The sequence below is a fragment of the Tiliqua scincoides genome, chromosome 3 (genome assembly GCF_035046505.1).
Source record: "Tiliqua scincoides isolate rTilSci1 chromosome 3, rTilSci1.hap2, whole genome shotgun sequence".
Classification (NCBI taxonomy): domain Eukaryota; kingdom Metazoa; phylum Chordata; class Lepidosauria; order Squamata; family Scincidae; genus Tiliqua; species Tiliqua scincoides.
In genome coordinates, this window is record NC_089823.1 from 139,767,275 (window position 1) to 139,911,453 (window position 144,179).

General features: G+C 44.0%; 1 protein-coding gene and 2 pseudogenes across 1 annotated transcript; all 3 read right to left on the reverse strand.

Annotated features, from left to right (window-relative positions):
- Positions 1-215: 215 nt before the first annotated feature.
- Positions 216-49,958, reverse strand: RASGEF1A (RasGEF domain family member 1A). Its single transcript, XM_066619631.1, has 13 exons — positions 49,812-49,958; positions 40,597-40,776; positions 24,297-24,425; positions 18,439-18,576; positions 15,210-15,431; positions 13,833-13,907; positions 11,204-11,296; positions 8,672-8,774; positions 7,399-7,478; positions 6,236-6,427; positions 5,607-5,730; positions 5,154-5,226; positions 216-3,927 (listed from the first exon to the last, which is right to left on the reverse strand). Exons 1-13 carry the CDS (start codon positions 49,836-49,838, stop codon positions 3,903-3,905), a joined length of 1,461 nt encoding a protein of 486 aa, XP_066475728.1. The 5' UTR covers positions 49,839-49,958; the 3' UTR covers positions 216-3,902.
- Positions 45,286-45,405, reverse strand: LOC136647047 (5S ribosomal RNA; annotated as a pseudogene).
- Positions 49,959-56,988: 7,030 nt separating the features above from the next.
- On the reverse strand, positions 56,989-57,105 carry LOC136646982 (5S ribosomal RNA; annotated as a pseudogene).
- Positions 57,106-144,179: the final 87,074 nt, after the last annotated feature.

Genomic DNA, 144,179 nt, shown 5'->3' on the forward strand with positions numbered 1-144,179 from the left:
CTATGTTCTTAACCCTTACACTATGCCACTCCTCCAATTGTATTTACACTGTGAAAGATCTCTTCAGCTCATCCCAGCTTTCAGTTTGCTAACTTTATATTTAATAATAATAATAAAAAAGCTTGGAAATCCCTGAACAGGGAAGAACAGAGAAGAAATCTATGAGATCAAATGTATCCTGGTTGAAGCAACTTTGATTTTATTAATGCAAGCACATCAAGTCAAACACAGAATATCCTGCTTTTTATGGTACAGCTTTATATGTAGCAATTCAGCTCCAAATAACAAAACACGGATGTTGAAGGAATGTATCAAACCAAAGGAAAATAAAACAATAATAGAAAGCCATGTAGAAATGGCACTCATTTCAAGTATAGACTAGAATCGATTGACCCCTGGAGTGCACATTCATGTGAAAGCTTTTTTTTTTTCCTTCTTAAATATGCATACACAAGAAGTGTTCCAGAATGGCATTTCAAATATATATCTCTGAAATTTAAAGCATCCCTTTGTAAATTTCAAATACATTAACAAAGCCAATATACAACCCCTTTCGTAGTGTTTGACAATGTTGCTAGCTAGGACATCTCCAAAAGTGCAAAATAACCACTGTAATAATACAGTATAAATATTCTCTTACTCTACTCCAGGGCTGAAAATCAACATTTCAGCACGGGAAAATATAGCAGCAAGTCACAAATAAACAAAGCCACTGTCTGCCTTAATGGGGTTGACGTTCAGTTAATACATAGTATTTTTTGCTCCCTCGTTTGCCTTGTATAAATTGATTCCATTGCTTCTACTTGGCTCATTTGCTCTGCCTTGTTTCCTGACAATTTTTAGCAGTGATGGGAAAATGCCTTCGCAAGGCCTATTTGTTTTTTCAATATGATGGAGAGACGTCTTTGCAGATAATCATGTATTAATTAGAAAATGAGAATCGGTAAGGCCTCTAAATATATTACATTTTGGGGGTGTTATCTAATGAATAAATGAACCTTGCAAATACCAGATTACCTTATATTAATGGTCTACTGTTGGGTTTTAATTTTTCCTTGGGAAGATAATAGGTGTACGATAATATATAATGAACTTCATTAAAACTAATTTCATTTTTAATCTAGTACTCAGTGTTTGGGTTTTTATAATCTCCTAATTTAGAAATTAATTAGTAGTAAATTGGCTAGTAATGGTGATATAACCTTTTAAGCAAATGAGAAACCTATAACCTAATAAGAACTCTTATCAGTGAATGTGAATACGTTCAAATAAAAAAAGTTAGAATTGGCTAGCCTTGTTGATTTTTTTTTTAATATGCTTCTAATTGTGGGCTGCAGGGATTGTTACATCATCTTTTACTATTTTAAAGATGGCTTTATCTAATGCTAGAAACCCCAGTTCCAAACTTGTTCTAAATGGCAACTCTGCTATTGTGGGCTGGTCCACATTTGTTTGTTGATCACCCGAAGGCTGAATCATTAAATGATAATTTGCCCCTGCAAGTGAGCTCTTTAACCCATTTCTGCCCAACCCACAGGTGTCGATCCCTGTTGCATATCTGCAATGTTGGGCAGAAATGGCTTTTAAATTGGATGGAATCAAGTCACACATGGCTGCCTGAATGAGTAATCAAGTTATGTACCATGTATGAGTGAACTCCCAAGTTTTTTAAATGAAATATCAGGAAAATAGTATAGTTTTGAGAAATGAACTCAAGTCGTAAGAAACAAAATTCATAAAAGTTAGAAAACATTTTCCAAAGCAATAGAAGAAGTTAACAAGGAAGGTTTTGACATACTCTTAAGGTTGAAATGTTGTATATTGTACTTATTGTACATCTGTACTTATAGGTGGTAGATTGCTTGGGTAAATGCTTAAATTTTCACCTCTCTCGATACTTCTGAAACAAGGCCCAAAACTTTCGCAGAAACTGGACATCAAAAGCGAGTCAAATATTGATGATATAGCCGCAGTTATTATTTAGTAACCTGATCTGGAGAGACTGCTGTTATCTGTAAATATAGGGTCAGTGGTCATAAACTTTTGCTGGTAATCTGTCCACCAATGGGAGCCAAGTCGGAGGCAGCATGCAAGCCTTTCTCATATCCACCAATCTTGTCTATATGATGACTTAACGCTGATATCTGAACACCTTACAAGTTAATGAAGCTTCTTTGAAAATTCTGCTTTCAGCCTCTGTTATGCCATTACAGTTGACATCCTCCAACTAACTCCAGTATTCATTATCAGAGGCTAGTTTGTAAAAGATGACACATTCCCGGTTAATCTTTTGCTGAGATTGTGGCGATTGTCCATCTCCCTCCCAAAAATCTTTGATAAACAAAATGCAAGGGTAGTCTAAAGAGTTTCCAGAACAAATAAAAGGGGGGTGAGGGATAGGAGGATCTGGCAATGATCCCATTTTACCTTGTCAAACCTTGTAACATAAATATGTTTTGCTGCACCATTTATTGTTATATAGGCAGGTATACTCTAGTTCATGTGCCATCTCTTTCAGTTTATTTACAAAGGTGTAGCTAGTTTTCAAAAGACATCCATATTTTTGTTTCACTTGCTTCCAATCCAGAATTGTAGAAGGTACACTAAACGATTACAGTACCTTTGTAAGGCACTATTGTCTGATGTGAGAGGGGGAGCAGTCTTGCTGCTGCAGTGGTTTAAGGCCAGACTAAAGGAGACAAGGAGTCCCTGTGCTCAACTGGGGGCTTCCCACACTGTTTCCTTGCAGGTAAGAATCAGCTTATACAATAGCCGAAAACAAGTGGTAGGACTTAACCTGTACAGCTTCAGGCTATAGAGATGATAGATCTAGTGTCTGAATGTTTCCCATGTAATGTTGGTTACAGAATACTGACATATCGGGGGAAAAAGGTTTGATCTTGACGTGCTGTTTATCTGTGTTGAGCATTCAGACATGCAACCACTAACAGTGGGCTGCCAGGCAAAGCTTTGCCACTTCATTCTGCTGCCTGTATAAACTGGCAGAGCATAGTTTTCAAATGCACTACAAAGTCAAAAGAGGCAAGGAAGGGCAGTGTTTAGGGGGAAAACGTGGGACACCCAGGAGAATGAGAATAAATTCCAGAAAAGGAGCAATGTGAAATACACTACCAGAAAAACAACAAAGCATCCTGTGGCATCCTGAAGATGACTGTGGTATGAGCTTTCAAAGACAAAAGCGTAATTCATCAGATACAACAAGTAAACGGTCAGGGGCACGGGAAGGGCACAGCTGGGAAGCTGATCTTGTTTCCCTTTTTTGTGGGGAATGAGGGCGCGGGAGAAGTAAGCTCTTCAAAACAGATGACCCAACTAGGGCTCCAACTGGACAAGGGCTTTGTAATATAGTGGAGTTAGTGTAACGTTCCTGTCCTAATCCTGGAAAATGCTCTTGTACCTTTTCCGATCTGGAAGCTTCACTGATTTCAAAGGTATCAGCCTGCAGAATGAAATTTATTTTCAGGAAGTCTTAGCCGAATCAAGGCACGGGGGGAGCACTGAACCTGTTACATGTGTTGAGTCCATCTGAAAGTGTGCGTATATTAGGCGGAAGTAATAAAACAAGAAAATAAAAATCTGGATGTCATGAGAATAAGACATCATCATAGATACCACCATCCCCACAATCCATTTCATCTCTGAGAACAGGGCCCTGCCCTTGATATTTTTATCATTAAAAAACAAAATCCTTCATTTAAGTGCTTTAAGGTTGATGTGAAATTTTTAGCACTTTTTTTTCTTTTGTAATTCATAAAAGGCATTGTATATACAAAACAGACCTCAGCCAGTGGGGCCTTTCTTTTCTCAAACCGAGTCATTCAGTCTTTAAAAACAATGTTTTTAGTGTGTGCTTTAAAATCTGAAGCAAAAAATCCAAAACCTCAGGCTCTGTTGAGCAGAGTAGTCCTAAAAGAAAAAGATAAAAGATCACATCAGTAACTTTCTTCTTTTACTACCAATACACGTGTCACCGTAATTTAGAGAAAACAGTTGCATTAAAACAATCTAGACCTAATGGTGAAAAAATTTAGGGTGAGTACCCACTGTCAGTTGGTTTCTATTCCTGGCTATGCTTACTGTTTGCTTGCTTCATTAAGCTTGCCTAGGGATACCTACAACCTGCTTAACTGATCTTCTTGTATTCTTCATTACTGTACACTTACCAATTTATTCCCTGGAGACTAACTCAACAGCCCTTAACCCACATGTTGAAATACTTGATCACAGATCTGGGCTTTTTTCTTAATGCAGGTACACTTGCTCCTTGCTTGAAAAGATAGACCAATCCCAGCCGTATTTAATGTGCCATAACCTGGCTTCAGATTACACCTGTAAAGTCCATAGCCTTCATGTAGAATAACCCTGATGGCTATGTAATCCAGAGCTATTCTACTGGGCTGTGTCTACGCATGGCAAGGGGGGGGGATGATAAGGTTAGCTGGTCCATGGTACAATGAACTGTACCATTTCATATTGTAGGTGGGGGATGCCACTTCTGAGTACTTCATCAAATTTAAAAAAGAAAAAACTTCCTGCAAACAGAAAACTAGCACTTCAAGAAGAAAGGTTCTAGCTCAATCCGCCTGCTGTGCTAGTTCTGTATTTGCAGTTTTCTATGTGATTTCTTAATGTAGGAAGGCATTGCAAAAATATAGTTCTCTTGAACCCATACTTTCCCTCTGAAAACATTCAGTCTAGCACTTTAAATTTACTTGAATGTGTAGACCAGGATCGGGTTATGCAGAAGGAGATGGCAGACTAAAGTGACAGAATGTGGAACTGTATCGATTCAGACTGGATATTTTTGAATGTTCCCTTTGCATAAAAAGCTTCCCACATATAACTAAACTGGACTAGAGTATTGGGATCAAGGCTATGCTAAACCTTTCTCTCCTTTGTGAATCTTTTGAGTTTGTTTACTACACGCAAGGATTTCACATGGAGAAGCAGTCAAAAATATACTTTCAAGTCTGAAGTGGTACAGTCCAGTATTTGACCATCACCATTGCCTCGTGAGGCATAATGTGTAGTTCAGCTTTCATTTTGCATTCTGAAGGCTCAGCTCTACCAAAGCTGTATGTGATCGTTCAACATATGCGAAGAACCAAGCAGCTGGAAGACGGCTTTGTTACCTGAGTGTTTTCCAACTGTCTTTTTCCATATGATTTTCTGGACCTTCACTTTCAAATGATGCAATAAACAAAGCTGAGAAAAGAGTGGTAGAAGGAAGTCAGAAATTATTGAGGATATCCAAAGGTGTTGCTTTAAGAGGCGTAAATGCAAAACTACGCAGTTGGCTATGATTTCTGTGTCATTCTAACATGGCAAGTTCTCACTCTGACCCAATCCTAAAAATGCCATTATTATCAGCAGGTTTACAAATATGCAAGTTTGGGACTTAAGAAGGACTAGCCTCCTTGAATCTCAGAATACTTTTGTGTGGCCTGTACTATAATTGGGCTGGAATAACATAACTTCGACATTTATTTTTCTGCATTGTATCCAGCACGAATAATGCTCATATCCTGCCCACAACAGTCTGAGAAGCACAAAGGCAGTTGTAGAAGATGTTTGCATGATCTTACCTTCCTCACTGTAAATAGGCGCTGTGAGTAGATAACTCTGAATTTTCCTGTCCTTCTCAAAAGGACACTCAACCTGCTTCCATGTCATGAAGTCATGGATTTGCCTTGAAATTTCCCAGAACTTCTGCATGAAATAAATAAAAATGCAGTATTGAATTGAACAAGTTTCTTTATTTCACTAGTTTCTGGTTAAGCCTATAGCATACTGGACCCTGCACCATACAATGTGCAAGGGTCACTGGAAGTGAACATGGGGCCACCAATGGGCTGGTGACTCAGCCAGCATCTGACAGAGATGCTACTTTGCATGAACTGGCGCATCTATGTGAGTGCTGGATATGCAGTCCCCCCAGTTTGCACAATTGCAGTGGTCATTCTTTAACCTGCTTAGGTGATGGTGATGGTGATATGTGAATTCATTTAAGCGCAATCATTCTTGGTTGGTTGGTTTCTGTCATTTAGGCTGAACTAAGCCTATCATGGTGGTACAAATTCAAGCAGTTCAGTTTGAAAATGGACAAGTGGCAACTCTTGCTGGCTAAGCTGCATAGGTTTCTTGCTGGGACATTTCCACTGCTTGCAGCACACACCATGCCTGTTAATTCCATGCCTTCAAAACCTTGGCTTACCTTGAAGTTGATCTGTCCATTGGGCAAGTGGTTCGTGTGTATTTTGTGCAGGAAGTAGATGTCTTTAATGAAAAGGTTGAAAACTGGGATGACTATTTTCTCCCGGCTACTGTGTGCTGTCTGGGATCTCTGTGCTGCTCCTTGAAGGGCTGTTCGATAATTACAAAAGTTGCTAGATGGGTCCATGTGGTGCTGTTGGAATTAATTAAAAAAAGAGTAATTTGTACTCCTATGACTCACAAAGACAAATACTGGCATCATTTGTTTGCATCAACTTGTGGGAACTGGGGGGGGGGGAGAGAAGCAGGGAGGTGAGGTACTGCTTTTGCTTTGAGATCTATCCATGTTCCTCAAATAAAACTTAAATGTTACAACTATTCAGTAATGACGATAGCAGTACACATAGATCACAGCCATGTTTTTCTTCAAGGAAGAGGTTTTTAATTAAGTCAATTGGCTTGAGCTTGCTTTGGATAAATCCCTTCCCGTGGTTTCATATAGGCTGAAAGGGCATGTGCCACTGAATGCTTGTCTATTTCAATTTTGGGAATGAAAACAGAACTTTCTGGGGGCAGGCAGGGATAGGGGCAGAGACAGGTTTTGATGAGACTTGTCAAAAAGACTGGCAAAAAATGTGCTTTCTGTTTTTGTCTCCACTCTAGAATAAACTACAGTCCTACATTGTGACATGTAGTTGGCTACGTGGTGATTTATTATTACGGGACTTACTTACATGGGATTTTGTTACGTCATCACTGTCCACCAGAGGGCAGACATTAATCAGGAATGAAAAATAATAAACATCAGGCAAGTACTTCAGATGTGAGGGAGAAAGGTTTATATTTTAAAGTGAGGGTTAAACTACCTGTAGAGCTAAGACTGTGGGGTGGGGCTTGCGGGGGGGGGGGGGAGCGGTACATCCCTTTAGGGATAGTCTAGATCCCTTTTCTAAATTTTCATCTTTCATTCTTCTTTATTTCTTACCTATAAAAATCTAAGGGGGGGGGGAGAGCAGACACAATTATGCTCAATTGCTTTGTAAAAGGAGCAGACCTACGCCCTTGTTCTAGCGCTTTAGCCAATGAGCTCACAGCTCAGATGATTGCTTAGAAGTGGGAGCACGATTTTCCAGCAGTATATGACAAAAAGTTCAAAATATCTACCTCTAAAACATCAAACTTGGCTGTTTTGACTTTGGACCAGGTTTTCTTTAGCCGGGACACAGGACTCAAGTTCATACCCGCTGAAAAGAAAGAGTAAAAACACAGTGAAATTTGGAAGCAAAGGTACAACATCGTGGCATGGTAACAGGGTGTTTTTAGCACTGTTGGTAAAAGCCATATTGAGAAAATAGTTAGTCAGAGATATGGAAGTGTTTTTTAACCTTCTTCCTATTCTATATAATGCATTGATTTTTTTTTCCCTGTTGCACTACCATAGGAAAGAAGCCAATGTTTCCATGTTTTGGTGATACCAAATTGCCTAGGTCTAGTTAGGGAGATCTATAAGATAAAGCAAACATGCTTATCTGCAACGGACATGAACATAAATATGCACGTTTGAAGGCATATTTGCATTGCAGCACACAGCTGAACTGGCTGGATTCATTTTTTTTTCATGTGGCTGGGTATGCACATCACCATGGGGAGGAGGTGGGGAAGAAATAGCTGCTAACTGCTACTAGAACTATACTGGGCCAATGGGTGCATGCGCATGTCTGAAGGAACATTATTCTTCCCACACCAACCTCTGCAAAAGGAACCAGCTCCTGGACGTCAGCACTGGCAACAGATGTCATACTGGGCCAGTTTTACCCATCTTCCCGTATTCTTGGAGCATATTATGTGACCCATCACCTAACCTGGTAATGTGAAAATTTATTTCACCTTCTCTGCGAGCTGAGTGTGGTTAGGGTACCAACACAGTATGTATTAGGATGTGCAGGATAGTATGGGAAAGGACAATGCTGGAGAAAACTTCTGGGCAGGGATTGAAGGTTTCTCCCCTAAGATTCTATGACTATTGGCTGTAGCTCCTGTCAAATGTACTTTCAGTAGCAAATCTGCCATTGAGTAATATGTAGAGGTGTTTGTTTCTGGCAAGATAGGACTGCAGCCTAAGTCTTGCTGAACACAATGGGCTTACTTCTGAGTAAAATACTGTTTTCAAACACTTCTAGTAATATGTCAAGAGGTCCTGTTGAGACTCATCCTTATATGCAAGTGTGCACTACTTTTGACCTTTGCTATTTCTATTCTCTTAATCCCTGACCTTTTACATTCTCATTATGTGGAGGCCTCCACTTGGTAAAAGCTGTGGTGTCCATTTGTCAACCAGAGTGCTGCACACTTGGTGGGAAGTCATATCCACTCAAATGCCATCATTTTATTGATGCTGTCACATACACTGGCCTCTGGTGCCTTCCACAGTACTCACAGATAATGGCCATCATGGAATTAAAGTTTCCAATGTTGAAGCACTCTCTTGCCACGTCAATAAAAAACTCTACGACTCTGGTTCGCTGTTTTTTCTTCACAACCTGAAATTTTTAAAAGAAAGGATGCCTTAAAATGAGAGCTGGGAAATAACATTTGCAAAATGGGGCACTTCAGCTGCCTCCCCCAATTTTAATGGCATTCATTTGGAACCCTTATCTCTGCTTCTGTCTTGATAGGTGCCTCTTCCTTGTAGAGAGAGCCTTCAGGGTGCTGGGTTGTTTCTCTTTTTATTAAAAAGAGCTACAGTGGGAGATTATGTTGTGGGATGCTGGAATTCCACAGCCTTAATCAAGAAAAGAGTCATGGTCTTAGGAAGAACTTATCAACAAAACAAGACTTAAATGACTTCCTCCTGCTGGAGGAAAAAGAATGCATGAAGAATGGCTCTGGGGCTGGAATGTCAAAAAGACTTACAAGGAGAAAATATTAACTGTTCTCCCGAGGAGATGTTCTTGTGAATAGACTGTAGGATGGAGGCAGTATTGGTATGGTCACGTAACATATAAGGCCTTCTGATCCAACGTTTTAAACACCATGCTTGACGAGGGAAATATCCCATGCTGAGCAAAGAGCATTATAGCTTGCTTCAGATATGCAACTGAACAAGACTAATATCTGATATGGTTTCCCCTAATTAGTGAAATCATAGCATTTGGGTTTGTTATATGTTTTTCTACCTATCTTGTCTCACCTTCCCTCCAAAGAACTCAAGGTGGTATAGGTTGGTTGTCCAGTGAACCTACCTCACTGGAACTCAAATCCAGTGAGGTAGGTTGAGAGGGACTGGGTCAACAGCCACCCATTGCAAACTGAGTTAATGCTTCCCTGGAGCATTCTTTACTCAATGCACAAGGCAGCCAAATGGCCATTGCCTACCTGAAGTGGTACTATCTAGGAAGGAGTCTACCACATGATTCTGCTGAGCACTTAACTCCAAGGATACATTCTGTTCGACATCTTTTGTTCATGTAGTTCTATTATTCTCTGTGCTGGGCGATGACCAGCTCCAGAGAAGTTGTTCAAGTTACATCAATAAGGGTGTCACCCTTGTGACATAACCTGACACCCCCAGACGAGTCCCCTCGTCTTCACAGCCTTCCTTTTCTCGTTATCATAAATTATTTGGAGTTTGGGAAACAGCACACACTGTACAAATAAACTGTTAAATGTTTGTTTTTTTTAAGTTGGCTCCTTTGTAAGCAGCTTTAATGAACCCTGCCTCATGGTAACCATAGAAACCATAGCACCTTCCCAACTACACATTGTGCATTCTACATCAGAGTGGCTCTGTTTATTACACTGCATGGTGTGAGTTCCTAAGACCAGAGACGGAACGTCACACCACGCAGTGCTTCCTAACTGAAGCCAAACTCATACATTTTACCAGAGCAGTGTTACTGTTTTTCCCCACAGCTCGGTCCCAAGTTGCTCTGGAAACATATGATATCACAATATCCCATGAGAGGAACAAGTCAGGTGGGACTTTGTCATGTCATGTTTGTTGCAGGGATGCTGTGGGAGACTCCCCAGGACTTCACTACATTGTACAATAATGAAGTGGCATGAGAAGCAGCAGTCAAGTTTATTAGGTAATATAAAAACTGGGGCTTTCTTATGTAGTACGAGGCAAGTTAAAGTAGCATGAGAATGAATGTCAAAATACAAACAGGCCCTTCTAATGACTTTACTACACCTCTATTGGCACAGAACAAATATTTACGTACATATTCATGACACATACAAAAATCATCACCATATGGGAGGCTCAAGCAAGGCGTGCGTTCTACCTTTTACAATTAATATATTACAAAATAGGCTAGTCCTCAAATGAGAGATTCATTTTCCGGGTTTCAAAGCCACGTTCACCAAGCCTAGAAGTAACAGATGTTAAATGTCAGGTTACTGTCTAGACTTGGTGAACGTGGCACTGAAACCCAGAAAATGAGCTTTTCATTAGGTTACAACTCCGACCCCAGAAGACTTAGTTCCTACATTAGACCCTTCTAAAGTCAATAAAATACTCTGCAAAGGCTTGCATTTGGCCTGAGGGGGCTGTGTCCTTGTCTACTAGCTTCCAAACCAGGCCATGGGTTAGGGCAGCGATTTTCAACCTTTTTCATTTCATGGCACACTGATAAGGCGCTAAAATTGTCAAGGTGCACCATCAGTTTTTGGTCAATTGACAAGGCATATCACACTGCCGGACAGGAGTTCACACCCCCAAGGCCCTACTAACAAATGACCCTCTCCCAAACACCTGCAGCATACCTGCAGACCAATTGTAGCGCACTAAAGTACCATGGCGCAAAGACCGAAAATGGCTGGATTAGGGAAATTATTTGTGGGAGGTGTCCTAGACCCAGAGAGCCTCAGCCATGACCCTATGGAGCCAGTCGTACCAGAAGCAGAGACACTGGCTACTCCTGGAACAAGCCAATTCATGGATATTGTTTTTCATGTCATTACTTGCCTTACAAATCTCAGTAGCCACCAACATGCTGAGGCAATTAAACCAGTTGTCATAGGCCTCCAGGTTGTAGGTCTTGGTAACATCACCTCGGCACTGGAAAGAAAAAGGTCATGTATTTATGAAGAGTTTTAAGAAAAGAAAACTGCATGTGCCCTCACACAAGGAGATTTGGTGTGCATTCTTCATAAATATGTGCTCTTGGCTGGCATTGGAAACAGCTGGCAGGCTGATTCAAAGGTGGGAACTGGGCAATGGTACTCTCACAGCCCAACATGCCATCCCATGTGTAGTTTTACTTACTCTGTGTGGAATTTCTACCCATCACTATGAGATGAATCTTCTGTCCTGAGTTTTGACAATTAGATATAAAAAATTCCTGTTTTAGGCATTTCAACTAATTGAGATATCCTGACTTCAAATGTCCCAAATATCACTTTTCTGCGTGGTATGGAATTATCTTAACATTTGCAACCGAGTGAGTGACTCACCAACTTATTTTTAACTTCATATGATTCTGAAGTCTTGTTCTGTGGAATTAATTGGGTTGTGGTACTTTGAGGACTTGTGGAGAAAAGGTCACATATGCATGACAATATTTCTATACGTAGTAGTGAAAGTAAAAAAGGACTTGCCTATTATAATGGAAAGCAGCTTTTTTTTGTTGGGAATGACAAGAAAAAAATTTATGCCTAATAAAGGTTTGATTGATTGATTGATTGATTGACAAGAAAAAAATACAATGTGCACAGTCTGCTGTCCACATAGTGGGTGCAATGGCCCAACTCGTTTTGTCTAATTTAAGAAAGACATTATTTTCAATAACACTAATCATGGCTGGCTACAAGTACACATTCTCTCCCTCTCTTTTTCACTCACTGTACCTAACAACTGAGAAGCTTAGAATTGCCTTTAACCTTGATGGAAGGCTTAAGCTCTAACATTATATAACATTTGTTGCCTGGGAATCTAAGGAATGAGGTCCAAAATAATAAGCACTTGTGTGAATTATGATGTTTCATCTTTTCTAGTTGTGTCTAGACAAGTCCCAGGCTTTTACAATATCCCCACCGATTTCCTTGACCTCTGAATTCCATAATTGCCATGTTGCAGAGAAGAATGCTATTTAGCGTGCCCTTTAGATGTTCTCCAAGCCATGTGGGAGCTGTTCAGATTAGAAACTCTCTCGCTGCTAGGAGAATATCTACAGGGTACTATGAGATTTGTGGGGGTGTGTGTGAAGAGGATAAGGGGTGCTATTGTCATATCTAGCAAAATGAACTTTTGGTAAAAGAAATACTGATTAGATTTTACAGGCTTGGCCTTTCTTAAGAGGTGACGGCTGCTGGTTTTGTGCTTTTATTGTAATATTTTTTAAGGTTGCTTTAATGTTAAAGGTCATTTTCATGTGTATATTGTAAACTGCTGTTTTAAATGAGGTTTTATGGTTTTGCAAGTCACTTTGGGTGCCCTTTGGGAAGAAATGTGGGATACAAATTGAGTAAATAAATGAATATTATATGCCCAATGTCCTGGCCTCACAAAATATGAATAGGAGTAAAGAAGTCTCCTTTGTCTATCATGCTATAGGCCTAACCTGTAGATCAACATGCAATGGGAGCCACAGCTAGCAAAGAACTGAGGGTGTAGTCTTAGTAGGAGCTATCCTGTTAGAATAAACTTTCTTCTTCCTTGCCCCCAGATGAGCAGGCAGTACTGTTGTTTGCCAGTTCAGGAAGCAAGAAAGCATTCCTGAATTAAGTGGCTAGACCCCGCAGGCTATAATCTTTCTATTTCCTTTCATTCTGTTCTCAAGAGAGTAAATAACTTGACATGCCCCATTCAATATTTAGTCATCCTCTCTTTTGTTACCATTCAGACCCCTGCTAACAGGAACTGGAATGCAGGCTTATGCTGGAGGCCTACAAAGAGGAGATGAAATTTACATCGGAGAGCTAGTGTAGGGCGGTGGCTGAAGACTGAGTTGTGCACCGGGAAGCCCTGATTCAAATGTCACACAAGTTACCAACTCGCTAGGTGGCCTATTCAAGTCACTCACATTCGCGGCATATATTCAATAATAATATACTGACCTATATAATATTGGCACAGGACAGTTGCTAGAATCACTGAGTTAATAATAATATATGTGAAATGCTTTGAACATTTCAAAGCAGTATGCTAAGTATACAGTACTGGCTCCAATAAGTGGGCCTCCCCAGGTTCATAAAGGGCCCTGGCTGCCCCACTCCTGCATCACTTTGTGGCAGCCCCAAAGTTCACTTAGGAAAATTGAGAGTTGTGCGGCCACTGGCATTGTGAAAAGTGATAAACAGTGTGTGTTCAGGTGCATGGTGGATGCTAACTGCAGTGGGGGGGGAACAAGTGCGACAGTCCCTTTTGTAGTAAATCCAGAGCTGTAGTTGGGGGTGGTGGTGGTGGTGACTGGAGATCTTTCACAAAGAATCCTCCGCATTCTTATCAGACTAAAATTTCCAGATTTCTTCAGGGAAGCCGGGGCAATTAAACTAGTATAGAACAAATCAAAAGTTGTTGATAAACTTATTGCCCTGCACACACCCTTTCCTTCTGATAAACCTGTGCCACCATTCCACTCATACTTTGCACGCACCTTGTGATTATCCAGGGAGTCCATATGGCTCACAATTTGCATGAGGTCCTCCGGGTAAATGTTGCTCACCCTCTCCTGTATACAGCAAGACAAGAAAGATTATCAAGCTCACAAGCATATAAACAAGGAACAGAGTTGTGGGTTCCTTTAGGGTCAGATCTTAACTGACAATTTTATAACAGAATAAGTTGGGTTTTAGTTCTGTGACAGCAATTTTTCCTCCTTTATTGGCTGCCTCATTTGTCCACACTCCTACTTGATCCGATTCACTGTGTTGACCGTTGTGATATTGTCTGTGTGTGTAAATTATGTCTCCATGTCAGATGTACCACAGTGATATTCTTGAGAAAATCTCGTGTGCTTCTGCAACCAATAGGATGAAACAGAAGTGTGAACAAATATGCCTAAAGACTGCAAAGGAAAAGAAAGAGGACAAAACTGGTGCACAGAACAGCATTAAAACTATGCAAATGTGTTCATAACAATTTGCTTTTCAAGGACACTTTTCAACCTTCGGGGAAAAACAACTCAAAACAAGATAAGGTGCTTCCATCCAGGTCTAATATTTACAAACTAGGATTGTAAATCCTTGTGTTGGGTCTAAGCCAATGTTTATGGGCCCCTAAAATTTTCTTCACAAGGTTTTGTACCTTGTAATCCTTCATACAGTCACACACACCTGAGAGCCCACACCCCTTTCTTCTGTGACTTCTCTTTGTCTCTAGCTTTCCATGCAGTATATGTTCTTGTGACTGCCTTAGTGGTTGCATGCAAAAAAGGCAGGAAAGAGCCAAAATGGTTCAGTTTGGCTTGCCAGTTATGAACAAGGAAACTTTAAAAGTGTGTAGACAAAAGTGTGCAGACAAATCTTGAGAAGAGATGTGCCCTGGGAAACATTTTTGTTTTTGCGGCTTCTCATAATCTTTGAATAACCACAAATCCTGATAGCTTTACAGCTAGCTTTTGAAAGGACTGAATGCCTGATGTACCCATTAGCAGGACTGAAGGCTCAGAATTTTAGTGGTCTGCTTGACCCTTCCCCATCCCATCCCACTATGCTGGAGGTATTCCAGGTTAGAAACAAGAGCATGAAAAGTCATGATCCTCCAGTCTAGGTGGAGGAAGTAGAAAATTGAATAATCACATGATTCTGGTTCTTCCAAGGACCTAACTGTTCAGCTAAGACTCCCTCTAGTATTCATGGCTTCATCATTTCTGCAATTTCTACTTTCCCCTGCTCTGATGTCTGTCTTGGGGTCACGTTCTCAGATGTTTGACTGCAGTTCAGAGAAAAAATGGCTGTACAGTCTGTCCTGAACCTGCCAAATCTTCATGTAGATTGAATGTCCGTTCCTTTATTTTCTATCTCTCACTCACCAGTTCAATGTGTGTGAGCTGCTGTGCAAGGATTAATGGGTCACAACAAACAGTCAGGATGTCCTTCTGTGATGACTGAGGCTTCGTTTTAAGGATTGTGCCTTTGTCGGTCACGGGCTGACGGAACTTCTCTCGGATCTCCTGGTACTGATTGCGGGCAGCAAGAGTCATCAGCAAGTTCTGTGTCATCTGGCTGATGACCTTCTTGACAGTTCCATTTTCCTAACCCAGAAAGCAGAACATTTTTTTTTGTTACTTATTGAGAACATTCTGGAATGTCTAGGAAACAGAATTATGCTTAAAAGGAATTTCCGACTGGGGCAATACAATTTAACATCAAGCAACTTGATAAGTTCTCATCCGTTCCTCTTGATGAGACTTTTGCTTATTTTTTCATTCAAGTTTGCTTTGTATAGCTAGATGATTTGAGATACCAACCTAAACTACAAATCCTGACCTGTAGATGTCCATGGTTGAAAAGTGTCTCAAATTCATGGTCAGAACTGAAACCTCATACCTGAAAACTTGATTTCTTGAGGCTGATCCCATCTCTAAGGCTATCCCTTTTTATCTCCCAAGAAGTTATTCTGCCACCAGAATTGTCCTCCTTGCTAAAGTGATTCATCTTGAATACAAAGGCATTCTGTTTGTTTAACATAACATCTCTATCTATGTTGAGGCTTTGTAACATGTTTCCAAAACAGATTTGGAAGCATACTGTAATGTTGTAATATACAAAAGGGGACAGTAAGTGGTCTCATAAATTAGGATGCTAAAGTTACATTCACATATTCTTTCAGTACATGGTGAGGGCCAGGATGGGCTCCAGCACAGAGGAGCATATGCTGCTCTGCTTCTGTTCACCCATCTGATGGTCAAAATTATAGCTACATTCACACAGCTGCACCTGGACAGATCTTTGCCTGCAACATTGGGAATTCTCAAGAATGGGATCTATTCCAACCTTCAGATCAATATATAGAGGTCTGGACAGGGAAAATACATCTGACCTTACTTTCCCCATCCAGATATTGAAAGAAGGTCTGACAAGGGCTTTGTTGCAATCCCCTCAGCATGCTTTCCTGGAAGTACTCCATGAAATTAATGGGTCTTACTCCGAAGAAACCATGGGTAGGATTGTACTATAAGTGTATTACAAAGTGAGGGGCATGAGAAGAGTTCAGTGTTTGTGCTGGCTTGAGGCGAAAGCAAAAGCTTAGATATGGGCCATGTGTTACACAATTAGAGAAGATGAGCTTCATGGGAAAGAACAATTGAGGAAATGGCCAGTTCAATGACCCCAGCATGTGAGTATGATTCAGTTGAAACTCCTTCTTCCAAGGAGTGCAGTGAAAGGTGATGGGCAAGTGAGTGCATCACAACTCCCTCTTTGGAGGGAGATCTGAAGAGAGGAGCAGGCAGGACCAAGCCACATTGCTTGTCATCGGTGTGATGTGCAACTTGGCTGAACTGCCAAAGACATGCAATTTGGAACTGGTTTTCATTTCATGATTGGGCATATGCAGGCATGACATTTCCATAACTGAATGAGTGTGCATGCATTCATCCTGATATAGATGTTAATCTGGCTTGTTGCTCAATTGACCTCTTATATGTGGTCATGAACCTTAGTCAGACTAGTCACCCTGCTTGCATAGGCACATATGCGCCTTGATCTTGCCTCTATGTACCTGATTACACTGAGACTTCAAAGAACTCATTATACAATACATCTGGGTCCTCCTCCCACCTGTAAATCTGCCTTGTATCTTTGCTGACTCAGGAAACAAAAATCCTGTATATGTCATCTAGAGCCTCCAGGTCAAATAAACTGCTGACATTAGTTGTGCTATTTGATTTCTGTTACTTAAATGCTAATCTTTTCTTTAAAAAAAAACATCAAGAAAAGATTAGAGTAATAGAAAAACAAGTATGAAGTTCTAAATAGTTACCATCAATTTGGTCCTTGAAGAACTGCACAATATTTCCCAGTTTAAAGTTCTGGGATTTTACAGTTACTTGAAATTGATAAGCACAGAACCTTGACTTTAATGTCCTTTATTCCCACTCTGGAAAGTGAGATGGTTCTTCCTGGACCTTTGTAAAACTCACAAGCGCATACATACACATTCATCCCATTGCTACAAACTTCATGGGCTTCCAAGTTACTGTTGATCAGTGTTGACTGTTTATAGGCCCATTCGGCAGCATAGCTCCAAGGCGAGACAAATTATGTTTCTCTTTTATTCAAGCATAACCTCGGTAATGAATGCGGAACTAAGAGGAGTTACAGCATTTCCTTTAATTTGGGAAAACTCTTTATCTAGATTATCAAAACAGAATGGTTTTTAGTGTTTCTTTTCATTACACTGATTTCTTCATTCACATACTATTGTAAACTCCAATTATATAGTCTTAAGAAAAGCCTCTTGGCAGTGACCTCTTAATGACATGCAGGTAAACATTGCTGACATACTGAAACCAGGCAGGCAAGTTTTAACACCTTTAACATCTAAGCATCACTGTGTAGTCCTTGAAAATGCTGTCAAGCTTGTTGCTCTCCACCCTTCAGCCATGAACATTTTTACAAGCATATAGCCAATATCTTTTAAAGCTTTGTGACCAACAGACAGTTTTAAAATAAGTTTCTTTTCTTACTCTCCCCTTTATGCTACATAGTGTGAATAAGTGCATACAGATCCATTCTTAGGCATAGGAAGTAAATACTACTGGACTCAGTAGAACTTACTTCTGAATGAACGTTTAGAATCATGCTGTAACTGTCAGGAACTGGTTAACTGCCCCCCAATGCCACCCGTGATGACAGAGCTTTGTTTTATTTCCCTTTTCTGCAGGTAGGCAGAGATCCCTGAAAATCTGAGGAACAAACTCTTCTGTTCCTATTATTTAGGACAAGTAAAAGGTCAATCCTGTCCACATTTCTAGGATTGATGAAGCCCTGAGGTAAGGGAACAAACATTTTCTTACCTTGCGGAGGTCTCCCTGACTGCCTGCCACCACCATAGGATGCAGCACACACCCTGTTGGCACAGGTGCATCAGTGCTGGAAAGCTGAATAGAATTGAGCCCAAAGGTGCCCATAGCTAGCAGCTGTAGCACACCATTGCCAGGGAAACAGGCATCCAATAAATACTTTTAACCTGACAAGATAAATTATAGGATGGCACCAGTGGTATTAGTTGTATCACCTGTGTTTTTTCTTCCTTACCTCATCGCACTGTGTGATCCTGTGAGCAATTTCCTTTAGCTCTTTCATAGATTTCTCATCCTGGAAGTCATAGGGAAATGTTTCAGTCCATTCCTTGAGGAGCTGAATGATCTTGGCAGCAAAGGACTTGAGCTTTACCTAGGAAAAACAACAAAGTTGTTAATCAATGAGCCACAGACCTTCCCTGACTATGAATTCTGTGTAACCAGATGGTACTCTGAAGTGCCCACTAACAAATCCTTGAATCAATCATGTAGGCACATAAAAGCAAAGGAAAAGTTAAATAGAATTGGGTTGGAGGCCCAGCTGGTCTTACAAATCTCTCCCCCCCCCCCATTTTTTTTTTTTTTTTTTTGCTACTATATTCAAACAATTTTTTAAAAGGCTCACTGTCCTCAAGGCTATGCAGCTTTGCATAAGATGAATATGTGCAAAACTTGGTATTTTAGCTGTCTCTTAAGACTACATGTAAACAAATCAATGAAGAAATATTGTACAGGCACAGGAGTGCCTGTTCAGTAAAAGCAAGACAGTATGCTCTGAAGAAAGAACATTTGGCATGGACCTTGTGAGGGGAAATTTTGATGAAATTTCAAAAAATTTTACGGAATAGCTGAATTATAACAGTTCTTAAAGAGCACTCTGCACCCAATTCCTTCACTGAGTTTGCAACAGATTTTTTTTTTGTTGCCCAAGAACATACTTTTAAATTTCTTCTTTTGCCAGTTTAGACTATGTCAACAATTCCAGGATATTGCAGGGGGTGGTATGCCCCTTCACTGGGCTCAGGAAATCTTTCACGCATTCTTCAAGTTATGAAGCTTTGAAGTCACCATATTAAACAATTACTTACCTTACAGCCCAATCCTATGTTTCTTCCCCCCACCAAAGCAGCTACACCAAAATAGCTCAAGCTGCATCCTTGGGGGGGGGGGGCAGTCCCAGAGGTCTCCTCTGGGCAAGCCTCTGTGGGTGAGGCTCCACAGGTCTGTGTGAACCTTGGCTGTGGGACTGTATCTGGGAATGGGGTTTGGATTTGGTGGCCACTGCTGCCACCGAAACCGCCCCCTTCCTGCACCCAATCTGCCCTCTTCCCTTCCCCATCCTGCCTCTCCCCACAATGGTGCTTCTGCACCAATGAAATGGGTGCTTCTGCATCTCTGTGTGTTTTATGCTATGTACTCCTGTGCTTGCTTACATGTGGTGTATGGCATATTACTGCATGTGTTGTGTATGTCATATCATATGTCAGAGTATTTACGTATGTATGATCCACAAAGTGTGTTTGGAAATAATGATATGCATATGGCATGTGAATTTGCGACTGAGCATTTGTATGCTGCCGCAGTGTTTGCACGAAGCATGTTGCAGCCCCCATTTGCATGTGGCATGTTCTGGTGTACACTGCTGAAGCATGAAGTGGTGTGTTGTGTACCGCTGCCTGAGCTGACTGCTTCAGTTGGCCTCATGGATGGCTGGTCCCTGGTTATAGATTTCCAGCACCCTGACTGTATATATTAATATGGCCAAATGACATTTAATTAGAAACTACTCCGTGAAAGAAAATAGTTTAATTTTTGCTCTGCGCATGAACAGAAATATTATTCTCAACAAAGTTTTGAGGAGAAGTAATTTCCTTCGCCATTCTCCTCACATCAGCTGAAAACATCTCTGAATGTTTCCTTTCCCCCATGTGATTCCCCGTGCAACTTCCCCCCTGCCCTGGAAATTTACTGAGCTCTTGGGGATTCCAAGTAAACAGGTTCCCCTTTAAGAGAAAGAAGGTGGCTTGTTAGAATTTCCTCTGCAAGCGAATCCTTTGCACAAGGAAAGCAATCTCTAGTCTCCAGCATATTTTTTGAATAACCCAGCAACTCTTGATTGATTTTTAACAGCTCTCTAAAGCACAGTCTGCAGGGGACGTAGCAATTTCCTTGGGATATGAATTTATAATTGTATCATTCAAGATGGAAACTCCAGAAAAGATTCAGGAGCAAACTTCAAGACATTTTTGATCTCTTGTAGAGCATATGCCCCTAGTCTACTGTTAATTGGCAGCTAGTGGCTCCTGGGCCAAATCCAGGCCCCTGGGAGTTACCATTTTGCAACCACTGTGTTGTGGCACACTGGTGTGCTGTGGAGGTTCTGCAGGTGTGTGGTGAGAGTTTGGGGGAGGATCATTTGTTAGTAAGGCCAATGGGGGATGCGAGCCCCTGCTGTCAAAGGGTGTGCCTTGTCAATTGTCAGAAAACTGATGGTGTGCCTTGACAATTTTAGTGCCTTGTCAGTGTGCCGTGAGATGAAAAAGGCTGAAAATCATTGCTGTAGGGCAGGGGTGTCCAAAGTTTTTGGCAGGAGGGCCACATCATCTCTCTGTCACCATGTCGGGGGCCGAATTAATTTACATCTCAAATTTGAATAAATTTACATAAATGAATATATTAAAGATGAACTTATATGAATGAATGAAGGTCTTGCAGTGGTTCAAGGCCTATAAAAGGCCTTGCACAAAGCAAGACTGGCCTTTCCTTTCCTGCTGCTACTGCATCACAGATGTGAAACAACAAGCAGTGGAGGGAGCCCTCATCCCACAGCTCAGGTGAGAGGTCAAACAGTCAACCTCACGCTGAGAGCAGTTGCACTGGGCCAGTGTGGGCTCCAACAAACCTCTGGAGGGCCAGAGGCTCATTGGAGGCTAGGGGCTCTCTGAGGGCCACATAGAGAGGCCTTGAGGGCCGCAAGTGGCCCCCGGGCCGGGGTTTGGGCACCCCTGCTGTAGGGAAAGGTTCTCAAACGTGGCTCCCTGGTTTAAACCTTCAGCTTTGCCAGGGGGAAAGTGCTAATGTGGGGGTGGGGCTTCCTTTCCCTTCAATGCACAGCTGTCAAATATGGTGATGAAGCTTTTATGTAGGTAATGTAGAACATTTGGACCCTGCCTTTCCTCATCCAGTGGGGAAGCTCAAAGTGCCTTCCCAAAGCAAAAAGTCCCCGCGAAACCGATCAATCATCAAGTGAAACCAAACAACAAAGCGGCAGTCAAATTCAAATCAAAGTAACAAAATGGAGCTGCTGATGTAACAGCAGATGAAACTTTCCCAGGAGCTTGTATTGTTACATTTCCACCTCCCCCATATCTCAAGATGCTGGTGCTTGTTCCCCAGTTTCACAACAAACCGAACTGGGAGTCGCTAACAAGGAAGGGAATGCTTTTAAAATGATTTCTGTTGACTTTAGATATCTTTGACACCTACCAAAGGGCCTGCCAGGGGATCATTCAGAGACATGAAATAGCCCTCTGTTGTTCGACAGGTTAGAGTGTATGCAGAAGTACAACTGTCAGTCATGCAGGTAATTCATTCTACAATATTCTTGATTCTGGCTCCATAATATGGCATTCTGGTTATTTCCAAGCTACCACACCACTGGGTGCCTTGTTCTTTTTCCTATAGCAGTGTTTCTCAAACTGTGGGTCGCAAGCCCATTTCAGGTGGGTCCCCATTCATTTCAATATTTTATTTTTAATATATTAGACTTGATACTACCATGATATGTAACTGCATTTGGGGAAATGTCACAGATCTGTACTTTTAACAGGCTACTGTGAAGATGCTTTTAACAATAAAAATGGGACTTATTCCTGTGTAAGTGTGGGTAGGATAGCAGCCTAGGATTGTTAAAAAAAAAATTTCCTGCTTGATGATGTCTCTTCCCATCATGGCATCACTTCTGGTGGGTCCTGACAGATTCTCATTCTAAAAAGTGGGTCCCGGTGCTAAATGAGTAAGAACCACTGTCCTATAGTATACGCTTGTGAAGTCAACTTGCCTCTTTTTGGCAGGGTTAACAACCCACTGACATGTTTATTAAAGCCTGGTATTTTAAAACTCTTGAGTCTCTCCTGTTTCAAACAAACCAGCAAAACCTCCCAAGTGGATCTGAACAGTGCCAAAGTTTGTTTTTAAATCTGCCAGCTTTTGTTTTGGAACATTTTTCTATGAGATTTTGCTAGTCGTTGGTGACGTCATTAAGGCAGCAATGAGAAGTATTAGAACACCCAACTGCAACATCTGGCAACCTGCCAGCAATTCTGCTCAGATGCTAGCCAGCCAGTTTTTGATTTTAGACCTTGTATCTACAGATAGCTTATCACAGAGCATCAGATCTTGCTGTACGTGCACGCATCAGCTCTTTTGCCTGGTAGCGTGTTTTGAGCAACAGCAGGATGACTTACTTCAGCTTATGATTGCCTCATGAATAGTTTATTGCTGGATTTAAAATGAAAACTACTATACTGCAAAAACGCCAGAAATATGCAATGCACTTTTGTAATCAAAATGTTTAGTTGCTGTTGGCAAAAACATTCCTCTTGAGCATAGAATTTCTGTGTGTTTAGTCTATTTCTTGGGAGGCTGAGAACATATATGACTATATGCTACACAAATGTACCCGAGAATTAATACTGCTGATGGGATAAGATTTCAAGCATGGGGGTGGGGGGTACTCTTTACTGGGGCCAAGGGGCTGCAAATCCATTCTCATGAGGAAAAAAATGTTGGCTAAATTGTAGATTGTGCTTGAGGATGTTTACACAAACTTATTTCCTGACATCTATAGATATCTATATCTATCTTGTCGGTTTGTGAGAGCCAAATGGAAGCAGAACAAGCAACATTTTGGACAGTGAATTGCTAGCCCAGAGAGAGAGAGAGAGAGAGAGAGAGAGAGAGAGAGAGAGAGAGAGAGAAATTCAAAAGCTATGAAGTTCCATAGTACCTGTCTTATTGGGAAGAGGAGCCAACAGGACGTGGTATCTGATGAGCACTGGGGAAGGGGCACAAGCAATGCAATATCAAGGACAGTGAAAAACTAGAGCCATTGGGTGTAGTGCTGCTGATACTATTTACAGGATCTACATGGTGTAGTAAACAAATTGGGCCTCAGATTGGGGTCGGGTAAAGTGTGTATCGCTACTCTGTTCTGGGCCTAGAAAATTTATATAGTTGGTTTAGTCTGAGAGAAACCTGAGTGGTGAAAACCTGATAGGACTTATCACTTGTCTTCACAGCATGCTCCCATGCATGTCTTTTCAGAAAGGAAGAAGCTTCAAAATGAACATTCATAAATGGAACACCCAATCTCGCTCCCCAAATACTAAGCATTTAGGGTCCAATCCTATCCAACTTTCCAGCGCTAATGCAGCCGTGCCAACAGGTCATGCGCTACATCCTGTGGTGGTGGGGGGCAGTCACAAAGGCCTCCTCAAGTAAGGAAATATTTGCTTCCTCACCTTGTGGCTGCACCAGTGCTGGAAAGTTGGATAGGATTGGGCACTTAGTTGCACAAAGCTAACTGAGTTTGTGTTATTTCAGCTAGTATATTGAGAAACTGCACCTTACCCAAGAAGATGGGTTTATGACTGCAGATGTGGCACTCTTCAGAATATCTTTTAAGTCTCTGGATGACGTATGTTTGACTCAAACTGTGTCTAAGTACACCCAATAAAGATTCTCAAGTTGACATTCAAAGATGGTTGTTTCAAGCATGAGTCACATGGCCACGTTTGTCATAATGGACTTATCACAATGGTATGACTGTGTGAAAAAGCTGCATAGCTGAAGCTCAGCAGTAATATTGGGCTGGTTAGCACAACTGAATGGAAAGCCCCAGTTATTTGGTATGAATGAAGAACATACAAAATCAAATAGTACCCGAGTCTCATTGGCGAGTAGATGATTGTGCCCATTCAACTTTATGCCTATTATTAGAAGAGTCCATTGGGCAATAACTAATAAAGATTTCAAAGAGGAAAAGAAGAAAACACATTGTTGCTCAAATCAGAGAAATGCTTTGTCACATACCTTGTCTGCCTCAACTCCAGACTCCAGTTGCTGCTTCTGTTTAAGGCAGATTTGTCCCACTTTAGCTAGGAGCTCATGAGGATGAATGAAGACTCTGGAGCTCAGTAAGAAGGTGAAGATATATGTCCTCTGTGTAGTAGAACCAGGGAGGAGAAACAAACAAAAAGGATATGATGAATGGTGATTTCTTCTTTGTCATAAAGATACTTAAGGACAGTAGGCTTCTTCTAAGGATTAGAGCAAATTGTATTATTTTGACAGCTACCAGCCAAAACTGACTTCGGTTTTGAATAGAACAACACATATAAAAGATGAAACAGCAACAGTGTCAATTTCAGAAGCTGTTAATAGTTCCTTCATTTCTAGATTCTCAAGTAATTGTTGCTACGAAATGCCAAACAAAAGTCACATTAATTATAATGAATAGGACAGCAGAAGTGAGGTGAGATGGGTGAGGTGAGATGGGGCACTGGGTGTTCTTCAGCTTCATTGATTTTACTAGTTTATTTTTGGGGGGGCTTCTGTGTTTTCTTTTAACTCACAGAAAGTTACAGAGTATCTCTTCCAAACCAAAGCCACACTTTTATTTCAAAAGCTTTTCTTTCATGTGCCTTTTCCCCAGTCTTGGAACAAGCCATGGCTCAGTCTGCCTCCATAAGCCAGTGATTAGCTCTGGGAGTCAGCAGGGCTCTTTGGTTAAGATCCTGGGTCTAGTCCTCAGGAATGAGATCCCAGGAATTAGAGCAAAAAAGTGCTGTACTGCTTGGTTGGCAAATTTGAGTATTTTCGTATCCATCATTTCTCTCATTTCAATTTGTGCCACTTTTAAAGAATGCCAAATGTGACACTGAATACTGATTTTTTGAATACCTTTTTAATTTGTCTATAAAGTTGAAATGGAGTTTTGCAAAAGCACAGCCTTGATCTGATGACTGTATCCACAGTAACTTCTTTCTCATTATATTCATAGTTTATTGTTATGTTCCAAATTGTTCTAAGGAGTTAGAACTTAATCACTGCGCCAACTTATTTTGGATGTGTTGGGAACTGACAGCACAATTATAGGTATGTCTACGTAGAAATAAATCCCATTAAATTCAATGGGGCTCACTCCCAGGAAAGTGTGGATAGGATTGCAGCCTGAATCTCATAAATGTGTTATTGTATATTGAGTCTTGAAATTAGGAAAGCCTTAATATTTTGGAAGACCACAGTGTCCAAATGTATGATTTAGAATATGGTTTTGAAATTAATATATTTAGAAAACTGAACATGGACAACTCTTATCCAGAAATTGAACTGGTTGTGCATCATTAAAAGCCAACTTTGCAGATCAAAACATACCAAGTTAACTTAAAACATTCATACCCTGCCTTTCTTGCATATATGCAGCTCAAGGCAATGTACAATCACTAAAAAATGTATCATCACAACGCAAAAAGGCAACTCAAACAATCAGGCCACAATAGAAAAAAAACCACAAGAATATCACCTATCCACTATCATCCATAGCCAGCCATTACCCTCCCACCAAAGCAAAATGAAACAGTCTGATCTTTACACAACTTCTGAAAAAGGTAAGATGGGGCTATCCAGGCCTCCGTTAGGAAAGAATTCTACAGGGCAGCAGCACCACTGAGAAGGTCCCACTTCTGCTTTGTGCATGACATGCCGCAAAAAACAAAGGCACTGGAGCCTTGGCCAATATCTTAAGAGTATATTGGTTTATTTTGCCTTCAAACTGCTACATGAACTGGTGTTGTTTTTTTTAATTGAAAAGTGATATAATAATAAGTTGAGGAAATTCAAGTATCTTCAAGATCAAGGCTGCATGCCTTGTTCACAAGTGTATGGCTGCAGGGTTAGAGATGAAAATTGCTGGGACTTTATAGCCCAGCTCCTTGCACTAGGCATTAGTGACTGGTTGGGCAGTTCCCTTACTTTATAGCACTCTGGCGCTAAGAATCTACCTCTCACCTGTAGAGAGAGGTACCCTTACACTGTTGGTAGTTTGAGGGTCAATAAACAATATGCATTATTCTCATTTGGGATAATGCTGCTGTTTTATAAATAAATTCTGTTCTGAATTAACACGAATGCTGATATACTGTACATACATATACACACACACAAACCTTATATATTGTGATGTTTGTATAATCTTCTCGTAGGCCTAGAGAAGTAGTGTTAAGCACATCTTTTTGTTGTGTGGATATTGTGCAACAAGCTTGTTACCTGGTCATTGTTGGTGAAAAAGAACTGCAATAGAGTAGCATCATCTGTGCTTTAAACCAGGGGTGCCCAAACCCCAGCCCAGGGGCCACTTGCGGCCCTCGAGGCCTCTCAATGTGGCCCTCAGGGAGCCCCCAGTCTCCAATGAGCCTCTGGCCCTCTGGAGATTTGTTGAAGTCCGCACTGGCCCAACGCAACTTCTCCCAGCGTGAGGGCGACTGTTTGACCCCTCGTGTGAGCTGTGGGATGAGAGCTCCCTCCACTGCTTGCTCTTTCACATCTGTGATGCATCAGCGGCAGCAAAGGAAAGGACAGCCTTGCTTTGTGCAGGCCTTTTATAGGCATTGAGCTATTGCAAGACCTTCATTCATTCATATAAGTTCATCTTTAATATATTCATTTATGTAAACTTATGTAAATTTATTCAAATTTTAAATGTAAATTAATTCCTTCCCTCCCCCCCCCGGCCCCCGACACAGAGAGCTGATGTGGCCCTCCTGCCAAAAACTTTGGACACCCCTGCTTTAAACATATGTGGATTCAAGTACATGCATTCAGCAAGAAAACCAACACTTTAAAAAGTGCAGATGATTTCACCCTCATTCAATATGTCCCAGAGTGAGCATCAGACCAGAGACATGAAACTGCTGTTCCCTCCATTGGTACTTTTGCAGTGCCTCTTGTAGTGTGATTTTTGTTTCTGAAGAGATGGTAATTTTTTTTAATCTAAGGGACTTTCAAGTTGTGATTATACACAACTTTGGTCTTATGCGCTGACTTCAAAACCTAGCCCCCGTATAAGATGTGACTCCACTCCATTGTACTTCCAGGTGATCAAGCAAGCAGGTTTATGCCTTCCTTTTTCAGTTCATTAGTATGCCATGAACGACTAGCATTGGTTTGCATGGGCCAGCAAGCTAATAAATGTATTTCTGAGCTAGGGACATTTGTGAATTTATTTATAGGGGTGTCGTACAAGGAACAGGACTGCAGTGCTCAAACCAAGTATCTGGGTTTCTGCTTGATCTATTTCCATACGCTTGCATCTATAATCATGCCACAGCCTTTGAAGATACTGCAGGTAATGAAATGCTCTCTTTGAAAAGTATTGCACACGTTATGTTTAATTCTCCACTGAATATGCCAGTTATATATTGGCTGCTATTTCCCCCCTTTTTAATGGCAACCCAGAATTGAATGAAGAAAGATGATCTCCTTAAATCTCCAAAAGGGAAGGTAATATTTCTCTGCCTTACTACCAGTAGGTGAGCTGCTAACTTGATGAAAAACGAGAAGATTGATTTTTATAGAGTAGCCCATCAGGCATGATATTTTAATATCTAGCAGAGTGAATCCATCATGTTAATGTGGGATTTATGGGAGAATTACCAAAATCTAAAGCTGACTTGAGATCAGGTGAATTATCCATAGATGGGGCAGCCGATATCGGAGAGCTGGAACTCAGCTCAGCAGAGGGGAACGGCCCACAAAGGGATCATTATGGATAGAACATTCGCATGAGGTTTGAGGAAGGTTGAGACACTGGAATCTGTAGAATCTGTATGGTTCAGAATGTCTTTTTAGTTTGGTAAATGAGCGATGCCAATTTTTCCTTTGATTTTGGCCTTGCGCAGAGAAGCTTGAGCAGTTTACCTCTTTGTTTTACGCCCAGGGCATCCCTATCCCTATGCGGTAGCTGCTTCTTCTGTGTCGTCTCAATCCCATATGGCAGCTGTTACATATAAGAGGTAGTAACACTGATGTGGGAAGAAACTATATATCATCGGACCACTTCACAGGATTCCTATCAACACTACCACTGTTGTGTGGGCAACAGCCTCTTGTGTTGGATCCCAACTGACCAGCCACACCACAGGAGTACTTATGACTGCAAAGCAGGCTGTAGTACTAAAAACCTTGCTGTGAAAGCACACGAGATTCTGATTTCTATGTCTGCAGCATTATACTTAGGTTTGCATTGTTTCTGTCCAGTCAGATGGGTGGCTCTTGGAGCAAAATCAATCAAGCCAAAAGTCTGTTGCCAGCTTGCTTAGGGAGTCGATGACCAATAAAGGCAATTTATGCAATACCTACCAGATTCCCTAATATTCTCCTTTTTTATTTTTAAGTTGCTAGCTCTCATGGTAATGCAAACATATTTTACAGGGTTGTGGCCTAGATCTTTTAACGCTCTTAACACCAACCTGGGAGTAAGGCCCACTTACATGTAAGACATGTGTAGGACTGTGCTGGAAGGCCACGTTTATTATTACACAACACCTAGTGAATGCAGCAGGGCTTCAAACAGAAGAAGGATTTTTCTCCAGAGTTCCTTACTCTACCTCACTGACCCCATGAACATCTTTCCCCTCCTGCCATATTATTTTTGCACCATTTTGCAGACTATATAAGCTTGTGTTTATGGGGTTGCCCCATGTCATACTGACTTTTGTTCTAATCAATGAGAGTTGATGTAGAATAGTAGCTAAAGAGGTGAAGTATGAGCTTGGAAGGCATCCTTCAGGTCTCACTTCAGCCATCCACCACTGAATAATTGTACATAAGTATGGGTGTTTGCTCAGCCTCTGCCAGGCCCCTACAGTGTGAGGACAATATTACTGACCTACCTTACAGGACTGTTATAATGGTTACAAAGGCTATGTAAAATGTGACGGACTGGATTAAGTGAGCTACCAGTATCTAAATAATTTTGGCAAAACTCATGGATTCATGGTGACAATATTTACTGGTCACGGGGACTTGCTTTAGACTTGAAGAAAACACACTCACATGCGCTCTTGGTTCCTTCAAAATCTTATGTTGGAAGTGAATAGGGGAAAAGTCCCCAATTTTCTTTCCTTTAATTTTAGAACCATCAGTGGCAAGGGATGGGTGGTCGACAACCTGTTCAGCAAGTTAGTTTTTTGAAAGATGAGGTGCTGCCGTTAGCAAAGCTGCCCCCATGGTGATGCATTATTCTTATTACATGCACAGCTTCAAGTTGAGTCACAATTTTTACCCACAGACAGGAAGAGAGACTCATGTTCCAATCTGTCTGCCTGCACGAAGACGGCCAAACTTGACGTGACAGCTTATCTCTGCTGATACAGCTGACAGTGACAGGAAAAGAGAGCACTGTACTATTGCATATTCCGAAGCTTTTCAAAGGGTGGAAGTATAGGCACTGTACTGAGGTAAGGGGACTGCTGCTGAAAACAACAGCTTTGTGTTGTGCCCTCCTCTTTCATCTCATTAATATCAGGTTCAACTGTTCTGGTATACTGACCTTATAAGGTGCATTTCCCTATCTCTCCTCCCCAGTTTTTATCTTTGGCATGTGGTGGTGATGGAGTTTACTGCCTCATACAACTCTTTTAAAGGAAAAAAGAGGGTTTTCCCCCCCATTGGAAGCACACCACCAGAGTGTGCCTTTGTGTAATTTTGCCCAGTAAATGTCTTTTCCTAAAAGACATATTGTCCCATCTTCCATTTCACTCCTGAAATTAGAGCTGAGAAGATTTCTCTCAGAAAACTGAGTGGATCTTCTCCACAGTGGCATTGGCATGCAATATTTTGTGCAAGACTGTGTCATAAGCGCAGAGATCCTGACATGTAAGCACCTGTGCCCTGTCAGTGACCTTGGTTCCAACCAGCTAGTCCACATTCTTTTGAGGGCAGCAAGATATAATTCTGTTCTCCACACTAATTCTAGTTTACAGCTCTCTTCTGTAGTATCTGTCTAATGCAGAAAGTTGTGATCTAAAGCGGTTCCAAGAGAATGCAAGCTGGAACACCGGCTTTTCAAAGACAGTATGGGATGCGGACCACAGATAATCAAGGTTGTCAACACAGTTCATGGTCAGTTCATCACGATCAGGGAAGTTTCTTAAGACTACTACCCAACCCTATCCAACTTTCCAGCACTGATGCAACCGCAATGAAACCCTGAGGTAAGGGCACAAATGTTCCCATACCTTGAGGAGGCTTCCATGACTGCCTCCCCAACACAGGAAGCGGTGCATACCCCATAGGCCACAGCAGCACTGGTACTGGAAAACTGGATAGGATTGGGCTCTTAATGGGAAAAAATGATGAAACCTTTTCATTAAATATCTTTTCCATTAAATATCCTGTTTTACCCCCAGCTGCTCTCTCAGTGCTCTGAATGCCAGGGAATTACCACATATGCCTTTGTGGCTTGTTGTACATTAATGTAAGCTGTACATTACTAGCCATTGTGCACGCAGTGAAAGCTTTTCAAGTTTTCTACACTGCGCATACAAAAAGTACAAGCCTTAGATTCTATGAGAATCTAAGACTCTTAGATTCTGTTCTCGTAGAACAGCCATTGTCAACCACTGTGCCATGGCACACCTGTGTGCCGCGAGTGGTTCACAGGTGTGCCACAGGAATTTGGTGGAAGGTCATTTATTAATAGGGCCAATGGGAGATGTGAGCCCCCACTGGCAGCATGGTGTGTCTTGTCAATTGTCAAAAAACCTGGTGGTGTGCCTTGACCATTTTTAGTGCCTTGTCAGTGTGCCGTGAGATGAAAAAGATTGAAAATCACTGTTCTAGAACCTAGGGGTTCTAGGGCCTAGAGAAGAATGCACCCCAAATGTCTTTGTTTGAAAGAAAAGTCTATGTACAAGTCTGGGATTTCTGTTCTATAATGACGCCATCAGCTAGGCATTCCTGGTAGAATGGTTCTAGCCTAACCCCTCTTTGATATGCCAATCTCTATGTACAGTTTTCTTAAACAAATAGAAGTGTTCTATTGACACAAAAGTCAATTGTGTGTCCCCATCCTACTCCCCACAGTCTGAAATGGTACTGCCTGCTCCAGAAGTAGTTTTACAACCTCATCTGCTATCTGTATTCCTCAGAGCTGGAGTGCTTCTGCATTGAGTCCAATGTGCTTTGACTCCCCTCCACAAACTAATGGCTAGTGTCGGGTTCCCATTTTCTCATGGGCAGAGTGTTGGCAAGGCAACAAGCCACAAAGGCACATGTGGTAATTCCCTGGCATTCAGAGCACTGGGAGAGCAGCTGGGGGGAAACCAGAACTAAACTCTGCTGTGATAAAATAAAATGCAATTGTGTAACATGCTAAATTTACAAAAGTGTAATGAATGAGAGAGAACTAGATTCAGTGTTAGTTAAAGTCTTTAAACCAGTGTTGGGGAGTTTCTAGACTGTTGGGTTTGGCTATGCAAAACGGTGGCAATATGGGCTGGTACAGTTCTCTCTTGGGACTGTAGCACCTCAGGATGCAGGTCAGGGAAAATGTTTAGAGAGTGCCCTGTGTTAAGATCTGAACACGCTCTTCTTTAACATCTTAGCTTTCTATGTGTAGAGGGGTTGCACGGATACTTCCAAACAAGACATCTTTCAAACATTGGGATTAAGAGCAACCACATAGCCCACCCCCAATACTGTATGAATTGGCTCCCCTAAATTAAAGAGCCAATTCAAATATAAAGGGCTAGGGGGATATGGTCCAGCCTTTTCAAAACAGTGCATCACTTCGGCATACATGCAAGTGAAATACTATTCAAACGTGTGCCCCCCCCTTGTTATAAGCTGTAAACACAATAAAAATGTATAAAAAAACAAAGCATATGCCCCCACCCACCATCTGCAGTCTGAAATGATGCAGGCAACTGTATCTGAAGAGCTTTGCACTTGAGCTCTACAAAACAAGAAAATCAGCCAGCTCTCCTGCAATTGCTATGCCAACACATAAATGTTAACTAGGAGGGAGATCAAAAACTACACCTGCTTCTTGTTACAAAATATGACATTTTGCCAGTGTTGCACAGGCATCCTGATGCCAAGATAGGTACCCTGTGACCTGATGGTCCAGTCCCAGAGTTTTTCTGTCTCTTCCATAATAGCTATGGGACTGGCTTGGATGATATGTTACCTCCCAAATTGACCCCATGCACTAATGGGTGCAAAATCCCAGTTTCTTCCAGTGTTTCACTGAGGACACCCAAGTCAGTTCCATTTCCCTTCTGCCACACAGACTGCTCCCCATTCAGCCCACCTTTGTTCTTCTGGCTCCCTATGTCTACCTTAAAGTGGCAGAAGAACAAAGGTACTGTATTTTGGAACAAGGACACTTAGAGCCCGATCCTGAGCTCCTGTGGCGTGTGGCTGTGGCAGCACTGGAAATGTGCCTTATGGCATGTTTGCAATAGTGTGCGCCGGCGGTAAACTGGTGCGTCGAGCTCAGGATTGGGCTGTAAGTCAATCCACAGGCAGCTATTAGGGCCGCTGATGAGCCAGTCTTGTCCACTCACCTGTCCCCCAGGAAGTGTGCTCACAGAGCCACAGCTGCTTATACTATGCTCACGGTTTATCTGTAATGGCAAGTAGGGAGTAAAACCTGCGAACTCCATTTGTAAGAATGAATCAGGAGTGAACAACTCGTTCAGCATCTAAAACTGCATTCCACAAGTTGGAGCAGCTGATGAGCTTATTTTAGTGGCCTGTAATTAGCATCATTTGAATGTCGTTTTCAAAAACATAACAAGCACACCAGAATGTGAGGATGCTTAATGTAGTGCATTCCCCCGAACTGGTTACCCTTAAAAGGGACAAATATGAGGCAGCCCTTGAAGTATCTCGATGTATCGCGATGTCTAAGCTTAGAAATGGTAACGCTTTGAAAAACAATTTGGTCTCTTTTAAAACAGGTGACCCTGTTTTGATTCCTTGGGTGGGTGGCAAAAAAAAAAATTGCCAGGGCATGTGCAACTGTGAAGACTTTCCTTGTCAGAGTTTTTTTTTTTTTTTAATGCTTTATTTATTTATTACAGATACAGGTAAGGAAAATTGGATAGACTTAGGGCTAGGACTACATAGGTTACACACGAGGGTGGTGGCCATCGATTACAACAAACATTAATCCAAAGAAATTAATAATCAATACAAAAATTATCATATTCTTTAACCCAACTGGTTAATACTTTAACATTCCATATTTTTCCTCTAACCTTATCTATCCCATCATTAAAAAAAACCACTTCAAACTTTTACTTATACACTCTTCTTACCACTAAACTAGTCTCTAAAATAAAATCTCTTATCTGATTCTTAATTTCTAATATGACACCTAAAAAAGAAGACTCCGATTACCATGGTATTACCTCCTTCAATATCTCTTATAACATGTTATACATCATTTTCCATAACTATCCAATCAAAAAAGGCTTCAAATTTTTACTTATAGACTCTTCTTACCACTAAACTAACCTCTAAAATACAATCTCTTATCTGATTCTTAATTTCTAATATCACATCTAAAAACAAATATCTCCAATTACAATAATATTATACTTTGCTTATCCACCACATATTTATTAACCCAACATACAGGTTTAATATTTTCTCCAAAATAAATTGACATCTATAATTTATTTTATTTACCTTCTTTTTTTATAAAATAACCCTTTTATTTGTCTTAATACCACTATATTTTACACAATACTTATATTCCAAAATTACAATTCCATCTAATTTATTTCATATATTTACCACTTTAATTTTCAAGATACTTATATTCCAAATTCCCTTTTCATCCACTTTATTTTAATCCTTGTCAGAGTTTTGTTAATTTAGTTTAATCCTTGTCAGAGTTTTGTTAAAAGGCATTGTAGTTAAGAAGGGACTGTGCTCTGCACAAATATGCAGCCTGCACAAATATGCAGGCTGTAGGTTGCTTGCCCTTTTCACAGAGTCCTATGAAGACAGATGGCTAAAACCCTAACAAGAGACTCCCAGATGAATGTTGCCAAGCTGTATTCCAGGTTATAGGTGACAACTGTTTTCTCATATTTAAACAAAACCTGCTATGTACACAAGCAGAAATGAAGCCTACCTGGGAGAGAGCAAGTAAGTTTTCTAACTGCAGGGAATTTTTAGCATTCTAATGGTCCTGTCCGCCACTTTCAATCTGATGTGATCCTGAAGTGTGTTGCATGGAACTGTTGTGTGAATAGCACTTCACACAAATAGCACTTCCACATGAGCGCTACCCAGTCCCACACCTGGTGGCTCTGTGTGGTCCCAATGCACTCACTTGGTGACTATCATCAAGTGTAAATTGGCCTCAGTTAATGAAGGGACCAGAAGTATTGATGCATATGGCACATATCTAATCTACATGGATTAGTAGGGGACATATAGTGAACTTTGTCTAAATGTTGTCTGGCATATCTATATTACAAATATATGTAAGCTTTATGCCAATTTGACCATCATGAGTTCTACTTCCCTCCCCAGCTGTAGCTCAGGGACATGCTGTGCGAAGGAAGCAGGTGAGGCAGAACTTGCCCCATCACAGTCCATGGAAAAGCACTTCAGCTGCCCTGCCTGCTTACACCTGAGGAGGATCTCCTTACACCGGAGAAAGCAGGTTTAAGGAGACCCTTCTTGGGAGTAAGGAGAACCTCCTTGGGGGAAAAGCAGCTGCGGTGCTTTTCCACAGACGAAGAGGCAGTTTTGCCTCACCTGCTACCCCCTCACTGCATGTCCCTGCTGTAGTTTGGTGCTGAGTATTCTCTGTAAGACATTTCTAAGTCCTCTTACAGATCTATAGCTTCCAGAGTTCCCTGGGGAAAGAGGAATTGCATGTTGAACCAGTTTACGTCTGTGGTGGATGTGCCTTCTGCTTGAAATCAATAATTTCTGTGTATATCACGAAAGTGTGTGTGGTTTTCAGTTCTGCGTGTGTGACTCAAACACAGCCGACACTTGCTATTTTCCCTTTGGCTTTTCAAGCTGCCAAGGAGTATAATCACTGTAATGTGATTTAGGGTGAGATCCAAAAATAACTTCTGTTCAGTGTAAAGGAGGACTCGACCCCCAAATACAAAGTAGTATTAAAAGGACTTTAGAAGAGTGAGACATGTTTTTCTACCCCATTTTAGCACTGATGACTGGCATTTAAAAAAAAAAGAAAGAAAACTAGCTTATCAGGCATGATAAGAAAAATATATGGAGCAAACCAAGCCAAAAGCTTAAACTTTGGGGGTGAAAATTATGCCTCATTTAGTTTTCAAAAGCTGACAAGAATTTGGGGGAAGAAAAAAACCAGACATGAACCTTTAGAGCAACTTAAAATGACACAAAAGGAGATTTGGTGCACTGAAAGAGGAAAGAGCGAAGTGGATTCCTATAGTGCCTAAACTAGTTGCTAAGAGACATGCTCAATTAAAGGAGCAGGGCTGGGGGAGAACGAGTAAAAGACTAAAATAGGAACTGTTTCTTAAAGACCAGGAATGCAGTATATCTTCTGGGGAAGAAGGGAAAATAGTTTTCCTTTCAGCTCATACGGGAACATGTCATCTGGAACGTTTTGTTTGTTTGAATATTTTCTGCAATGTTTGCTTGCAATGGGCATGGAGGGTTGTAGTTAAGAACATTCCATTCCTAACCTCCAGAAAGCGGCTGTCTTGTAAGCGCACATATTTCCCTGTGCACCAAACAAACCTCTGTATGCAAACAAGCCTCCCAGGAGCTGCACGAAGCTCTTTCCTTTCCCACTAACCTCTCTTGCCACTTTCCTGCTACTCTCTAGCACAACTTGTGCTGCTCTAAAAGGAACTTTCTGTGTAATTTCTTCCTTTGTCTGTCTGGAAAGTTACTGTGATTTACACTTGGGAGATCCTGGTGAGACACCTTTGTGGCTGTGTGTGGGGAAATGTTAGGGGTTGGGGATAGAGGTCTTTTCCCCAATGGTATGGTAACCTGGCACCCAGTGATTCTGAGAATGTGTCCTGATCAGCAGTTTTTCTGTACAGTATGCTACAGAAAAATCACTTGCCACTTGGCCAGAATTTTGCTGGCTAGGCCAGAATTTCATCATACGTCTTGGCTGCCAAAACAGAAAGATGTGAAACCAGAAAAAGTGCAGTATTTTAAGTGTGGATGTTTTCATTTGTATAAGTAGAATGGGTTGACCAAAGTATTAATCTCCAGTGCACAGAAAGGGCAAAGACTTTGACTACATATTTGTTCTAATTTGTGTGACTTTGGGCGCAATCCTACCCTGCGATGGAATAGGCAAGCCAGGAGGCTTGCGCTGTATCAAGCGCAGGATAGGGGCCAAAAGCAGCTCGGCCAGAGGCAAGGGGAAACTTTTCCCCTTACCTCTGGGAAAGGCACCCTTTCACCTATGGGTCTCCTCGAACTTGCGCCACCTCTTGAGGAGAGCAGAGCAGTTTGAAGCCCCTCCCCGCTTACCCCAGCCCGACTGGGCCGACGCAAGACTCAGTGCGTCTGTCAGAGCAGAGGCTTGTTCCAGCCTAGCCAACTCCTGAGGAGGTGCAAACGTGCATTATGGCACAATTGCAACCCTTCTGGGCTGGCGCAAGGGACTTGTGCTGGCCCAAGTCAAGGCCTGGATTGCGCCCTTTGCTGCTTCAGTATGGAACAACTAAGCGAGTTTTCAAGATGGCAAATGAAAGGTAAGGTGCCAGCTTGTGCAACAGTTTAGGAAAAGTCTGTAGCTGTAGTGGCCCTATGGCAGCTGTTCGCATTGGCCTTGTGCCTAGGACAGCACATTCAGCTATGAAATACAACAGGCAGGGAAGAAGACAACTGGGGATATCTAACAATGGATAGCAGCAGGGGCCTGTCTTGTTTGGGTATGTGTGTGTTTTACAGTGCTTGTATAGGTCCATCAGAATTCTTAATTACTGTAGTTTCATAGCTGGTTCTAGGGAGGAAGGAGTTAGAACTAAGAGCCTGTCCTGGGTATAGAAATGACTAGCGGTGGCACCAGACATTGTAGAAATGATATGGAATTGTGCATGGTGGCATATTTAGGCAGAACAATCCAAACGCCATGTTCCGCTGGTGCAGCCTCCCTGCACCAGCTCTTGAGTGTTGCAAATGTGCCATAAGGTACATTTGTGTGGACCCAAGAGCCGGCTGGACTAGTGCAGAGGCCTGCACTGTCTCAGCTGGGCTGGATCACAATCCTACACTGGATAGAGCAAGAAGGTTTGTGCTAGGCTGCATGGGGAATGGAGAGGGTGGAACGGAGGCAGGGATGGGGCATTTCTGGGCAGAGGGAGGGTGGAATGGAAGGAGAATTGGGACTGGGATTGTGGGATTGGCAGCAGCAGGGCATGCTGTATCCTAACCCCCTGGCTGACCAGCCCAGCTATATATGGGGCTCTCCAGATTTATGCTAGCTAAATAGCTGGAGCAGATCCGAGTAGCTCTATAGGGCAGGATGGAGTGTTACATAGGGTAAAGGGAAAAATATCCCCTTACCCCCGAGGTGACCTCCAGCCTGATCCTAACCTGCACTGGATACAGTGCAGGCCGCTGTACTAGCACGGGTTCAGATTGTACTGTTAATAGCTATAAAAGTTGGCACATATGTCTGGTTGGCACTGATGAACAGAATTCAGAATTCTGGAGCTAGGAATTATCTTCCTTTTTTCTATAAGAGACATTTTTAAAAACAAGAATGGCACCTTTGAAGTGTGGCCACTCTACACATGTTTTGAAATACTCTGATCTTGGGTTACTTTCTCAAAAAAAAAAAAAAAATGACTAGACAGTAGTATAGAATAGATATGGTCCGCTGAGTATCTTGAAAGAAAGAACAAACTGTGCCTGTTGTGCTCTCTGTAGTTAAAAGCTCAGGAAATGATAGAGCAAATGAATTTAGGAGCATCAAACTGATGGGTTACCTTCTGGGATTTACAGATCCTTGGGAACTGCCTGACTGCCAAGCGCAATGCAATTATAGCTAAGCATAATTTGTTTTGTAGGCTGGTAGAATTCTAAGAACTTTTTCTCGTTTACATCACAAAAGCTGAGCATTTCTTACATTCTACTGCTTCCAAATTTGGGTTATCAAATGTGATTGTGGGAGGGGGAGGAGGAGGAAGAGAAGGAAGAGAATGGCTTAAGAGGATAGGATTTTAAAGCGTGACGTAGCTTGATCCTAAAATAAAGGGCCTGTGCTGATTTGGGATACACAAATGCTTGCATTACCAGATGATTATTTTTTGTCCCTGTCTGCAAGGAACAGGTGCTATTTTAAATTATCTTTAATACTCAGAGTAGTATGCAAAGCAAAATACTTAAGCCACTGATAAGTCCATCCCAGTGCGTGAGTTCGTATTTTAGATGAAAATACACTCACTTATTTTAAGGAATATGAGATTAGCTCCTAATTGTGCAAATAGAATGAACAAATCACTCTGATGAAGTCAAGTGGCTGGCATGTTTCATTAAACAATTTTGGAAGCTTCAATATGTGTACTTTCCTACCACCAGAAAAGTGCATTCAAAAAATAAAATTAGAAGCAACAGATTGCAAATGTACATGCGATCTAAATCTTGCTCTCTAATATTATTTACCTGTCCCATTTGTATCTTGACTTTCCTCCAAATAACTTACAGTGAAATCCTAACTCGTGCTGGAAACAGGCAGACCAGAGAGCCTGCGCTGTTCCAGCTCAAGTTTCAGTGGCTTAGTGGCTCATCCCGGGACAAGAGGAATCACCGGGGAGAGCCACTGCAGCCCCAATGGGGCTACTTAGATCTGCGCCACCTCCAGGGCTAGCGTAAATCTGGGCAGCCCAGGCTGCCCAGGAACGAGGTTAGGATCCAGCATAACAACCGGATCCTGACCCTGCCTCCTGCTACCCGCCCACCGCGGGACTGCCCCCCCGCCCGCCCTCCCCCACCCCAAAACGCCTGCCCCCCGCCCCCACCCTCCCCACGCCCCCACAGACCCCTGCACCGGCTGAACTTGGCCAGCACAAACTCACTGTCCCTGGGACCTGTGACAGCGCAGCTAGGAATATGACTGCCTAACTGCCTCCAGGGTGGCATGAAAGTGCTTTACAGCACTTTCACAACACCCCTGGGCTGGCAGAAGGGACTTACGCCAGCCTAACTACTAGTTAGGATTGTACCCTTAGTGTAATGTAATTTAGGGCGCAATCCTAACCCCTTATGTCAGTGCTTTCCAGCACTGACATAAAGGCAATGCAGCTCTGGGAACAAACACTCTGAGGAGGCCTCCGTGAGTGACACCCAACTGCAGGATGCAGCACATGTCCCATTGGCACTGCTAAGCCAGTGCTGGAAAGCACTGACATAAGGGGTTAGGATTATGGGGTTAGAGCCCAATCCTATCCAATGTTCCAGGGCTGATGCAGGTTGCAATGCAGCCCTGGTTCCTTTACCTTGAAGAGGCCTCCATGATTGCTCTGTACACACACACACACACACACACACACACACACACACCCCAATAGGATGCATTGTATGCCCCATTGGCATGTCTGTATCAGCTCTGGAAAGTTGCATAGTTGGCCCTTATCTTCTCAACAACTCTGTGAAATAGGTTAGTGCCTTAACTAAGGATAATCACAGCACAATTCCATACATGTCTACATAGAAGTAAGTTATGAGTTCTCCCATTGCGTTCAATGGAACCTACTCCCAGGTAAGTGTGTATAGGGTTGCTGACTCATTGAGCTTCATGACGATGGGAGGACTTGAACCCAGGATTCCCCAGTCCATATCCAATTTTATAACCTTCAACATTAAAATGTAGTCTATACCAGCAAAGTTAGCTCTGATCATCCAAGCAAGAAAACAATCATCAAATAACATGCAAACATAACCAAACAAAATAACATAGGATCTAGCCACACTGCAAACTTAGGTTGGTTTTCTACTAGTTTTCCTGACGTATCATCTTGGAAAGAATTCTGGGAATTGTCATTTGAAAGTGCTAGAGATCCCCCCTCAGGATAGTTCCCAAGGCTCCCTGAAAAGTGCTAATCAACCAATCTAAGTCAGTAGTTTAGATACGTGTAGAATGTTCCCATGTAAGAAACAGCATTAAAACAAAAAAGAAAAACTCTCTTCCAAAGTAGGACATTATTTTGCTGTCTACTAATACCATGAATGAAAGGGAGGAGACTCACTTGGGCATGAATTCAGGACTCCCCTAGCAACTGCTCTTGCCTCCAAGGCCCTTCGTTTTGAAAAACCACAAGCATGACTACAACCATCTACTTACATCTGGATAATAGTCTGTGGTAGGTACCAGGCGATCAATCAGGGCCTCCAGTGATCCAGAGACAAGATTCCCATCCTGATAAACGGGATCTCCACTCCTCTCTCCTGTATCTGGTTGCACCTGCCCACTACATCCAGAACCAAGCATGCTGGAAAATATTGGTGTCTGGGGCATAGTTTCCTGCAAAAGTGGAGGAAAAAAATAAAAGCAACATGGCCCATTTAGAATGAAGTTCTGGAACTTCAGCTTTCACAAATGTGCATGACTGCTTCAATTTTGTTAAAAAAAACACATTAACAAATCTTCACAATCAGACACTTCACAATCTTACATTGGGTGCTGCCTGCTTTTGGCTCTCAAATAAAAGATATGGAAACAACTGCCATAATACTCTAGGAGAAAGTCTTACAGAAGACCAAACCAAACATATTTTTAATTAACATTTCTCTATACCACTTTCCTGTCATCAGCAACAACCAAGATGGTGTTCAACAACCCCCCCCCCCCCACAATAATCACAGTTGTGCATAAGGGTGTCAAAAATACCACTATTAAGATCAAGCAGCTAAAAATTAAAGTTACAATTTACACATTAAAAGCTCATAATGCAGCACTCTTCTGCCAAGCTTTTGATTTGGGCTGATGTACATCAGTTGTCAGACTTCACATAGAAAGGAGGACCAGAGAGACAATGACACTACTCCAGGCCATTACTGTCCAAACCTCCCAAGGATAGGGCATGGGAAGTACAGCATCTTCTATCGGTCTTAAGGAGCAGGGAGGTTTCATGTGAGAGAAAGTGGCTCCAGAAGCACTGGGCTCTGCAAAGAATTTCTCAGATGGACGCTTTAAACCCATTCAGCATGTCTCCTCTGCTTGATCTGGTTTGCAGTTTGACAGCCACATGCCTGATTTGCCTTGTACTCCATGGACAGTCCTAGAGGCGACCAAAGACCTGTCTGCAGTGGGCCTGCCACATCATCATCCAGAGAGAAGGCCTTCTGATGAGACAGTTGGCTTTTGGAACACAGAAGGTCCCGTTGCCAGGGTGAAACCAGAACAGAATATGGGTGGAAGGAGCCAGTTGAGGAAAGAGAACAGCCATCAAAAGGATGCTGAATCTGTTGGTACCAAGGCGGCATCAAGGAACCATCCTGGAATAGGAGTGTCACATTGTCCGGACTGACTGCTTGTCTAACCACTTGACTGTGTTCCATTGTGGTGAGTGCAAACACAACCTTATATGCAGATACTTCCATGTTTTCATCTCACCTCACTGAAGACTGATAGAACTGCTATTACATTTCCCCTGTTGTATTTCCCCTATAGTAAGATACTGGAAGATACTTGCAGTTAATTGAATTGTTCCAGCTCTCTCTCTCTCTCCCCCCCCCACTTCTCTTCCACCTATCAACTTAAAATATGTGCAGTCAGCAACTGCAATACGTGTGACTGCAAAACAAATTTACATGGGAAGCAAAAACAATTAAGCTGCTGTGGTTTGCTAAGCTACCAGCTACTACTAAATGTGAATGTCAAAGTGATTATGTGTCAGCCCCTCCATATAACTTTCTCAATAGCTTGTGTTTACTACCTTGAGTTTTCAAGGCTGCCAAGCTGATGAGTCTTCTCAGCAGCTACTCCTTGTATAGACATGGTTCAGATTTTATTTTATTATGATATTTATATACCATCTTTCTCAACAGACTCAAGATGATATTGTTTCTTTCCCCCCTTTTTAAAAAAAAGAATTTATATCAATCTGCATATTTACACAAAGAAAGCAAAAATATGTCGGTATAAAATACTATACATAAATCAAAATGGCATTGCAATATCTGGATTCTATATGGATTTGCCAGACCATGTTGAGATGGTCATCTGTTCATTTTCCATGAATACCTATATGTCTGATATGTACCCTATAGAGTCTTTGAGACAGTATTTTTTTATTTAAGCTATTTCTATTCCATCCTTCCACAGTACAAGTCCAGTGCAAGACAGCTAACAGTCAAAATATTAAAACTATAATTTTAAAAAAATCAACTCACATTAAAAGCAGCTGTAAAAGCACACAATGTACTGTATTTTTTGCTCCATAAGATGCACTTTTTCCCCCCCAAAAAGTGGGGGGAAAAGTGTGTGCGTCTTATGGAGCGAATACTGCAAAACAAACAAACAAACAAACAAAAAACTCCGCCCCAGCCCTGGCCCCACCCCCTGCCCACTCGCTCTGCTCTGCTTCCCCGGGCAGTCAGAGGCTACTCAGAAGTAAGTCTGAGTCACTGGGGCTCACTCCCAGGAAAGCGTGGGTGGGGTGGCAGTCTTGCTGCCCAATCCTGTGCATGCCTACTCTGAAGTAAGTCCCATTAGAGTCAGGGGGGCTTACTCCCAGGAAAGCCTCTCTCCCCCCCAAAGCCTGGAGCATCACAGCCTCTCTTTCCCCCCCACCCCAAGCCTGGAGCATCACAACTTCTCTGCAACACAAACACTTTCCCCCTCTCTCACACACACAGGCTGCCCCCTTCTCTTACACACACAGATGCTCTGCCCCCCCCCACACTCACACAACAGGGGAGGGGCGCTTTCACTCACCTCATCCAGCATCTGAATGTAAGCCCCCCCCCCCCATCACAAAGAAAAAACTGTCTCCTTGGTCAGAATGCCAGTGTTTGCTTATTGCACAAGCCCCAGGTACGGCTTGGTTCTCACCATAAATCCAGAGGTTTGTTGTGTCTTGAGAATTCAAGTTGTGGTTGGACTTTCCACTTGTTCATTTGTATTGGAATCACAGAAGAACTGGCGAGGAGGTAGATGTGGTGTCAGCAGTGGCCCCTTTAAGGGTAAGGCCTGGGCATCCAGCAGAGTGTGCTGCACAGCTGCAGCCACTGGAAGGCAATAGGGCCCTCAGGGATATAAGGAGTACCTGAGGCAAAAAGGGTTTGTGGGTTTTGAAGGAGTGCAGGTTGGAGGTAGGAGAGGAGACTGATTGGGTTTGTTGAATTTGGAATCTGACTGTGGATTGTGACTGGACTTGGATACCCTGATGGATTTGACTGACCTTGGACTGTAATTTGGCTTATTGGTTCTGGACTCTGATTTGGCAACTCTGATTGATGAGACTGATTTACTTGGTATCTGTGGACTGGAACTGGACTCACTTTTGCTTGCTGCACTGGTGAGTTGCACAAGGGGGACTGATCAGCCTTAAGCAGGCACAAGGCCCAGTGGATTGGGATTTGGCAGAACATCATTGTAGCAGAAAGATAATGTGACCCCCTATTTGTGTGCACCTGCTTTTGTGAGCTTCATAAATTCTGACTCTAGCGATAATGAGTTCTTGGGGGTTCCAACAAACTAGAGTACTCAAACCTTTAAGTCTCTCCATCTGTTAATGACAGTGATACTGGTTCTTAATGCCACTGTTGACTGCTGTTCACTTTACATGGTTCAAATGTTATTCTGTTATAGTCTATTAAATATTTTATTACACTATTTGGTTCAGAATATTTTTTCCCCTGTTTTCCTCCTCTAAAAACTAGGTGCGTCTTATGGTCAGGTGCGTCTTATGGAGCGAAAAATACGGTACCTGATATAATGATCTGAAGGCTTGAGGACCAAAAATGTCTTTAAACTACTTTTAAAAGTTGCAAGAGATGGAACCTTCCAGTAGTGCCTGGGCCAAGAATCACTGGTGTAGCTAGGGGGGCGGCGCACTAAGTTTTGCAGGGAGCATCCCTGCAGCATGCAAGCAGCTCTTCTCCTTCCCCTTGGGTGCCATTCGCCTCCATTCCCACCCCTGCCTAAATGGCTCCAAAGGGGAGGGGAGGGGCCAATTCTACGCTGCAGGGAGGCTCCCTGCAAAACCTAATACGCTGCCCCCCCTCTAGCTACACCAGTGCCAAGAATTCTACAGGTGGGGCACCACCCCTGAAAAAGTCCTTGTCTTTGGTACCCACCAAACAAGCCTCTGGTCACGGTGGATCCAGAGAGCAGAGCTTCAGCTGCTGATCTTATAGGGCTCGGGCAGATCTATGTTGGAGTAGGTGGCTCCTGCGGTAACCTGGCCCCAGGCTGTTTAGACCTGTACTGCTGCTGTTAATTAGGGATCCTACTGCACTGTTTCTCTCCTGGATATATGGATACTGGTGGCCTGTGGCCCAAGTTACGTCTTTTTTACTTCCAGTCAATATGTGACCATCTTTCCTAGTTGTAGGTACAACCCACTTTCCCTTTCAGCTTTGTTTCCCTTGCAGTCTCCTCTCATGGCCTTCTCTTTCCTTCTCCTTTGGACCACTCTCTTTTCCAAGTCTCCGGTCTTAGCCTCCTGCCTTCTTTACCTCCCTGGTGCTGCTTTCTCTGTCCTTCTCTGCTGCTTGATTTGGTCTTCTGTAGACTTGATTGATTGATTGATTGGATTAGTAATCCACCTTTCTCCCTGAAAGGCACCCAACTCTAACCTGCCTTTTTGATCTTAAGAGACTTCAGCCAGGCAGAGGCATCTTCATTACCACAAAATCCCTCATTAAAATATAAATTGTGAGTGTGTCCCATGCTGGGTTCTGCAATATCCCACAATGCCGGAAGATCTTAAGACATGACCTCTAGTAGGAACTGAAGCTGTTGCACAGTCATTTGGTTTGCCATATGGTTGGTTGGCAACCTTCAGTCTCGAAAGACTATGGTATAAGCCTACAGCACCCAGTATTCCCAGGCGGTCTCCCATCCAAGTACTAACCAGGCCTGACCCTGCTTAGCTTCCAAGATCAGACGAGATTGGGCATGTGCAGGGTAACAGTTGCTGCATATGCAATTGTTATACACATGCAGAATCCCATCTGTCATGCAGCTGCAGCAGAATTTGTAATGGGCTGCACATTGGCCCTTACCCCACACAACCCTTTCGTGCAAGTTTGAACAACTTATTTATGACAGACGCACATGTACACACCCCTCCTGGTGATGAGAATTCACTGGTGTCTGTTGCAAAATGTCAATTTCAAGTCATCTTTTAGGCAGCAACAATTATCTTTATCTTAACATTATTCTTCATTTTCTGCCACCCCATGTTCTGGTCAACCCTATCCAACAAGTGGTACAGGTGATTCCCGGTGGTGCCAAAATTCAAGAGGTGCTGGTTACTGTAGAAAACCCTGAAAGGGGTAATAAAATTGCTTCCTGTACTTTAGGACAAAGGATCAGGGACAAGGGTATTCTTTGTGATTTCCCCCATTGCAACCTCTTTCCTTTACTCCTTGCACCTATGAATTGGGGGATGAAGCTGCAGCCATGGGACAATAAACATGGGGTAGATTCCTATCACTTCCACTGCTGGGAGCTCACTCTGCAGACTAATTAAATTTCACTAAGGGCGCAATCCTAACCCCTTACGTCAGTGCTTTCCAACACTGGCATAGCGGTGCCAATGGGACGTGTGCTGCACCTGCAGTTGGGTGTCACTCACGGAGGCCTCCTCAATGTAAGGGAATGTTTGTTCCCTTACCTTGGAGCTTCATTGCCCTTATGTCAGTGCTGGAAAGCAATGACATAAGGGGTTAGGATTACACCCTAAGTGTAGTAATATAGCCACCTCTGCTTTGCTCTATAAGCTGACTTTTAAGGAAGCCTCTAGCAAAAACCAGTTGTAAAATTTACGTAGGCATTTGAGAGCTTGTCCAAGTTAGCGCCACCATCACCCCAATGCAGCCACTTTAAACATAAATACAATAAAATATCCTGGCAGATCATTTGGTCATACAGAGAATCCTGCAACAGCTGTTTACAAGTTAGAATATGGAAGGCCCCTAATAGTAAACAGCAGCATCCCTCCCATAGTTTAAGCCACTGTTTGTCATTTAAATGCTTTGAAGTGACTCATGTGGATCAGAATAGGAGACAAAATGTACAGCATCTAATTGGCATCTAATTGAGAAATGAGACATGGTGATTCTATGCAAAAGTGCTTCCTTGGTAATGTTCCATGGTATTTCACAAATTTAGTCACAAGGTATCGTTGTAGGAGCGCATGACAGCTTGACAAACAGGCTGTTCCTTTGAGAGGGCGGGAGAGACATAGAAGTACCTCTGTTTATTATGCAAGTTGTCTCTGAGTTTGCTCTTTCCTTTTAAGGTAGATGGCAATGCTTTTTAATTAGCCACTAATGCACAGTACATACTGTCAGGCTTTTAATCTAGGTGCATGCCAAAATTGCAGATTAAGGAAGGGGGAAGACCTTAACCACTTTTTCCTATCATTCGTACTGGAGCTCGGAGCCAACCAATGACATTTTAGCAGTAAAATTAATACAGGCAAATGGGAAGTCATTCCCCACATAGCATGTAATTCACTGCTGCAAGCTGTGGTGACAGCTACTAGCTTAGCAATGTTTTTGTTTTAAAGAGATATTGGACAAATTAAAAAAAATGTCTGTCAGGAACTCTATGATAGTTAAATGCAAACATATATTAAGAAGCATTAGATAGTGGGGTGGACTGTTGCCTTCATGCCCTGTGAATGATGCAGTGGCATCAAGCTCAGTGCAGGCACCAGGTTGCTGGTGGGGTGTCCGGGGGCAAAGACCTGTACTGGACTTCCCCATTGCATCACCACTGCCCCCTGATGGTGAATTGGGCACTACCACTGCTACCAGTTTTGGGGGTTCAAGGGTCAGCCTGGCCAGGTGGGCTCTTGGATGGATATGAACCCTCAATCAGTGCCTTATGGCTGACCTTTGACGCCACAGAATTGAAAGTGATCCACAAGGTCATCTAGTTCGACCCCTTGCCTTCACAGGAAATCCTCTTAGAGCATCTCCAGCAGGTGCCTTTTGGGCCTCTGCTCGAAGATGTCCAGTGAGGGAGAATTCACCAGCTCCCTCGGCAATCTGTTCCATTGCCAAACCACCCTTACTGCCAAGAATTTCTTCCTAGTGTCCAACCAGAATCTCCTTTCTTGCAGTTTGTATTCATTGAATCTAGTTCTACTCTCAGGCAGTTGAGACACACAGATTTGTTCCTTCTTCCTTATGACACCCCTTCAGGTATTTGAAGAGCTCTGTCATATCCCTTTCAACCTTCTCTTCTCCAGGCTGAACATACCAAGTTCCCTCAACCTTTCCTCACAGGGCTTGTTCTCCTGCCCTCTGATCATCCTATTAAGGTCTTTATGCTCCTAGAAGTTCTATTTTATAACTGCTGCTTCATTTTTTTTTGTTCCTCTTTATCGGAGAATGATTTGAAAAAAAATTCCTTTGCTGTGGTCTAAGCTTTAAATTTTTGATGTGTTAGGACAAGAGAACTGTGCTGATTATACAACCAGGAAGACTGTGTGTAAAGGGCAGAGGGTAAGAATGGAGTTATGGCTGCTGGCACTGCTTCTCAATGGCATTCATAACTTCTAGAAGAGCCTACACATACAAATTACATGCATACAAAAATGAGGGCCATTGATGTGTACAAATCATTGATTGTGCAAATCATATGGGCACAAGCTCTTTCAAAAGTTGTGCTGACTGTGCATGGGGAGGGGCAGCGGGCATGATCCTGCGCTGCCCACGCATGTTCAGCCCATCCAGTAGTAATTAGTCCTACAGTTAAGTGCAAGATCTCAGAACCTGTTGCAGAGGGTGCTCATTCCAATTGTCAGTTACAAAAAAAATGTTCCTGGAATCACATGAGTCATTGGGAAGTGTCAATGCATTTGCTTGCTTCCTGTGATTGCATATGGCCATGAAGTTAAACCTCCTCTGAACCCATTTATACCCCAATAGATATATTGTGGCAGTGAAGTCATTTCTTTTTCCTCCTCATAGTCTTTCAGATATCTCTCTCTTTAGGAAAAACATCCCAGAATTCCCTGTAAAATCCCAAATGAGAGAACCAATTGAGTAGCATAAAAATAGTATAAGTTGTTTTGCTTTAAGGTGCACCAGCAATTGTGGTTTTCCCTTTATCATTCAAGTATGGTGTTAATTATCAAATTATTATCCCACCCTGTTTCCAGGGAACTCTGGAAAGTTTATGTAAAGTTACCCCAATTTTTTTCTCATCTTCTTTGAGGCAGTGACTTGCTGAGGGCCCACCTTCATGATTGACAACAGGTTCAAACCTGGACTTTTCAGTTGCAACATGCCATCCACTGCACCACATTAGCTGCCAAGACAATGGTTTCAAAGCTTCCAGCAATTGTAACTGCATGTAGTGTTTATCAACGTATATGGTACTTTACAGAGAAACAAAGGGGGAAATGGCATTTCCCTGCCGCCAAGGACTCACAATCTACATGTCATGAGTGAGTGAGCAGGTATCATAGGAAACACAAAGGTGCCACTACTCTGTGTAGTTCATGCTGATATACACCTGGTATAACACAATGTGCTCTATGACATCACGGTGCGGTGCATTCCCCCTTCCACCTCGTATCATTGGCTGGCAGGCCCAGAGAAACACACAGCACAATGACATCAAGTCATGCTTTGGTGTTATATTAAAAACTGCTGGAAAGAAGGAGACTTGGAATGGTGACACCTTTATGGCTGCAATCCTAACCACACTTTCCTGAGAGTTAGTCCCATTGAACAAAATAAGACTTACTTCTGAGTAGACCTGGTTAGGATTCTGCCCTATCTCTCTGGTATTATATTGTTCCCATATATGTCAACAGAGTGGAGCCAGGATGTTTAAAATCCTCACATGCTTTCCCGTGTCAAGGCTAAAAGTCACCTAGCCGTGTTATGTCTGTCTTTTGGTAAACACCGGAGCAGAGCTCAAAGAATACAATTGCCGCTACCTTATTTCTAGATAAAACAATTCAAGTTACTTCTACCAGCAGTCTCCAAGGCTCGGGTACTCTGAAGCTGGTCCAATTATATTCCCACGACAGCAGCCCAATGCTAAACCAAACCACAGTGCACATTTCTGAACCTGTAATCACAAGCTGACTTTGACAGAATCCCGCGAAGAAAGCTTTGAGTACATGAGCCACTATTTTTCCAAAAGGGAACAAAAACCTTAAACTATATCATGAACGACGCCTGAATCTTGGTTGTCATGTGTTACATGTGACATGATTCCAGCTCAACAGAGAAGTCCCAGCCTCGCTGAAATGAACTGTGTCCAGAAAGTGACGTTTCTACTTTGTTTTGGTCCGAGTGTCAAGAAGTAGAAGCACCCCCAGCAAATTCCATAATAGAAAAATAATGAAAAATCTTTCTTACCCTCATTCTTTTCTGTAGTATGTACATAAGCTTGTGGTGTGGTGGAGATCCGGGAGGCTTTCTAGAACATGCAATAGTAACCCTTTTAGCCAGGCATTGCCGTTCCAGCCTGAGAGGAGGAAAAGAGAAAGCTCTCTCTGGCTTCAGCTCCTCTTCCCGCCAGCTCAGATCTGAAAAACAGCTCCACTTCATCTGGGCAAAACCAGAAAGGCTGCAGGCTTCCCAGACTGCTTCTGACGTCAGCTGCTGGCTCAGCATGCTGTTGGCTGAGAGGAAGCTTGTCTGATTCAAAAGGAGCACTGGTGGAGTTTACTACAGCTGCCTTTTGTGTGCACTGTGTGCCAGCTTTGAAAGGAAAAGCCCACCCTCTGCTTTCCTTTCTGAACAGCTTTGCAACAGGTTGGCCTGCTGGAAGTACGATTCCCTCTTTTCATCTTCGCTTCCTCAGAAATCAAAGTGCCGGGCACCAGAGATGACTAACTCATTAAATTGCTGGGAGTGTTTTTGTTTTCCTGCTTTTAATTTAGTCAAAGGAAGGGATGGTGCTGGGGCATCTTCAGTATTTTTCTGGGGGGGGGGGGATCCATTTCCTAGCCAGTTCCTTTCGAATGAACTCCATTGCTCCAAATTGTTCTTTGTTGTTTTCAGCAATGACGCTGTGAGCTATTTCTCGAAACAGACACCCCATAGATAACAGTGTGTTTCACGTGGGTAGCTTGCTTGTGCCTACAACGAACATGATGATGGTTGGTTTATATAACACCACCAGAGTGCATGGCCCTTTCTAGATGTGCCTAAGTAGAAAAACCCAGACAAGTCAAACCCGCAAAGAGTCTTATATAGATTGAATGAATTGATGGGACAATTCATCAACAAAGCATCATCTACATTGTTAGCATAATGTAATCTAAATCATGGTCAGCGTCACTTCACTTTGGTGCGATGCTGTCGGGGGAAATTTCTCTGTCTTTTAACAATTGAGATCACTAAAGCAGAGTGCTCATCCCCAGTTGAAACCAAGGCAAAGTATGTGCAATGGCTTTTGCTCCCATTCATCCCATTTCCTTTGCCTCCCTTCCTCCCCTTTGTTGTTTCCCACACTGTGTACATTTAGATTGAAAGCTTCTTGGGGTGGAGTTCTTCTTTCCTTGCTTATATATTACTCTGTAAAGTGCTGTGCACATTGAGAAGCAATAATAATAATGATGACTAGATGTGATTATACTGTGGCTGCAATAAGCCCCTTGTTGGCCTGTTCGTTTTTGCCCATCTGTTTACAATGACTAACTGGCCTGTCCATAAATTTCCAGGCTAAAAGGTAGTAACTCTTGGGTGCATGTTTGCACAAGTGATGCTTATTTATTTAAAAGAGGTATGTGTTGCCTTTCCTCTTAAAACCTAAGGTGCCCAACGTGGCTCATTCTTTTGGGACTTGACTTTATTAATGCTGAGAAGGGGATTAAAAATTAGAAGATAATATTTTTAAATGTCGATTTTAGTCTATGTTGATTCTACAGTCCATTTTAAAACACAAGAAATGCAGAATCAATTTAACGATAGAGCAGTGATTTTTCAACCTTTTTCATCTCATAGTACACTGACAAGGCACTAAAATTGTCAATGCACATCAGGTTTTTGACAATTGGCAAGGCACACCATGCTGCCTGTGGGGGGGGGGGCTCACATCCCCATTGACCCTATGAATAAATGATCTTCCCCCAAACTCCTGTGGCACACCTATGGACAGCTTGTGGCACACTAATGTGCCATGGCACAGTGGTTGAAAATGGCTGCTCTAGAGGAAGAATTCCTCCTCTTACTCCCCCCTCTTGTGACCCCTCCCCCACCTTTACTGTAATTTTAGTAACCAGGAGATCACCTTGATGGTTAGTTGTGGGACATGTATCAGGCACTGCTACTATACAAAGTGCAGAATTCCACAGAAGTTAGTCGTGGTTGTCAGCCCAATCCTGTGGGCCCCTTATGACAACAGAAATTCCCTTCCATTCTTGTAACTGCATCAGCGATGCCACAAAAGATGTGCTGCCGTGTGGAGCCCGAGAACCAGTGGCTCCCAGTACTTGCCAGCTGATCACCTGGTCTCCAGCAAGGTGGGGGGTTGGAGAGGAATTCCTGGATGGATGAGGGAGTATCCTGGTGCAAGCATATGCACCATGGTCCTCTCGACAAGCCCTCTTCTCTCCTTGGACCTGCGCCAGTTATATAGGTGTTACGGGTCCGAGGAGACCCATTGGTGATCTAAGGGCCTATGGAGGGGCAAGCTTCCCAATCAGCCCCCCCCCCCCAAGAATACAGCACTGACTGTATTGGTGTGTCTGCATGCTGTAGTGGGGGGGGGAGGATAGGATTAGTCTGTAAAGTCAGTTCAAATCCATAGGAGCTGAGTATACAAGTAAGTCCCATTTTGTTAGTTACATCAATATGAAACCCAATTCCATGTGTGTTTGCTGAGTTCAATGTAGTTTCCTTCCAGGTAGGTGCATCCCTGGATTGTGATCAGAAAATTTTACCCTGAGATAATGAGGTGCCGAAACTATTCCCAGCTATACATTTGTGCAATCCTGTAAAGGCAGGTTAGAGGCAATGCACGGTACTTGTCGTTTGGCTTTTTTTTTCCGGCGCAAGGGCAACAGCATGTCACAATTCCCTTTTCCATTCCGAGCTGGTGTGAAGCTTCTTTAACCAACGGAATTCACCGCACCAACTCCAGGAACCGGAAATAGCTGCATCACTGCCTGTGGCTACGCCAGGCCGTGGCTTTCTGTCCTTGCTTGTAAGAATGTTGTGTACATCTTAGTACACTTTCCGAACCTGTATTGTTGCCATCGTTTGCTGAATACTTGGTGTGTCTGTCCAAAGCAGCTCTGTACAACAACAATGACTAACTTCTCCTCAAGAAACCTTGAAACAAAACTAATTACCGGGAGCGTTTCATCTTGAATGTAAGTGGGTAGTTAAGGACCCAGTGGCATGCCTTCCTCTGTACAAAGGTCACAGCAGTTCAGCTCCCTCCCGGGAAGCTCCAGCAACACTTTTGGCTTTCCTTGTTGATTGATAAGAAACAGAACATTTCTGGCAAGTGAGATTAGGGGGGAAAGAAAGACCTTTACCTCACAAGGCCATTTCCAATATCTTCTCCTTAGCTTAACGCAACCCTTTCTTTTACCATACTTCAGTGTCACAGCTAATCAATTCTGTGTCTTGTGCGGGATCCTAATTTACCTTCCCCCCCCCCAAAAAAAGAACCAGCAGTGAGAGTGAGTTAAGAATGGTTGTGAACCTATAAGACAAATCCTGTGCGAAAGTTTCTGAGCAAAAAAGCATTGGCCATTCTTGTTCAATGTCATGTGATTTTTATCTTTCCCAACCACCAGTATACACTGGGTTCAGTGGCATCGCTAGGGAGATGCGGGGAGGGGGGTGCGGATTGCACCGGGTGATGCGCACAAGGGGGTGACACCACTACTGGCCAAAATTTTTTAAATCTTGGTATTTTTGAATAATACCGTCATGTTATATACCGTTTGATGCATAATGTCATGCAGAATGCAATGAAACAAACCATGTTGAAATATCTTGGTTCTATCAAACGGTATACCACAAAAGCCAGCAGATGTGGGGCAATGGTACATCACCATGCCCACTGGCCAGGGTGTTGCCCTGCATACTGTATGGGAAGAGGTCCAACATGGGGGGGGGGTGATTTGCTGGCCTCCCACACCAGGTGACGCCAACCCAAGTGAAGCCACTGAGTGGGTTTGCTTTCTTTCTTATTTATATATTTAGCAGAGGGATTTATAACCTGCCTTATCAAAAAATGTCTCAAGGCGGCTCATGATCTTATTATATTAAGTAGTAAAACACAGCAACTAAAACCCTAAAGTGGTACAAGATGCAGCCAGTCAAATCATTTGATACAGGAGGGGGTCTTTCTAACCCCCTATGAACTTTCTATGTTCAGCAGGCACAGGGCAAATGAGAAGCTGCTACAAGCAGCTATACTTGGCTTATGGCCCTCACGAAGCCTCTCATCTGCTTCCATCTTGGAAAAAAAACATATTTGCTGGCTAAAAGTATTCCACATTCAAAAACCTGATTAATTATATAACTCCACATTATTTTAATAGCTGCTATGATTTTGCACCCTTGCCTAGATTGTGCCCTGGGGAGGCTTGCCTCACCTTATTGCCCTACCCTAATTAGACTAATGCCATGAAACAACAAGCTGCATTGTATTTGTGCTGGGAAAGCACAAAGTCTCTTGCGTGGCTCCCATTCATTTCAGTGGGTTTATGCTGGAGGCATTATGCCCAAGGCCTTTTACCTGAACAGCATTTTCTAGGATTATTTCTCTGTACTTTTTTTTTTTAAAAGGTGACTCCTGTTTCTGAAGGTCATTCTCTATGTAATTGCCAAGAACAGATCACACGATGAAACAAGAAAATGATTAAGAAGCAAAAGGTGAATAACCAAGGTAGTACATGAAGATCTGAAGCAAGCTCAGCTCACTTCAAGCACACATTTGATCAAGTCATTTCTTGAAGATCAACTACCTGGAACTCTGACAGAGCAGTGTTGTCAGGGGAGAACATCTATGATGTCAAAATCCTTGATTTCTTGGTGAACAGTTTAGGATGGCCATGTTGTTATTAACCGTACTTCACATTTATATAATGCACACCAAGTGCTCCCAAGCACTTCAAGAAAGCTCTTTCAGTAATCCTTACAACACCCCTGCAAAGTACGTCAGTATTATTATTGGTTGGCAACCTTCAGTCTCGAAAGACTATGGTATAAGCCTACAGCACCCAGTATTCCCAGGCGGTCTCCCATCCAAGTACTAACCAGGCCTGACCTTGCTTAGCTTCCGAGATCAGACGAGATTGGGCATGTGCAGGGTAACAGTTGCTGCATAGTATTATTATTCCTGTCTTGCAAATGGAAGAGAAATAGCTAAAGAGGTCTGCCTGAGGGCCTTGTACTACCAGAACTAGTGTTCCAGTAGCACAAGGCCCTTTATTGCAGTGCAAATGCCAGGCCACTGCCATGCACTTCCAGACCAACGCCACAAATGGGCAGTAGCACAGTATATGAAATAGTGGCTTCTGAAGCCTCCGTCGGTGCCAGTAAGTTGGTGGCAGAGCAGCGTCGTGGGCAGGGGGTGGGGGTGGGAGGGATGCATCTCAGTGGCACAAGAGCATACCAGATCCTACCCCTTCTTTTCCAGGCTGTCCCCTCAGACCAAAATGGCTGGCGTAGGTCCGAGGAGACCCATGGGCGATTGGGCAGCTAATGGGGGTGGGTAAATATTTTTACTTACCTTCTCTGCCCCCCCCCCCACCATTGGATGCAGGGCACGCTCTGTCAGCGCAACTGCATTGTGCCAATGGTGGGGGATAAGATTGGGCTATAAATCACAGAAGGATTTAATGCGGGTAAGATGTGAAGTGGGGACTTTTCAGCTATTCACACCCCTACAGTTGTGTAAAATCCAGACCATTTTTTGTTTAGATAATGTTATCACTGAAATCACAATATTGACTCCCTGCGCCTAGGAGATTATCTCCTGAGCCCCCAGATAGTGCCGTTATTGTATTAGTGAGTGCAGAATATGCATGTCGTGGAATGAACCTGTTGACTAATGCTCACATCATCTCTAATGACCACCAACATAGGCCATGTTCCATTCTGTGTTTTGCTTTGAATCATTTTGTTAAGGCTGAGCACTCCCTGCACTCCACTGCAGTGGGAAGCACTCATCTACCCTTTCCAATTCTGAATGCTAAAGATGAACTCCCCCCCCCCCACGGTAATGCTCTCTAATACTTCATGACCCTTCCCCCCCTTCTAACATTGTGAAATGTGCTCCCCTGTCTTCTAACATGATGGTGGAGATCTCTTCAGACTGTCAGAAAAACCATCTTATATCCCTGCAGCTCTATATTCAGGAAGATTTCATGAGTCAGAGCAGTAAGACCCTCTTGCCTAATACTGGCTAATCTAATTGACTGTGACTCTCTGGGTTTTTCCCCCCCAGTCATACTGCTTGAGAGCTCTAAACTGAATGTGCTGTGGATTGAACTTGCGATCGTCTACATTCATAGCGTACATTGGTGCTGGATCAGGGCTAACGTGCTGCTAACATCCAATGTGAGGGTTTTAATAGCCGAGAAAGGCTCTGCCAGGAACAACTAGTCACATGTGGATCACTAATATCAAGCAAGGAACTATGGAGTTATTTTTATTTCACTGCATTAAACACGCAGATACTAGCTGAGATGGCCTTGCAATGTTGTGAATAATAGCCAACCACAAATGTTTTTAAAGTTTAATCCACAAGAATAATAATTGGCTGGTTTGGTTGTCTGTCCATCTGCTTTCCCACACTACACAAACGGCCGGCGAGACCCAGTGTTGCACCTCTCCGTTACAGTTAGCAAAATATTCATGATAATAATGAGGTTCAAGGTTTAAAGTCACTGCCACAATATTGTGGAAACACTGCTGCCTCTGCACATGTCTGGGGTGCTGTAATCAGAGCCTGAAGGTGTGACTTGTGCTGTTCCCAATTCTGGTAACACCACTGGCTAATTTTTATGATGCTGGAGGAATTGTTCTGCTTTGAACAGGAAGTCAAAGGCAGATGGGCAGTTCAAGACGGTTCTGTGTGTGTGTGTGTGTGTGTTCATGCTCATAGGTGCGTCTCTCCTGTAATGTCAGAATGGGATCTAGGAATATATTCAAAGATGCATTATATTAAGATGGCCATTAGTCTAGCTAGCCTAGGATTCTCTCCTCCGATTGGCAGAAGTTCTCCAAGGACTCAAGTGGGAACCTTTCCCAATCTTAGGAAATCCCTGCTCCGACCCTGAAATGGGGACTTCCTTTAGAGAAGGAGGATCACATCACTGGCCACATCCGAACTTAACCAACTATGGGTTGTGCTTGCCCTTCAGATCAGAACTGCTAACCACTGTTTGAGCCTGGATTTCAATTCTACTTATGAAGGCAAACACAAACCACAGTTTGCTGATTTCATTTGTAACAGCAAACTAGTTTGTGCTAAAGAGAAAATAATATGAGGGAAAGAGCATACATCCACTGCAGGATTGCAAACATTGGTTGGCAACCTTCAGTCTTGAAAGATTATGGTATAAGCCTACAGCACCCGGTATTCCCAGGCGGTCTCCCATCCAAGTACTAACCAGGCCTGACCCTGCTTAGCTTCCGAGATCAGACGAGATCGGGCATGTGCAGGGTAACAGTCCATGGTGAGAAGAAGAGCCTCCCAGAAAGACAATTTGAAATGAGTATATTTTCTGCAAGAAGGACAACAAAATGGACTACCGCATAGACTGTGAATCGACAACCTATTGAAGTAGGTAATTGCATGTATGCTGCGCGCGGACTCCCCGGCCCTCAGAACACCCTCTGGAGGTGAGGGGAGCAGAGCTTTCCTCACCTTCGGAGGATTACACAGCCTGGGGAGCTCCTGGAGAGCCAGAAGCTTTCTGGGGGCTGGATGGAGGCTCGCTGCTAGCTGTATTTGGCCCATGGGCAGGGGTTTGGGGACTCCCGATCTAAACTGTAATGGGGGCAAGCTACTAAAGTTCCCCTATCCCTCTGCCATAGTTTCACCTTGTTTCATGACCCACATACCCCACCACTTGCTATTTCTAATGACACCTAAGCTGTGACTGGTTTCCAGTTGACTTAAAGTCAAGGGTTTTTTTTTTTTGTTTTTTTAAGCGGGGGTGCATTTCAAGGATATGTGAAGCTACGAGAAAGAACATAAGAACATGGGCAGGAGGTCTGGTCTAGATGGTAGAGCCTCCATCTGCCTGAAGATAACATCCACAAGGTCGCCAGTTCGAGGCCACCGGCACCGTGTGACCTTGAAGCAGCTGACAAGCTGAAGCCGAGCTATTCCATCTGCTCTGAGCGTGGGAGGATGGAGGCCAGAATGTGAAGCCAGATCGGAATGAAACACCTTGAATGTAGTGGTTCTTGAAAGAAAGAACCTTCTTTCAAATTGTAAAAATCCCTATTTAATAAGGGATTTAAATAAAGCCTGCCTATGTAAACCGCCTTGAATAAAGTCTTGAATAAAGACCAAGAAAGGCGGTATATAAATACCAGTTATTATTATTTTAACATGACTTTCATTTGGTTTGAGGGGGACTTGACAAACCTCCTGCTTTTACGGGCTGTCTGGGACTGCCAAAACAAGGTTGTTAAGCACTTGGCAGGCACAGTATCTGGCTGGTAGGGTTGCCAGACAACCAGAAACTAATTGGCCTGACCAGTTTCTTTTCTTCTGGTTTTGCTTTCAGGCCAGTTGGTTGTGAGTTTCAGCTTCTCAGCTTTGTGGGTACACTGTTTCGCAAGCCCTGTTCTGTTTATTTTGCTAGAAGATACAAATAATATTTTTGCCATACTTTTTTGTCTGCTTGTCTGTTTGTACCATGCATACTGTAGGCTGTCATTCATATAGTATTTTTCCAACTGCTGAAAAAATACTTATTGTTCTTGCCTCATCTGTTTTCCCCAGTGTGTCCAAAAGATGATTATGTGATCATTTTTCTGGGAGGAAACTGAGGCTGAGAGTGACTTGCCCAGGGCAAGCCCAGGGCAGAGGAGGGCAAGTGACTTGCTTGAGCACTTCATCAGCTGATTAATAGGGTGACCCTATGTTTTGTTTACCCAGAAATCCAACTGAGTTCATTCAGTGGGCCTTGGGTGCAATGATATGTGCACTTGGGAATAAGACCCATTGACTAGGGCAGGGGTGCGCAAACATTTTGGCAGGAGGGCCATATCATCTTTCTGACACTGTGTCAGGGTCCGGGGAAAAAATTAATTTACATTTCAAATTTGAATAAATTTACACAAATGAATACATTAGAGATGGAACTTATATGAATGAAGGAATTTTACTGATAATAAAATTATTATTTATAATACACATGAAAACTATTAAAAAGGCGTGTAGAGTCACATGAGAACTACGAACTGTTTGAAACACACCTCTTACACAGTGAAAACATACAGACCAAGCCAGAAACACACAGAGTCATAAGTTGTTCGGAGGCAATGGGGATGGTGGTGGTTAAAATAATGCCCAGGGAAAAGCAGAAAACACATGGAGACTATAAAAGCCCTTGCTCTAACTTGGCCTGCAGCTTGTGTCTGGTGGTCTCAACTGGTAGTTGCGGGCCAGTGAGGGCTCCAACAGTCTCCAATAGGCCAGAGCTCATTGGAGACTGGGGGCTCTCTGCAGGCTAGATTGGGGGATCCTGAGGGCCAAAATGGCCCCAGGGCCAGGGTTTGCCCACCCCTGGACTAGGGTATTACTGAGTAAACATATATGAGGAAGGGCTGTAAGAATTATAACCGAGATCAAGGCAAATGAAAACTGCCTCATCCATGAGGCCACCTGAAGTGAGGGGTGCCACCTTGGCCACTAACCACTACTTTTCTTTCTTGGTTTCCTCTCACAGTCCTTGCATTTGAAAAAAATAGAGGAATGCAGTTGAACAGGAAGTATGGAAAAGAGGACAATGGTGGGCTAGAGTGGCTCTTCCATTCCATTCCCTTCTTCCTGTTTTAAATCTTGGGAATGTGGGAGAAGGATCAGCAGAGGAAGGCAATGCAGATGAAGACAAGGGTGCTGGCAGAGGCAGCTCTTCACACTGAGTGTGTCACCAGGTAAGGGGGCAGGGGTGACACCTGACACCCTGCCTCAGAAATACAGAACTTGGGCCAGCCCTGAGCCCAAAAGACTCTGTTTTATCACACTAACCTCCATGTGTTATGTACATAGCAGGCATTTTGACAAATTAAAAAAAATGAAAGAACAAATACTGAAACATATTTGATCCGACTTTATCCTGAGTGGGTTTTGCTTCTTTCTTTGCATTAAGCATTTTTTTTGGGGTGGATGGGGGGGGGGAGAAAAACGAGAAATGGAGAGCAAACATTTGTAGTTTGAGTTGAATATAAACAGAGATGAATTACAGTGTGCAACAAGCAATTTACTTAAAGGTAATTGGGTAAATTGCATACGTGATTCCTAGAAGAGAGTAACAAATAATTATAAGGGCATCAATTTACATTCTTCAAACCTAGGCTACCGTCTTAATTACAAGGGAAGCAGGTCTGACATAGGGCACTTATATCCTTTTATTAAATTCTTTTTGATAATTTTTAGGCAGCTTATATGTATGTTTTGGCTTGCATGCATGCATGACTAAGTGCTGTTCTGAAAGAAAATTTGATGTAGGGGGAATGAGAAGATGGGAGGAAGGGGAATGAGGATGAATCACGGGAAACAATTCCTTACTCTTCGGGAGTGGGATTTGATGAGGTTTCCAATGTAAGAGTAATCTTGCTCACATGCATGGTATCTAATTCAGAAGGGTACAACTTAGGGTGTCACCATCTTCTTAACACAGCATCTCAGCTGGGTTTGTACACCTTGAATATTGTGAGATACGCTGTTGAACATGCCTCTTCGGAATGCAGTGATTAGAAAAACGATTGGTGTGATATACTGGAGAGTGTGTTTTGCTTACGTAACCATATAAGACACACGTAGAGAGAAGCATTCTTGGCATGTTCATACTCAGCATTCTTTTATGAGCTTGGTACGTCAAGGGCCTCACGTTTCTGGGAGGAAAGGGACTCATGTCAAGGGCCTCTCGCTTACATGGGGCGTGGCACAGGGGTGTGAAGCAGAAGCTTTAAACTAATTTCAGCATATTACATACTGCAGTGCAAATCCGGTTGGTCACATCTGACTGTTGTGCAGCCAACTACTGCAACAAATGCTTGCCCTGTTTGTGACCCTGAATACACTATGTGTGAACTATTGTTCATCAGGGCTGTTACCACCATTGTGTGAAACTAAGGTATTGTGTAGAAAGCCTAGGTATTCTATAGAATGCCTAGCATTTTTTGGCAATGAGATAAGCTTATTTCATTCTGACTTTATATATTTTAACAAATGGAATGCCTAGGTATCCTATAGAATGTCCAGCATTTTTGAGCAGAGTATGGACTACAGTAAGCTTATTTCATTCTGATCTTATATACTTTGCCTAGGGATTTTAATAGAATGCCTAGGTAGTCAACAGAATGCCTAGCATTTTTTGGCAAAGTATTCTGCAATACAGATGTATACCACTTAATGATGGGGATACATCCCGTTGTGATGCAATTAGGTCATTAAGTGACCTTTCAGTCCAATCTGTTGCCTTTGTTGTGTAAACAGGTGCTACCTGCCAAACACTAGCTGGCTGCACAGGCTACTGGTGATAGACTGCCTCTTCTTTGAATTAAGAGCCTCTCTGTTGTGTAAACAGTCACTCTGCTGCAGGCTATGGGGGACGTGACTGCCTCATTAAGAGCATCTTTATTGTGCTTTGACCACCATCATATATGTGGTCCATCGTTAAGCAAACGGATATTAAAGGGCGCACACCTGTACTTAGTTTCACACAGTGCCAAACTTGGTAATTTACAGAATATCTAAGAAATGTGTATAGATTATTTTATTGTATACTTTGTCTTGAAGTTTTGGGCATTCTGCAGCACCCAAAGGCATTCTATAGAATACCTTAGCTTTACGCAATGCTGGTGACAAAGCATCACTGTTTCTCCAGATGAAACAGAAACATTTTACACTTACATGAGAGTATGTCCCAATGAACTCAATGGAATTTGCTTCTGAGTAGGTATGCATAAGATGTGCTCTAAGGGTCATTCTAGCCCGTGACTTGGGCCAGTGCAAGCCCCTGCGCTGGCCCAGGAGGGTAGCAAACGTGCCATAAGGCACATTTGTGCCTCCTCGGGAGGAAGCTGGGCCGGTTATTGGGTGCTCATTGAAGCTGGGTGCTCATTGAAGTGCAGGCCTGTGGAGCCTCTGCGCTGGCTTCCTCTGTGAGGATTGCGTTGGCCCAGCTGGGCTGATGCAAGCCTCTGAGGTAGACGGGATGGGGCGGGGAGTAGGCGGGAGGGAGGTGTTCCTGGGCGGGGGGAGGGCGGGTGGTGGACGGCCCCGGGGGTGGGCAGGTGGGGAGCAGGGAGCAGGAGGCAGGGTTTCCCCTTACCTCTGGCTGAGCCGCTTATGGCCCCTATCCTGTGCTGGATACAGCACAAGCCTCTTGGCTTGCCTGTTCCAGCGCAGGATAGGATTGCACCCTAAGTTCATGTAGGATACTGGGCAGACCTGTTAATAAGTCCTGGATGTGCAGTGTAGAATATACCCAACATATCTTGTCCCTGAGCACTGCAGACTGCTGGATGCATTGGCTTTTAGAACACATAACCTTCTCAGGGTTCTCACTGATGGTGAACCCTGAGAAGCTTCTGAGAATCCCAGAGTTCATAAAATGCCGTTTGAAAACCACTGGTTTGGTATAAAGCCGGCCCCTCAGCATTAAGAGATTTATTCAAATCTCTTTCATGAGGAAATTTATTTTTTGCCTCAGGAGCTTTGAGCAGTTCCTGTTGTAAATTAAGCTGGAAATAATAGTCGTAAAAAATACTTGCTTCTTTTGCTGCTTCTGGTGCTGCCTGAAATTAAGCCCACAGCCAGAAAAGTGATGGGAGTGGGGTAAGTCTAACAGTATACTAGGGTTGGTGTGTGGGGGGGGGGGAAGACAACTGCAAGTTAATGTGAAACAGTAAGCTGAAATGTAAGCAGTCCATCTGTTTTAAGTTAATAAAATGCAACGTTTAATCATGCCTAATACTTGTTGGTTATCCCAGTGCCTTTGCACTAACTGGCTAGAATGCTGGAGTTCAGAAGTAGGTTTACTTCATAGTACACTTACATACTCCTGAGAACAACAACATTTTGGTTGAGTAGAAAATCCTTCTTAATTATGTGACTTTCATATATCTATTTAATATTGGGTTTTTTTTAATTTTGGATACTGCACAGTGAAACACTATGATGTGAACAGCCAATGCATGGAATGATATGTACGATACTTTATTGCAAATATTTTATATACAATTCTTTTTTTTTAAATTTTAAACTTCAGTGTGGTTTATGTGGTTGTCTCCCATCTAGGCTGCTTCCAAATCTCTAGAGATGGTTCCAGACCATTTGCTGGGCAGGACTATCAGGACACAGTGTAGCATCACTGTACTACTCCGTGCATTGCTATTTGGGGATCGGTGTTTGACACTATAAGTATGTAAAATGAGCATGATATGTTGGAGATGTGGTTGATTTAGAAGGCCTGGAATTTATAAAGTGTGGGATGCACGTGTTCACTTACAACCCAATCCTGAGCTGCCCAGTGCGCAGGGTTGCAGCAGAGCCATATATGGCTGCCGCTGCATCCTGTTCTCACCAGGCAGCCGTCGCTGCCTCCTCGGGAGAAGGGGACTTTTGTCCCCTTCTCCTGGGTAAACTGAATAGCCCCACAAGGGTCGCCGTAGAAGTAAGAGCCTCCGTGTTGGGCGGCCAGCCCGATATGGAGGCACTGGATTTGGTGGAGCAAAGCTCCCCTGGTCCCGCCTCCTTCCCACCCCACTCCCTCCCCTGGCACGCCTCTTCCCTGCCCTCCCTCTGCCTCCTCCACTCCGGAACTCCTCCTCTCCACCTCCCCACACGCCCTCACCTATCTTTCTGCTGCTCGGCAGTCCACATGACCGCTGAGTGGCAGAGCTCTGGTGCTCCACCAGGGCTAGCCTAGCTCCTGTCAGTGCTTGGCTAGCACTGACGGAGCACCAGTGCTAGGGTCCGCAAATGTGTCTTATGCTACATTTGTGACAGGGCGCGCCAGTGGTGAGCTTGGCATGTGAAGTTTAGGATTGGGCCCTTAATCTCTTTGCAATTTATCTTTTTAGAAAATGAAATGACAAACCTATTTAATGTTAAAACGTTTATGCTTTTTTTTTTTTTTTAAAAAGATCCTCTTCATGCGCTCAAATGAAACATGACAATTTGTGAAAAAAAATTTTGTCTTTGAATTTTAGCTGTCCATCAGCTAAAATTGCCTCCACTGAAATCGGTAGGCAAAGGCACTCCCAACTCTGTATTGGATTGTGACCTTTGGGTAGGTAGCTGCAATGGTAAACAAGATTATTCAAAACTAGGTTGGATTAAGTTGGGGTTTCAGTTCTCAATGTACTCCTGCTTTGGTAGGGCAGGGCTCTTTTCAGTTGGCAAACAAGGTCTTACACAAACAAAGGAGGCATGCAGGGTGACGTGGCAGTCAGGAATGTAGAAAACGTTAATTAAGGTGCCTTCTAAGAGATGACAAACAATTAGTAGCAGGTAGGCAGGCATGGAGCCTAAGGAGGGCACCTAGAAGGCAGCTACTTCTGTATAGAATAAAATTTCATTATGTAACAGTATTTGATTCTGAGTCAACTAGAAGGATAAATAAATGCTGCAACCCTGGACACATTTATCTGCGAGTAAACCCCATTGACCTCCCTGCGGCTTGCTTCTAAAGAACTATGTATAGGATTGGGTTGTGCAAATATAACAAAGGAGATTAAGGGCATATCTGCTCTAGAAATTCAAAGTCAGTTCCCAAATCTGTTATGAATCTCAACTAAGGAATCCTGGGAACTATAGTACTTTTAGAAAGTTCAGGGCTAGTCACAGAGAACTCTTTTCACAGGTGCAAACATTCCCAAAGTGCTTAAAGTTGTGATAATTGGAAAAACCTGTAATATTAGGTTTATATTTTCAAAGCAAGGATGCCATTTTCTACCTTAGTATTTCTTAAGTCCAGCTTAATTGAACCCCTGCGACATTTTACCTATCTTTTTACATCTTTAACATTGAATATAATTGAAGAAATTAAAATAGATTTTTTTTCCAGCTTATTATACTAACAGCCCTATCCTATTCAAAAGCGCTGGCTGCTGCAAAAGTGCCGTAAAGCACTTTGCAGCAATTCAGGGAGTCAGCACGCTGGTGGGAAGGCCATAGCACAGTGTTTGTGGCAGCAGTTCTAGAGGAAGAAGGTGCTGCTGCCAGGCTATCCTCTTGTTTGCTCTCATGACCAGAAGAGGATTAGAGCATGGGATAAACTGGCTCGGTGGACTGAAGGTCAGAGGGGGAAGCAGGCAGATACACACCATGTCTTGTCAGTTTGCTGCCAGGCCTGAGTGGGATCCATTTCTGAGTCTGAATCCCTTTATATTGTCATATTCATATTCAATATGAATTGAATTCATATTCATGTGTTCATATTTTATTCATCTGAGCTGCACGTCTGCTGCATCAGGGCTGGGTTTGCCGACCATCAGGCTTGCCCAAGGACAGGTCACACAGGAGGTGCAGAAAATTTGCTGCCACTGCCTCTTCCGCCTCCTCCATCATCACACCCATCCCCTTAACTCCAAGCAGGGTGGTGATGGCTGTGGTGGTGGTAAGAGCTTCTGGGGGGAAAAAATCCACATGGAAGGCAGTGGTCCAGCCCCCTGCCATCTCACTTCAGTCCTTCCTTGGGCAATATCTTTAAATAAGACAACCAGTGTGGGTTGCATTGGGAGACCAGGTATCACTTTAAATAAAATGGGAAGTGCAGGATGTGATGGGTTTCCAGTACATCCCACGCCGCCTGTTTATTTCAAGAGACTGTGCAAGGAAGGAGTGAGGCAAGGGATAGGGGGCTGGATTGCTGCCTCTTGAGGTGCTTCCCACTTGCTAAAAGTGGATCAAAAGGAGCTCCATCTGCAGCAGGTTGGAGGGAGGTGGTGGCAGCAAACGCAGGGTTAAAAGCATCCCAAGTTTGTTTGCCATTCTGACAACCCACCTCTCAATGCAAGCTGCATTGCTTGCATCAGTGATGGGCAATCTTTGTGCACCATTTTAAGCAAAAAAAGAAAATGATCCCCTCCCCCTCTCCAAAAGACCACTATCAAAGCTGAATGGGCAGATCACTTATGTGAAGGCCTATGTGCATAATTTCTGCAGCAAATCAGAAGAAAGAGCATGAAGGTTTGCTGATGTCAGTTTTTAAAAGCAGTATTTAGGGATGTTTATAAGCTTCCTCTTATTCAATAACAACATGTCTTTTGAAAGCTGTCCAAACCACAAGACATCAGAAGCAGGCTGGCAAGTCGGTTTGGTATGTTTGGCAGACAATAACATGGCAACCATGTACTTGGCCAAGTTGTAGCCTGACTTTAAGCAAATGCTCTGAAGTTGTGAATTGTCTCTGAGACAGCCCACAATTTCTAAAGCTTGGGCACACTATATTGGCTTTTCACTTCTAAACCTCACAGTGTCAGTGCAAACATCAGCAATGGAAGTTTCTGAGGCACTGTACTCATTTCTCAACCCCAGCCTGCAGGAGATCCCCCACTGGGATGAGAAAGCCACTCTTTCATGGTGCTTTGCTGGAATACGATGTTTTGGTATGATACCATAGAGAAAGTTCAATTTTGGAATGGATCAGGGATTTGACCAGCCAAATTCATGACATTCGTAGAGTCACTTTGGCTTTTTCACAGGTGCCTATTCTAGTGACATTCAAGTTGTGAAATTCTAACAACTGGGGAAAAAGATTCTTTTTTGGGGAAAAAAGTGAAATAAAAAATCCCTGCTCTCTTTCCAATAGGTATTCCAGGGTGTGAATCAAGAACTTCATAGCCTGTGACTAGAAGCCTAGTAAGCTACCTGGAACAATGCATCTTCAGGCACAGGAAAAACTGCTCTGTGTTGATGAGATCTCATCACCTATCAAACAAATTCAAACCATTTATTAGTCCACAAAAATCTTTATTATGCTCCCTTCCCCCACCCCCACTTACGTGTGTAAGTAGTTTGTATGACCTCGAACAACCAGCTTTTGTTGAGCTCTCCTGTCTGCAGAATGCAGCCCTCTACTGCTTTATCAAGGCACGGACTTCCTTGCCTGGTCCTGCCTTACATTGGGCAAGGCAGGAAAAATAGGTGCTTGGGGCAGCACTATTAAATTTATAGTGTGCAGGCCCCAAACTTGGCATTTTGATTCTAGGAGGCTTTGCACCCCAGTCCACCAACCTGTGGGATAGTCGCTGGTTGTTTACGGGATGTTTTTTCACATATCCCAAAGTGTCTTTGAGGTGTGGTGTTTTTTTGCCAAGGCAGCCACTACTGGCAGGTATTGTGCAGGGCAGGGAGTAGGTTTAAGGAACTGGTGTGCACCCGGAGGTAAGCAAGAATCAGATGGGGAACTGGGACGCATCTCAAGAGGCTCAGAAATGAAGGCTGGTGACCCCTTGGGTTTGAATTGCAAAGTTCATCTCAAAGGCAATCAGGCTTGGGATAGCAAAGCAATTTGGCTGCCTTGACCCCCTTTCCAGGAGTTAGTGTGGAAAACCTGGAGTCAGAGAGAGGTGACCTCAGGTTGGAGCCAGGCTGGTAACACCCAAGGAGGAAGCAACAGTTTGTCTTTTCCAGAGCAGGTGCCCATACTGAAGGGGATGAAGTTCTATCTAGATAGGACCTGCTGCAGGATGTGTTGAATTGATGCTATACAGTAATTAAGAAACATGGCCCATTTTCCAAGCTGATCTTATGTCACTGAGTGAGGAAGCGGGGTAGCTAGGCAAGGAACTTACTTGCCGCAGAGGCAACCAGATGAGGCAACCAAGTATACGTCTATATCAGAATAATCCAGAAGTGTCCTAAATACAACCTTTGCTACGAAATCCTTCTGAGCATTAGGCAAAATCACCTTCTGTAGCATCCTGGGTCGTAATTTATTAATAAGAAAACTACAGTCATTATATTTCACTTAGGCAACTTTCACAGTCCTTTGCCATATAGAAGTGCAATGATTTCCAATGCTGTTTCACAACTATATAAGACATATTGTACACACTATAGCTTATCAGTTAGATATATCCAATTCATCAGTGGGACTCATAAGTAATGGAAATCAACCATCTTTCCCCAGTCCTGCTGTATGCTATCCATATATCAATTTGCAGGGTTTGTTTTTTTTTAGCTTCATTTAGAAGTTAGTAACAGCCTTACAATGTCTGGATATGCATTTGAAATCTTAGCCATCATCGTGAGATACAGAACTGTGTCTCAGTATCTATCTGCGCACAGGCTTGCAGATAATTCAGTAAGCAGGTTATGGTTGAATCATGACCTCAAGCAAATCCTGTCGTGAATCCATTTCTAGACTTCCTTGGCCCTTATACAATTCCTGTATCTATGATAAATTCTTGTATCTGTGATTTGCAGTGGCATAAAACCAACAGCTGCCATTACCGGTTTGATATATCTTGTAAAGTTTCCAAGGCATGAGATATTATCACCTGAGCATCTTAGTACATTTTTCTTTGAGAACTAAACATCCCAGAATTTTCCCCAGTTTGCAAATAATGGTTGACTAGAGTTATGTAAGAGTGACTGATGGCGGCTCCTTCAGCCTGAATGATGGCAGAGGGCTGTGCAGGTGTCAGCTTCTTCCATCTCCAAGAGAAGAACTGATGCTAGCAAATATCCATGGTCATTATCAATGTGGTCATGATGATCATACATTTCCCAGTAGCCCTTGTGGCCTCTGCAGGAAACCTTCCTTTGTGTGGCCCACAGTGATAATGAACAGTGGAAGTAAGAGATGGAGTGTAATTGAATGCAGCGCTTGGGCCAGGTCTCAGACAAAAAGTTTAAGGAAATCTTATCCAGATGCATCCTTTTTACAGTAACAATCAATCCAAACCACCTTCCTGTTCTCAGTCCCGGCCCTCATCATGAAACATGCACAGTTCCACCAACCCAAATAATACTGGATACTGATGTGATTTTACCTTGTAGCTACCACTGTAGACATTTCGTCCTGAAGGATATATTTATCTTTAAATATGGTCCCCTGCAGATGAAATTATTATTCTGTTCAACTTTAAGCATCCCATTTAGAAAGGAGAGGGAGGCAGACATTTTCTTCCCCACCCACATGCAATTATTTCTCAGAAACACCTATATCACCACAAGTTGTGCATACCCACAGTAAATACAGTACTCCTGAAATGCATTGCGATTTTGTAACTTAATTGCAAATATCTCCAAGAGCACCCTTGACCTTTTCAGTAAATCTCCCCTGTTACTGAGTTCTGAGTTTCCCACCATGAGACCTGAAATGACTCCCCTCTTCAGCATCAAAAAGCGATCATCAAATATATGCAGAGCTGCTTCTAAACACAGATCAACGTGTTAAACTTAACGATAGAAATTATGATGTGCCCCCACCTTGTCTGTCATATGAATTACTAGGAAATCTGCCAGGCTTTCCCGTGTGGGGTCTCCATGCCAGCACCAACAGCTTGCAGGGAATATGAATTGTTACGTGGAGATGTGCCTCTTTTGTGATGGTGTGCTTCTGAAAACTTTGAGTGTTTCTGAGTGTCACCCATCCTAGGGGGAATGGGGGCCAGTGTCTCCACATGGTAACATGCAGACTACCCCACAGGGGGCTAGCTAGAGGCCCCCAAAGACTTGCCTTGCCCCCAGTCTTTGCTCTTCAGTCTTTCAAAAGCAGCCTCACATCAAGATTAAGCAGATGAAGATTTTCCTGGCATGGAGATAAAAGTGGGTGTGAAAAAGTGCCATCTGTTAAATTTTGACATGTCAGGCTGCTATCGAAGGCATAGGAGAAAATGCATTTTACCCACCTCTTGTCTCTAGGATGGGCAAAAGCAGGGCTGCTGCTGTGTGGAAATGCCTTGAACTTGAGTTTGTATTGTTATAATGTATCCCAAATTAGTGACCTTCAGTTTTTCTGGATTCCCAGTTTCCAATATGGAATTCATGGCACTATATGTTAAGATGCACTACATGTTAAATTTACTGGGGGGGGGGGGGGAGAGTTACAGCTGCAGTTTGAAGTGAAAAGCCTTTGCATATTGGACAAGAGTCACCTTTGAAAGCAGTGGCTAACAGAGGCAAAGGAGCTGTCTCTTCATCACAGCATAGCATCCCTCCTGGAGGCTGTAGCTAGTGTCTCCCTTGGGTGTCTTTTTGGATTGTGATCTCCTTTGGGACAGGGAACTGCCTTCTCACTCTGTTTGCTCTGTAAACCACTTTGAGAACATTTTACCTAGAAGTGGCACATAAATCTTTTCCTTTATCAGGACACTGTGATGCCAGAGACAGTCGGAGCCAGTGGTGCCTATAGGATTTACTGTTCCTCAAACATGTGTGTTAGTAAGTGAGTCTTCAGAGTGCACAGAAGAATTGACACCTGGTCCCTCCCTGCTTGTCCCTCCCTGTTGTGGTCAGTCTGCTGCTACACCCTGTTGACTCTTCCTGTCAGGAAATGCCCTTTATAGACTGCTGCCTGTTTGAGGGACATAGTGTCAGTGGTGGCAACCACAGAAGAGGAAGTGGAAGTGGAGGGCAGGGGAGGAGAAGGGATTTGGGTCCATCAAGTAGGACTAGGAGAGGAAAGTTTGGTGGGCTAGAGTTGTGATGTCAGTGGCTCCACCAAGGAGGCTCCAAATCTGCTGCTTCTCCAAGTTCTCTGCCTGAACTTCCCCCTGCTGCAAGGCAGGGCTGACTCTGATTTCCTCAGACAATGTCCATCTCAAATCTTCCTCCAAAAGGCACGGACAAATTAGAAAGCAATTTTCTGCCTGTCTCAGAGCTGCGCGTTGACATGCATTTTGTTAATTGAAGCATTGTAAGGGTATCAAGTGATGGAAATGCAGCATATGTCTGTGTAAGCAAATTAACCATCTCTCACATACACAGCGACTCCCCACTAAAGTTTCTTTCATCTTTCTTTTACATTCTACTCAAGACTGAAGTTTCTGCAAAAAAAAAAAAGGAAAAAAAAAGAAAAGCTAATTCATTATTCATCAGCACCTCTGATTTTGGCCTAAAATTTGAATTAAAGATAATTGGAATCTCTTCCATTGTTTATGTTCACACTTCAAGGACTATCCAGTCAGTGTCGTTGTGCTTCATGTATTCTGAAGCTATGTTAATTTTTGGGGAAATGGTTTCCATAATGGGATTGTTGCATTTTGACTTGTGTCTGTCACCATCTGAAATTCAGAGTCTGAACGGGTGAAGACAATGGAAATAATCCCATTGACTTTAATAGGATTTGTATCAACCCAGGGGCAGCTTTGCATGCTATGAAAAAAGACAACACATGTTATGGCACTGGAGAGGAGCTTGTGCCATGAGCTTTTGTTGGTAACTGCCTGCTTGGTAAAGCAGACAGTAACCATGATGTGTGTATTTTATTAATTATCTCCCTGCTCTTTCTCCAGGGAGCTTAAGGCCACATACCCAGGCATTGTCCCACTTTTATGCCTACCAACAGTTCTGTGACTTTTGTAAGGCCTCCCAATGGGGTTCAGTGACTGAGCAGGGTATAGTCACCCAGGCCCTTCAGTTTTCAACTTTCTACCTTCGCAAAATCTGTTTTGCACAAATTTGTGAAATCATAGGATCTTTGTAAGCTGCAGAGGATCCTGGGAGAAGTCCTGGGTCTACAATCGTTTGATAAAGTATGTGGCATTCTTTGCCTGCAGAAGGTCCCAGAATCCATCCCTGGCCCCTCCAATTTGGTGGGGACCCTCTTTACCTGCGATGTTGGAGAACTTCTGCCATTTAGAGCAGACAATCAAGTGGGCTTGATTGGACCAAGAGTCTCACAAGGTATATGGTGCTGCATATGTTGCTTAGGGTGCCAGGCCTCATTGCTAATTCCAGTGAAGTGAATTGGTGAATGCATGCAACACATTGTAGGAGAAGACTGGAGGTGTAAAAACTGCCTTTCAGTGAAGCTTACCTGGCATTATTAATCTTGACACTAAAAGTCCCCTGATATGCAACTGAGGTGTGCACTCAGTGTGACTTCCAGTACTTCTTACGGTCTGGTATGGTAAATGCATAAGGTTCCACTGTGAGAAGCCTGAGATGTCCCTAGAACAAACATTGAAAGTGAGTGGACTACACTCCACAAGCTCTATTGTATATATAGGTGGAGCTTATTTATCTGTGTTAGTTCCGTTCCGTGACTCGGCGCAATTAACAAAAACGTGTTGTGCTAAATGCCGTAGAGTTATGCAAATACGTGGCAGCCTGACACTTCCGGATGGAAGGAAACTAAGGCAGCTGTTATCAATCCCCTCCCCTCCGCTCCGCTCCATTCTCAGCCCTCCCCGTTGCCAGCTGCCTGGCTTCTTTCACAGTTGGGATGCTGATCTTTTAAGATCAGCGTTTCTACTCAGAAGTAAGCCCCATTGTAGTAATGGGGCTTACTCCCAGGAAAGTGTGGAGAGGATTGTAGGCTATATCTCATGCTTTGCTTGGTGGGAAGGCTTGCTTGTGTCGGTTGTAGCCTGCACCATGGTGGGGGAGGGTTTGCTTGTGTCGGTGATTACTTGCACCATCTCAGTGGGGGGGGGGGATTTGGCAAACACTCCCTGGGTTTTTCAAAGCAATCCCCTCTGTTGCTACCACACCTGCCCCTGTGTGAGTGTGAGTGTGAGTGAGTGAGAGAGAGAGAGAGAGAGAGAGAGAGAGAGAGAGAGAGAGAGAGCGCTCTACCTTGCTGCACATGTTCTGGCTACAGAGATTTTCGGCCCCCCCCTTCCCCTCTTCAGCCTCTTTGCTGGCTCAGGGGCTCCAGGAGTGTTACTGTTCCTTTGCAAGGGGAACTCTTCCAGGGCTATTTCCCTGCCTGGGGGAGGCAGAGCCTTTTTGCAGTGTTTTGGGCTGCCTGGAAATGAAGCGAGATGCCAGCGCAGGGCAAAGGAAACAAAAGTGTGTGTGACTTTCAGTACCCCCACCCCATTCGCATTGAGACAAATCCACAGATAAAAAATCCATGGATAAATAGGCTGCACCTGCACATGCTATATGTAGAAGAGTGCAAGAACCAAATTAACAAGGTGAGCACTAAAGATAGCAGAATACATTCTAATTATTGATATGCTCAGGTGTACAGAGTAGACAATTAGACTTGAATTCCTTCACCTGCACAAAGGGATAAGTAAGGTATTGGACTCTAGCGCATGATTCTGCGAACCACTGGAACAAGACCGTGTTGTTGTCATTGAGGGCCGTTATTTGTGTCTCCAGGTAAGCTTGCAAAACAGCACTCTGTTCAAAACAATTGTAATGGCACCAAGATCAAATGTCCATAAGCTATAACAAGAGAGTGCTCCCTTGCCTCTAAGACTCTATCAAATTCCCCCCCCCCCCCGCCCCAAGAACTCTTTGTACTTATGTGCCATTTGGCAATTCCTGAGACTTAACAATAAAAAGCTATTACTTTCTCCAAGAACGTCTTATTTGAAGAGACAAGGCAAATGCCCCCCTGCCACCCACTCAAAACTTATCTTTCCTGGTAATACAAAAGACATTCACCTCTCTCACCTCTTGTTCTGTCTCATATCTATGGTTAGAGAACTGAAAAAGAGATGGCCCTCAGAACTGTATTGATTCATGCTTGCTGTATAGTTGTAGAGGCCTCTCTGTGCACAGCCCTTTTCAGATAACTTTTTCAGGGGGAAAAAGCTTTGCAGAACAAATCACAAAGACGGAGAGCTCTAACCTTTTTCATACTTGGCTTTCCCCTCCCAAATAAATAGTTGACACTTATTGGATGGTTTATTTACGTTAATCTTCAAGTTATGTACTTACATATTTACACTACTTTCTGTGCTATATAGAGGGAGTTGTCTCATAGTTGCAACAGAAAGGGACTGCAGGAGGTAATTCACTACCCAATCTGCCTCTGCCATGAGCCCCCATTTCCTGCCTAGTGCCTACTGCATGGAAGGCAGTGAGTTTGCCCCCTATCCCTTTATAGTTCTCCTTTGCACAGTCCCTTTAAACCAAAGGAAGTGTGGAACCCATTGGGAATGCACATCCTACACTTCCTGTTTTGTTTAAAAGGACTATAGAGAAGGAGAGAGATTAGGGCAGCGGTTCCCAAAATTACCTTGGTCACAGTGCCCTATCGTAGCAGCACCATTGCTCAGCTCTCTAGGGTGCCACAATCTTGAATCACACAATTTCTCACCATTCAAAATTGCAGCGCCCAGGGAGCTGGTAAGAAGAGGCTCCCGGGGACATCCTGTGGTGCCCCTATGAGTTTACTGTAGCCCCCTTGGGAACCACTGGGTAACAGGTAGGAAGCAGGCTTGTTGCTTTCTGATTCACTTCCTGCTCACTTTTAGTGTCTCTGTCCAGAGTGGGCTGTAGGGAGATAGGGTAATGAAAGGCACTCAAGAGTCCCTGCAGCTCACTGCTTGATTAGAAGCACAACTGTGAGGCAACAGTTGGACCCCCCTCCCTCACAACTATAAGGCAGCATCTTGGATGCCCACAGGCTCCAGGTCCTGCCTGTTAACAAGATAGGATTGGTGAGAATAATTGCCCTCCTTTGCCTAGCTTGGATTGCTGATGTGTTTCTTTCAATGTGATCCCGCACCTTCTTGGAGTTTTCCATTCCTACATTACTAGAGTGTTGTGGTTCTTAAGACCCACCTTGTCGGATCAGAGCTAGGGGCCATCTTGTTCAAGATCCTGTGTCCAACATTGGTTAGAACATAAGAACAGCCCCACTGGATCAGGCCATAGGCCCATCTAGTCCAGCTTCCTATATCTCACAGCAGCCCACCAAATGCCCCAAGGAGCACACCAGATAACAAGAGACCTGCATCCTGGTGCCCTCCCTTGCATCTGGCATAAACCAAATAACCAAAGGGTTAACCAAATAACTCTTGCAAGTCAGGCATGAAGGAAATTGCCTCAAGTCCTGGTGCCTCTAAACATGGAATTTTTGTTTTACTATTATGATTAAACTGCTCTTGATAGATCTACCTCCATGAATTTGTCTAATCCCTTGTAAAAATCATCTAAGATAGCGGTCATCATCACATCCTGTAGTCATAAGTTTCATAAGTTAAATATAGGTTGTGTGATTCTTGAACGTATTACCATCAACTTTGCAATGTGGTTCCAATTCTTGTATTACAAGAGAAGGGAACCCAGCAGACATGAGGAAGCACCAGAAATGTCACTCTAGTGACATAAGAATGAACTGTTATACCCTGGGATGCTCAAAACGACTGCTAGACTGTCCGTGGTGACAAATGTTACTTTAGAATGAAATGCTTCAGGAGAGGTGTTTTCCTCTCCTGAAGCAGTTTCACTCCCTTTATCAGCAGTGTGCCCTGTGATAAAGCATCAGCCCAGAAATTTCCTATTGCTTTGCTTTTTTTCTGCAACTTCCAGGACTGACTAGTTTTCCAGACAGAGCACAACCGAGCAAAAATTGCTACATTTTGCTGGATTGTGCCCCAGAAACATAGCTAGAGGGTCTGAGGGAAAAACACACACACCACTAGTTCTGTTCACATCCCTTCTCTTCTGTTAAGCACTGGTAAATGTTTCTATCACCAGACATCTGTTTTTAAAAACAAGTTGGATCATGCTTCTAAAAGCTGACGGTGTTCAGTGTTCTGCGGCCCCACCCCCGTTTTAAGGTATTTTAGCTGCTGTTTGTTTTTTGCTTTTTCATCTTGAAGTCTTAAGTGCTCATTGCTAAGATTATGGAAAATATAGTGTAAGTTCCCCCACTAGCACTGCAGTCCTGTACATGCTTACTCAGAATGGGCAGCCCAATCCTGTGCTTCCCAGTGCCCAGGGCTGCAGCGGTGCCAAAATGGCTACTGCTGCATCCCATAGGGCTGGGAAGTAACGTGGGGTGTACTCGGGGTTCCCCGTACAATCCCCAGTCAGCCTCGATGGGTCTCCTAGGATCTGTGATGCTATTGAGCAGGCACAGATTTGAGCAGACTCATGTTGGGTCTTCTGGGTTGGGTGGGGGTTAGGATGTGGCAGCAGAATCTGCCCCATCTCTGCCCCCTCCCACCCTGCTTCCTCCCCCCACCCTGGAACACTTCCCCCCAACCAGACTTACTGTTCTGCCATCCGGCACTCATCTGCAGCTCTGGGCAGCAGTCCTCCGTTCTCCGCCCGGATGGAGGTCTCGCACTGAGCCAGCACCCGCGCCAAACCTGCAGGGTGTCACAGGCATGCCTTATGGTATGTTTGTGACACTGTGCGCCGGTGCTGGGCGGGCATGGCCCAAATAGGATTGGCCCCTAAGTTCCACAATGTTCAGTGGGCCTTAGTTCCAGGTAAGTGTGCTTAAGACGTCATAAGATTGTAGCCTTAAGGCATTGATACCTGTGATGTTATATTACAGGGAATTGCAAACACAGTAGTGTTTCTAACTCTTGCCAGGGGATTGTTCATGTTTTAGTCCATTTGAAAGTAGTGTATGGAACAAATACTGTATGGTGTTTGTTTTTTTTAAATACACCTCTTAATACAGAAATAAATGCAGCTTGTCCTTCCTCCTACTCTTCCTCCTTCTCCTCCGCCACTGGTCACAAGATTTAAAACTGAAAATGTGATTTCTGGTCTTTTGGGCAGTTCAGCTATATGCAGAGCCGGCCCATCCATAATGCAAATGACATGACTTCTGTCATGTGGCAGGTGGTGGGGGGAGTGGCAGGCTTGGGGTGCCCTTCACTCTGAGTCTGCCACCACCTCCCTCCAGCCTGCTGCAGACACCTCCTGGATCCACTTCCCGAGGGACCATGTGAGCAAGGAGCAAGGTGAGGAAACAGGCATGTGGAGCACTGCTGACTGCATAGTTTGTTTGGGCACTGGCAGAGGCAATTCACTTCGCTCACCCCACTGCTTTCTTGTGCAATCCGTTGAAACGCAAGGGGACATGTTGAGGAAGGAGAGAGGGTAAGGAAGCCACTACCTACCTTGCTCTTTCCTTGTGACTTTCAGCATGACCCTTGCTGCTGGTTTTGTTGAAAAAGAATGCCCAGTAAGGAACAAGGTAAGTGGCTGCTTGTTGTTCTTTCTGGGTTTTTTTGAGGTAGGGGGGAGGTGGCACCAGCAGTGGTGACTCCAGGCAGTGGATCTGGTTGGGCTATCCTGGGCTGTATATGTTGTATGTCTAGCTGTGTAGTACTCTGGTGCCTAGATCAGGGGTGTCCAAACTTTACGGCAGGAGGGCCACATCATCTCTCTGACACTGTGTCAGGGGCCAGGGGAAAAAAAGAATTAATTTACATTTAAAATTTGAATAAATTTACATACATGAATTTATTAGAGATGGAACATATATGAATGAATGGAGGTCTTGTAGTAGCTCAAGGCCTTGCACAAAGCAAGGCCAGCCTTTCCTTTGCTGCCACTGCTGCATCACAGACGTGAAACAGCAAGTAGTGGAGGGAGCCCTGGTCCCACAGCTCAGGTGAGAGGTCAAACAGTCGTCCTCATGCTGAGAGCAGTTGCATCGGGCCAGCATGGGCTCCAGCAAGTCCCTGGAGGGCCAGAGGCTCACTGGAGACTGGGGGCTCCCCGAGGGCCTGATTGGGAGCCCCTGAGGGCCACAAGTGGCCCCGGGGCCGGGGTTTGGGCACCCCTGGCCTAGATAATAAGCATCAGCATTCAAATCATAGAGGTGGAAGTTTTTTTACTTATGCAAGCCACTATCTCTAGCTGCACTGACTAGCCCAAAGTCTTCTGATTCTACATCTCCACTGGGAACCAGCATCAGGAACGAGCTATAAACACAGTTATGCCCCTTTAAAGGTGTTGCTGCTTCAGGTCACGCTGCTAAGATGTAAACTCTTGAAATCCCCAAATGCTGCAATCTGCTGGGACCTAAAGATGTCGCTCTCTGAGTTAGGGGGCAGAATTAATATGTGGACGGTGCTTGGGTGGATCCCACTGGGTTTGAGTTTGGGACAGACACAATAGCGGCTTATCCATCAAGCAGCCCAATCCTAAACTGCACTGGTGTAGCCAGGCCACACGGCCTGTGCTGCATCCAGTGCAGCTTTGGAGCAGGCTGGAGATCTCCTCGTGTTAAGGGGATCTATTTCCCCATACCACAGGTAAAGTCCCAACCACCTCTATGGGGCTTCTTGAATCCGCACCAGCTATATAGCTGGCACAAATCCAAGAAGCCCATGTAGGGCTGCCTGGGCTGGAAATAGGGGTTAGTATATGGTACAGGAGGCCTCTGCTGATCCTGCCCCATGCTGGTCCTGATCACCCCCCTTTTCTGATCTCCTACCAAACAAAAATGTCTCCTCTTTCCTTCAAACCACCCTCCTGCCACACTCCTCACACCCCCACACTGCACAGCACGAACTTATCTCTGCCAGTCAGTGCAGGGATTGTATCTGGTACTAGGCCTCTGTGCCAACCCAACTGGCTCCCAAGTAGGCACAAATGTGCCTTATGGCACATTTATGACTGTCTGAGCTGCCGTGGGGATGGTTGCGCTGGGTCCACAGCACACTAGGGTTGTGCTGTTAGACGTACAGTTAAACAAGAAGCTGTGGCTTGCTTAAAAAAAAACCTGGTATTGCCCAGCAAAACAGATGATCATTTACTCTGCTTGCACCTGATTTTTAAAGCCTAAAGCATAATTATTTGGGGGGTGGGCAGCTGCAATGAAAACAAAAGCTATTCTATCAGTAATTGTTCTTTGTAAAATCATTGCTTACCTTTCAAGAGATCTCCTAAAGTTCTTCCTGGAACTGCCCCATACCCAGCAGGTGAAGTGTTTTGCAATCTAACCTTTGACCAACAGCCTCCAACTTCAAATTCTTGTTTTGAAAACGAAGCAGGCAAATGGCAGGCTTTGAGCCAAGCAAGGAATGGCTTTTACTGCTGGCGTGGGTTCAGTGGATCCGGATTCATTAAGGAGAGAGGAATCTGGCTTCCTTCTGAAATCCTTTGGCTTTTCCTGAGGCTTCCTGCAATCACTCTATCTGCAAACCTCTCAGGTTTTTCCCCAGTGCCTCTAATTTTGCACACTCTTCTTCTCCGCCCCTGCCAGATCAGATGCGATGAAATGGTAATTTTTCCCCCCCTACAACTACACTTGTTGATTCAGGGGTGTTTCTTTTTATGTCAGTTCATATCCAGTATTTGATCACTTCTTGCAAAAACAGGTAAATGCTTCATGCTATTTGGAAGGATTCAAGTAAAACTAGGTTGCAGAACAATGTTTGAAAAGACCCTAAGCTGTCTATATCATGTATCATCATAGGCAAATGTCCCCTTCTGATCTTTGGTTTGTGGCATGGAAGATGTTGCAGTCCAGCAGAGCTGCTCTTGGGTGATGTTACCTTAGTGGTGCAGGAAAAAACCCTGCTGCAGCTCTTGGGCTACAAAAGTAGTATATTAGGGGCACCTGGGCATCGTAGGAGCAGTCGCCAGGGATTTTGGTAGTGAAATTGCAGTCCAATTAGGCCACATTCCTATGCAAGTGGCATGCCAGCGGAATGCACACTTTGCCGGCATGCCAGGCCTTTACACTATCACAAAAGTGTTGTGAAGCTTTGTGCCATAAAGCTAAGTGCCATAAAGCACTTTGCAACAGCACATCTTCTAGGAGCACCAGCTGAGGATCTTAGCATGCTAAATTCTTCATTCAGTGCTATATTCTGCATCCCCGAATCCTTCTGAATTGTGGCACAGACACAGTCTTGGTTCTTTCCAGCACACAGCAAGGCCACTTCAGAGCTCTTAACATCCTTCTGTTAGGTTTATGCGGGGTCCATTCATTTTCACAGCTAGAAAACCACATGTCATTTCAGGGTGGGGAAATCATGCATTGGCTGAGTTTGTTTTCCTCTGTGGTTACCTCATGAGTTCATCAAATCGTGTGTAAAACTACCATTTCTTAGTAATGGTAAATGGAAATTACCATTTCTAAGTACTTTAGTACTTGGTACTACCATTTCTTAATACTTAGTACAGGCAAGCTCTACAAAACCAAAGCATTGGCTACTGTATTGAGCCTTCACCCTGCTATTTTAAAAAACAGCATCTTCAGTTCATTCAAATGGACCCTGGTCAGATAGCAATCATAAGAGGTGGATGGATATCCTTGAAAATTGTGTGCAAATGCTTATGGTCTAACAGTCCAATCCTGAGCTGCCCAGCACCCAGGGCTGCAGCGGTGCCAAAATGGCTGCTGCAGCATCCTGAGTGCACCAGGCAGCCACCAATGGCTCTTTGGGGGAAGGGGACTGTTCTATAGTGGGTCCATGCGAATAAAGGAAGGCATAGAGATAACAGCTCAGTACGTTTATTCCATCTTCAGAACAGGACCCGGCAATGAATCTGAATGAATCTGACACAAGGCAAACACCCCTGGCTTTTATATCCTTTAGCTCCACCAAGACTCCCCATGATTGGTGCAGTTGAAACATTAACTAGAGGGCCAATCAGATGGTTACGATTTCAATCCACCACCCGATTGGCCAGCCAGAAGTCTGGGCCAATCAGTTATGCAGGATTTCAATCCTGCATAACTTGCATACATAACAGGGACATTCATCCCCTTCCCCCGGGTAAGGTAAGATGCCCCTCAATGGGACTAGTCAACTCTGCATTGGCTATTTAGCCAGCACAGAATAAAGCAGCCCCATGTTGGGCTGGGAGGCCCAACGTGGGGTTATGGATCTGACAAAGCAAAGCTCCGCCTGTCCCACCCGCTCCTGTCCTGCTCTCTCCCCCTCCCCCACCTCCCCCCACCCTCTCTCAGCCCTGGAACACCTGCCCCCATGTCCCCACTTAACTTTTCGCTACCCAGTGCTCCAGGCAGTGGTCACCCATCCTCTGCCCGATGCTGGCTCTGTGTGGGCTTGTGTTGAAACAGTGTCCACACTGGTGCAGCAGTAAGTATTGCAGGAGTGCTTTACGGCACGTTTGCAAGATTGCATGCCTGCACTGAGCTGGCATGCATTGGTCAGGATTGGGCCCTAAATCAATTCAGTCTGGACTGCAGCCTCTCTTTTTGTTCATAGTAGAGTTCCCTAAGAGTAACCGTTCCTTTCTGGCACCTGAAATTTTGTCCACTGTTTTTGGAAGATGTCATCCATTGATTTGGGTTTTATTTGAGATCTGCAATAAATGGAAGTCTGATGCCCAGGTTTTTATTTTAAGTTGAGAATTATCATGCCTACTTTAGTGGTTGCTTCCCAGTGCTCTCAAGCATAGCCTGAACGACTTAAAGACAGCTGCCGATTTGTAGAACCAAATGTCTATTCATTGAAAAGAAATATCACATCCTTCAGTAATCCATAAAACACATTGGCTAAATTAGACACATGCATCTATGGAAAGGCCAAATCAGAAAGCAACTTCTAGGCCAGGTTTATTTGTTTTAGCCATGGTCCATAACACAAATGGCATGAAATTAACACAAGGCCATAAAAATAGTTAATAAGCAACACAATGTTTATCCCCAGTACAGTAATTGGGGATCTGGGTTAATCCAAGAGACAATCAACTCACATGGGTTTTGATAAAATTCTGTTTTAACGAAAACCAAGGAAGGGAAACTGTTATCTGTGTAACATACTTGTTATTGTTAGGAAGTAAATAGCAGGCAGATGATGATGATTTTTCAACAGCACAAGTAAAAATGTTTTCTGGTCATTCTCAGCAATATGTCAGTGGAACAGACGGTGTAACAAGTTTGACTTTCCTATACCAGAATTGGATGTGGCATATTTTGATTAACTTCTTTCAAGAACTTCAGAGGGTGTTACATTCAATCTAAGATGGGCAGCAAGTGCATTTCTGAATTCACAGGTAGTATTGTCAGTTTTCAAACCTGCTTTGATATTTAAACATGGCACGCCATGAAGCTTGCTTGGAATTGGTCCAGAGGAACACATCCCTTTGGACTACGACATCTCTTACCCTCCTGTTAAATTCAAGTTTTGCTGTAACTGCCCTCAAGCCAGAAAAGCAATCCGGTGAGAAATCACACAATTGGACCATCTGCCTAACCCTCTGTAGCCACAATATGTACATCGACAGGCTAAATTGACTCTGCTCCAGTAAACAAATTTTTGGAAGCCTAGAGCAGGGAAAGCAAGAGCATTCTGCGGCTGTAATTATAGCATGTGCAACAGCTTCCTGGTGGACTTGAGGCCTCTCTCTCCAAGACTGTCAGCTGGAGGTGGTGGTGTTCTGCTCTGACTTGCTCGCAGCAATCCATCTATCCAATCTTACCACCTCAAAATCCCAGATATAAAGCATACACCTTTGCTCCTTAATTATGAGGCCTACAGTAACACACTTTGGGAAATTCCCAAGCGTCTGCTAGGACAAGATAAACACAGACTATGATTGCACATGGGCTTTCAGGTAAATCCCAGAAGCATCTACACAGGTTGTCCCAACTGTAAGAAGGTTGCAAGACATCTAAAGCCAGATCAAGCCACAGCACAACAGAGACTGTGAGGAAGAGGGACATCGTGTGCCAGTCTCCTGAGTTCTGATTGACCCAGCCAATGCTGGCAATCTAGCTACATGCCCTGCCTTTGAGCTTCTGGAGTGATTTGCCGAGTTGCTGCTGAAAATGGAGCAATGAGCTAGATGGACCTTTGGTCTAACTGGAAAAAAAAACATTGGAAACTGCCTTATATAGGTCTCTCTAATTCAGGGGTGTCAAACTTGTTTCATACCAAGGGGCAAATACCATTCATGATGCCTGCTGAGGGCTGAAAGTGATGTCATTAGGCAGGAAGTCATGTCATTAAACAGGTCATAACCAAAAATAAGCACTTTTTCTCATTTAGGAGCTCATTCACTGCAAATGACAGAAGAGAAAATACACAAATCTTGATCATATTTCAAGATATGAGAGAGCCCAATTTGCATGTGGGCTGTCCTTACAGCAGTAACACCTCAGCACTGCTCAGCAGCTGAGAATCTGAGGGCCAGATAAAAAAGCTTCTGCGGGCCACATCCGGCCCCCGGGCCTTATGTTTGACACCCCATCTCTAGCTCAATAGTGATGACCCTAGTTGGCAGTGACTCTCCAGGGTTTCAAACAGGAATTTTTCTTTGCCTTGCCTGGAGATGTCAGGAATTGAACTCAAGGCCTTCTGCTTGTAAAGCCTGCATTCTACCACTGAGCTATTACCCCATTCCAGTCATATGAATTTCTTATGCAATGCAATCCACTTAAAAACCTGACAGGGTTTAAGAAGGTGGGGAGAATTTTTCACTTTTCTTATAGGAACTCATCCGGCTTCTCTTGCAGATTCTCAGTTGTTTTACTTTGGGACGCACCCTGACATTTGCTTTGAGGGTCACTTGGTGTAAGATTTCAGTGCCCATAATTTTTCCTATCATATAGACAGAGCTGATGCAGAGCATTTATTTAATAGCATACTGCAAACATCTGGCAACAACTGGTTGGCTTTTTAGCACGGATGGCAATGAGCCCTTATCCAATCACTTCCTTTTGCTAACCAAAGTGGTAGGTTGGTATTTATTGTTACGGTCAAAGACCAGGAAAAGCAAACACACAATACCACCCTACAACAGGTGGAATTTAAGATTTCAACATTAAAATACATTCAGCATTAAAATGGAACATTCAAATACAACAAAATAGCCATCAGACAAGAGGGGGTAGCGATTAAAATTTCCTCTCATTATTAATAATGCCCATCTGGGTTTTGTAAGCAGCAGCCCAAAAACTTGCAGTTGATCTTAAAAGCTGAGAATTAGCACCTGAAAGAAGTTTCTTGGCCATTTCTGTTTGTGACAAGCCCAAGAATTTTCTGCTCAGGGGAATAATAAACTTATCTCGCATCCCCTGATAAAATGGGCAACAGGACATGACATGTTCAAGTGTCTCAACCTCCCCTGAACCACAGGGACACAGTCTTTCAGAGATGGGGATCTTTATGAAACAGCCCTCGACAAATGCCGAAGGAAGGGCTCTCCACCTAGCTAGGAAAAAAACTCTCCTCTGTCCAGGAGGACAGAGCTCTAACAATGAAAGATAAGTAGCTAGGGCAGCTACATACCTTGTGTCATCAGAGGCAAGAAAATTTGGAGATCTACTGACATCTTCTTGTTAGCCAAAGTGTGTCCTTACCCTCATGTTTGGGGATAAGAGTACCTTGAATAAGTTGAGATTAGCATGTTCTGCTCCTACTGGATCATATCAGTTCCTACATCAAAGTCCAGCTACAGAAATTTCCCTCCTCCGCTACAGAATACTTGACTAAAGGCTCAATCCAGAGAATGACATGGACCAGCGCAAGTCCCTTACCGGCCCAGAAAGGCACCAGACGTGCCATAAACCACGTTTGCGTCTCCTCGGGAATAAGCCGCACCAGCACACGGAGGTGCTGAATCCAGCCAAATGGGACATAGGCAGGGGAAATGAAAAAGGCCAAATAATCCAGGAGGATGTTGTCTCTTGAATGTTCGATGCAACATGTTGTCCGTAGTTTCTATGGTGACTGATTAGGCTGCCTGGAGACTAACAGCACAAAGTACGGCTGCTGATTTGAGAACGACAGATTATAGGCACTGGAGACCCTGGCCCGGCGTCCCTCCCCTTCCCTGTCTTAAGATGCATGCTGCATGTGTGCCTGGCTTGCCTGCAGGTGAAGTGTATGAAGCATAAATACATTCCTCCCCCCAACTTCTTGGTTTTCTAGATTAGGTTTAAAGTTTACAAAAATGCATTAAAAAACCCTGCAACCTAATTTTCCCCCTTTCTATTTTTTTAACCTCCAACATTAGAAATCAAACCTTAAAGCTGTGATTCTCAACATTCTTTAAAAGGAATCTCAGTGGAAACCCTGGGTCCTCTATACTCTAATGCAACATTTCTTGACCTTTGTCCCCCGATGTACCACTTTGCATGGCCCACCTATTGGACGTACTACCAGAAGCAACTGGTGAGGACATCCTCACCAGTTACTTCTGGGTTCGGAGGCCAGACGCAATCCAACAAACAGTGGTAAGAGGCTCAGGGCAAGCAGGTTTTTTCAAATGCATGAAAACCACGCACTGGAGCTCAGCCTGCCTGTGGCCTCCTACCACTGTTTGTCAAATAGCGGTCTCACTTCCGGGTGGTGGGTGTTCACGGTGCCGTGCATTCACCAGATACTACCTTGCATATCACTGGTGGTACGCCTGGCACTGGTTGGGAAATGCTGCTCTTATGCTACAGACATGTCCTTTTCTGACCTCAACCCTCTGCTTTTGTAGCCTTAGATGGCTACAAAAGGGCAGATTCAAATGGCAAATTCACAGGTTCCCAGCAGTTGAACTTTCTTGAGGTTCTGCTGTACGCCCATTTTGCTTTCATCTGGATTCTGCAGTTGTTCCTTTGGGAGGCCTGATTTTCAAGCTTCTCTCTCAGGTAGTCTTTTTCTCGCCTCCAGTGAAGAGCAAACGGAACAGTCATCACAGAAGCCCCTGAGGATGTCTGGATTTGCATTGAGTCAAAAGCAGATCTCCTTGAACTGCAGCATGGCCAAGCGTCATGCTTCAGCAGTTCCATGCGGCAGGTGGGTAAAGAGAAGAAGTTTGTTTAAAGCACGCAATTCTGTTTCCATTTTCTACAGAGGAAGGATACGTTTGTTTTTCTTTTGAGTCTGCATTGTAGAAGTGGAGCCATCTTTATTTACATCTCTCTTTCTCTTTTGTATCTGTATTCTCTTAAGAGTTTATATCTGGAGGCTGCTTTGGAGATAAGCAGATTGCCTGACACATTTTATCTACATGTGTACATAGTGCTAGGTGCATGCCAGGCTGGATTGACCCAGGCCAGTCTCATGGCATTTTGAATTGGGATGATGGCAGGCAAGCCTTAAGAAGAAGATTTTGTTCTTCTTCTTCCGCCCGTGACGTCACTACGGTTTGCATCACCCGGTGTGGGAGGCCAGTGCGTTACCCCTATGATGGACCCCCTCCCATGCAGTGGGCAGGGCAGGGCAGCGTCCTGGGCAGTGGGTGTGGTGATATACCATTGCACTGCATCTGCTGGTTTTTTGGCTATAAGAACAGAGATAATTCAACATGGTTTGTTTCACTGTATTCTGCATGAAATTACACACTGATTGGTACATAACAATATGCTATTGTTAAAAAATGCCAAGATTTAAATTTTTTTTGGTGAGTAGGGGTGACACCACTACTCCCCCATGTGCATCACTCGGTGTGGCCTGCACTCCCCCACACCCTCCTAGCAACACCATGACTTCACCTTCTCTAGCTAGTGGACTCAAGAGAAGTCTTGTCTTTCTGTTTCTTTTTGGAAAGGTCCATTATTGGCCACATCTTCCATTGTCATTTGAAACTGCGAACAAGCCACATCCTAGGAGCTTTCTAACTGTGGAGTGAACAAAACAGTGACACAGAAGAGGGGCCTTCAGCCTCAGCTTCCCTCACCAAGTTCATGGCAAAATCCAGTTCCAAGCTTGCATGCTAATTGAGGTTTGGGCCTCTGGAGCAATCAAGGAGTCTATTGCTCTTCTACAGCCTGCAGAGCTGGGTGCAGAACGACAGAGGCAGCCATTTCAAGCCAGATGAAAATGCTTGAAGAAATTTCAAGCTGATGAAAATGCTTGAAGGCCATCAAGAAAAACTTTTTGATTTTATCCCACAGTAGCCCCTATGCTTCCCTAAGAAAAGCTGGGTCCAGACCCCTTCTCATTGCTGGTTGCTTTCTTGCTGTTTCCTGCGTCCGTCAGTTACCATCTGGGGCTGCACCAAGCACCCCCATTCCCTCTGCTAACTAAGAATCACTGTGCTGACAGGCACCAGACAATTCCCTTCTCCTTCCGACCTTTCTTCCTTGCCCCTTCCCCTGAGCACTATCACAGACCACTGCTCAAGCACCGGCTGAGCTGCCTTCCTTTTGCAAACCACAGCTCCAGCTCCCACTCAGCCATCTACCAAGGAAACAGCTGTGACTCTCTGGCCTTGCTTCCTTCTCTGGAACCAGCCAAGGCAACTACAGAGTCCTCTTAAGCTTTCCTCCCCACCTTTGAAACAAGAGATGGCTGTGTCTTGGCACCCGAGCCCCACAATTTCTACAACACTACTTGTGCACGTGATACACACAGTTTGAAAGCATGCCTGATAACGAAGTAACTGAGTAGTTCAAATTTGTGCAGGGTAAGAGAATTGCAGTCAAATCCTGACATGTCTACCCTTGTTTATTCAGAAGTAAATCCCACTGATTTCATTAAGCAGTGGGGGAGGAGTCAGAATTGGGGGCGGGGGTTGAACACTAGATTCCCCTGGAGGCTGGGGGATAAGAATAGGCCCTCAGTTTGGCTGTACTTGTCATAAGAGGTGACTAAACAGCCACCGGGTAGATGGGACTCATCAGCCTGGGAAGGCAGCTCATCTGAGAGAAGGAAAACTCTGATCCCAAACCTCCACTGCCTTGTGGCTACATCCAGTTATGGAAAAGGCTTCAGGAGTCAACCTCGAGGCAAAATCCAGAGCCGGAGTCCCTGAGGCAGTTCATGGCTGAACACAGTCACGTTCTGGCAACTCCTGCGATGCCGCTGGAACCAACCGTATTGGCCTCTGCCTTTCCATTGGACCATTTCAGCGACGTGGAGAGGGGGGATTTGCTGCATGGGAAACAGTCTATCCTCCATATCTACTTTACCCAGGCTTCGCGCACTGGAGAGGACACTCTGTTCCAGAACCACCATTCAGAGCATGATACCATAGTCTTCCGAGACTGAAGGATGCCAATGCAAATACTAGATTTCACAGACCCACCCTGCACATTCATTTTGAATCAAATTGCCAGAGTCCATCCTGATCCTCAAGAAATATGTCTTAATTTGCTGCCCATGAAGCTTTCCTTTTCCACATTTCCTATTGGTCTTGCAGCCTCTAAGGTTCCCTGCCACCCAGGTTCCCAATAGTATGTATGATTTAAATTCTGAGGCCTGCCATTGCCAACCATCCTTGGAGCCCACATAGATAACTTTGGGAAAGAGAAGAAAGTGGCAGAGAGGCTCCAGTCTCTGTTGCTCTCTTAAAAGACAATGAATCTGATTCAGATGTTCCCATTCCAAATCTGACAAGGGGAAGAGCCACCCATTGCTGATTTCGAGGACTCATTACAGGAATGGTTTCAAGCTATAATTCAGATTATTACCACTCATCAATGAAGATGGCTTTGGAGTAAATGGTTGGGATGCTTTTCTTCTCAGATTGGTTCATACAAACATTGCATGCATTTTGTTCTGTGCTTTTACTGCATTTTGCCCCATGGCCAATCATTATATCCTGCTTAGCCTCACCACTAGACAGTGAGCAAGTTACATCCATCTAAATTGTTTTCGACATATGAGTGACTAACAGCTTGTTTTTTCCTCTGGAAAAGCTAACGCCAATGAAACATGTTTGTTTGGAAGTAATTAGTTGGACTTAGAGCCCAATCCTGAACTGCCTGGTGCATGGGGCTGCTATGGCACCAAAAATGGCTGCCGTGGCATCCTGAACGCAACTGGGCAGCTGCCAGAGGCTCCTCAGGGGAAGGGGACATTTGGCCCTTTCCTCTGAGTAAGGAAAGTAGCCCTACAATTGGGCTGCTCAATTCTACAGCTGCTCTTTAGCTGGCACAGAGTCAAGGAGTTCCATGTTGGGCCCCATTACCCGACACTCAGGTAGCTCAGCACTGCCGGTTCCACCTCCACCCTGCTACCTCTCCCTGCCATGCCTTCCCACTGCCCTCCATCCGCCCCAGAAAGCCTCCTCCCCACCTCCCCCCACACCTCCTCTCTGCCACCAGATGCTTTGCATCCATGAGACTGCCAAGCCACGGAGGCTGGGTGACTGCCCCGTGCTAGCCCAGCACCGGCTGGCTCTGGGCTAGCACGGGCGGGAGCCTGGCGGTGAGGCTCGCAAACATGCCTTATGGCATGTTTGCAACAGTCCGTGGCAGCACGGTGCCACGGTACAGAGCCATGGATTGGGCTCTTAGTCTGCAACCTGAGCTGGGCAAGAGATGGCGGATGGTGTGTGCTTCTCCAGAGAACTGGTTTGAAAGAAATTTCTTTTCTTGTGCTGTGCACATTCATTGTCTGTTCTAGAAGGGGTGTGCAAAAGCCAGAGGCAGCAGTGCAGTGGAAGAAATGCATGTGTACACAACCCCATGCGAAGCAAATTCTCCTTCAGATCATTTTCAGCACTCTCAAAAACCACTGCCTGTGGCCCAGCGATTTTCAGCATTTTTCATCTCATGGCACAAAGAGAAGGCGCTAAAATTATCAAGGCAGACCATCAGTTTTTTTGAAAATTGACAAGGGGTCATATCCTCCAATGGCCCTATTAATATATAACCCTCCCCCAAACTCCTGCAGCTCACCTGTGGAGCATTTGCGGCACACCAGTGTGCCATGGCACAGTGGTTTAAAATTGCTGCTGTAGCCCTACAGCACTTTGGCTTCTGTACTCTGGTGCTTCTGGGCAGGTTCTCCTTCCACACATGGCTTCCTTTGCTTTTTAGTAAATTCCTCAGGTGCATCTGCAAGAATCCTTTGCACTTCTTTTCTGTCATACGTAAATAGACTGGCGGAGTAGAAAGCCCCCTACTCCCAATTTTCTTAATGTGCCTGCACATGAAAGGTCAATTTGAAGTGTGATTGCTGTGAGCATTTGTCTTATGGTTTGTTATTGTGCAGGTTAACAGGTCAAGGGTTGGGGCATTAATCAGTGAGCACAATAGGGGAGAGAGATGCTAAGTGTGCCTGAAATATGAGCTTGATGCCATGGGAACAGGAGATGAAAGGAAAGCCTCTTAAAGAGAAAGCCTTTGCAAATGAAAACTTGGCTCAAATATGCTTATAAAAATATATATTGAAATGTTATTAATTCTTTCAAGGAATCAAGACTCTATCCTTTCAATCAGGTTCTAAATCTTACAAGAGCAGCATTGCGTAGCCATTGAATGCCAGAATATTATTACTTTCATATAGAATGTGGGGGAAAAGCAACAAGTAGCTACCAACACACAGTTTGGTTTCTACATCTTATGACTGACTTAACCATATCCTCATCCATACATAAATATGCTTTTTTGTAGCAAATGCTGCACTTTGAGAAAACACGCACATTTGCATTATTCTAGTGGCTCCTAGCATTCTCTCATGTTTTTTGTGACCGAGAAATAGAATTCATGATGAGATTAAGCAGGTAGGATCAGGCTTGATTCTCAGTGGCTTGGGTCACTGGGAAAGAGAGGAGTTTCAATCCCCTCCTATGTGTCCCCAGGTGCACCTCTTTCCCCTGTGTAAAAGTAGAATGGCAATCCTCTTTCCAGGAGAAAGTGCTTGGCAATACAAAGGAGAGGGTGGAATCTCTCTGCTTGCACAAAGCAGAGGGATGTGTGTACATGTGTGCAAATGCCAACCTTCCAAAATGTAGATAATTTCCAGGTTTTATGCCTGTCAACATAAAACTCTCAAGGCAGCATGTAGCTCCTACAAACCCTTCCTCCCTATAACAAGGGGTATTTTCCTACTTAGAGACTCAGGATAAAAATGATTGTTTGTGTTGTGATTGGAGGTGTTTTGTCCGAAAAGAAGCTATAGTTGAAAATGTTTTTGTTTTGTTTTTCCTTCCTAAAAATACCAATGAACCTTAACCAAAATGGAACCCACATTTTTGGCTTCTGATTTGAATTTTGCTTTTGGGAGAACTGTTTTAAAAGCAGAATGCTTAGCTGTCTTGTCAGTCACTTATCCGCCCCCCCCCCCCACCAGAAGAGAATGAAGGGGGTGAATTGCTAGAGCTGGATAAAGACACAGCCTTAGTTTTCAAGTTGGCATGAAATTCTTTTACACTACCTATTTTCTCAATTTGTCTTCTGTTGGTTCAATTTGTCTCATTCAAGAGGCAGTGTCCTCATTCTGAGCTAGTTCGCTCTCTCTCTCTCTCAGTATATATATACTTGCCACAGGGGAAGCTCTTATAGCTTTGTCATACAGAATCCCACCCTATCAGTCATATAGACTTGAGTTTGAAAAGAAGCAACAAGTTAACTGTTCAGGGTTTTATCTTGAAAATCGGAATTATCACTTCTCCGTGTTCCTTTGCTTCTCTTGTCCCTGAAAGGGATTAGAGAGAAATAGAGAACATGGCATTTTTTTAAAGTGAATACTGTAACTGATATAGCCGAACTGAATGAGAAACAAAATTAACCTCTTCACAGTGAACTTGAATTAGCACTTCAATTCTATTACTTACCTGAGAGTAAGTCCCATTGCAGTCAGTGGGGACTATTTCTGAGTAGACGTGCCTAGGATTGCACTCTGTATTCTGTCTAAGATGCGTGGTAGCACAGCCGGAAATCTCCTAGCTGAGCCCAACATAGCACAGACCTTGACAACCTGGATGTTTGGCAATGATGTGATGACTCCTGCTTGTGCAGAAGGATTGTAGTGATTTAATGCATAGGTAATCTTGATTATGTGCAAGGGTGCAGAATTTGATACATATTTGTAATGTGTGATGAAGCCTGGTGATATTCCCATCAATTAGAGTTTTTCTTGAAATAGTAGTGGGAATGGCAAGAGATATGAGATTGAGGCTATGGCAGGGGCAAAGGGATAAAGTTCCTTTCCTCCATGCTGCCATCCTAGTCCAGCTCACACTCCTCCCATCAGTCCTAATAACGAACTTAATGTAAAGTGTAGCTTGATGCAGGCTTGATGTAGCTTGATGTGTAGCTTGATGTGTATGGCATGTGATTGATGGTGGCTCATTCATGCAGGCAGGGAAGCACTCGATGGTGCAGTCATCAAGTGACTAACTGCATGTGTGAACAAATCCTTAGGGCAGTGATTTTCAAGCTTTTTCATCTCAAGGCACATTGACAAGGCACTAAAATGGTCAAGGCACACCACCAGGTTTTTGACAATTGACAAGGCACACCATGCTGCCAGTGGGGGCTCACATCTCCCATTGGCCCTATTAATAAATGACCTTCTTCTAAAGTCCTGTGGCACATCTGTGGACCACTCATGGCACACCAGTGTGCCATGGCACAGTGGTTGAAAATGGCTGCCTTAGGGTGTAGCCATTCAACCACAGGATCAGTCCTGTTCCTGAAGTGTGGCAGTTGTTTACTGGAACACTTTGCCCAGTAATACGGAGACAGTGGGGAAAAAATTAAATTGTAGAATGAAGAAGTTGTTCTGAAATTTGATTTTTATAATGGCCTACTGTGACACTGTTTCTGGAGCTGTGCCAAGGAGTAGGAAAATTCAGGCAAGTTTGATGGAAATGGATCCCTGAATCAATTACTGTACTGTATTCTCTTTTCCCTTTGAGGTGAAGTCTTAAAAGGTGCCTGTCAGGTTCTCCTTTAGTACATAAGTTTGCAAAAGAAATAGGAATTACCGAGAGAGAGAGAGAGAGAGAGAGAGAGAGAGAGAGAGAGAGAGAGAGAGAGAGAGAGAGAGATCCATCTGTGAGGCAGAAGTCTGACTACGAAAAGAGTCAGCAATGGTGACACAATTAGGAAGATAAATGGAAGCATTAAAGAATTGGGGCATCTTCCTACTAAGCTGAATCACTAATAAAGTAAATAATGTTTAACAAAAACCATGGTTTCGGAGACTGGACTGATCTCGGCTTGTGGCTAGGTTGTTGTTACACTAAAGAGGGAATGCAGGTATTTTCTGACACAAGGGAACTGAACTCGTTCCATGGGTGAATGTACTTCCTTAAATATAAGCTCAATCAGAAACCTTCTGAAACTCTTCCTCCCCCATCATGTTTCAGTTAACCAGGAAAAGAAAAGAGAGGGGTATAGGATTGTTCAATATGGAACTTTCTAGAAAATGTAAAGACCGGGCATTGCCTCACATACAACTTGGAATGGGTGAATTGATTTGACTGAGAAGCAGAGTATGTGAGCAGATGTAGAAGTTTTTTTACCTGCTATTATTTCTCTGACAACGTATTTATACACATGCGATGGATCATGTATGTTCTTCATTGGAAGGCGATGGGTGTGAACAACACTGTTCTAGTATAACATTTCCATTTATCTGAGCAGTAATGCTGCAGTAATTTTTGAATGTCAGAGTTTGTCATATCTCCTGTAGCCACACCTCACTAAAACCATACAATGGTGTTTCCTAAAACTTTTTGACCGCAACCCTAAATACAGTTTTTCTCTCAGTCTGGTGACCCATGGTATTGGATCATCATCATCATAATGCTCCACAGTGATGATGTCATCACTGAACTTTAGAGCACTGAGAGCATGGGCTACCTCCCGTGACCCTCAGGAGTGTCCACACAACCCTCATTTGGATCGTAACCCCTGATTTGGGAATCACTGCCATATAGCAACAAAAACAAATTTCTTCATTAGAATGGGGGTGGGGAGGCAGCATAAGGGGGTGGATCCAGAAGCAACAGTGTGCAACCCTCTTTTTAAAACCTCCCCACCCTTTTCTTATCCTCCGACTCGTGCCAGCTAAGAGCTGGTGCAGGTCCATGGAGATCCATCGGTGAGTGGGAGGCTTACAGAGGGGCAAGGGGAAATAATTCCCCTTTCCCTGCTGAAAACTCCTGATCCACCACCCCACACTGGATACAGCATGCTGCTTTTTTGCATGGCTGCATCAGCAGAGGGGGAAAAGATAGAATTGGGCTGTCAGGCTTAGGGTGCAATCCTAACCCCTTATGTCAGTGCTTACCAAACATTCCCTTACTTTGAGGAGACCTCCATGAGTGACACCCAGCTGCAGGATGCAGCACACGTCCCATTGGCACCACTATGCCAGTGCTGGAAAGCACTGATATAAGGGGTTAGGATTGCGCCCTTAGAAAAATATGGAGTAATTGTCTCTGAACAGATGCAGAGTGCACCTCCCCACTGCAGCATGTCTAACTGTAGCATGTCTGTACATGCTTAGGATTAAAGGACAGTTTCTTCCAGGGCAGACAAGCTCCAACTCCCCCTTTGTCAGAAATGGGTATAGGTCCTAGAACTTTTGCCTCTTCTTCCCCCATCTCTAGCTGTGAGCCTGAACTCCTCTCATCCTTCTGTGATTTAGAAGCAGCAAGAACCTGTATTGCATGGTGTCTGGTGTTGTGAAACTAAACTGGAAGGCATGGAATTGCTGTTTTGTTTCATGTTTCTTTAGCCCCTGATGCGTGAAGCAGAAAAACCTAGGGACCAGCATCCTATCAGGCTGGAGCCTTGCAGTTCCCACGTTGTCACTTAGAATGCGAACTAGTCATAGGCAGGGCTGTTGAGCAGAGCGAATGCATTACAGTTGGCTTTATGCAGAAACAGTCCTAGCTGCTTAACAGTGTGCTTTTCTTTGCTCTGCTCTGCAACGAAAAGGGGAAATTACACAGGGGAACAAAACCGACACCAGCAGCTTGTGATGTCAGATGAGTGGGTGTTATGTGTGGGTGGATGAGGTGCGAGGGGGGAGGAAGGGGGGCTGATATTGTTGAAGGCATCGCTGATATTTCCTTATGTGTTACAGCTTCTGCCCACTCACTGCATCTAATTATCAGGTTGGACCTGGTGTGGCTGGGGGAGGGAAATGAGCCTTGAATTTATGAGAAAAAATAAGTCAAAGGAATCTCTGTTCTCTAAACTGTGAAAGCCATGGTGTTAAACTATCGGTCAGATGTGCCCTTATTCTAAAACTTTTTCTTCCTCAAGGGAACTTGGCTCTTCCACATCTACTTGCCTTCTGGTTTTCCTACGAGCATCTGCCTCAGAAGAACCCCACTATATTTCAGAGGATGATGTTCTGGAATGTCAACTCAGGGTATGCATGTCCCTCTCAGTACCTCTCATGGATTGGCTTGAACTGAAAGCATGTCTTAATACACAAGAGTCCCTCAGTAACAGCACCAGGAAAAAAAAATGGGCGCAGAAGGAGCAGAGTTTATTTCTCAGGCAGGAGGTGAACGTTTGCACCAGCCCTATCCAACTAGCTATCTACAGGACAATTTTGTGTGTCATTACATTAAGGAACCTGTGATACATTACATTACATTAAGGAACTCCTTACATTACTCCATTACATTACACTTAACTCCATTACCTTAAGGAACTCCTTGCCACAGGATGTGGTGCTGGCGTCTAGCCTGGACGCCTTTAAAAGGGGATTGGACAAGTTTCTGGAGGAAAAATCCATTACGGGGTACAAGCCATGATGTGTATGCGCAACCTCCTGATTTTAGGAATGGGTTAAGTCAGAATGCCAGATGCAAGGGAGGGCACCAGGATGAGGTCTCTTGTTATCTGGTGTGCTCCCTGGGGCATTTGGTGGGCCGCTGTGAGATACAGGAAGCTGGACTAGATGGGCCTATGGCCTGATCCAGTGGGGCTGTTCTTATGTTCTTATGATACAGTCAGGAGAATCCCATATTTCCCCAGCACACAGTCTAATAACCACTAATTTCCTATTTTTTATTTCAAACCTGGATCTGACACCCACAAAGGTCGGCATTACTTTGGAACTCTCAGAAGTAGGTGTGCAGGTTTTCAACAACTAATCCTGCCAGCTAATGTTTCATAAGCAAAGGCCAGGAGAAATGGATGCCTGGCAGCACTGCAGTCTTGTGGACTAGTTTCCAAGCAAATCCCCCCCCCCTCCCCAGTAACAGTGCTCTTCAATGTTTTCATGGATAAACAGATGTGGCAAATATCTCACTGGAAGGGAAAACCCATGTTGATATTGCAGAAAATACCTGCCAGGAAGATACCTGCCAGTTTTTGCTTGAGGAGAGCCAGTGTAAGGTAGTGGCTGTCAGCCCAAACTGGGAAGATCCTGCTTCAAATCCCATTTCAGCCGAGTGCTCACTTGGTGCCTTGGGCAGCCCACAATTTTTCAGTCCCCCTCCCTCTCTGAAATAGGAGGATAATGACACTGGCTTACCTATTTACAGGGTTCTCAGAATGATTACTAACAATGCTCTGAAAATACTATATAAATAGCAGAGGCCTGGGGCTGCCATTGTAGCTACTCATAATCACCTCACTGTAGAGTGTTGCTTCTGACCTTCTCCTCTGTCTCCAATTTATGTGCTGTTCTCGAGCTCCTCTTACCCTGAGTCACACCACTACTTCCTTTTCCAAGGTCCACCCTTCCTTAAATGTTTCTTATCTAAATGCCATCTTTGCCCTTTTCTTGTCAGGTTTCCTTCAACCTGCCCTGTTAATTCACAATCTCTCCTGCTTTCTGTGCAACCCTAGCTTTGGGCTCCTTCTGCTGCCCACTTTGTCTGTGACATCATCAGTGCACATCTTCTGTGATGTCATAACTCCCATCAGCTTCATTGCTACCACTAGTACTGCATCTAGGTGCAAGGGATCCACATGGATTTTCCTTTCCAATATAACTTTTCCCACAGGTATTTTTTTTTTTCTGGCAGACCATTCTATATGTAAACCATACTTGATGTTTATATTACTTTTACAGTACAATGCTTGTGAACTTGGGGTAGAAAAGTATTTCATAAATTTTAATACTAGAGACTGTGAAGGGGTCTTGAAAAGCTTTAGGACAATATATCTACTACTTTTGGTGGGGCGGTGGTGTTTATTGAAGGTAGTCTAAGTGCAGATAGTTAATGACTGGATAAAAAGATTAAACTCTGATTTTCAGAACCACTTAAGCTTGAGATGGGATGATGGTGATGATTGAGCCCCAACAACATTTGGCCCCATTCTTGGATTCTGGGCTGCAGATTTGTGCACTTTTATGTTGACCCATTCTTGGGAAGCCACTTCTTTCTTCCTGCAGCAAAAGCCTCTTCCTCGAACCTGGGTGTCTGGACTTTTCACCTCCCCTACTTACAGGTTCTTGTTAGTGACTCTGTAGATGTCTTAGTTGTGTGGCATGATTGATGTTTCCAAAACGTGTTCCTTGTTTCCCACCCTAAGCATACGGCACTGCTTGGTATATGCTTAGTGAGCTGCACTCCTCTCTGTCCGTGGGGCACAAGTTAGGCAAATTTGATCTATACCCACAGCTTGCCTTCCTGACATCTGACCTATGAATGGCCAACTGGCTATCTGGGAGCTGCACTTTGCCAGCAGTTTTTTTCATTCCCTCCACCCTGGTATGGAAGGGACTGCTTCTAAATGCCAGGCACTCCTCCTAGTGAGAAAGAAGTTCTCATTTCCCTCTCAAATGGGAAATTTGAGCTACCCGAAGGCTATCAAGCAATAGCTTATGTGCTGCTTTTGGCCCGGCTACAGCGATTCTGTCAGCGAGTTTGCTTGAGAGATTAGTACTGGATAATCTGAAAAGAAAGGGATGAGGGAATTACTCTCTGCTTCTCCTCCAACCCAGCTAGCAGATACCCTTTCTTCTCACCTTTCATCTCATGTTCCATGAGATGCCCCCAGAGGCTCCAGCATCATCACAGGGACCTTTGTTTGTTTCCCTTACCTCAGAGCAGCATTGCCCTGATGTCAGTGCTGGAAAGGAGTTAGGATTGCCCCCTGAGTCTAACATGACCTTAAATTTGTAGCATAGATCATGCCTTTTCCCATTTAAACCTCAGCAATATTATCTTAAAGGGAAGTATAAAGTAAGGTGGAGCTTATAATTATGTTTACTTTCCTGGTGCCATGGAATGTTTCTTCATTAATCCCAATTAAACAGTTGTGTTTTAATTTCACATCTCTTCCTTTTAGATGTGGCTAGGCCATGGCAATGTTTAGCAGTCAGCATTATGTTTTTGTGTGTTTATGTTGCTGTAAACATTGCTGTAGCACAGGAGGAAGCGATGACACCCACAGATTTCCACTGTGCTCAGATCATGTGCTGCAAGCTGTGGCTATGCGAAACTCTGAACTGCACTCTTTTAGAGTTGCAAGTTGAAACAAAACTTATCTGGTGACCCATTTTTTTATTTATTGCTAAGTAACAGCCAAATCCTAAAGCTGGCGGCTCCGCTGGGTGCAGTGGCTACCACATCCAGCGGAATCACCAAAGCCCCTGGAGGTCGTCTTGGGGGAAGCCCCAAGCCCCGCAATGGGGCTTCTCAAGTCTGTGCCAGCTATTTTGCCTTTGCAGATTTGAGAGACTCCATGCTGGGCTTTCTGGCCCAACATGGACTTCAGAATCTGGGAGAACACATCTCCACTGGTCCTACCACTCTTCTGCCCTGGTTCCTCCCACAGCTCCACCCTCCCCCCACCCCCAAGGCCCTCACAGCTGCTCAGAGCTCTTACCTAACTTCATGTGGTGTCCAACCAGTGCTGGGCTTAGCACCAACTGGCACTGAGCTGGTGCTGGTGCTGACTCTCTGCAGGTTGTCGCAGCCTTTCGGCATGTTTGCAATGCTCAGCATCAGTGCTGGAGCTCAGCACTGGCCCTAGCCTAGCTTAGGACTGGGCCCTAAGTAGATGTGCTAGGGACTCTAGGGCTTCAACCAGCGACCATCTCATCCTGAGGCTGGAGCCTAATATAGTAAGCTACTGTGACCAGTGCATCCTGAGGCCTCAGAGCCCTCCTCAGGCACAGAAGAGCTTTGGGGTGTAAGACACCAGTCATTCCAACTGGCAGATAGTAGAAGCTTCTAGGTTGGCCAGTCCTAGTATAAATACCGGAAGACTTTAGCCATTGTCTCGCATTGCATAGTCTCGCAATTCCCAAACTACGTGCCATGGTGCCACAGTTAACTCGGGGGCGCTGCATGATACTTTAAATAAATGTACAAGTGAAACAGGGAATCAGATATTTTTGAGGTATTTCTTTTGGCCTACAGGTGCTGTGAAAAAATTACTTAAGGGTTCCATGAACCAGGATGGTTTGGGAACCTCTGGTCTAGACAACAGGGCATTTCAACAGTACCCTCTGCCTGCTTCATGTAAAGGCCCAGTTCCCAGGTCAATAGGGTTGCCAATCCTGGAGGATTGGCCGGAGTCTCCCGGAATCAGCAGTGATCTCCAGGAGACAAATGAAAGCAAACCTGGAGATTTTTACAGAGCCTCCAGGAATTTCTAACATTACATCACGTTAGGGAAGAAAAACGCACACCTCTAGGAATTGTTTCACTTAGAGTTGGCAACCTTAGCCACTGACCAGAGGGATTCTGGACTGGAGAACACTCTCCAGGTCCTGTTTCAGATATGGATATCTGTAGCCTTGGCCTGACAGTTACAGTATGAAAAAAATGAAGCCAGATCAAAGCAGTTGTGACATCCCCCCCCTCTCTCATGCTGTTGCTTCCACTGAGTTTTTATGAATTGCTTACAGCAGTAATTATAATCATCTGCCCACTTTCACTCCCTACCCCCTGATTAAGAATCCTGTCATATTTATGGTATGCAGTCTCTGACTTGGCTTGATTAGTTGCCCCAACCTGCAGATGAAGAGAATTGGAACTAAAAGACCAAGGAAATAGGTGTCTTCATGGAAGTGAAGTTTTGATCAAGTAGAGTATTTGAAACTTGAAAATGAGCTTTAGTGTTTACATGGCAAGGAAGCTATTGCAGGCAACTGAACTTATAATTGTCTTTTTCTCTGATGTATATTTGTAAGCACCTCATGGATCTGTGCCTCCTCTTGAGTTACAGGGTAGACTGGATTCCTTGTCACCCCCACTGCCCATTTACTGGCATGAGGGGGCTGAGCTCCCTCTTGAGAGCTAGGCAGGGAAGCAGCCAAATCAAGGAATTTGCCATCGGTGTGATGAAACCCATTGGGGCAATGTAGGAGAACTCCATTTTTTGTTTGTAGAAACTCTTTCTTGTTGCTGTTGAACCTTAGGGCTGTCTAAAGTATTCACTGTCTCCCTATGGCTTGTGGAGGGATATGGTCTACACCAACTGCTTTGATGTCAAGTTTCTCTAGGGGGAGAGGAGCAGGGGCCCCCAAGATCCTTGACCAACTCAAGGGGACAGTGTTTGACTGTAAGAAACCATATATGAAGACCATGCACCAAAAGAAATGACCTGGGCTAACCCTCAAAAAAACATGAGCATCTGCTGCTGGAAGGCCACCAATGCTCTACAAATGACTTGTATTACCTGATGATAATTGACTGACTCAGCATGTGACATGTAATATGGTCAAGAAAACATGTTTTGACATCATCAAATCTTTTTAACAAAACAAAACTGCAGTATGGTTGAAAGGTTGTTTCCCTGCATGCTGTTACGAACATGAAAATGACATCTGGATGTCATATTGTGAATTCTATTGCACAGATGGGATTACCTTAAGAGTTGTATCACTGAATTTGACTGTGGCCCTTTTGACCTATTCATGTCTATTATAAGAACACTCTAATCTGGCACAATTGCCTCTGAACAACTTGTCCACGATTTTGAAACAGTGCACCTACAAGGTGAATCCCAAAGAATTGTCTAAAGAATCAATGTTTTACAAACATTGTTTTATGCAACCATTCTCAGGATTGTATGATGGATCTTCAGTGAACCACCTGACTGAGGTGTGAGGAGCAACTCTGGAGCAAAGACCAGTAAACAAAGCCATTGCAGATACTGTCTCACTTTTCTGTAAGCCAAAGACAAAACCAGCCTGTTGTAAGTAATAGAGTGTTGTGTGACTGAGAAATATCTTTCCATCTTTAATACAGATGAGGTTACTGTGAATGTGTTAACAGAGATTTGAACCTGGTACCTCCTGAAAATGTCAACAGGTACATTGATTGGATGGACATTGGTTTCATCTGGAGGCTTGGCGCATCATCTTTTGAAGACTGAGGGAAAAATGGATGGTACTAATTTATATGGACAGATTATGTGAATCAAATGTTGTCATGCTTTCTCAATATCCAAAAGCTTCCAAGCTCAGTTTTGTTATGCTCCATATGATACTGTCATGAAAACCAAAGACAGTGAACATGAATGTAGGACAGCATCTAAGGCAAGGGCCATCATATGTGGAACAAAATATCTACGTCAAGCTTGAAGAAAGAGTGCCAGTTCAAACCACACCCCAAGAGCCACTCAAAAATCAAGGCTATAATATTCATATTCAGCAATTTCTTAAACACAAATACAGGCCATTTGCAGAGCAGCAACCAAACATCTCCTTTCTGTTCTATCTGCAAAAATATTGCTGGGATCTTTCATTTACAGATGAACATATGCAAATCAATCGGTTCCAGTGCCTTCACACAGAAGCTGACGCAATACTTCTGTACATTGATGCAAAAGACACTGCCGTTGATTTTGCAGCATATGTATCACACAAAATAGAAGAATGAAAAAAAGAAAGCATCTGTAAGACATCAGTTAGAAGAAGGTTATGTTTCATTGTAAGATACTGCTCAAAGGAAATGGCTGAAATTATTCTTCTACTTCACAATGGAGTGGATTCAGTTTCTGGATTTTTTTGGACATGGCTAAAGGTCCCTTTTTCCAAGTACACTGAAAGGAGGCCAAAAAGATGTTGGGAAGTGTTGGACAGAGTCTTCCTATGACACCACATGTACTGGACAACACGTCATAGTTCACTGCCAGATATTTCTACAGAGACACCATCAACTTCACAATAGCAGAAGCAATAAAATAAAATGAAGAGGTCACCTTCCTGACTATGACAGTCACAACATGAAGGTGAATTGGGTGAACTAACCAGGTATATGTCCTGCTGTGCTACAAGCATACTGATGCTCCACCTTCACCCACAGATCACAGACAGACTTCTGCTTGACTGTGGGTGTGTGCCAATTCATAAGAGCAATGGTTCTCAAACTTAGTGCCAGGACCCACTGAAAGTGACATCATGACTGGAAGTGACATCATCAAGCAGGAAAATGTTTAACAATCCTAGGCTGTAATCCTACCTACAGTTACCCAGGAGTAAGTCCAATTTACTATCATTGTTAAAAGCATATACATAATAGCCTGTTCAAAGTACAGATCTCTAACGTTTCCCCAAATGCAGTCACATACCATGGTAGCATCAAGTCTAATATATTAAAAATAAAATATTGAAATGAATGGGATCCACCTGATATTGGCTCATGACCTACCTCGTGGGTCCTGACTCACTGTTTAAGAAACACTGCATTAGAGAGTTTCTAGAGGGTTTTGATGAGAGTTGCCTCCAACAGTTCTGCAGTGAAATATGTCAATATATATCAATCTGAATTCTACTTCAAAATATGATGATGATGCCCTCAATTCTGATAGTGAGCTACAGTAGAATCTGATTATGACTGAGAATTATGCTCAGACAAAGCAGTAGGGAATATTAGTTTCACATGACACAATTTATTTTTCTCTCAAACATCTTATGCATTATTTGTGAGTCACAGAGGCCGTTTATCGTGTTCATTACGTGACATCTGAATTGATGTTCATGTCTTTAAAAGTAAGTGTGTTTTTATAATAGAACATATCTGCTTGATATGTATTTCATCTCCATGAATGATCTAAAATGCACACAAAGAAAAACTGTTAGCAAAAAAGATTTTTTCTAGGAACCAAGCCCAGAGGCGTAACAAGGGTGGAGCCTAAGGGGCACTTGCCCCAGGCGTTACAGCAAAGGGGGGCACATGACTGCCTTGCACTGCTTATGGTTCTCTTGGAGGAGGGGGCAGTTGCTGTGGTGGCTTCACACTCCTGATCCTTCTGCTCAGGGATGCCCCTTTCAAATAGTCCCCCATCAAGGGGGACCCTCCACAGGTGAAGGAATAGGGGCGCAAAGCCACCAGCGCCTTCTCCTCTAGAGAGAACTTGGTAGTGACATCACAATGTCATGTGACATCATGACATCACTGCCCCTAACACTGCCCCTAACACTGGGACTTCTAGTTACGCCTCTGGCTAAGCCAAACCAAACCAGCATTTCTTGTGGTACCATCTTGAACTGTTCATTCATACTGCATGGTTGTTTTGTTAAAAAAAAAAAAAAAGAGTGATGCTCTCAAAACTTAGTTTCTTGACCACATTACACAGGCTCTTCCATTTATTTTAAGGTGCGGCAAGCCATTTTTAAAGCTTTTTGGTGGCCATCAGAAATTTGATCTTCTAGTCTAGTAGCAAATGCCTCAATTTTTGCAAAGGTTACCCCAACTAATTTCATTGGGCACATTTTTCTCATGTAGAAACCACAGTCAAATCTTTGATCACATGAGTTGACCATGGATCTATACAATACATAGTAATGGGAATAAATAATTAAATGGGTGAATAACAAGGAGGATCTAAAGAGAGAGCAGAATAATCAGGGAAAGGAGAAAGGGAAGGACATACAAGTAAAAAACAAACAAAACTTGCTTCAAGGCTGGAATAAGTCACACCAGTTAGATCTTGACTAGAGTGTTGTGTCCCGCTTTATTTGCTACGTTTTAAGAAGAGCAGGGATAGGCAGGGATGGAAACTTGACTTGGGTGACTTGGACCTGAGTCGAAAAAATGCACGTCTTTTGCTGTCTCATGAGTCACATGTATGGAAGACTTGGAAAAATACTGGAGTCAAGGGCCCCCTGACCTGGCACTCTTCCCCACATGTGCAGACTCGAGTCTGCCTTTGTTTGAGCGTGTTTGTTTACTCTTTTCACAGCAAACCTTGTGGAGCCCTCATTCATACTGGGTGAGTAGCAGGGAGGTTCCAGCCAGGAGGCAGGGAAGGGTTAATGTTTTCTTTTTGCAGCCTAGTTGGTGGGGGGAGGGGAGACTGGGCTCTTTTCTCCAGGAAGAAAGGAATGGATGATCATTGGACAAAGGATGGGTGGTTTGATACTTTCTCTGACTGAGGGAGGGCAGGAAGAGGAGCCCAAGAGGGTTCTTGCCTTATGATTGGCTGCAGGAGCCCAGGGATGGGGAGCAGACAGGGAAGTTGGGGGAGAGAGGCAATTCATAGTGATCATGCTTTCCACTGCATGGCATGGCTCTGTTATCACTTGGGGGGGGGGGAGCCTCACTGAATGACCTGCAGTGGGACTACTTCTGAGTAGGGCTGCAAAGGATCAGGTCATCCTGGTAAGCCTCGCAGCTGCTGCACGTGACCTTCCTCCCTCTTGCCACTACTGTCTCCACTCACACGCACCCCTCCTGCCCTGTTTACAGATGGGATGGGGATGTAAGGGGAGTGACTGAAGAGAACTCCAGCTCATGTGCACACACACCAAGCAGTAGACCTGTTTTTTTTTTCCATGGCTGTGTTTTAAAGGGGGGGAATCGACTTAAGTCCTACTGAGTCACGAAACGGCAACTCGGTGACTCGGAAAGTGCCCCGTTATGACTCGTTTTTTAGTCGAGTAGCAGTGGGGTGGTGACTCTAGACTCGAGTCAAGTTGCACTGGATGTTCCCATCCCTGGAGATAGGACAGGATTCAAACAATTGCAAAAATATTGATTAAAAATTTACAACATGTCAGAAAAAGAGTCTTGTGCAGCTGGGCTTTTTTTTTTAGGATAGATGGAGGATATTTAAGGGGAGATGATACCAATTTTTAACTGTCTAAAAGGCTGCCATGAACAGGCAACTGAACAGATGCTTCCTAGAGCCTGTTCACACTGCAACCCCTGTGGATTTAGGACTTGGGATTTTCCATAGAGTACATTTTGAAAACTTCTTAAATTTCCCCCTACCATAGTCCTATATTATTGTTTTATTCATTTATTTTGAAAGATTTATATCCTCCCTCATTTTTGAAGAGACTCAAAACTCCTAACAAATTTTAAAATACAATAAAGCGTTAAAAAAAATAACCCAATAGACATCATAAAATCAACACAATAATCTTTCATCAAACCATTCTCTAGGGCTTTGAGTGACTTGCTGTGTGTTCTCCCCTCAGGTCTGACTGTGGGACACCTTGAAATTGGTGGGATTCCTAATGCAGACCATGATTGACCCATATCTGTGGTTCCCTTTCTCTGAATCATGCCAGGTGCTTGGAACTAGGGCATAACAATATGCTGGCTTGGCGCCATCAATTCTACCTTCCACCTGTGTGTTTATTGCAAAGAAACAGAGCCATTTGAACAGGTATGAGTCATTGTTGATGGAGCCACACTTGTAATTAAGCACATATTGATTCCCCCCCCCCCCCCACAGAATTCACAAAAGTACACTGTGATTTAGCCCTGGGCTTCACCCCAAATGATGTTGGGTTTCAATATTTAAAAAAACAACAACAAGTTTTGAACCCCTTGTTTTGTGAGTCATTTGCTTATGTTCAATGCACCAATTCTATATGCAGGAAGCATGGTCATTTTAAATTGTCATGATTCTTTTTGGGGGGAGGGGGCACAGTTCCAGCCATATACTTCTCTTGGAGTGACATCAAATGCCTGCAGACTGAACCAACTCATTTAAGGCAAATAATGCAAAACAGAACTTACTTTACATCTCCTTACAGCTGCATTGCACGGTGGTTCTGCCATCCAGACCTTCCCAGGTGGGGACTAGGAGCTATTTCACTCTGTGCTTTTTGTCATCAAACTTGCCGCCTTCTCCTTCAAAATAAGAGGACAGCAAACCTGGGTTATTTTGTTACACGTCTCAAAATTTAGATCAAAACTGTCTAGTTTGGCAACAAAGAGAGAAGTTTGGAAATTTTTCCTAAAAATATTTGCTGCAAATAGTTTGAGGAAATAACGATGTTATTGCACATTGACATTGCGCAAATGCTGTCATCACGGTCGACGATCTGTAGAATTCTAAATGGAAATTAGTGGGATGTCACAAACTCAGACCAAATTGAGAGCTTTCTAGGTCAGTTTTTTTGACTGGTGACACCAAGTGGTCATCAGTGACAGAGGCCAGTGGCATAAATCGTGATGGTGGCTACTGATGTGTGAAATCTTCAAGAGAAATTTCCTTTATCTTAGGCCAAGGAAGCAGATTTCTACAGAAAACGCATCAAATTTCAGTTGGTTCTATAGCTACTTGGGGTCTTTCAGCAGTGTTAACAGCTCACCTCAGTTAGTTCCGGGACCCTTTTATATTTTGCTCTAGTTCTCACTGCATCGTAAGTTTGGTAGTCTTAAAAATGCGCACGCATTTCACGCTTCTTGTGCACATGTGTCTTTTGCTCTAGGTCACCTCCGCTGTTCACGTAAAGACGATCACAAGGCTATCAGGCTGCTGGGTCAGTGTAGAAAATGAAAGCGTGTTTCTCCTTGTAACCAAACCGTTTCCCAATAGTGCAAATGACAAAAACAGGCTACTGTGGTTTTCAGCCAGGAGGGGAAAACCTTGAAAGTTTTATGTGGTGGAACAAATGGCAGCTAATAAAACTAAATGGTGCTTATTTTTGATTCAGTGGGAAGTCACAGGCGGAGTGGATATTTCTAGTGGCTTTAACACCTTTCGCCTACTTTTGAATTCCCACAGTAAGCCAGTGCTTTTCAAATCTTTTGAATGCCACCCCCTTTCCAATCTTATTCTGCATATAGGACCTGCAGTTCTGTATTACACATCTGCATGGCAATGGATAACTGCATGGAGGTTCCTGCATGTCATAGAATAAGTGTATTCTGGTACTACTGTATATGGGCAACCTATGGGTCCAGGCAAAGAGATATTCAGTATTGCTTTGATAGTCTTTCCCTCTTCACACTCTTTTTACTTGGCAACAGGGGCACCTAGCTTCTCTAGGAATATATTTGAAGCCAGGAACTGAGTAGCACCATCTTCCAGTTGCTGTGAGCAGTTTCTACCTGGTGTCTCAGAGAAAGAACGGAGACCTCTAACATGGTACATCTTCCAGCAGCACTGACTCAGGAAAGGGCCATGCCTCTGTGGTGGGCCACATGTTTTGCATGCTGAAGGTCCTCACAGGTTCTGTCCAGGGCATCTCCAGGTAAAAGAGTCTCAGGTGGCAGGGCTGAGGAAGACCTTGGAGAGTCATTGCTAATCAGGATCAACGGTACTCTTCTAGGTAGAGCCTAGCCCAGCACAAATTTATTTATTTATTTGCAAATTTATACCCAGCTCACTATATAAGTCCTCCTCCCCAAATACTGATCATATAAGGAAAGGAAACAAACATTCCCTTACTTTGAGGAGGCCTCAGTGAGTGACACCCAACTGCAGGATGCAGCACATGCATTGGCACTGCTATGCCAATGCTGGAAAGCACAGACGTAAGGGGTTAGGATTGCGCTCTAAGTGTGTGTGTGTGGGGGGAAGGGTGTATTTGCTGCTAACACTTCAGGGGGCATTTTCAGTGGCAGAAATACCAGAAGAAATTGCCTTCCTTGTGTGTGTCTTGATCCTAGTTCACATGTTGTCATCCCCCAGCTTTTTTTATTTTATTTTTTTTACATCAAAGAGATACTTCTGGTTTCCTTCCAATGTCAACCCCATCTCTTAATGATGTGTCAGGGTTAATGTGCTGAGGCCTGTAATGATGAGCCCTCAGTCATTCAAATATCCCAGCAGTTGTAACCACCACCGCAGGACCCAAGTCACAATTCAGTGTCCTAATATGATTTCTTGGCATCGGAAAAACTTTTGGAAAACATTGGATTTGACATTGATTTGACTCTCGCATCAGGAGGCCTCACAAAATCTGTGATGACCACAGGAGAAGAAAACTGCAACCTTCAAGTGACTGTTCAGAGATGTTTTCTTAAAAAAAAAAAATCACCTGGACCTCAGAAGAGCTGCCTGAGTTTGGTGGGGCTCAGTTGGCTACTCTGTGCTGTCAAGCAAAATTAGCATCAAGGAGGTAATTTCAGCAGCAGCACCATTGCCGCTGTTCTTCAAGCATAGCACTAATGATACAGAATGCAGCCTTATGATATGTCTCATGGACTATTGAGAGTAGACAGTTTAATGAATATTTTTGCACACGTTTTCCAACCATCTTCTGAGATGCTGCAGTTGCCAGAGGTTTACAGAATCCTACTGCATAGCATTCTTGTTGAACTAGATGGGGATGCGATCAACTCACTGACTCATATGCAGCGCAAAGCTGTAGATTCTCAATGCAGCATCACATTGGGATGGGGGGGTGTGCCCCCTCCTGCATCACTGTTGTGACCTTTTGCCTATATGTGTAAATACACTCCCAAGTTGATCCTGATTCTTGTTTGACTTGCCATATTATTTAGATCCCCCTGCCCTTCAAAACCGTTATTTCCGGAATGGCTTACAAAAATTACAATAAAACAATAATGCTAACATTAACACAACAAAAGCCATATATTGTGAAAAGGGGAGTGGTTGGATCCTGTGAGGGGGCCCCGCTCATCTAGGTACTGATGTGGGTAGACCTTCATTTGTATTGTGGCTTATACCTATATTAGGGTTGAATGTGCAAGTCTGAAGTTTGACATGGACCTTGTTAGATCTCAAACTTCTGCAGTTTGACTGCGTGGGCAACAGCCCTACAGATGTGCTTGGGTTGTGCCTTCCAAGTTTGCTTGGCTCCTTCCTGTATCTCTACCGGAACTGTTTCAGGAACTGCTTGCTCCACATTTCATTCAGTATTGTCCAGACATTTCCACTGACACTCCTCCCCCTCTCTATATTTGGCTAATACTTGCAAATACTTCCTAGCTGCCACAGTAACACTGCTGAAAATAGCTCCCTGTAGCAAGTGATCCCAGCCAGGCCCATAGCATTTAGAAGCATTGCCCAACTATCATATTGTGAGCAGCCGTCAGAAATATGGAGCAGGATTCTGGAGAGGTGGTGACTGAGCTCTGCATAGGAAGGTCTTCCAAACAGTTTGGGCCAAGCAGGGGAAAGGGGAATGGGAGTGTTCCAGCTAGCATGCATCCACACCACTGCATTTTCTGTGGTTGTCTTTAGAGGCAGGTGTTGAATGTGGTTTCTCCCCATATTCTAGGCTTCTCAGCAAGGAATTCTATGCATGTTCAGTGCTTGCTTTTGTAGACAAAAGAGGGCTCCAGATGTGTTGAATTGCATGTACAGGCATCTCCCTCATATCCGTGGGGGATAGGTTCCAGCTACCACCACGGATATTGAAAACCATGGATAGCAGCGAACTCTACAAAAAGCTGTTCAAGAATCCCCTCATTGTGCAAATGACCTATCTGCCTGTGATTGCAGCCCTCCTGTCGCTGTCTCCCGTGTCTCACTGGTTCTTTTCTGTCTGCAGATGTGCAGCAGGAAGCAGGAAGTGCTCACAGGATGCAAGTTGTAGAACTGAAAAGAACATGACGCTAAGCTCTATGAACTCTACGATAAGCGTTGCATTCTTTTTGGCCCTCCTCAAGTGATGGCTTATGAGACCCAGGAGACAGCAACAGGAGGGCTGCAATCACAGATAGATAAGTCATTTGTGCAGTGGGGGGAATTTTTGAACTGTGGGTAATTGAAACCATGGATATGGGATCTGCAGATACAGGAGGGGGGGATACCTGTATACATTTGTGACTTCTGGCTGGCCTAATTCATTACTGCCAAAGTAGCAGTATGGGCTTTCCAAAGGTACAATTCTACAAATTATACCTTTTCAGTTGCAATACTTAAGCTTTGGAACTTTCTCGCCAGGGAAATACGGCTGGCCCAGTCATTGCCAGCTTTTAAGGAAGGAATGAACACTTGCCTTTGTTGGCTGGTATTTTATTGATGCTCTCGTTTTTTTAGTTGATTTGGTCTGCCCTTTTGATTTTGTTATATTGGCTTTATGTAGTGCCATGTTTGATGTTTGTTCTAATGATTTTGTTGTAAGCTCCTTTGATTGTCCATTTGGAAAATGGGCGTTCAGTGTTATAAAAAAATAAAAACGGGAAGTAGCTAAAAACAGCCACAGTTCCTTTTTTGAGAATTCTTATAATAGGGGACTTCCTAGAGTTAGTTAATATCTGTTGTGCTTCACCCTGAAATAATCTTCTGTAAAAAGGGGATTTCATATACTGGACTATCACTATTTATATACTCAAAGTGCAATAAAAGGAAAAAAGAAAAAAAAAATACCTAACCATCTTTTGTCCAACAAAACAATTTTGCTGTTGTCAAAACCATACTTGACTCTGTAGCCTTGTTTAGACAGAACTGTCGCAGTATAATGATTGTTCAGGGAGATTTTCACTCATGAAAATATATCATGTTCATAGTAATTGGATTCATGTTGGTATCTCATAAACTTGCAAACTGTACATCTAAGTACAATTTTGGAAGACAATATGTAGTAGGTCCTTATTAAACATGCACAGTAGCAGCAAATGATTTGCCTGTGTATATGAGGGGATAAAATACAGTGTTGGCACCCAAGTCTTCTGCTACCTTGCCAGTGATGTTGGGGAAGTTCCATTAGGTCATAGCTAATTTTTTTTTTTGTTTCCTTTAGGGAAATGTTCCACATGCTCACTGTTACTGGACATTTTCTCTTTCACAGAAAAGACTGAGTTTCTTTTCTTTTCTTTTGGGTTCCAGACTAGACCAACTGCTTCTGTGCACTTTTGTTCAACCACACAAAATACACAAGCATTTCACATTGGATAATGCTTCCTTCCCGATAATAATTAGGGGCCGAGGAAACGGAACAAGCAAACTAAAATCAATATTATAAAAAGACTAAAGTACAGGAATTTAAAAATAATAACATCCTCCTCCTCTTCACAGAATCATTGGTGTTTCTATGGCCACTCTGAGGGGATTGGGTGCAGTCCACTCAATAATGATAATTAATGTCATGTTCAGGAGCTTCTCTCTCCTACTTTTTTCTTTCCATATAATTCTGTCTGGATGCTCTGTGAAAGAGCTTCCATTTGCTTATTGGAAAACCTTTATTTGTAGGTCATGCTGCTTGATTCGAGGGGTTAGATGAGCAAAGTGGATAATGGATGTAGTTCTGGATGAAACACCACGTTTAATATTCAAGGTATGTGGAATCGAAAGGCTGTTAATATGATTCGCGCCACCCATGTACTTGGCACTTATAATGAACTATAAGCATCTAATCCTACAAGAGAAGGCCCAAGAGTACCTATTACTTGTGCTAATAGTCAAATAGGTATGGAATATTTGCTCCACCCTATGAGGCCATTTCATTTGACTGTATGCTCAACTCTACCTCCCACCCCCCTCTCCGGAGACTACTGCTCAGAGACAAGTGAGTCAGATACAGTGAACACTTAGATACCAAGGGAGTGGTTTCCCTAGCAACAGTAACAATGTGAAGTGCTCTCAGAACTTCCCCTCTGTGTGCACGCTGGCTTTCTCATGTGACATTTGCTGCAGTGCTGCAGTGAGCTTGTTTGTCGGAGTCTTTTAAATAAGAATTCCCACATTTGGCTTCTGTTTCTTATTTATGATCATTACCCCAAACAACTTGCTGTTCTGTGACTGATGGACATCCTTTGCTACAACAGGACATGTCCTTCTATTGAATGAATGGCACATTTGTCCTGGGTACTGTATCTGCCAGGGTTGCCACTCCGGAAGCTGCTGAGAAGGGAATTACATGGTTCTCAGAAGGGGCAGGATGAGAGGAGTGTGTGAGTGGGAAGTTAGGATCCTGAGTTGTAGGTGGAGGAGGAATGCACAAATCTCAGGACAAGAGGGGCATGGAGTGGTATTTTACCTCTCTCTTTACCCAGAATGTCCAGAAGTTTAGAGTTCTAATCCAGCTACTTATAACCCAACTACTATTCTAAGAGAGCTTGACTAGGCCAGCAACATGCTTAACACACACTTAGAAGCACAAGCAGGAACAAGACAGTGTCACAAGCATGTTTAACTTTATTTTGGTTGGTTAAAATGTGTTTCTTAGCTGTAGAGCATTGGTAGCTATGGTACCAAATCCACAAAGCAGTGTATATTCTGTATACAGGGTACTTAATTATTTAAAGGCACAGTCCTAACTAACTTTCCAGCACTGACATAAGGGCAATGCAGCTCTGAGGTAAGGTAAGGGAACAAACATTCCCTTACCTTGAAGAGGCCTCCGTGACTGCCACCTAACTGCAGGATGCAACACATGCCCCATTGGCACAGCTATGCCAGTGCTGGAAAGTTGGTTAGGATTTGGGCCTAAATGATATATAACCATTCCCCATCCAGTGGAAGTGCTCAGGGTGTTTTACATTGTAACAAAAAGCAAGAGATGTTTCAACTACAACACAACAGCAAAAATGCAATTATAATAGAAAACAGCCAATCTCGTAATAGAAAATTGACAATAGCAAAAGGAAAGTCATCCCAAAGTGGAAAAAGCAGGGAAAAGAAAGATTTGTGCTGCTGAAACACCAGCGGAGAGGGGTCCAATTTCAGATGGGAGACGGTTCCACATGTCAGAACAATACCTGAAAAATGTAGTGTTTGAGATATAGGAAACTGATCCTCATCTTTGGATAATGTGGCATTATTTCCGTTTCCAGAGCTCAGAATAAGAATCAAGGCTATTTGGCAATTCTTGCCCATAGCTACTTTAAAAATGTCTGTATGTAACACTTGCTCTGCTGGGGATAGCACAGAGAAACGTCTTCATGAACTGGTTTATTTATTTACTTTCCACATTTTTATACCGTCCTTCCTCCAAGGAACTCAGGTTGGTGTAAATAGTTCCTTCCTCCTCCTTTTGTCCTCACAACAGCCCTGTAAGGTAGGTGAGGCTGACCTGGCTCTGATTATATACAAGGTCGTAACCCACGGTGGCCAGCAGTCATTTTTGTGATTGTGACAGTACTTTCTATATCCCCATGAGATTATGTCAATGGTAGTTGACTGTTAAGGCCTGTGCGACCCAGTACCCACTGAGATTTCTCCATCTGATGGTTTGTGCTGGAGAAACTGCACAGAGGGAATCACTGCAGGCTGTGTGTGTGTGTGTGTGTGTGTGTGTGAGAGAGAGAGAGAGAGAGAGAGAGAGAGAGAGAGAGAGAGACTAGGCTTTTTACTTATGTGGACAACTGATTTACTAGGACAAATTTATGAGGAGCTTAGAACAGTCACTTTCCCTCTTGTCCCCTGTATCTTCTGTCTGACCTTTCCCCATTTCTTTGTGAGCACATAGCATGGCTTTCATTGTCATGCAGATTCCTCTGCAGAGCTCAAGGTTTAGTTTATCAAGTTACTTCAAGTGCCTCTTAGTGTTTCTCAGCATGCAAAAGAAACTTTCTAATAAGAGCCTTTGCAGTCTCTTCTCCTAATTCTCCTAATTAATCAAAGCTGCTTGGAAGGGAAGCCTGTTTGCCAACAGTTAACACTGAGGCATGAGATATTGTGGGAACCTGGCTGATCCTCTGTTTTGACAAGGCAGATGCAGTTTAACATGACTGCTGAACAGATGACCTGTGGCTATGAAGTGAAAGAGAACTGTGGGGAAAGCAAACAGGCAATTGAAGGATCTGAAATTATCTGTTCCTTTGGTTGCTTGCTGTTTTCTTTCTTTCTTTCTTTCTTTCTTTCTTTCTTTCTTTCTTTCTTTCTTTCTTTCTTTCTTACAAAGAAGATTAGTGACACTTGTGGACATCATAGGACAGCTGTTGGTAGTTGCCTTAACTTGCTTCGGATGTGCTTTCAAATTCATTTTAATGTCATGAGTTTCATGGTGTTTCAAACATCACAAAACCTAGATTTCCCTGTACTGTATGGCTGGTGTTCGCCTGAATGTTCTGTTCTCAAATCGTCATGCGCTAAAAGGCCATTCTGTCTCATCCTGATGGTCTAGCAATATATACACAATAAAGAGCTGGAATCCTGTGGGCACTTTCAGCAGGAATGCAATTTTATACATTTGAAAGCTAAGTAACTTCTCTCAGATAAGATAAATGGGCTGCTGCTCCTGTGGCAAGACTTTCTGGAAGCACCAAAGCTTTTTCTCCCACAAGAAAGTGAGAGACAGAGGAAGATTAGGCCCCCCACCATGGAGACCCTGCGTATACACCTTTGCTTTCTTCCAATTTTTTTCCACTGATTTATGCCTGATCTTGTCTGATTTTGGAAGCTAAGCAGGGTCAGGCCTGGTTAGTACTTGGATGGGAGACCGCCTGGGAATGCCAGGTGCTGTAGGCTTACACCATGGTCTTTCGAGAATGAAGGTTGCCAACCAACCACATGGTGTGCCGTAAACAGCGGCATCATTAGGGTTTGCGTCACCCGGCGTGGGAGGACAGCACATCAACCCTATGATGGACCGCCTTCTGTGCAATGGGCGGGGCAACACCAGGGGCAGTGGGCATGGTGATGTACCATTGCCCCACTCCCGCTGGATTTTTGGCTATCAGTTTCGGCAGAATAGAGATATTTCAATGCGGTTTGTTTCATTGCACTCTGCAAGAAATTACACATTGATAGATCTATAACATGATGGTACTGTTAGAAAATACCAAGATTTAAAGAACTTTGGTGAGTACTGGTGTCAGCCCCCCTGTGCAACCCAACATCACCTGGTGCGACCCACACCCCCTGCACCCCCTAGCAACATCACTGGCTGTAAATGGTCTGCAGGTGTGCTGTGAGAGTTGGAGAGAGGGTCATATATTAGTAGGGCTATTGGGGAATCTGAGCCCCCTGCTAGCAGCATGGTGTGCCTTACCAATTATTAAAAAAACGGATGGTGTGCTTTGGTAATTTTAGTGCCTGGTCAGTGTGCCTTGAGATGAAAAAGGTTGAAAAGCAGGAAGTTAATGTTCAATCTTAATCTCCTTCCTAACTGCGCATAATGAAATAAACAAAGGTAATGGGAACAGGGAACTGCAGATAACCAGATCCACAGATACAGGGAGATGCTTGTATAAGCATTACTCTTAGTCAGAAATTTGTTTATGTATTCCAGTATACTTTGATTGCTTCTAAGGTAATTAATTTGACACTATCTTCAGTCATGCTTTACTTCTTTCTGTGCAAAGGGATTTCGAAATGTTTAGCTGCTTACCCTTCCTCAGAGTTGGGTTACTGAGTTCAGAAACGCATCACTGGTCAAGGTCATCCTGTCCAAATTTCTGAGTCTACTCAGTATGAAACGTGCATGGCTATTTTAGCAATGACCAGCATGGGTACAACTTCGTAATGATGCAACAACTAGGGGTGTGATGAAAGGGAACTTAACCATGCATTAAGGATTTCCTGTGCCTTATTCTCTGGCCCACTTAGTAGAAAACATTCAGCTTAAAAGAAATGGGGGAAATACTCTGACCATTGTTGCCAAGTGCTCAGACTTCCCTTTTGTGGTTTATGATGTCACCAACTGAATATTCCGTTGGCAGGTCTTTGGAGTTTACGGGGTGGGCTAGTATTGCCCGCGAGGATGATGCCATTTGTATCAGTAAGAAGCAATTTTATGGAGAGACTTACAAATGGATGAGAGGAAGACCTGTGACTGCAAGGTGTATTTTTTCAGCACCTCAAATCCTCCCTGCATTTCTTCACTAGGAATTAGTTAAGTGTGTAATAGAACAGCAAGGCTGTTTCTGTTTTCATGGCTTCAGAGGTATTTTATAGATGGGTTTCTGGGACAACTGATTACTCCTTGCCTTGGAGTCCTGTGTGAGTGATGGCAGAACCCTGCCGTTTTCACTCATGTTCATTAATAGTATCCAGTTTCACACTGATACAGTTCTTCTGTTCACATCTAGGCTTTCATTTTATTTTATGAGATTTAGATTATGATAAACAGCCATGGCCTGGCTCTGTTGGTTGTAGTAACATTATTATGATAAAGTAGTGTAAATCTTTGTTGGTTAGAATATGCGGGAGGTAGTAACTAACTATGAGTCACTTTGTGTCAAGCCCAATGTAGACTTTAGCGTGCAGATGCTAATTATCAAATTTCTTGCAAACATTACCCAATGCTTCAAACAGGAAAAAAGTGACATGTGCGTGCCTTTTCTTTTTTTAATGTTGGCTTCACTTCTCAAGGTTATTTATAAACAGTTCTTTCGCAATCCTATTCATAAAAGAGAAAGGGTCAAACTAGATGAAATGTGAGTGTGTAGATTTGTGGTCTGGCAGATCCAACTGGAGGCACCCTAGTGGGTGACAATACCTTAGCACCTCATTTGAGGTCCTAAGGTCATTTGAGGTCATTTGAGGTCATTGAGGTCATTTGAGGTTGCCGGAGATTGTGGGGTCAGGTGGTGGTTGTAAAGGGCTGCAGGGCTCTCTTCTCCTTGCTTCTAGAGGGGGGAGGGGATTATGCTTCACACTGCTCCTTGTCCAGGCATTGAGTTGGCTTCCTGGGGCTTCTAAGGGGAAAGTGGGGTGATATGCATTGGGACCACGGTGGAGAAAAAGGATTCACCCTCCTCCCCCATGCCATGGTTCTAATCCATGGGATCACTGATGTAGTTGCTGATGTAGTTGCTATTTATATTTGAAAATGTAACTCAGCAGGACTCAGTTCTGCTGTCATACATACTGTGCACAAAAGCCCAAAATGAAATAGGATTTGAAATAGGATGGAAATAGGCCCGAGGAAGCCCCTGGAGGACCCACATTGAACCAGATCTGTGAATACACAATCTGTAGATACCGAAGCCCTACCAGTATGTCTTCTCTGAAGACCTAGGTATCAGACTGGGAAATAATGCATCTTCCTGACTTGTTAGTCAAATGTGATTGTCCTCATGGAGTGTAAATTTGCATAGTCCTACGGGAGCTTTACCACATGTCTCTGCTGATCACGTGGCACAGCTCAGTGTAGATAACTCTCTAGAAAGCTTTGGTATTAGGTTCTTGGGTAACATGATAGAAAGGCTGACACCTTGGATGTCGGGTGGCTTGTGCTTCGATATCTCTCTGGGGCCTGCTACTCAGCAGTGAGCCATTTGAGCTCTCCACTGAACATACCCTTCATTCAATCTTCCCATGAGAATAGCTTTTAAAATACTTTAATTTTAACAATAAACATAATGCAGATCTAGAGTCCTCTGGTATTTCTCTACAAAGTGGTAGGAATTAAAAAACTCCTTCATGTGTTATGTTGACTTTTTTTTTCTTTATCAGAATATGTTAATGAGTTTCAGAAGAAATGGAACAAAGATTTGCTGCAGAATCTTAGCAGGATTGTTAATGAATGCCAAGAATAAATGTCTTAACATTCAAAAGGCAACTTATTAAAAAAAAAACACAAACAACAAAAAACCCCAGACATGTACCAATGATATTTGGGCAATGCTGGAGATTTGTTTGTTTGCTTGTTTGCTTGTTTGCTTGTTTGTTTGTTTGTTTGTTTGTTTGTTTATAGTCTGCCTTTTCTCTCTAAAAGAGACATTCACAGTGGCTCACAAACAAAACAATTCCCTTGGATATTTTTCTTTTACATACATGGTGCTGTCCTCAAGTATTCAAAATTATTGAACCTTAACATGAGAGGAAAAAATTAAGGGAAGGTCTGAGTAGGACACACCATTTAAGAATTTCCTTGATGGCTCAAAACAAGACCCAGTGAGTCTAACATTCAGATCCCTAAGCGGCCAGCTAGAAAGTAATGGAAACTCACATAGCAGGGTCTAATGGCCATGAAGACCATTCTCATGTGGTTTGTAATGCCACAGAGAGACATGGCCTCCTTACAGGAAACAAGTGCCATTGTGATAGTAGTGCTAGCAAATGTTATTGAGGATTCACTCTGATTTAACTGGCCGATGTCAAAAATAGGCACTGCTTGTTGATGGAGGAGTAGATAAGCTCAAGACATGGATCCGGTGCTGTGGTGGTTACTGAAAAACCACATCCCTTTAATCAGATTCAATACTATCTTGGGCATCATTTGGGTGCTCAGATCATAGGTGTTGACTAGGTGATGTGATTTTTGCAGTGCCATGGCACTGCCTTGGAAAGTAACCAGGTTTTCAGCATCCACCGTGCCACTCTGATAATGAGAACTTAGCAATGATTGTAAGTGGTACTTTCGTCCATTACCAGTGTGACTAAGAGCCCAATCCTGTGGTTGGCGGCACGGCTGCATGCCGCCGACCACAGTCGCAAACATGCCGTAAGGCACGTTTGTGGGGCTCACCGCTGGGCTCCTGCCTGTGCTAGGCCAGCACCGGGCAGTGCTGGGCTAGCGCTGGGCAGTCACCCAGCTCCCGCAGCTCAATGGTCTCCCAGACCGCAGAGCAGCAGAACAGGAGGTGGGGGCGTGGACAGGGGTGGGGAGGAGGCGTGCCAGGGAGAGGGGAGGCCAGCGGGGGGCGGAGAGAGGGCGGAGGGAGGTGTGCCAGGGGGCAGTTGGGAGGCGTGCCTGGGGGAGGGAGGGAGGGAGGGAGGGAGGGAGGGAGGAGGATTCGCGGAGCTCTGCTCCGCAACATCCAAAGCACTTGTACAGGGCTGTGTGCCCTACACGAGCGCCTTTCAAAAGGTCATTGGTAAAGTGAGTATCCCCATTGCGGGGCTGCTTACCTTACTCAGGGGAAGGGGACAAATGTCCCCTTCTCCTGAGGCGCCTCCCACGATAGCCCTTCTTGGTGCCGCCAAGCCTGGGTGCTTTGGGCAGCTCAAGATTGGGCTGTAAGAGTCTGACCACCAGGAAGTGAAGTAATTTTAGTGATAGGCATACTATATCACTATTGTGCCTTAGTCAGATGATAACAGAAATTAGATTAATATCACACCAATCATTAACACTAACAAATTAACATTAACAAATGAAGTGCATGCAGAAGAGAATCCATTGATGGAAAACCTGTAGCCCTTTAAAAATTTTATTTTTGGAGCAACAAATACAAGGGCCATATTGATCATTTCTCATGGTGTTTTTTTTTTATTTGAATTTGATTGTTATATCGGAAGAATCCTCGGTAAAGAAATATAACGTTTGTCTTCATAGCTTTGCCTGCTGATTAAAGATTCATATTTTGTTTTCTGCTAAATCAAATGGAAATCAAAATCTCTGTGTGGCATAGTAACGATTCTCTCTGAAGGTAAAAGTGATTACCACATAAATGGATTTTAATGCTTCTTTTGATTAGTTTCTATGCTCTTTTATATAGCTCATCATGAGCATTCCAGCTCTGTTTCATTGTAATCGCCGTTCTCAATCATTCAGAGTAAATGTTGTTGCTTTTATGCTGACAATAACTTGGTGTGATGAATAAGAAACCCAAAGCAAAACAATATTGCTACAATAATGTTTACTTGACAAAAAAGCAACTTTACTGATTTAATATTGATTAGTTTAGCAGAGGTGATTTTAAGCAAAGCTGAAGAATGGGAATTGAGACCATGATCATGCACTGATACCGTTAATTTTGAAAATCAAGGCATAGATGGACCAAAAGAAGCATCCTACAACTGGATCACTCAAAACCAGAGATCCTTTTTTTTAAAATTATGAGCAGAAGAAGTGATGTTGTAACATTGTGAGTTAAGGATGCAGAGCCCAATCCTGAGCTCCCACGGTGCGTGGTTGCGGCGGCACCAAAAACGGCCGCTGCTGCATCCTGTGCGCCCATGGCAGCCGCGGGTGGCACCTTGGGAAAAGGGGACTTTTGTCCCCTTCCCTCGGGTAAAGGGAGTAGTCCTGCAATGGGGCTACTTCATTCACCGCCGATTGGTTGGCGGTGAGGTAAAAGCCTTCGTGTCAGTTGCCAAACCTGAAGCAAAGGCTCTGGATCCGGTGGAACGTTACTCCACCAGTCCCGCCTCCCTCCATCCCTGCTCCCTCCTCCCATCACACCTTCCCCCACCTTCTCCCCGCCTCCCTGTCACGCCTCCCCCACCCTCTCCCCACCCTCCGCCCGCCTCCCCCTCCCCTGAACGCTGCCTCCCCACCTCCCGCTGCCCCTGCTTTCCTCCCTGCTGCTCAGCGGTCCATGCAACCACCAAGCGGCGGAGTCTGGGCGCCCACCTGGCGCTAGCCCAATGCCAGCCAGCACTGAGCTACCATAGGTGCTTGTCTGGCGTTAAGAACGTTTGCGACAGTGCGCATTGGTGGTAAGCCAGCTTGTTGAGCTCAGGATTGGGCTTGCAGTGTCTCTTGTGGAAAACACAATTATGATGTGCCTTAAATGTATTTCAGCACAACATAATGTGCTGAAATTTTCAAATGTATCACCTTTCCCCAAACCTCTGTATTAGGATTCACTGTATTTCCCATTAAAAGGTAAGGCGTTGGCTTAGAACAGAAACAACATCTACTGATCTTTTAACCATGGTTAGAACCACACATGCTTGGGACTCCCATCCTTTCCTTGCCAAATCTCCCTGCTTTCCCTTTTGCATGTTAACCATGCCATAAATTATATTCTCACTCTGTACCAAAATATCACTAACTGTGATTTTTTTCTTCTTCTGAAACCAGCTTTAAATGAGTTATGTTTACTAAAGTCATGCACATTGGGGCAAAAAATCAAAACTTTAGATATAGGCTGATGGGTTCTGAGCTGTCTGTGACAGATCAGGAGAGAGATCTTGGGGTGGTGGTGGACAGGTCGATGAAAGTGTCGACCCAATGTGCGGCGGCAGTGAAGAAGGCCAATTCTATGCTTGGGATCATTAGGAAGGGTATTGAGAACAAAACGGCTAGTATTATAATGCCATTGTACAAATTGATGGTAAGGCCACACCTGGAGTATTATGTCCAGTTCTGGTCGCCGCATCTCAAAAAAGACATAGTGGAAATGGAAAAGGTGCAAAAGAGAGTGACTAAGATGATTACGGAGCTGGGGCACCTTCCTTATGAGGAAAGGCTACGGCGTTTGGGCCTCTTCGGCCTAGAAAAGAGACGCCTGAGGGGGGACATGATTGAGACATACAAAATTATGCGGGGGATGGACAGAGTGGATAGAGAGATGCTCTTTACACTCTCACATAACACCAGAACCTGGGGACATCCACTCAAATTGAGTGTTGGGAGAGTTAGAACAGACAAAAGAAAATATTTATTTACTCAGCGTGTGGTTGGTCTGTGGAACTCCTTGCCACAGGATGTGGTGATGGCGTCTAGCCTGGACACCTTTAAAAGGGGATTGGACAAGTTTGTGGAGGAAAAATCCATTACGGGGTACAAGCCATGATGTGCATGCGCAACTTCCTGATTTTAGAAATGGGTTATGTCAGAATGCCAGATGCAAGGGAGGGCACCAGGATGAGGTCTCTTGTTATCTGGTGTGCTCCCTGGGGCATTTGGTGGGCCGCTGTGAGATACAGGAAGCTGGACTAGATGAGCCTATGGCCTGATCCAGTGGGGCTGCTCTTATGTTAAGTGTGCAGTCCAGACCTGTATTTGGTGTGAACACAGGAGGGTCACAAAGATGCTGTAAGGCATGTTTGCGCCTTCTCAAAAGGAAGCCGGGTTGGTGCTCTGAGAAGCGCTGGCCTGAGGAGGCTGACATAAGCCTCCGTGCTGGCTTCCTCTTGGATGCTTGTGTCGGCCCACTTGGGCCGATGCAAGCAGAAGAAGTACACAGGGAGGAGGCGGGAGGGAGGTGTTCCTGGGCGGGGGAGTGTGGGTGGTGGGCGGCCCTGGGGGCTGGCGGGCGGGAAGCAGGATCCGGCAGATCCCAACCCCTGTTCCCAGGGAGAATGGAGCGGCTTCAAGCTGTTCTGCTCTCCTTGGACTTGTGCCACCTCAAGGGGTGGTGCAAGTCCGAGGAGACCCATAGGGGCCAGCAGTCCTTGCCCAGAGGCCTAAGCCATACCTTACCTCTGGCTGAACTGCTTATGGTCACTATCCTGTGCTGGATACAGCGCAAGCCTCCTGGCTTGCCTGTTCCAGCGCAGGATTGGATTGTGCCCTCAATCTGTAATATAAACTTGCCAAGCTCATAATGCTTGAGTATACTGCAAATTGAAAGGATTTTCTCTGTGAAGATTTTCTGCTGCTCAAAATATAAAATGAGATTCTACTCATATACAGTTATGGTTAGGTCTGTGTTTTATTCTAGTCTTCCTGGATACTAATCACTTTTTGGACAGAGCTGAGCAGATGCCACAAGGGGATTTTCAAGCATCAAATTTAAACACATCATTGTATTTCTAATTCTTTATATGCAAAAATAGCAGTTTTTTTCAAAAATTTGCTATTTTTTCAGCGTGGAATCACAGGACTAGGAAGAGGGCTTTAACCCTTCTCCTCCTGTTATATTCTCAATAAAAGTCTCCCAGTTGCTATTTGCTATGGGAGGGAAGTTGCTAATGGCACCCAAAACAGTTTCTTTCCCAAGGTAGTGAGGTGTGTGTGTGAAAATGATATAGGATGGCATAATCCAATACAGATTAGGTTTTGCATCTCTCATCATGGCAGCTATGGTTTTCTTTTTAAAGAACAATGAAAAGCCAATTATATTTTTAAATGTCGTGACTAGCCTTAAGAAAGAAGAACGGTTGGAAAGCCAAGGAAAGCTCTGGAGTCTTCAGAACAAGGAACTATGCAATTCCAATCTGCCAGAGCAAATTCTAGGAAATCCCCCAAATTCAAATCAAGCTGAGGAGTGTTTGTCCATTACTACTCCAAACCTTGAAAGCAGGCTCCGGCAATACCCTGAGTAGTGTGCTGCTGGAGCACTGTCAGGAAGGCTAGAGCCTTCTTGTGAACTCCAGTGGATCCCAGGGTGCCTGCTGACAACAGCAAGGTGGTGGTGGTGCAGGACAGACAGGAGGGAGTGGGGGTAGGGTGGAATGGTGGGTAGCAGGGGTTCAAACTGGGTGGGGAGGGAGAGGAAAAGTGGTGGAAGTCTGCAGGAGGGGGTGGACCCAGTGGCGATGGCGCATGCCAGATCCTATCCCCCTTTTCTGCAGCCTCCCTGCCCCCTTTCTGTCCTTGGACTGGTGCTGGTGAAATCACCAGCGCAGGTCCAAGGAGACCCATTGTGGAGCAGGAGACATACAAAGGTATATGGGGATTTAAATCCCCTTTTGCCTCCAAAGCTTCCTGATCTACTCTCCCCCCCACACTGGATACAGTGTGCCCATTTTCGGTGTGGCTGCACCAGCAAAAGGGAATGGGGAGAATGGGGGTGTTAATCTTTTAGCCATGATCAAGAGAGTTATGCATGTTTGTATCTGGTTATTATGCTAGTGACCCAAATCCCGAGAGTTGCTGCTTCATGCAGCGGTATGTAACATTGGGGTGTAAGATTATCAGAACGATATTTGAAAGATGATGTCTAACACAGACTATAAGCGTGTACGAGCTCTAGTACCCATATTATAACAGCAGCTCCAACTTCCTCCCAGGTCTTCATGACCTAGCTGTGCCACAACAAGAGGCCTTTTAAAAATATATGTGTAGATCATAAAAGGACTAGGAAGCAAGGTCACCAGTGCATACTTTGTCCGTATGTAAATAGCCACCATAGCAGCCAGATAACTAAGGAATTGTAACTGAAGCTAAAAGAGTTTAGAAAAGGCTGGTGAAATTTCTTGGGGAGGGGTTTGTATACTTTCCTAGCTGCACCTTGAAACACTAGCATGGCTGTTACGCGTAGCTGGTTATCAGAGGTCTTTCCAGCTGCAAGAGATTGCCATAGTTGTGGCCCATTTCCAGTGCCTCAAGATGCTTCTTGTTGCCTTGGGCTGCTCATGACCTGGGGTGCTCATTAAAGTTAACAAACTCTGGTACCTGCCAGAAGTTTGCATGTCCTTCAGGAGTGAATTCGAGAGCCAAATTTCATCAACAGATTTTTCTGTTAAATATGCTGCTGTTTTGAACGAGTCACTGTAAATTTTGGATTTGCAAACCCAGCCATAAGAACATAAGAACATAAGAACAGCCCCACTGGATCAGGCCATAGGCCCATCTAGTCCGGCTTCCTGTATCTCACAGCGGCCCACCAAATGCCCCAGGGAGCACACCAGATAACAAGAGACCTCATCCTGGTGCCCTCCCCTACATCTGGCATTCTGACTTAACCCATTTCTAAAATCAGGAGGTTGCGCATACACATCATGTCTTGTACCCCATAATGGATTTTTCCTCCAGAAACTTGTCCAATCCCCTTTTAAAGGTGTCTAGGCTAGACGCCAGCACCACATCCTGTGGCAAGGAGTTCCACAGACCGACCACACGCTGAGTAAAGAAATATTTTCTTTTGTCTGTCCTAACCCGCCCAACACTCAATTTTAGTGGATGTCCCCTGGTTCTGGTATTATGTGAGAGTGTAAAGAGCATCTCCCTATCCACTCTGTCCATTCCCTGCATAATTTTGTATGTCTCAATTTTTTTAAAAAGTCTCATGGGTATTTAACAATGTCTTCAGGCTCATTTGTTTCGAGTTACCTTGTCTCAACATCTAGTGCAATCGGAATGTTATATGGAAACCTAGATAGTGAATACTGATCTCTCCAATTCTCTCCTAATATTCCGTTCAGCTGTTAATTCCTAGCATTTCTCCCCCCAGCTGTGCCCATTTGTACCCACTTATTGCATGGAAATGTGGAATAATCCAATTGGTTTACTGGGCCATTTTTGAGTATTATTGCTCTTGATCACTTCTACTAATAACATTTTACACTGAAAAGGCTGGTTGATTTCCTAAGGCTGGTTACTTTTCTGAGCCCCACTCCTGTGACTTTAACAATACCCCAAATGCAGTAATGTAGCAAGTGAGGCTTTCCCCAACATTTAAAAGCACCTCTTATTTAATTTTCTATACCTTGGGCTTTTGTTAAAGTCACAGGATTAGTGACTTTAGTGGCAACCCTAAACCCACTAGTGGCAACCCTAGTGGTAAAATAACTCCAGAAATAAGCAAACATCACCCTTTTGTTAACCTAAACTTGGCTGAACTCAGTTTTTCCATCATTTAGTAAAAAAGAGGGGATCCATGCTAAAACAGACATATTTTCTAAACCTGCTCAAAACATTTGTGTTCAAAAATCTGAAGGAGGCAAACTGCACAAGACCTATTTGTACATGTTAATGTCCAGGCCAATGTTTCCCAAACTGTGGGTCAGGACCCTCCAGTGCTTGTGAGCCAATTTTTGGTGGGTCGGAAAAAGTTTCTGAAATATTAAAAGAAAACCTTGCAAGCACCTTTGCCCGGTTTTCAGGAGAAAACTGCTGCAGTGTTAAATCTGGCTGGAGACACCACTCTCATGGCTGGAATGCTAACTTGTGATATGAGGCAGGGATGGCAAATCGAGTCAGGTGACTCAGACTTGAGTCTCGAAAATGTGCATTTTTCACTGACTTGTGGACTTGTAGTTGCGCACATAGAAGACTTGGTAAAACACTCGAGTCAAGTGCCCCCAACTTGGCACTTGTCCCCATGCATGCAAACTCTAGTTTGCCTGTGTCTGGGTGTGCTTACTTAATGTTTTCATTGTGTGAAAAACCTTGTGGAGCCATCATTCAGACCGGGGAAGCAGCAGGGAGGGGCTAATGTTTTCCTTTTGCACAGGGTGGGAGGCGGGAGTGAGCTCTTTTGGCCATTTCTGATAGGAAGGAAGGAACCAGTGATCGTTGGACAGAGGATGGGTGTTCTCATATTTTCTTTGGCTGAGGTAGGGCAGAAAGAGGAGCCAAAGGGGGTTCTTGCTTTACAATTGACTGGACAAGCCCATGTTGGGGGAGGAGCAGGGAAGCAGGGGGAAAGTGGATCATAGTGATCATGCTTTCCGAAATCTTGGCTCCTTTTGGCTCAGTAGTTACTTCAGTGAAGGAAGCCTCATTGAATGACTTGCTGCAGAGGGACTACTTCTGAGTAAAGCTGCAAAGGATCGGGTCATCCTGGTAGGCCTCGCAGCTCCTGAGTGTGACCCACCTCTCTCTTGCCGCTTCTGTCCTGGCTCTCATGCAGTCTCTTTCGTCCCCTCCTTCCTTATTTACAAATGGGACAGGACATCAGGGGAGTATTAAAGGAGTACTCCAACATACACATGCACCCCAGCAGCAGCCCAATTTTTTCCACAGCTGGCTTTTTAAAGGGGGCGGGGCGACTTGACTCAAGTCCTATTGAGTCGTGAGAGGGCGACTTGGAAAGTGCCCCCGTTACAACTATTTTTGAGTGGAATCGTGGAGAGCAGAGACTCTTAACTTTAGTTGCGCCATACTGGATTTTCCTATCCCTGGTTTGAGGTCATCTTCATACCCCCAAATGTCACATTTTCTGATTTTCTCTAGTAATTAGCATGCTGTAGACGATGTGTGAACCCATTTTCAGCTTTTTTTCTGACCTGGAAGTCCCTAACAACACATCTTGCTCTCCAGTTCAGCCTTCTGGGTACCCTGTAAAGGACTGTAAAGGTTTGGGGGAACAGTCCTTAAACTCCATTTCTAGGGAGAGTCTAGCAAATGTCTACCTACACACATGCCATATGTAAGGACTCTAGCAGCCTTGGGAGCATAGGGTCCTGATTATTATTAATAATTTATTATCATAAATAATATTATTTCTAGATTCTTTTTTGGGGGGGTCCTAGTAAAGCTATGTGTGTCACAATAGATTATTGTTTTAAAAAGTGGGTCCCAGTGCTAAAGTGTTTGGAAATCGCTGTTCTAGGCCTTTGTCTTTCTCAGGACAGTATATAGCTGATGTTACAGAATGGCTATAATCCTATGCAAATTCACCTAAGAAAACATCCTAGTGGACACAGTGTGATTTCCCAGCAGTCATGTCTAGCCTAGTATTTGGGCAGCCTGACCCTGTGATACCCGGCTCCAGCAGTCCAGTCCCACTGGGCATCATAAAAGTGCTGTAAGGCACTGTAATACCGGCAGTGAGCCTGCTGTGCTGGCAGAGAGGCCAGTGCCAGTTGACATGGGCCTCAGAGCCAGAATGACGTGAGCCAGGAGCGCTGGGTGGTACAGTGGTGAACCTCCCCAGCTCTCCACTCCGGGTCAGAGGTCTGCGATGGTGCCCCCATGGGCTGTTGCTGCCCCCCCAACACGGAAATCCCCCCCCACTCACCTGAGTCTCTTGGAGCCTCATGTGACCTGAGCCTGTGTCAGGGAAACTTCTTGAGGCTTCCCTGACACTATAACCAGAAGCACAGTTTCCCACTGTGCTTTAAAGTGATGGGAGGAGCTGCTGAAAGTGTGGCCTGCATGATAATTGGACTCTCCTAACACAGGGAAACCAGAAGCACAGTTTCTAACCTGGTCGGGAGCCTCAGAGAGGCTTCCATGGGGTCCTAGAGGCTCGCGCCTGGGGCATTTGCCCCATCAAACATAGTGGGAGGTCTGCCACCGGGTTGGTAAGTTTTCTGCTGAGGTAAATAAGGTAAGCTGAGGTAAGTAAGGTAAGCTGAGGCTAAGTTTTCTGCTGAGGTTGGTAAGGTAAGCTGAGGCTTTTTGGGGTGGGGGAAGGTGGGGAGGAGCATTACCAGCAGATCCTACACCCCCTCCTGAACTGAGTCACCCAACCCGGGTCTTCTCGGTTCTCAAAGGCTGGTACAGATCTGAGTAGACCGATCTGAGGGAAGCTGTGCTCAACATGGAGCCCTTCAGCACCTTCCCTGGCCCCCACAGAATACAGCATCAACCGTTATGGCACTGCTGTACCACTGGGCCCCAGGAAGGGTTAGGATGGTGCCTTAATATGTCTTGTATATTTATTTGAGATATTTTTGCATCATCCATTTCAATATTTATACATTTGTTTTAAACTTTCGCAACCCACTCTAAGAGTTTGGTATTAAATGAGCTAGGTCTTTAAGTGAACTATAATAAATTTCAGAGTAGAAATAAAGTAGGAAAAAAGTAGAAGAAAATGTAGAACTAAATGGTAGGAGGAGAAGAAAACATTTGAATGAAGAAATTTAAAATTGATTTTTATTGTTGGTAGTCTGAGTTGGGCATGGCTGTGTGAGTGCCATGATGACCTCCTGCACTTCAAAATTGACCACTCTTGCACTGCATTCACTGGATAAATCTTCTAATTCAACAGCAATAACTTTGCCATAAACTGGTGCATTTCTTTATGCACACTACTATGACTAGAAAAAAACGTTTCGCAGAAAAACCGTCTTCTGTAACCTGTATAAATTATGCAAATTAAGCTAATTTACATGATTTCTCCTACATTGTGTGTGTATTCTGCACCATTTTCTATTTTGGATTGTTTTCCTTGTTCCTGTTGAACACAGGGAGGCAAAGAGCTCATCCTAAGAGCATTGAAAACCTATTGCCAGAAATAAGCACTTTGTTCTCACAGTAGAAACACATTGGTTGTAAATGACAGAAGGGGAAATATGCAAACCTTGATCATATTTTCAAGATATGGGAGAGCCCAATTATCATGTTAGGAGAGTCCAATTATCACGCAGGCCACACTTTCCGCAGCTCCACTTCTCCCATCACTTTAAAGCTCAGCAGCTGAGAAGTGCTTTGTGAAGTGATGCCTCAGCAGAAGTGGTGCTGTTGAAAGGGCGGCACATGTGATAGTTGGGCTCTCCCAGTGCCTTGGCAACATCTCCCATCCCTCTTGATCTGCCCCTTCTCATATATCATTCCTTGTCTTCAGAGGCCTCCTTTCATCCATCCCTCCCAGAGCCTCAGCAGGAGCAGAGCTGCTGTGAAAGGGCGGTGTGGGGCCAATTATCTCAGGGGCTGGATGGAAAGCTTCCAGGGGCCGCATTCAGCTCACCGGCCTTATGTTTGACACCCCTGATCTAGCCGAAAGCGGCACCATCTGCGAGGGTAGAAAGAGTGACTTTGGATTGTACTTAGAAACTGCCTCCAACTCAGTGCAATTTTGCCTTAATACAGAGAATGGTTTTGGAAGCAGGTCTCCATTTCTTTTCTGTGTTAAATGACAGTTGTGTTGTGAAATTGAGACACTTGTGAGTGGTGTCAGGAGACTAGGGCTGGATGGAGCAAAGATACAGCTGCACTTCCATCCTCAAGAGGTGAAGTCTGTAACAAAGAGTGGAAGATGCCAGTCTATTAAGGGTGAAGATCTATTCGCAGCTGTCTGTCTTTTAGATAAACAAATGACTCAATTGGCCAATGCCATAATTTCTAGCATTTCAGGCAGTTATTAAAAATCCACTTTAAAGTTTAATAAAAAAAATTACTCTCATTATCTCTGGAAAATCCAGACATCACACAATAATATAAGATTAACCTTACATACTCTGCCCTTATTTAAGTATGTAACAAGATCATTATATGACACTTTCTATGTACTTACATTCTAATGAGAATTCTGCCACAATTCTGGCTTAATGCAAAAAGGTTTCTGTCAGGGCTTTACAGCATGCATAATTTTATACTGTTTGTGAACCTGCTACTGCATAATGATCCTCTGAACATTCCTTGATTTAATTTACACCCAGAAAGAAGAGATTACCCAGCTAGAAACTATATCCTTATTATGGAAATGTGCATAGAGATGCCAAGTGACTGGAAAACCACTAGCTTCACAGTTTTCTGTGCTCTGCCCTCTCAGAATAAAAGCACATGGGAGTGGCCAAGGAGACCCGGAAATGTGTGCATATTTGTTGCATAGGAATAATTTAAAATCACCACCACACTCCATGGCTTGTCTGGGTCTCTCATCACTTTCCTAATTGTGAGTTGTAGGCCACAGTGAGCTCCTGGCTGGCTTCATTCCAAGTTTGTTCATTCACTTCAGACTCCGGTAGCACCTGGTGATGGGGGTGGGACTGCCTGATTTGGAGGGAAGGTGGTGACAAGAAGAAGGTGTGAAATGCTGGACTGGCTTCTCTGACTGTCTCACTTTGCTTTCTTGAGTCACTTCCAGGCTGCCCATTTTGGTTGGCTACCTGGCCCCTGCTTGCCACATCCCTCTAACCCAGGGGTGCCCAAACCCCGGCCCGGGGGTTACTTGTGGCCCTCAGGGGTTCCCAATCCGGCCCTCCGGGAGCCCCCAGTCTCCAATGAGTCTCTGGCCCTCTAGATACTTACTGGAGCTCATGCTGGCCCGACACAACTGCTCTCAGCATGAGGATGGTTGTTCAACCTCTCACCTGAGCTGTGGGATGAGGGCTCCCTCCACTACTTGCTGTTTCACATCTGTGATGCAACAGAGGCAGCGAAGGAAAGGCTGGCCTTGCTTTGTGCAAGGCCTTTTATTGGCCTTGAGCTACTGCAAGACCTTCATTTATTCATTTTTAATAAATTCCATTTTTAATAAATTCATTTATGTAAATTTATTCAAATTTTAAATGTAAATTAATTCTTTTTTTCCCCGGCCCCCCGACACAGTGTCAGAGAGATGATGTGGCCCTCCTGCCAAAATGTTGGACAACCCTGCTCTAACCAACAGCCAGCTGAGCACATTTGGGTCTATCTATGTGTGAGGAATTGTTCTCTTTGCAAGAGAATGTCTGTGTATGAGGGCAGGGTGGTGGAATGTCTCTGAGCATGCATGGCTGCTGTGTATGGGATCTGAGTTCTCTGTCTTGCATTAACTACTTGTCCTTCAAATCAGACACTCTTAGCTTCAGCCTTTCTCATTTTAAAACAGGTATGTTGCTTTTCGAGGCATCTTATAAATGCTTAATATTAATGCTGTATATGTGTTTACTCCTGTAGATTCATGTGAAATCTATAGCTGCACTCACATGCTTGAGATACGCACAGGGCTGACTGAAGACCTCTGGACACCTGAGGCAGCAAGCCAAATGCTGCTACCCTTACCTGATGACTTCATTCTAAATGCTGTCACCCTTACCTGATGTTGTCCCAACCCCTGATCTTACCATTCTCCAGTGTTCTAGGTCAGTACACTCCTCTCTTCCACATTTCCTCTTCCTCTCTGCCCCTCTCCCTTTTCCAATCCAGGAAGAGGAAGGAGGAGAAGGAGCTGTAGAGACAAATTGCCAGATACCAATCTGTTGCCCAAGGCAACAGCTTCAGTTGACCTCATGGATGGGCTGGCCCTGGTTATGCACTTGTTGTAATTCTTGCTTATTGTTTGTGACATAATTAGATAGTACAATAATTTTTGTGGACCTGGAATCATATCTGTTTGTACAGCTTGGTGGCAGGACACTAGTTTTAAGCACATTTGATTAAAGAGTGTTCATTACTGGACTCTGTTCCTGAACACACAGTCCACCTTAACCTTGCCAAGATCTGCCCCTGAATGCGCTGCTTCTGTCCCTTGGCACCTGTGGACTATCACCATAGGAACTTCATTCAGGTACTGAATACCTGCATCAACACTATATAGGCAAACACGTCCTACGTATTGTGTCACTGACAACAAACATTGCATATCTCAGATACTTATTTGCAAAACCAAATGTGCAATTTATGTACATCTCCCAGCGTGAAGGTGCATTTTTGCACTTTTACAAATAAACCTGTGAATAATTCAGAATTTACCACCTTGGCAACAACTGCACATCTGCCTTTGAGGAGAAGTGCCCTGAACATTTGATGTTACTTGTTAGCAAGGCAGAAATAATTGGGGAGGTTTTGCACATAATATGGGCAATGCAGTGGTCCTCTCTTGATTCTATGTATTGGTCAGTGATTTCTAATGTGCCTTTCCCATTCTGTGCAATTGACTTCATAGCCACTTCAGCTTCTAGAACAAATGGCCTTGTGCCACCCCCCACCCCCACCCCCAAGACATATTTGGAAACCTCCTGTTCTGGACCAGCAACTGAGTTCCTTTTGGAAATGAAAATCACAGATATTTGCTGCATTTCTGCATTATCGTTCTTTAAACTTAGTGAAATGCATTTCTTTTTTCTATGCTAAGCAACAGAAATGGAAGTCTAAGGCCTTAACTACAGCAGTTAAAGCCTTTCCTGTTGATCTCTTTCATCGTACTTGGTCCTCCCAAAGGCTTTATAATTGCAGTAAAGGATTTCCTTTAGCATTTAGTTTTCCTAAAGGATTTTACAGCCCAGTCCTATCTTTGGCAAGGCCACTGGGTGCAGCAGTGACAAAATAGCGATAATTGTATCCAGTAGCCCTGTGGAGGCCATGGAAGATCTTTTCACTGACTTTTGTCCCCTTCCTCTAAGGGTGCAGACCCTTCAATGGGGCTACTGGAGTCTGCGCCGGCTGTTTTGCAGGGCTCCAGCACTGGCAGGGCTCGGCCAGTCCAATCCCCTTCCTTGTTTGGTTCCTTTTCCTGCTCCACTTTCCTCTCAACCTCCCCCACCCCAAAAACATGCACCGTTGCCCTGAGCTGCGACTGACCATTATGCACTCCCTCAGTGCCCTCCATGTGGTGCTGGGTCCAGTGCTGACCGCAGCTGGTCTGGTACCAGCGCTCCCTCCTTGGAGGGTGCGGTAAACTTGCCTTATGGCATGTTTACGATGCCCAGCGCCAGCACTGGAGCTCAGCGCTTGTGCAAGGCCCAGATAGGATTGGGCCCTTAGTGAACACACATTCACACAGTGCATACAATGTTGACTAAATCAGGTTTCACTCACCGATGATTAATCAAGCTGTTGACTAAAGCTTGTAATGGCCCTCCCACAATCAAGCATTAATGTCATTTCTGTAAGGCCTCTGTTTCCATTTTCATTACAAACATATGTTGAATTCCAGTTTATTGTTGTCACCAAATTCCCCCTTTTCCCCACTTACTAGTAGCTCTTTTGCACAATTTCTAAAAGAATGTACAGTGAGCATATACGGAGAAGATCATTTTATCTATTCCTGCCTCTGACTTCCATGTGTTGATCAGTTCTGTGTGCACAAAGCCTATGTACAAACAAGCTGTACGTGTGAAGACGATATACATGTGACTGGCAGCGTTTATGTATGTATGAGCTGTTTGTGTGTAGGCTCTGCATACAGGCACATCAATGCATGGAGGTTGGGGACTGCAATAAAGGGCACGATTCCCCCCAATTAATTGTGCTTGCCCCAGTCTGCACAACTCCCCCTAGATGCAATGTGAAAAAAGGCAATGTAAACTAATGCTAAAGATCTGCAACCAAAGATTTTGACTTCAGTATGCGAACTTCAACCTTCGTCACCTCTTCAGATCATGTGCAGCTCTACTCATTCTTTCCTTTGCTGTTTTACTTCCCCTCATTCCTTTGGCCTTACTGTAACCCAAGCAACACACTTTCTTTCCCAGGACCTACTGCCGCTTTAGATCTCTCCTTCCCAAGACTCTTCTGTTTGCCTTGTCGCTCTCTGAGATCTAAGCAGTGCAGTCAGCTAGAGATCCTTGACCTGCCTCACCATTCTAGGACATTGAGACAGGTCAGTCACTTACTGCCAGAGGCTTCTCTATCTCTACTACAGTAAATTATAACCTGTATCAGTGGTTCTCAAACTTTTAGCACTGGGACCCACTTTTTAGAATGAGAATCTGTCAGAACCCACCGGAAGTGATGTCATAACCAGACATGATGTCATCAAGCAGGGAAATTTTTTAACAATCTTAGGCTGCGATCCTACCCACATTTACCCAGGAGTAAGTTCCACTGACTATCATTGTTGAAAGCATATATATAGTAGCCTCTTAAAAGCACAGATATTTCCCAATGCAGTCACATGCCATGGTAGCATCAAGTCTAATATATTAAAAATAAAATATTGAAATGAATGGGGACCCACCTGAAATTGGCTCACGACCCAGCTAGTGGGTCGTGAGCCACAGTTTGAGAAACACTCATCTAGGTCCTAAATGGAGGGGGGCAAAGGAAAAACCCACAACATCCATAGCTGATTCCCCCCCCCTTTCTTAAATGCTTTGATTGGAAATTGTGCTCACTGACTCATTAAATTCCATAAGCATATGCCAGTCATAAAGCATAACAAATAGCCCAGCAGTGCACACATAACAAAAGCAGTAATTCAAATAAGGAGATAGTGCTGAAGTCATAAATTGCAACAGCACAAAACATCAACAAAGCTGCCGTGGTGAATTACTGACTTGTGTCTCCCTTTCAATATGTTGCCTCCCCCCCCTTTTCTTTAGCATAATTTATGCTATTCAAAACAGGGGAAACAAATAGGAGCGAATTTTATATATGTTAAACATATTATAGTGCTGCTCGGAAACATGCAAAAATCCGAGGAAAAGCAGATGTTCCTAGAAACAGATTTGGTCCGCCAAAAGGAATCATTTTAAAAAGTCGCTGTACAATAAGCTGGCAGTAATAATATGCAGAACATTATGTACACTGCAAGCTCTCGTAAAAGCTGATGAAGGAAAGCTCAGTGGGCATGTGGTATCACTCTAAAATCCAAGCTTGTAAAACATCTGTAGATGAAAGCCATTGCCTTGACCTCCTCTACTTTAGCAGGTCTACAACAGAGATAGGCAACTGGCATCCACGGGGTCATTCTGGCCCTAGAGACTTCCCCTCTGCCCCAGCACATCCTTTGATGCCAAGTACCGCCTTAGGATACACCTCACTAGCTTTCTCTTGCACAAGCCGAGACTCAAAGAGCTAGTTAACGTTGTCCTCTTCAGCATGAACAGGAACGGTTGCTTCGGCAGAGCCTTGCCCTTATTGTATGTCTTGGATGCTCGCTCCGCAGTACAGGCAACTGACTCTTTAACCCGCTCTCCCTTTCATCTGCCTCCCCTGTGAACATCGGCAGAGGCTCATTCAGAGTAGCAGCTGGGAGATATCCAAGGAGAAAACGTCCAAAGCTTCCGCTGCTTTATAAGGTCTAGGCTCAAGTTGAAGTGAGTCAATAGGCAAAGCCAGTGCTGTTGGCCCTTCTTTCTTTGCTGAGTTCAAAGGATGGGCTGTAGTTCCTATCAGTAATTCATTGCCAACCAAGGCTCTAGGGAAAGGTCATTTCTGGCAGGTTGAGCGAGAGCTAAAAATGCAAAGACATAGTGGGTCTGCTGTGGAAGATTTCTAAGCATTTTCCTGCATGTGCATTATGTCTCACAATTTAATTCCAAAAGCTAGTTTCACTTTAGGAGGGTTGATTTCAACAACGTTCAAAGTGAGGTCCCAGCATTCTGAAATGGAAAGAGAATGATCTTTTTCCGGTTTCGTATGCTGCCAGAGTTCACATACCACAATCCATCTTGTCTCCAGGCTTGTATGTGTCCTGAATATAGTGAGGCTTCACAACGCTGTGCTTGCCTTGCAGTCCTCTGGAGGCTGTCCTGCCACATTGTGAACACCTTGCCTTAAAAATAGCCCGAAAGCTAATATTGATCTACTGACCACTTTGCAAGAATAAATTCAGTTTCCAACATTCTTCCATTCTCTAGTGTGACAAAAAAACACATCCACAATAGGGTATGCCAACATGAATGGGTGTGATTCTCAATGGCTGAGACAGGGAGCAGCAGGTCGGCGCAGACTGGACAGTGCGTAGGGGTACATCAGAAGGTCACCTGGACAGCTGTCCCCTAAACACTAAGTACAATTGCAGTGGTTCTGCTAGCGCACCATCAAGAGGTAGGTAGGGAGGAACTATGAGGGTCCCAATGCGTGGATTTGCTGCAGGATGCATTAGCCTGGCAACAGCACTAGGGAGCACATTTATGATTACCTCTGAATGCCCTTCTCTGGACATTGCCTCCTCCACCTATAATGCATGGAAAAGCTCTGGACAACCTGCGGCAATCCTGTCAAGCAGAGACTGGGGAGGGAGCAGCTGTTAAGTTGATCATTCTTGGGTGACCAGAAGGGCTGTTCTCCCTCCAGAGAGAGAGAGAGAGAGAGAGTTTTCTGAATAGTGGCCATGGGACACAAAATGGGGTGGAACCAGGAGTGCTGTTCTAATCCTGATCGTTGTATTTTATATTGTTTCCATTGGATTTCAATGAAAGCTTTTTTCCTTGTTTCCTTGAAATTGTATTTTGTACCTTCCTACTCCTGGCTGCTTATTTATTTAAACCACCATTCCATGGAAAATCTAGTTTGACCCTCAGAGATTTAACCCCATAATCATTTTGGGACATCCTCCAACATCTTCCCGGAAAGCAAACTAGAGAAACTGATTTACTTGGTAATTAAAGAACAGGGAAATTGGAGTGTCTGCAGCAGTGGAATAATTTTTATGTGTTTTTTTATTTGTTTGTTTCCTCTAGTTCTTTTTCTGTTGTGTGTGTGTTATTAATTTAGGACTTGGAGCCCGTGTGTCTGTAAAAGCGTCTCCCACCCCCCAACCTTCTGTTAAAGCAGATTGTGTGAGCTGTTGCTGCACAGATTTTGGTGTTCTTCAGTCCTCCTTTACTAAAGAGCTTTATAAATGCTTCATTCAGCTTGCAGCAGGGGGAGAAAAATAGGGAAACAAGTGAAGTGTGCTCTGAACATTATTTTATAAACTGTGGGGCACTGTCTTAGTCTGAAATGCCCAAGTATCCTCCTAGTCGCCATGGTGAGAGAGAGAAATGGCTCCAACAAATTCCTGCAGAGAACACCTTCACATAAAGCGAAAATCATCACTCAATGGGCTCCTGTGCTTAATAACTCATGAAAACATTTGCAGGCAGTTTCAAAGTCTGGGGTGATGTTTTCACAATGGTTTTTTTTCTTATCCCATTGAACTGAATTGCACACACCACTGAAAAACAGAAGCGGTAGTAATGCGATTTCCTCCCCTTCTGTGTGAATGTAGGTGAGGGCACTGGACCATATTAAGATTGGATCCTCTTAGGGAGAGGGATAAGAGGGATTCTCTCATGGGCTGGACACATGCTTGCTATGCAGAAGGTCCCAGGTTCAACCCTGGCATCTTCATTCACATCCTTTCAGGCAGGCATATTGGGAAAAACCGTTGCCTGCGAAAGCCACTGTCTGTTAGGTTGCCAACCATCTAAGATTGACCTGGGGTCTCTTAGAATCAATACTGATCTCCGGTTGACTACCAAAAGCAATCCTGGAGATATGACAGGGCCTCCTTAGCTTAGTTACATTACCTCATGTTGGGGAAAAATCTCCAGGAATAGTTTCAGTTATCATTGGCTGCCCCCTACAGTTAGTGAGAGAGCTGATTTGGATGATGCCCTCACTGGTTGTAATCAAAGGCACCTTCTCCTTTCTTTCCCGCTGTTCTCTCCACTTTCTCCTCCCTCCTTCTCAGCACGCCAAAGCCTTCACTTCTCTCTCCGATTCCCCTGGGAAGTCCAATCAATCTACCTTCTCACCCTACATTTCCCCCCTTCTCGCTCTGCCCCTTCTATGGGTTCCACTCTCCACCCCCTCCTTGTTTCTCCTGCATGTTTGTCATAGAAGTTCCAAGTTTCAATTAAAGTCTGAGTGAGCAAGTTCAGCTAGGCCCCAGTTTTGACTCTTTCTTTGTCACTTTGTGAACACTAAATGAATCCTTTAATTGCACTGTTCACTCTTACTTCCATATTCTTTCCCCCGCCACATTGTACAGCTGTGCAATTGGCCACTACACAGCATCCCTAGACAGAATGGTTTTTCCTCTGTAATTGAATATTACATGTGTTTAAAAAAGCAGTGCCAGTAACACAAGGTGTTTTGATTCCTCTAGAACAGGGGTGTCCAAACATTTTGGCAGGAGGGCCACATAATCTCTCTGACACTGTGTCATGGGCCAGGGGAAAAAAGAATTAATTTACATTTAAAATTTGAATAAATTTACATAAATGAATTTATTACGGATGGAATTTATATGAATGAATGACGGTCTTGCAGTAGCTCAAGGTCTATAAAAGGCCTTGTACAAAGCAAGGCCAACCTTTCCTTTGCTGCCACTGCTGCATCACAGATGTGAGACAGCAAGTAGTGGAGGGAGCTCTCATCCCACAGCTGAGGTGAAAGGTCGAACAGTTGTCCTCATGCTGAAAGCAGTTGTGTCAGGCCAGCACGGGCTCCAGCAAGTCTCCGGAGGGCCAGAGGCTCATTGGAGACTGGGGGTTCCCTGCGGGCCTGATTGGGAGCCCCTGAGGGCCGCATGTGGCCCCCGGGCCGCGGTTTGGGCACCCCTGCTCTAGAATGACTTACTATTGCTTATTTGTTTAGATTTTGTGACCACATAACGGCACAAAATGGCCCAAGAGGCACTTAGCTGAGATTTTGTGGGTATTCTGTACACCTGGATGGTTTTTCAAAGCATCTTGCTTTCCTTTCCAGGGCTTTAGAGCTCAGGGGGTGACAACTTCTAGATCTCCGTTGATCGGCACCAGTGCCTACAGCCATGACACTTCGACGCAGCACTATCTTGCTAGCACCATCTGCTGCAGCTTGATAAATATAGAAAGGAATTTTTCTTAGCAAGCAAATCTTGGCAGAACCAGCTCTCCCTCATTCTTCAAACTGATCAGACTCTGCACAGGCAGCTTCTTAATAGCCTGGCAGTAGGAATGGGGCAGAGTTTCACACATGCAGGCATCTGGTACAAGGGATGAGAGGAGTTCCCCTCTTCCATTCCATTCTTACCTCGCTTTGCCTTGTGTTACGTGGCTCCTCAATTCTGCTGTGATTGGAGAACATCTCAGGCTGCAATCCTATCCATCCTAACCTGTGAGTAAGCACCACTGACTACAATGGGACTGAGAAGACATGCATAGGATTGAGCTCTAAGAGTAATTCTGGAGCATGCACATGTTTTGCCACCGTTTTGGGTTCCTTCAATCATTTGGTTATTTTCCTCAACTCTGTTACTGATGTGCATGTGGGCACTGATAAAGAAATCCTGATGTGATCATATGTATCATTACATCAAGATTGTTTTTTGTGCTGATGTGTACATGCTTTCCTGCACACTGGCAAAATGCAACACATAATGATCTGGAATGAACCAAGTGCTCAGTCGCATCCAGTTTGCTTTTTTTTTTTTGCCATTTATTATGGTTGGTTGGCAACCTTCAGTCTCGAAAGACTATGGTATAAGCCTACAGCACCCAGTATTCCCGGCGGTCTCCCATCCAAATACTAACCAGGCCTGACCCTGCTTAGCTTCCAAGATCAGACAAGATTGGGCATGTGCAGGGTAACAGTTGCTATTCGTTGGGGGGAAAATGCATATTTAAACTGAAGGAACTGAAGACTGTGTGGACTGTACACGTACAGTTTTCCATCTACTATTTTGAAAACTGGAAATAGGAACAGCAAATGGAGAATTCACAACCAGTTCTGTTTTGGAAACAAGACCAGGTAATGCAGAAACCCCCACACCAGGGAGACTTTTGGAGGAAAGGAGGTTTGAAAGCACTTCTTGGTGGAACCATAGCTTGCAGTGTGGATGGTGGTATTTACAGGGCATGCCCAGAGCCTCTGCTTTTCAGCAAGTTCCAGACCCACACCAGAAAAATAGGGAGGACCAAGTGTTTTTGCCTTGCCTTGCCCTCTTTCCCTCCCTTGGGGTACGTGAGGTAAGAGTTGAGCCTCCTGGCGCTTGACACTAGACTCCTAAAGTCTCCAATGCAGTAAGAAGGCCATGCTTTTTCCCACATGATTGCTGTCCTTCAGACCCTCCTGGAGTGCAAAGGATGCTTTATTGATTTGATTTCTAACCCACTTCTCTCCACACTCAAAGCACCCTATAATAAAGTGCTTTTATTAAAAACATACACGGTATTAATCAAACTATATGTTGCAAAATACATATCATATACAATACAATTTTAAAAAAACAAAACAACTAGCAATCTGACGTGAAACATGTCAGTTAAAAAAAAATAAAATTGAAGAGCATTAGAATACACTAACCAAAAAATAATAAAAGCCACCAATAAAGCCACCACAAACACTAAAACCACCACGCTGAAATCAGAAGGCTTGTTGAAGAAGCAATTTTTTAAGCCTCTCAGAAAGTGTTCTAAAGGGTTTATGGCACTTCACATTCTAGCCCTAGAGCAGTGGTTCTTAAACTTGGAGGGAGCTTTACTCCCTCAGTAAGTTCTTGCAGGGGAGGGGCTAGTGCAGCAATGTGATCCCCGCTGCTAAGGGGGGGTGCCCGTGACTCACTTTATGAAGACAGGGCTGCAGCAGGCTGCAGGAGGTGTGGGGAGCCCTGCGCAGCCCTCCGCAGCGCTCCCCGAGGCCTGGAACATTTGGAGAAAGTGGGCGCAAAGCACCTCCTGCAAAATGGAAGTGGTGAAACACCCTGACCAGAGACTTTCCATGTGGATCCCATTAAAAGCAGCTGCTTTTTTTTTTTTTTAGTCATATTGTAAATTGACTGTCATATCACAAAGAAAGCATCTGCAGGAAACATCAACACCCAAAAACAACATTTCCTTCAGCTGTTTGGGGAATGCTAATTACAGGCAGGTTTAAACTCTGTATATATCAGGTGCTGGCTACAGCAGCTGTTCCCAAAATTGGGTACAAGTAACCTGGGGGGTATTTACTAGGGGGGTGCGGAGGTGGTGGTGATGCGCCCTGGGGGGACTACAGGCTAACATCATGGGGTTAGGAGCTACCACGTCCTGCCACATACTGTTGGATGCAAAATGTCCAGCGGAGTGCAGTGCAAAAAACAGAATTGAAATCGCTCCTTTCGTTCAAAAGCTTATGGCCAAAAAACCAGAAGGAAAAAATGCATGGAGCTCTATGGACTGTGAAAGTGAGCCGTACTGCGCATTTACTCGCGAGTAGGTGTACTTGCCATAGTCCGTCAGAAAGGACAGGCTGAGAGGAATCCAAAGACACCAGAATGGTCCCAATCCAATGAGTGCAGCCCCAAAAAAACACCCGAGAAGCTCCCCCCTCCCAGCTGCCAGTCTGAGCCCGAAACAAAGCCAAGTGGCTGTGTTTACTCGCGAGTAGGCAAACATGCCTTAGTCAAGGCAGGCTGAGAGGCTCCAAGGACATCAGAATGGTCCTCATCCAATGAGTGCAGCCCCCAGAAACACCCAGAGAAGGAGGTGCCTCCCTCCCAGCTGCCTCCTTCCCAGTCTATGCAGCCCTATGGAAAGCAAAGCAGCCTCACAGTTGTGTTTACTCATGAGTAGGCAGACGTGCCTTGGCTGGTGGTCAGGCCAGGCAAAGGGGAATGTGAGGACACCAGAAGGGTCCTGATCAGATGGAGCTGCTCCAGAAGGCAGCCTCCCCCCCTAAAAAGAACAAAAAAGAGGCTTGAATGGTAAGGGGAAAGTTTTCTATTTTGCACTTGCGAAGCCAGGTGGGTCTTTATTCTGATATGCCTGAAACAGAAGAACTTTACTGGGCACTGGGAGGGCTGGAAATCTCACTGATTCTTTTTGGGGGTTGTTACTGCAGGCAGACTACAGAGTAAGCCCCATTGACCACTATGGGACTTATTTCAGAGACATACATAGGATTGGGCTCACAGGCTGCAATCCTACCCACACTTTCCTGAGAGTAAGCCCCATTGACCACAATAGGACTTACTTCAGAGAAGATTCACTTGAGTAGATTCACAGTCAGGGACAGACTGCACTTGCTCCCAGTGTGGAAGGGATTGTCACTCCCAAATTGGCCTTTTCAGCCACATTAGATGCTGTTCCAGAACCACCTTTCAGAGCGTGATACCATAGTCTTTCGAGACTGAAGGTTGCCAACAACAAGATTCACTTGGTGGAACAGGACTGGCCCCCCTTATTTAATTATTTTATTTTAATTTAATTATTTATAATTATTTATTTTAATTTGCTTGATGATGTCACTTCTGGCCATGACATCACTTCCAATGGGTCCTGGACAGATTGCCATTCTAAAAAGTGGGTCCCAGTGCTAAAAGTTTGAGAACTGCTGCATAAGGTGTTAGTAAGTTGACACGCGGTGTGTGTGTGTGAGAGACTACAAGTTTTCAAAATCACTAAAATCAGAATTTGGAGGAATAAGACCATCATGTTATATATCAATCAATGTGTAATTTCATGCAGAATGCAATGAAACAATCCACACTGAAATACCTATGTTCTAGCAAAAGATACAGCCAAAAAACCGGTGGGGGCGGAGCGATGGTACATCACCAGGCCCACCTGGGGCGTTGCCCCGCCCACTACATGGGGTGACGCACAGGCCTCCTGCACCGGGTGACACGACTCCTAGTGACGCCACTGATGTCACCACCACTTACTTCCAGTTTCAAAGGCTGACCATGACCCTTAAAGCAACAGTACAATGAATGAAGCCCCCAGGTCCACTGCTGAATTCTTGCGAGCATCATTCATAGTATGCAAATTGAAAAGCTGTACGTCAGAGGCAGATTTTATTACTACACTGTGTATAGCTCCATAGTCCATTCTCACTGCATAAGCTTTTTGGTATTAAAGCTCCTTACATGGAAATGTAGCAAGTTCCATGTATTTTTTTTAAACTGCAGCATTGACAGCTAGACACAATAATATGTTGGTGCCATCTAGCATTTATAAGCAGCTCACAAATAGGGAGGGGTGCTGAAAACATAAACTTGTTTGGGAGAAGTGCCTGGAAGTTTATGTTCCCTTGAAGCTGGTGCTGCTCAGTCCTCTTAAGGCAAATCTGTTGTTCTTGACAACTGGCCAGAAAGAATAGATCATTTTAAGGTTTAACATCTGCTTAAAAAATGAGCTGATGAAGTTAAAAATAGGGCTAGAATCAGAAGGCTATGGACCTAGGATAGAGTAGCCGAATGGCCACAAATGACCCAGTTTCTCCAGTTTTATCCTTTTTTTTCTTAGATGGATAGTTAGCAGAAATTACTCTCCAGCCATTTGGGGGCTATTGCTGGTACCATTGCCAGATCTCTCTCTCTCTCCCCCCCCCCCAATTGTCATGGGATGGCAGTCTTGTCGCATCACTGGACTTCACCAGGTCCAGAATCAGAAATCTCAGGTTTGGGGAAGTATCCAACCTGGCAGCCAAGGCTGTACCATCCCTGCCAAAATTCCATCCCTGCAATGTACTGCTCAGGGATGCCCTTTTGGCAAAGCTGGCCCTGGCATGTAATGATATCCACCCATGTAGGTTCAGCACTCAGGCATTTTCATATTGCAGTAAACTGCTACCATCTGAGAGCAGTTTAATAATAAGGCACTGAACTCCCTTTCTAAGTTATAATGCATAAGGAATTGTGCATGTGTTGCCATTAGAGGCACACGGTTATAACCTCTATTCAGAGAAATCAGAAGTGACATGTTACAAATGGTTTCTAGCTTCAAATTATAAGTCCTCATTACTGTCATCTATGCAATTGTTTTCAGACAGCTGCTCTTAGTAAATCATAAAGGATGTGAGACCTCCAAAATGGTTTTCATTATTTGTCATCTTTCATTTTTTAATGTTCATATTTTTGGTGGCTTTCCTTTCCGATTTGTCTTATTGCGCTCTGTGAACATGGTGAACCAAGGAGGTTAAATTTATTGGGCTGGAAATGTTCATCAAAGAGCAGTTTGTTACGGATTGTAGTCTAAACATTTTTCTTTCAAGAATGGTTATAATATGATGTTCCCTCGCTTTCCTATTAGGTAAAAACTGTGTTTAAGACAAGCTAAAGCACACAGTCAACAGTCTGTTGTGATGTATCTTTCTTGGGCCACATCATTTCAATGCTTGTGTGTTTGATAGATGGTGAGTTCAAATGCTACCCTTTATTTAAAAAAACAAACACACCTCTTTGCACTTAGAGCGGCAGCCAAATCCTAAGCTGTACTGCAGACAGGCCAAATGGCCTACGCTGTATGCAGCACAGGTAAGGTGCAGGCGAGAGGTCTCCTTGGTAAGATGATATTTTTGTCCCAGCCCAATGGGGCTACTCAGATCTGTGCCAGTTAAATTGCAGCCCCATCTAGGATGTTCAGGCTTTGGAGGACGCCTTCTCTGCCAATCCTGCCCCTTCCCAGGCCTGATATGCCCCCCATTCGGCCATGCCCACCCCGAAATATTCCCTCCCCACCTGCAGTCCACCCTCCCCAAGGTCTTGTGCTGCTCGGCACTTTTCTTACTTCCACCAGCAGCCAGCGGTCTGGATGCAGTGCAGGTGGGCCCTTCCCACCAGCACTGCTGGCTCCTGAGTAGTTGCAAATGTGCTTTATGCCACATTTGTGACGCTTTAGGCTGGCACAGCAGTTGCTGCACCGGTGGAGCCAGCACATACGCTGGTGGAGCCAGCTTATCCTGTTAATGTCACAGAGAAGACTAAGTTGGAATACGTCTCCCTGATGGGGCTGTTCTGTTCTGTTTTGTTTTATATAGGGGAACATTTCAAAATCCCCCACTTTCAGTAGAAGATGGTACAGCCCAGCTATGCTGCAGGCGATTTTCAACTGCTGGAAGCCTTCTTGGGTTTAGGGGACATTTATCCCCTTGTCCTTGGGTAAACCCCAGCAACCAGTATAGTCTGGACCTGCGTCAGCTTGATTGCTGGTGCAAGTTTGTATTGACCCAGGAATATAGTTCAGGACCAGGAAGGAGTTTGGGGTTTGAGCCAGTGGTGCACCACTACCGCCAGTTCCGCTTCCTGCTGGCTGTGTCACTGTCCTGTTCTGCACAACCCCGCCCTATTCCACTCACCCCTTTCAACCCCTCCCCATCTGCCTCCAACCCCCTTCGTGGGCTTACCTGCTCCAGCGTGTCTCTGTAGACTTGCCAGTGTGGAGGAAGCTGCTCTGGCCTCCCTGCCTGTGGGCCTGAAGCATGTCAGTGAAAGCTGCTTTGTGACTGCCATAAAGCAGCCTCCACCAGTATAACGCTAGTTACACCAGTGCAGGAGGGAGAAAGGATTGTTCTGACAGTGTTAGACTTTGACAAGGGAGACCTCCCTGCTCAGCCATAAAGCTCACCAGATAGTCTTGAGCAAGGCACATCCCTCAGCCTTCCGGGTGAGGATTAAATGGAGTTACACCATGATTAACACACAACCTGTTCCCAAGGGGAGCATTCCGTATGCATCCTGAATTGTGACATGGGATTGAGTGTGATGTTGTTGTTTGACTA

Bases quoted from the DNA above. Each gene is read 5' to 3' on its own strand.
- RASGEF1A (XM_066619631.1), bottom strand. From the start codon at position 49,838: ATGTACATACTACAGAAAAGAATGAGG. The intron at 7,479-8,671 runs GTGAGTACTGTG...CTTTCTTTTCAG, and splicing joins TTCCATGATGGCCATTATCT to CGGGTATGAACTTGAGTCCT. The intron at 3,928-5,153 runs GTAACAAAGCCG...TTTTTCTTTTAG, and splicing joins GACAGTTGGAAAACACTCAG to GACTACTCTGCTCAACAGAG.